At 44.2% G+C, this 144179-nt stretch overlaps 2 protein-coding genes and 1 long non-coding RNA gene across 6 annotated transcripts in view; 1 reads left to right on the top strand and 2 right to left on the bottom strand.

Moving 5' to 3' along the window:
- LOC126512656 (uncharacterized) overlaps positions 1 to 13654 on the bottom strand; it is a 15603-nt gene extending 1949 nt beyond the window's left edge. Inside the window, exons 1-4 of one of the 2 annotated variants that reach the window (XR_007595118.1) lie at positions 12602 to 13654; positions 5954 to 6041; positions 3417 to 3596; positions 734 to 922 (exon numbers count right to left, since the gene is read on the bottom strand). This is a non-coding gene — a long non-coding RNA (uncharacterized lncRNA). The remainder of the gene's footprint in view (positions 1 to 733; positions 923 to 3416; positions 3597 to 5953; positions 6042 to 12601) is intronic. The other variant, XR_007595117.1, reaches the window with a different exon arrangement.
- Positions 13655 to 25855: 12201 nt separating this feature from the next.
- On the top strand, positions 25856 to 116883 carry Lrrc3b (leucine rich repeat containing 3B). Of its 3 annotated transcripts, none has more exons than XM_050160535.1 (2): positions 25856 to 30729; positions 115650 to 116883. In XM_050160535.1, the coding sequence occupies exon 2, from the start codon at positions 115798 to 115800 to the stop codon at positions 116575 to 116577; it is 780 nt and encodes a 259-aa protein (XP_050016492.1). In that variant the 5' UTR covers positions 25856 to 30729; positions 115650 to 115797; the 3' UTR covers positions 116578 to 116883. The 3 variants fall into 3 exon arrangements, with proteins under 3 accessions (XP_050016492.1, XP_050016493.1, XP_050016494.1); XM_050160536.1 differs by lacking the exon at positions 25856 to 30729 and adding an exon at positions 31610 to 31848; XM_050160537.1 differs by lacking the exon at positions 25856 to 30729 and adding an exon at positions 31877 to 32242.
- LOC126512665 (uncharacterized) lies at positions 30752 to 31836 on the bottom strand. The gene is made up of 3 exons (XM_050160543.1): positions 31696 to 31836; positions 31068 to 31582; positions 30752 to 30802 (listed from the first exon to the last, which is right to left on the bottom strand). The coding sequence occupies exons 1-3, from the start codon at positions 31834 to 31836 to the stop codon at positions 30790 to 30792; spliced, it is 669 nt and encodes a 222-aa protein (XP_050016500.1). The 3' UTR covers positions 30752 to 30789.
- Positions 116884 to 144179: the final 27296 nt, after the last annotated feature.

Here is a 144179-nt window from a genome sequence, read left to right as displayed (position 1 = left end):
TGAGTTCTACAACTCGGCGTTCTTCTAATTCGTATGTAGGTCTATGAATAGACAGTCCCCATCCCTTGCCAGCAGCCAGAGTCACAACTCCTGCCCTGGGTTCTGAGACCCTTTGTTCTTCAGGCTTGATAGTTCTTTGGAGCTTTCTGGCCACTGGGTCCTGCATTTTCTTTCCTCTGGCTCACTACTGCCCTTCAGCCTCCTCTTCCACCCTCTCTTGTTATTCCTCTAATCTGCTGTCATTCTTCCTGCATTGCCAACTGGGAATTCCTTGACTGTTTTTTGTTTTTGTTTTTTTTTTTTTTTCAACTGTTAAGCAGCCAATGGCCATGCTGCTTTCAGTGTGGCCTTTTGACTGCCCAGCTGTATAGCCACCACTGATGCTCCATTCCCATCATTGTGCACTGCTTTTCTGGGATACTTTCTTTGCCTTACCAATTTAGACCACACTACTGAAAACAGTCAAGAAAAGACCATGTCTCCCATAGACCTTTACTGGTCCTAATGTTGTGATACCCAGGGAGGCAGCACAAGAGAATGTCTGCTAGCCCATTCACCAACTAGCTGACTTATACAGACAGACAAAGGAATGTTTTACCTTCTCATGAGTAAAGGTTCATGTTTACCGTCATCTATAGCCTTAACTCCTTAGTACTCTTCACAACAAGCTCTATGCTAAACCACTAGGCACCTTCTCCTCTCTTGCCCCAAATGGAACTGATTGCTGGGTCACCTATTTCATGAAGACTCATGAGAGCAATTTGACCAGGACAAATGAGCTACTCCTGACTGAGCTGCTCTTTCAGGAGCTGGACGTCCTGCAGTCTTCTGCTGTTGTCTCAAGACCTGTGTTCATGGTGGCTGTTGCTGATGCAAGGGTGTTCTCTGGTTGTCTGACAGTCATTTTGCTCACTGCAGCCACCTAGAAAAGTAAGAGAGTTCAATAGTCCAATTGCCCTGTCTCCCAGTGTCTTTGCTTACTTATAGTCAAAGGAATACCAAAGGGAATGTTGCGATAGTGCTTGGGGAACCTCTCCATTAACATTGCATGGTTTTTTAAAAGGCGATTAATACTTGGCAAGTGGCCCAGAGAGAGGTACCTACCCACCTCTCAAATGGTGGTACCCGTGCCACTGGGAACCTCAAAGATGCTTGAGAGGTTCACAATGACTATGTCACTTCCTGTCATGCCCACAGCTGCATGCTTCCAGATCCCTTTCTATTCTTCTAGGTAAGGAGCTACCTGTAGGTGGGCTTTACACCCATCAGACTCCTGAATCCTGCTGATTTCCACCACTAGCTAAAGGCAGTCATCTCAGTTCAGAATGCACAGAAAGCAAAATATCAAGCAAGGCTTGATTAAGATGACATTTTCAACTATTTATCTCATTCTCTTACATTTATGTCAGATAATCAGGGCTATTCTTTAGAATAGTGAGAATTTCCTTGTAAAGGAAATTTATTGAGTAAATCAACGGTGAGTCAGTTCAAAGAAGACATAAGACAGTACAGAGGCCATGGCTGCGCACGCCAGCGGTCTCTGCCACTCGGGACAGTGAAGGGAGAGAGGAGCAAGTTTGAGGTCAACTTTGGTGACTAAGGCATCACCACAAAATCAACTAAGAAGATGTATATCCAAGGTAGAGCAATTGTCAGGTTTGTGAGTGAGATTTGGGCATGCCCCCGTATCGCATTATCGGCTTTGGCAAGAACTGTGACGCTGATCCCTACAGAGTCCTGTTTGGAACCTCTGTCCCGAGACAAAAGGCCACATTATATGACATGGGACTGCAGGCATCATACATGCTACCTGCTCCCTGTCTGGCCACACTGACAAATACTTTGATCTCTGCAGACTGTCTCTTTGCAGATATGTAGGTCCCCGGTCCTCTTTGTCGGGCAACTGATTCAGAATTCTTTATATTTCAGTTCAAATTTCTTCCTCCAGAAAGTTCTGGTCTACCTGCTCCTTACATCTATTTGTTAGGCCAGTGGATGGGTTCTTTGGATTTATTATCTTTAATTTGCTACAGTTGCAGGTATCCTATAAAAGCACAATTTTAATGCATGATGGCCAACCCCAGGGAACTGAGAGACTGAAGAAAGAGGAGCAGATAGACCTGGAATTTCACAGAGATAAAAGAAAGTCCGCGGGGTGGGGTGGGAGGGCACTGAAAAAGGTGCGTGCTTATGGGTTAGAAGAAAAGTTAAGTCATCCTGTCTGGAATGTACCTAGCTCATCTTAAGCTGATATCATCGTCAGATGTGTCCCAGAAGCTGCTACTGTATTGACTTTTGCCTATTTATAGTTTGCTGGGAAACTACATGGTAAAACTGGCAGGAGTTACTTTGGGGCAATCCCCGCGATTATGATTCAAGGCGGTTCTAGTCACATCGAGGTGAACCCACATTTAGGTCGTCTCCTGCTCTATCTCTATAGACCATTCAGTCTAGTGGGGTTGAACCCCATATAAGGAAGTGATTGCAATAAGGTACAGTAACCACCATGCCAGGGGCAGTGAAGTCTACTAAGTGTCTATTTTGCTGTGTATTAGTACAAGGCACACTTAAATAGAAAGGCATCTGATGTCACCATCTTGAATATTCAACAGCACGTTGAGAGCTAGAGCGGTGCCCAGAGACCTTCCATGAAGCAGGACCCACCAGCACTCAAGGGTTATCATTTCCATTGTAAGGCTATGGCTGCCATGTTGGACTCTCTGGTTGCTAGGATTTCCTGTCCTTTGAGGCCACTGTTGTCCTGTTGAGGACTTTACAGCTTAGGGCATGGACTAGTGCCTGGGAGCGCTGTGCTGGTTGCCCTAGGCAGCCTTCTGGTAGAAGCAAATTGCATTCCCCTCCTACTAGAAAATGACTTTCATTATCTCTTCTGCAGCCCAAATGCAATTTGCAGCAATGGAATAGCATTGCGTTTCGTTCCATTATCTCATTTCTGCATATATCCACCCCGGGATGGCTGACCTCTCCTTATAAAGTAAGGTATGCTTTCGTAGCTCTATTTTATAATTGGGGAAACCAGCACTCAGAATATCCAATGTCCCACAGCTGCCTCCTGCTTGGAGTGGGGACTTGAATGTGAACACTTGGACTCTGGAGCCAATGTTTGTTTCCAGAAGGCTGTAGACCTTTAGCACTGCTTGGTATACAGCGGTCTCCATGAGGAAACATCAATGTTAGTCATTTGTGCTCCATACTACCTATGAAAATGATACCAGCTTAGGGAGGCACAGGAAATTGTTAAGATCACTCACAACAAATCCTCAATCAATTGGGGCTTCTTTGTGAACCACCATGCAGCCACACTCTGGTCTTCTGAAAGATCATGTTTGCACCATCTTGTAGGGAGAAATCTTCAGGGTTGCTACAGAAGCCATAACTAATTCCTTTCCCCTCACCAGATGCTCCTTGTGGTCGGTGACCCATCAGGCAGGTGGCTCAGATCGGGCCCTTCCTGGCATCTCCTTGTTTCTTGTTTCCACTTGGTAGATCTAGTCCAAGGAGTTGGGTGCCTGCAATCCCCAGTGTCCCAGAAGCTTGGCTTGTGTTGTTGTCTTTAGACATGGATGTAAAACTGTCTGCCAAAGACACAGCATGGTCAGGACACAAGGTTCTCTTCCTGTGGCGCACTGTGGGACTTGACTTCACTCCCCCAAATACACTTACATTTCTAGGTTTAGAGGGTGCAGGTGAGCTTCCTTGCAGTCCTTGTATTTCTCTCTCACTTTTGACATCTGTATGCTTTTTTTTCCATGTGGCCTCGCACCCTCAGTGCTGCTGAAATGTCCTGGTCCCCAGTGTCCCACTTACCATTAGCCTAAAATCTCATTCTATACTTAACCTCTTGCCGCTCTCAAGAGCTCTCTATCCCCTCAGTACCACAGCTCCCAGGGCAGAAACACCAGACTGAGAAACAGAGCATGTGCCTTAGAGTGGGCCGGTCCAGCTTCAAACTTCTACTCCTCCAGTTTTGAGGATATCCTGAAGAGGTTTTCATTGCTTTGAGCATCTCTGCTCAGGGGGGATCTGAGTGCCGTGGGACAGGGATGTTCCATCAGTGACATGGAAAAGGGATAGACACTCTACATGGTGCCACAACAGACACAGTTGCTTCTGCACAGTTTGCCACAAATAGGATTTACCCCTGTGAACTTCAAGAAGCAGTCCCTTGGGTACCTGCCATGTATTTACCATATTTAGCCTCAGCTTCTCTGGTGGTTTTGTCTTTGGACCAAAGGGAGTGACTGGAGAATGTGAAGAGGGAGGAAAGAGTAAAGATTGAAGCCAGCAAGGCTTCTCCTTGTCATTCCCACCCCTGTTTCTTTCTCCTCATATTTATCTGCATCTACTTCCGACCTGATGCTCACAGACTGTTGGCCCTGGAAGACAGACAGACAGACACCGCTTCTACTAGCAGTTACCACAGCAGCATCTTCCACAGTGCTTGGCACATGAATGAATAAACCTGGAGACCATGATGGTCTACTAAATCTGTGGGAGGCGACAGATACACCATCGCATTTCTGCAGAGCAAGGCCCGCGCTCTGTGCTTTTATAGCTCCTCCAGCATGCTAATAATAAAGGTTCTGTGTGTGCTACTTAGAACAATGAATGAATAAATAACTCTCTTCTGGAACGCCAGGCAAAAGCCCCTGCCCTTTCCCTGCTCTGCATCTCCATGTCTGGTGCTCCAGCCCCCACGGGCTTCCTCTGGGTAGCTTACTCGTGTTTAAAAATGAAGATGACACCCTGCCTTAGAAACAGTCTAGTCTCCCGCTGCTATTTTTAAAAGGGTCAAGTGCAATTGTGGGTACAGATCTTTGTGAGCAACAGCGGGACTTTATTGTTTGTTGTGCTGTGGAATGATTCCAGCATTTATGGTTCATTTCTCCCCTTTCTCTCCTCATTGGGTTTCCTTCTCCCAAGCTAGATAATGTCCTGCCATGATCAGAAGAAAATAGCACTTAAGCTGTAGGCAGGTGTGTGCCTAAGGAGTGTGGCAAGCTCGCTCTCTCTCTCTCTCTAGGCTCATCCATGCAATGAATGTAAAACTAGCCCGTCTGAACAGGGTTGAATAGTTCATTACATGTATGTGTTTATTTTATGCATGTGTGGTATACCCATGTGCTTGTGTACATGTGTGTGCATGTGTCAATAGACATGTAGGCCATTTCCTTGTTTGGATGTTCTACAATGAACATAGCAGGGCAGGTGTCTTCTAGACATACTGATGTCTCCTTTCCTCTGGGTGTATGTTCACCAGTTGGATTACATGGTAGGTCTATTTTTATTTTTCTAGAAGTATTAAAACTGCCATAAGAAAGCAGGTTGAGCAAGCCATGAGGAACAAGCCAGTAGGCAGCACTCCTCCATGGTCTCTGCATAATCTCCTGCCACCAGGTTCCCACCCAGTTAGAGCTCCTGTTTTGACTTCTCGCAGTGGACTGTGACTCACGATGTACGCCAAATAAACCCTTCTCTCTCCAAGTTGCTTTGGTCATGATGTTTCATCACAGCAGCAATAACTCTAACCAAGACAAACCCTACAAAGGGAAACACATCAACTTCTAAAAGATTGGTCATCACGGGCCAAAGCCTGAGTTCATTCTCTTGTTTAGGGTCTTTCCTTTCCAAGTGAGAATAGGTATTGGTAAACAATTGGGTCACCTCCCAAGAGCACATCCCTGGTTCTCAGCATTCCTGGTGGTTTCTATCACGAGTGTTGCAAGAGGGGCCTGCTTGTTCATTTTGGCCACCCAGCTAGCTTAGCCCTGAAATAACCACACAGAAACTGTATTAACTAAATCACTGCTTGGCCCATTAACTCTAGTTTCTTACTGGCTAATTTTTACATCTTAATTTAACCCATTTCTATTAATCTGTGTATTGCCACATGGCAGTGGCTTACCAGCTAAGTTTCGGCAGCATGTCTTACCCTGGCGGCAGATCCATGGTGTCTCTCTCACTCTGCTTTCTTCCTCCCAGAATTCAGTCCCGTCTTCCCCTTCTACCTAAGTTCTGTCCTATCAAATCAAGGCAGTTTCTTTATTCATTAACCATTACAACCAACACATAGAAAGAAGGACATCCTAGGCTTCATCATGTGTGTGTGTGTGTGTGTGTGTGTGTGTGTGTGTGTGTATGTGTTAGATGCAGCAGAGATCCAACTTAAAGAGTCTGTTCCTCCATGACATAGGCAGCTGGCAATGGAATGACCAAACAGTAGACATGAAGGTGCAAAGAGTAACTAGGGTGACCCACTGTGGAGAAAGGACTTCTGGGTTTTCTCTGAGGAAACTTTGTGTTCTGAATTGGTGATGAGAAGGCTTTCATCCCAGGGAAGGGGAGAACCCTGGGAGACAATAAGCAAGGGTGAATGTTGCCCTTATTGAGGAAGCAAGTCAGCCACTGTGGCTGAGGGGAAAAGAACAGTGATTGCATCCTAGGGAATCCAAGATGGCACCACACCCAACATGCCGAGGTGGGAGTTGAGGATCTTGAAGCTCATACCACAACTTGACCTTTATTTCAGTCGATGCTTCAAAAATCTTTGAACTGGGAGTAGAGGCAAAAGTGGGAGCAAAAAGGATCTCTGGGAAGCCCTTGCATCCAGCAGTGGACAGGCCTGGGCCATGTCTTATTAGTGACAATGGGATAATGAGCAAGACATCCTTACCCCAACCTAGACCACTCATAATACATGCTTTACCTCTCTGTTCCTGGGGACCCATCAGATCTAGAGTCCCCAAAGGCCTTTCACAACATCCATACAAATTTCCCCCAGTTCCTCCCATTCCTCTCTGTATTACACTTCAAGCCATTGTGGCAATCGGCATTAAAGTGGAGTTATTAAATCACACTGTCTCTCTGACTGGAGATGGATGCAGCTGAGTGTCTTTTGCTATTATTTTAGATGCAGAAGTCACTGAGTAAGAGTCACTTCCCCTGAATTAAAATAACTGAGATAAAGAGTAGAGTATTCCAGCCATTGAGCTTGGAGAAGCTCTCCTAGCTCTGATGACCACAGCGATATTGATCCAAGCTTCCACTTACTATACATGTAGATTGGATGCTTGCTGGGCACCTTATAAAGTCTAGCCACACAGTACAGTTAGGCAGCAAGCTTGCTGTCTTTCTCATTTAATGATTATTCCCTGACATTTAGAAGCTGGAAATCATGAAGGCTTGAAGTACACTACACAGCTTATGAGCTTAGGGTCCTCCAGAGGGTGGCTACACTTAAGGGGAACTTAAGTGCTAGCCTGTACTCTTGGAAAGATTGCTCCTATGGCAAGGGCATCTTTTCGCTTATGTGTAAGATCAGGAATAAGGAGACATTAGAAAACTAAGTAGAACACTCGGTGAGAACTCATTGACTGGTAGGCGGGAATCTCTGGCTCCTACAGTAGAGGGGAGGGGCTGGATCTAAAACATGATTATCAGGCACCAACTGCAATAACTGGTGACAAACTAGGGGCAGTGAGTTATTGAAATCAGGTGAGTAGATGTTATTCCATTGATCAACTTCATGGAAGAAGTGAAACTTGCAGAAGAAAATATCTGTAGATTATATAGTTTGATACATTGACACCAAGAGTCTGGGAGGCCCATAGTCTGTAAAACCCTGACTTTGTCCCCATGATGTCAACCCATTAAGGAATCATTTGAACCCAGGAATAAGGTTGCACCTGCATGGTAGGAAGTACTAGCATGCAGGAGGCAGTCCTACCTGCACTGGGACACAGGAAAATAAGAGGTCTCGCATACACGCATATTCAAAGAACTGTAAGACTACTTAGATGAGAGCCACACCCACCCACCGCTGATGGTGCAGTTTTCTGACTGACATCACAGTAACTCAGAGCACAGCCGCTCCAAGGCACATGGCTACAAGCATCCATGATTCCTACAAGACAGAGTCCCTTATTGTAGACCTCTGTTAGTTTCTTGGCCATTCAACATGTGTACAATTATGGTACTTCTTTATTGAGTGTCTCCTTTTTCTGTTTGGTGTTGTGTTGTGGAATATTCGTTTAAGATGTGTTATATTTGTTTATGATGTGGAGTATTTGTTTAATGATGCCAAGTTGTATTGTTCTTTTATGATGCATTTGTTTAACTCTGTGTTACTTTGCCTGTCTATAACACCTGATTGGTCTAATAAAGAGCTGAATGGCCAATAGCAAAGCAAGAGAAAGAACAGGTGGGGCTTGCTGGCAGAGAGAATAAATAAGAAAAATTAGGCTGGAAAGAAGAAGGGTAAAAAGCGAGAAAAGGGAAAGAGGAGGATGCCAGGAGCTAGCCACACAGCTAGCCATGAAGTAAGAAGGAGCAAACAATATATACAGTAAAGAAAGGTAAAAAACCCAGAGAGAGAATGTAGTTAAAGAGAAAGAGGATAATTTATGTTAGGAAGTCTGACTAGAAAGAAGCCAACCTAAGGTCAGGCATTCATATGTATGAAAACATCTCCATGTATTTATTTGGGTTCTTGGTGGCGGATGCCCAAATAGAGAGTGAGAGAGAGAGAGGGAGAGAGAGAGAGAGAGAGAGAGAGAGAGAGAGAGAGAGAGAGAGAACTATAGTAAAAAGACTTAGTAATTTGTAAAGAATAATTTATCATACTTCTATAAGACCAAGCCACCTGCAGTGAGGATCTCCTTCCTCATGAACAGCCACAATCTCTTTGCGACCTCACCATGTCCTACCCTTATGATCTAGTTTCCTCTTGATGCCCTCCCCTCCCAGAGCCTCCACCTCAGCGGTTAGGTTTCAGGTCGTGTACATGGAGCAGGCAAATTCAGTCAATGGCAGCTATTGATGGGGCTGGGGATTGACTTCTCTTTTGTGACTTTTTCACACTGTCAGACCGCCTCTGTCTTTTTATAGCAGAATTTACAGTGGTTTATTGGTTGATTGGGGAGTGTGGTTCATAGACTTTTGAAAGATGAGCAAGTTGGTGGTATCAAGGTCATGAAAATAGTTGAGAGTTGTTAGAATGAACTTGTGCAGAAAGGAGAGCACTGAGGGCAGGCCCTGACACACAGCGCCTGCATAGATAAAGAGCCACAGAGATGAGCCAGAGAGCCAAGTGACAGGAAGAATTTAGAAACCATAGAGGAAGGACATTTCTAGAAAGGAAGTGTGGTTATAAATTGTAAAGATCAGTATGGCAACCTTTCTAGTTGGGCTTTCTTGGACGCAACAGCCCACAAATAATGACAGAAAGACTTATTCATTATGGAAGTTTGGCCTTAATTTAGGCTTTTTCCCCAAGTAGCTCATAATTCAAATTAAACTGCTTCTAATAATTCATATTCTGCCACCTGGCTTGGTTACTTCTTCTTAGTATGGCATATCTAACTTTCTCCAAGTCTGCTGGTAAAATTGCAAGTCAAGATTGCTCATCCCAGTTTCTCTCTATTGTTCTCTTTTTCTCTCTCCCCGGAAATCTCACCTATTCTCTCCTGCCTAGCTATTGGACAGTTAGCTCTTTATTAAAGCAATCAGAACATATTTTAAGCAGAGTCATAACTTTACCGTGTAAACAAATTTCTCCTCAACAGGTTATATGTAATCTGTTGGTCAAAAAGAATGACGTTAAGAAATAGGCATGAAAGTCTGTTATTTGATGATTGCTCTTTCTGTTGAAAGTACAACTAGGTGAGAAGACCCTTTAAATCGCCTAAAAAGCGAATATCAGTGCCATCTCATGCTAAATTCAGTGATACAGAACTATGAAAGGATCTTATTTAAACCCCAGGAAAATTGTAATTGGAGAGAAGGTGATAGGAGAGAACTCCATTGTATTGGGACTGCGAAGATGCCACTCTCAATTTCCACAGTAAGACGTTTCATGTTCTTAAACAAGTCTAGATACTGATCTCTAAAACAGTGTTTGTTATATAGCACATCTGTTATATAGATTGTATATAATCTTTCAACTGTATAATTTCTCCATCTCGCCAGAGAATTTATTGCTTTGCCATTTTTACAAGGGATTACTTGGCATACTTAGCGGGATACCCATTTCTGTATAAGCCAAGCAATTTGGATCACAGTGCCAAAATAAAACTTCACCTACTTGGCAATAATATCATCTAATTTCTGGCAAAGTACTGGGTTAAAAGCATAAAGAACTGTTAGTAATGTAGGTAGACACAGAAAATAAGACCCTAAATCTTATTGTTTATAAACTATTGACTGAAAACCTAATCTTTTATGAATGAACTGTTATTGTAATATAGCCTTGTCAGTGTCTATGGTGACTCTTGAAATATAATGGTATATTTGTGACAGAGACCCCACTGTGCAAAATTCTTAATATATTTCTCATCTGTGTGGGCCTGTAGAGAAACAAGTCTTCCAATGCCTCTTGTAGAGAAAAGAGAATGCAGAAGATGGCTGTAAAGATGCCCACACAGGTCCCAAGAGAGGACATGTTTACCACTCCTGGTCATAAGATCCTCATTTAGATTCAAGGTCAAGATCACTTATTCAGAAACTTTCAGGAAGACGAGAGAATCCAGAATGGCCAGCACCCATATACAAGAGACAGTAAGAGAGTTATTTTTGAACAAATACGGTATTTGCTATTTCAGAAAAATCTTCAAGATATTAATAAATACTGAACTTTCCTGTGGTTTTGTAAATTTGCCCCATGTTTTTTTGATGTCCTCATTTGAACTGCACATGGTATGTGTGGGAAGACAGAGGCAACTTCTTCCCCTTGGTGAGCAGGGGTCTCTGAGGTCCCAGATCAGTGTAGGAAGAATGAGTGTGGAAGTGGACGGTAGACAGCAGCCAGGAGCTAATGGCACAGCCTGTGCCTGTGATGCTTTTCTGCTTCTCTTTCTCTTTCCGAGCTAGAGTTGTCTATGTCACACCTCACAAACCCATTCTTGTTTCCTTGATGCCATTTTTGGTGTTGATTTCAAACCCACTGTCTCAACAGGGCTTCTCAACTGTAAGTTGGACACTTACTCAACTGTCCAGTTGGGAATTCATAGAGCGGTCTTAGAACAGTGGCACATATTTAAGCATTCTGGGAGTCCTAGCTGACATCTGCAGTCCCCTCAGAATCTAAGCCGAGGCAGGAAACCAGGAATGGCATGTTTTCCACTGAGCATGAATTGGGATTCTCTCTCTCTCAATAGCAGGAACTTGAGGTTAGACTGTACACCATTGTCTTATATACCCAAAATGTCCTTTCTAAGGAACAGCAACAAAGACAAGAAGTAAAATAACCACTGTCCAGTCCTGGGCAGTGCCAGCATCATCTTGAGGTGGGAGGTCCTTCTGTCTACATGTTGCTTTATTGGTTAATGAATAAAGAACTGCTTTGAGGCCATGGCTCAAAGCATTAGTGCAACTGTGTTCAAGTGTCTTGACATTCTACAGAACCCCAAAATCGAGGCTTAGAATAACCAGACTTACTTAGTCAAGGTATAACTAGTGAAGGCCTCTAGCATCACTGAGAGACTATATTTGATTTCTTTAGCTTCAATATTAAGGCCAACTTAACTTCCAGTAGGTAGCTGACAAGGTAAGAACAGAGTAGAGGTGGGGACAGACCACTGATATCCGCTAGGTAGAGGCGGGGGGATCCTGTTAAATACGCTACAAGTCAGAACACTGCTAAAAAATTTTGACCTCAATGGTAGATATGCTGAGTTTGGGAAGCTCTGTGTAAGATCGTGTTTCTTCAGAGACATAAATAAAAAAAAAATAAATGAAAAATATGAAAATGCAAATAGGATTTCTGAGGGACCTGCTGGAATGGCTTCATTTAATTATTATCCCAAGTTTGTAATAAAACAAACTCTTCTCATCTTTAGATCAGGTGTTTTATCCTCTTGCTCGAGCCCCTCCATAGCTCCCTGAGACTTGTTAAAATGGCTCTTTGCAAGGGTTTTGGAGCATCTCAAGGGGAAGGTGCTAATTGGGATTACAAATGCTGTATACGTGTTGCCTTGCGTTAGACGAATTTCCTTAGAACAAATCCAGCACGCCTGCCATATGATGTTCAAGGCCACCATGAATAACCTTGGGCCAAGTAGCAGCACTTTGAGAGAGTGCTTGGAGGATTAAAAATGGCTATAATGTTGACCCATGAGTCTTTGAGATTGGTAAACATGAGAAAAGACCCCAAGTCCCCTCACAGGACGAAGGCACATCCTCACTCCTCTTCTTGTGAACATGGTTACTGCAGTCTCTGGTTGGTGGCAAACAGTGTATGGGGTAAGAGCTACTCACTGGTGTGATCATGATGTATGCACGTCCTACTCTATGGAGCAGGCAAAGGCCAAGGCTGCCTACTTTCCCTTGGTATGAACCAATTCTGTGCCACACCTAATATTCCGGGATGGAGGGCACCACTTAAGATTGCATCTTTACTTAGATTCCTTCCTTGTCCTGATTCTGCTTCCAGGGTTTCCCTTCTGAAAGCAACCCCTAACCACCTACTCCCAGGGTGTCTGCTGTGGACTCTGAGTCTATGAAAACTGACTCAGACATGCTCAGAGTCCAGATACCATGGCTACACATATACTTGTGTGCCCATACAAAGGTCCTCGTATCTCACCTCCATCTCTATGGTAGATCCAGTGAGCAAGAGGAGGAACAGGAACAATTGGAGCTCAGGGAACTGCAGAAAGAGGTGACATCATGTTCTTGATGAGCCAACGGAGTGTGATGAACCCTGATCTGCACAAACTTCTCCCAGGAAAGTGAAATTTGTCTCATTGGCCTGAAGCCAGAGCTCCAGGCAAGTACACTGCTGTCAGACTCCAAGCTTGTATTACAGTTAATGCAAAGGAATTTTCCCTACTTCACCTTTCCCACTTAGTTTACACATTTAATATCACCAGTACAAAATAGTCGGTGAATTTTGTCTTATTAATTTTATCTTATTAAAAGTTTGCATTATTAAAAGATCATTCATTGTATCTTACATGAATAAAAATAGTTGGAGATGCTTCATTGTGTCCATGACTCATCAAGTACCTGAGAAATACCTTGATTTATCAGTCATGCTCAATCCACAAAGATAGATGTGAGTCCCTTTTAAGCATCGTCTTGCAGTCTTTAGTGAATTTAGCATGGTTTTGGAAGACTAGGATTTTTAAGTGCATAGGCTTCAAGTTCAAGGGTTATTTGGGTTTTCTCTGGGCCCTGAACACATTCCAGACTTACACATTGTAGACATAATTGCTTCGAAAGTGAAGATAGACCATCTCGTCTCCATCCTGGGAGTTCTTCTTAGAACTAAACATAAAGGAGCAACCAATGTCCCTGTCCCTTCAACACTTCCTTTCCAATGAATATATTAGACTTACATACTGACAGCAAGTATTCATACATTTAATTCCCTGACAGCAAGTATTCATACATGAGAGGAGTTGAGAATTGGAATATTCCTCCCCCTCAAAGAGGAGGACACATTTTAGTTAAGATATGAGCTGATGATGTTTCTTGGATGCTGTCAGATTGAAATGAGTGAAGGTACAAGACTCAGGTGTTCAAAAGAGCTTTCAAGTTGGAATCGACTAGCTCTGTGTCCTAGAGTTTGAAACAGGATTGATTGGCAGGTCTTGGACACTCTGGTCAGTCAATGGAACGTGGAGAGCAATCAGGGTAGAAAGTATTTTCTTACACCCTGACTCGGGGTTCAGAAATGTCTTAGGCTAATCACCTTGACAACTTCTCAGAGTAGGGAAAAGTTTCCTTTATCTCCAGATATCCAGTGCCTGCAGCATCCCACTCCAAATCCATCCCACACTTGATCTTGGTGCGTTGGGAGATGACGATGGTCCCACTGGATAACTAAGAAAGGAAGTACAGCAATCATAGCTGCTGAGTAGAAAGGAGACAGGATAGGTCTGTGAGATTAAATAGAGAAGCCCAGAACGTAGCTTAGTTGGTGGTGTGTCCTCCTGCTGTGCATAAAGCCCTGAGTTTGATCACAAGCATCCCTCAAACTAGAGATGGTAGCACAAGATACACAGTCCCAAAGCTCAGGCTCAGAAGCAGGAGGATCAGAAGCCCTGGGTCATCCTTTGCTGGAGAGGGAGTCTTGAACAAGCCTAAAATACAAATGATTCTGAGAGAGGGGATGCAAGGCAGAAATATCAATGTGACCCTTCAAGCTCAGAAAGGGTGGGATGGTAGGAGCTTTGTGAGATGGGAGACAGCTGGCGTGGTGGCACAGTTTGAAAGTGGAGCTGTTAGTGTGTGCTGACCCTGGACATGAATTGTTGGGAGTGGGAATGAAAGGAAAAGGTCACGGAAAACATTGAGGTCTACTGTTATGACTGTTGATTTTGTTCATAAGAACATGTTACACAAATGTAAGAGTTATTGTGTCCTTTTCTTGTGTGCCTTGAGAGAGAGCATGTGGGAGGGAGAATGTGTGTTCACCTGGGTAAGCTTTGACACTTAAAAGTGGCACTGCCAAACTGGGTGCTATTTTGTATATGGCAGGATTTTGTATCACAATAGTCTCAACCTGAGAGGTACAAACAGGGCCCATTCTTCCCTGCTATAACATCAAAGATGGCCTCTAGTTATTATCCAGGGTTCCCTGGGGAGGTGAGATTGCTACCAGTTGGAAACCATTACTCCGAATCAAAGTTGTCACAGTGGCTGTGTTGGCTAATTTTATGTTGGCTTCGCATAACGTAGAGTCATCTGGGAAGAAGAACCTCAATGGAGACAGTGCCTCCATCAGGTTGGCTTGTAGTAAGCCTGTAGTGCATTTTCTTGATTAATGATGGATGTGGGAGGGCACAGCTCACTGCAGACAGTGCCACCCCTAGACAGATGGTCCTGGGTGATATAAGAAAGGTTAGGCAAGCTGTGCAGAGCAAGCCAGGAAGCGGTATTCCTCCATGACTTCCGCTTCAGCTCCTGCTCCCAGGTTCCTGCCTTGAATTCCTGATTTCACTCAGCGTTGGCTAGTTACTTGTAGGTTGTAAGAAAGAAAAAAAAAATAAACCCTTTCCTCTCCAAGTTGTTTTTGTCCATGGTGCTTTCTCACAGCAAAGGAGAAGTCTAACTAAACAGTGGCTGTGGTGCTTGGGCAAACCATCAAACCTCTTAGCTTCTTGAGTGCTGGTCATGAATGGAAGCTTCTGTTAGCCTAAAGTGGAAACAATAAATCAAGTATCAAAGACTGTCTTCATGAGTAATTACTACTACTGAATTTCAACTGGTCATGCTTAAACAATAAAAACAAACAAAAAGCGCACTGTGAATATTAACATAAAGTTAGTTTTTCTTCTGGGAATGAAACATGATAACCCTAAAGCCATAGGACCGATTTTTCCCAATCTTTGACAAGAATTTGAATAAGTGCAGTGTGCTACCAGGTTCTCTGAGGCTCTAGATGAGCGTTTGAGCTTTTCTGCTTTCTGAAGGTAGTAGAAGATGCAGCACAGCTCCTGCTGTCCTGCGTGGTCCTCTGAGGGCCATTGTTTTATTGGGCAATTTGGCTCTGTGGAGTTAGGCTTTCAGCCGTCAGCATGAAGCTGTCACTTCTAGGAATGGCGTGGCTGCGCCACATCAGTTCCTTCCCACAACCAGCGCCGTCCACATATGCAGATCCCAGGGTCACAGTGTCATCACAGCAGGCAGATCTGTGAGCTCACATCATTTCCAAGTAGTCTTTGAAGCCACTTCCTCTAGATCCTTGCATGGTCTTCTTCCCCATCGCTAAGGTGAGGTTGAGGCTCTTCATCACAGTCGCGTGCTCTGAGGCTGACAGAGTGCCCCTTCCCACCTCCAAGCAGAATGGAGGCTGGACTGAAGCCTCATGCTCTTCTCTCAAGTTGAGCTTTACCATCAGACACAGATGATGTAGGCCAAAACACAGTTACAAGCAGATTATTATGATGTATTTAGAAAATCATGGAAAAATAGCAAGCCAAAGGAAGTTCCGTGTTTTGGTGTACAGGTTATAAGATGACTAATTTCTCTTTCTCTCTCCTTTTCTCTGTCTCCCCTCTCTCCCTCCCTCTCCCATCATCCCTCCCTCCACTTCTCTATATCTCCCTTCCTCCCTCTGTGTGTGTACACACACATGAGTGTGTGTATGTGTGCACATTCTATTTCAATGACCTATATTAAATACAGTTTCTACTTTATTAAATCTCTAGATGTTTTTTATTAAATGAAAAAGCTAAATCAATTTTCTATATTTATTCTTGCATTCTAGCTTCTGCCAGAACCTTTTACGGAAGGGAGAATCTGCTAGCATGGGCCTTCCACTCTGGGGCTTTCCTGAGTTCTATGAGGCCAGGGATTTCCTTCTTGGTCTTATTCAGCAAACGGTATTTGATGCTAAATCCTGAATTGATCTGCGACATTGATTGCTTTCAATTAAGTACTAATATATACAGAACAGTCCCTAGAGGCCTGGCTCTGGAGCCTTTGAGACAAGCAACCTTGAAATGACCTTCATTACTCCAGTGTCCAATAAGCAATGGAGCCTTAGGAAGAGAGCAGAGACCCACACTTCATCGAGCTTATTTGACCAGGAAGAGCTCTCTCCGTTAAGGTGACTTCACAAGCAAATAGAATACATCTGTAGCTTAAAGCAGGTAAACCACAGCAGACTTTAGCATCTGTTGTGTCGAGTTCCTAGAAGCTCTAAGTCCTTCATTGGTCAAAGTAAAGGCAAAAAAAAATTTCCATTTGCGATTTTAGTCAACAGACATGGAAATTGTTTACAGTTTTGTGAAGCTTGATGACAGGTGTAAAAAGAAACGCGGAGGTTGACAGGTGATGGTGTCCACCCTTCAGACATCCCTGCTGCCGGGAGGGCTACCTGCCGTGTGACTAGTTCCCACAGTAGGATATGCATGCTGTGCCGTAAGTGACAACATCAAGTGTCTTTTGCTTTAGAGAGAGTGGTCAGGTACTGTGGAATAATGAAATAAAGAACACTTATTCTACTGACAGACAGAACAGTACATTGAAATCAGAGCATGCTTCCAGCGGTGCTAAAGCCAGGACTCCCCGCTCTAAGTGCCTTCAGCTGGAACTTGAGATCTGGTTAGAATGCACATCCCATATAGTGCTGTGGGGTGACATTCAAGATTGTGCCGCTTTGAGGAGTTGTAGACATTGACACAGTTGGTCCACTGACAACATTCAGAGTAGCAAAACCTTTCAAATAAGTCTCTGTACTAGTTTACGCAGCCAAAGCCCAGCTGTGGGTCATTACCACATAGCTGGGATAGCTCAAACAACGGCCCAAAGGATCTGGGCCATTTCTTTCCTTTCAGTCGTCTGTCCTTGATCTACTGAATTTTGTCTTCTGGATTTCACCTCCTGATCTTCAGATAGTTACAGTGATACTAGCTGTAAGAAATACTCATGGCAAGACCGTGACCAGAAGGTATGTTGCTCCTCTAGCATTCTTTTACAGGGAGAAACCTTTGACTAGAAACATCCTTGTCCACGCCTGGGTGCTCACTGAGTGTAAGCCTATCTGACGCATGTTCTTCCATGGCAAATCAAGGAGGAGAGTAGACTTTCAGCATACAGAAGATACAGGCTATTTGGAAAGAATGTTGGGTTAGATAATGGTTTTTGGATCTGCAACAAGCTGTGTCAGCTACATTGGAACTATGCTGACACGGAAATCTTGAACGATGAGAATGAACTCTCTAACTTAACGCATGCCCGTGTGGCTAAGGTCAGACTCCTTTCCTGATCTCAAAACTATCTCCCTGCATTTTTTCGTGCCTCACCAAGCCCCAGTTGGAACTGTTGGAACACCGACTTCTCACTTTGAATCTCTGGGAGTGTGTTAGCCACTTTTCTGGGGGCTCTTTGGTCTTGATAAAATACCTGAGAAAGAGACCTGGAAGAAGGAATGGTGTGTGCTGTATTACAGTTTACCTTCATGGGAAAGAGCATAGAGATAAGAGCTGGAGGCAGGGGGCTGGAGAGATGGCTCAGTGGTTAAGAGCATTGTCTGCTCTTCCAAAGGTCCTGAGTTCGATTCCCAGCAACCACATGGTGGCTCACAACCATCTGTAATGGGGTCTGGTGCCCTCTTCTGGCCTGCAGGCATACACACAGATGGAATATTGTATACATAATAAATAAATATTTATAAAAAAATTTATTTATAAAAAAAAGAGCTGGAGGTAGCTCACCACCTTGTGTCCACATCGAGGAGGGAGAGAGAGATAAATGCTTGTGTTAAACTCACTTCTCTTTTATTCAGTCCAGGACCCCAGTCCATGAGATGGTGCTATCAACATTTAGGGTGCTATTCACATTTAGGGTGCTATCCACATTTAGATTTCCAACTTACCCTACGTTGGAAATCTAGGAGATTCTAGATCCTATCAGGTTGACAGTCAAGATTGACCGCATGAGATTGACAAGACAGCTCTGGATAAAGCCACTTGACACACAAGACCGAGTTTGACTCCTGGAACCCGTGTGCAAATAGAAGAAAAGAACCGACTCCACAAGGCTGTCCTCTGACCCTGATACATGAGCTGTGGCACACACACGTGCCCACACACTAAGAACAATAAATTTCTTAAAAATATTTCCTATTGCAGGTGAGTTCTCAAGAGCCTCACCATCTCTATCCCTTAATAGACACCTTCCATCTATCCCAAGTTCACAGCCATAAATGTCTAGCCTGCAAACACGAAGGAGATGCGCCTTGTTCAAAATTCTTCCACAGTCTCCCTGATGAGATCTTACCTCTACTGTCCTCTCCTAGGCTCCTTACAAATTCCTCTGTGTGGCTTACCCAGTCTTCCTTTCTTTCCCTCCCTTTGGAAAGTGGCAGTTGCATTCTTCAATATTTAAGAGAACTGGTACATGCTTTTTCTACAATCGGTGGATATGATTTGCATATCTGAGAATTCCTCTCAGTGTCTCCCAGCTCATGATTCCAGGATTTCCCTGACTCATGTGTACCATTTACACTTCCTGTCCAGCTCACCTGAGAGATGCCTCACCAATATCATCTTCAAATTCGTTTCTACACAGAGGAGAGTACTTCCCGGCTTATTGTCCTCTCAATGTGTGTAATTTTTGTTATTAACATATCTATTCTTTTACATGTAAGTATAACATACTTTTATTATTCTGGCTGGCCTATCTAGTAGGCTATTTACTTTCTTGTCCTCTCAATCCTAATATGAAAGCTTTGGTGAAAATTACAAGTGCAGAGACCAATGTACCAAAAGTGCTACATAAATGCCCTTTTTATTTTCTTCTTTAGGTAGTTTTTGAACACCCATTACCTAGCTTAGTTCTTGGGAAAATCCAACACATGGCTATAGTTTCCGGTAATTATGTTCCAGGTCATCATGAAAACTCATTATTATGTTCAAGGTCATCATGAAAACATGATTGCTGTGTGGTAAGTATATAGAAGGAGCATTGGTTATACAGACAATGCCCTCTTTAAATATTTGAAAACTGACTCTAGGCAAGGTCAGGAAATTAACTCAAGAGAGCGTTGGTAAGAGATGCTTGAGGGGTAAGGAGGAGGCACCTGAATGCAGAGCTCAAATAAAAAAAGCATTCCATGGGAGAGAACACAACTGTGAACATCTGAATTTGGCTGGACCACAGGAGAAGGAGACTAGCAGGGAACACAGCTAAGGGAGCAGGTAGGCACAGTCATAGTTTAACTTGTTCAATGAAGTTAAAATTTTCTCATGAGCCATTGAATAATTCTGAGCAAGGCATGTTGCACTCGCTTTGCAGGCTTGAAGCTGCTGCGTGCAGAATGAGGGTGTGGCAGGCAAGAGAAGAGGCGAGATGGGGTAGGTAGACCTCTTAGGGAAAGGAAACAATGCTCAAGTGGGGAATGATAAGATTCTCGATCAGCCTAGCAGTGTGAGAGGGGGAGAAACAGTATGATGTGGTCAAAGAAGGGGGGAGTCCTTGTGGCTGTGGATGGAAGCGAAAGGTGAATGAATGCATAGAAAGGAAGCAGACTCTTCAGTGCCCTTGTCTCGAGAAGGTCCTTCTGTGCTATAGTGTTTCCTTGGCCCCTTGTTTGGAGAGTGTTGGTCAGATTCACTCAAGAGCCTGCTTCCCAGAACTCCATCTCCTTCTTACCAAGTGAACCAGGTGCTTCCTACACGTAACCTGTTTGGAAGCAAGGCCCGTGATGCTGTACTTTTTCCTCTTGGAATATGATCTCGAATTCCATCGAACAACTGTCAGTAGGCCATGTGACATTGCTAGCAAAGCACTGGAAATAGAATGAAGGCAATTACCTCAGGAAAGATGAAGGCAGAGCGTACGATGGCACTTATGTAATGGTCACCTTTCAGGTACTTGGACAGTCTTGGAGAGGTCTCTCCATAGCTGTGTGAGTATCACACAGTGTGGGCACACCTTGCTGGAGAGGGTGTCTGTGTGATTATCCTGACCCATCCCACCATCCAGGCCCATGCTGGAGAGGTTGTCTGTGTAGGATTCTTCTGACCAAGCATACCACCAGGTCCACACTAAATTGGGTGTCTGTGTGGATATCCTGACAAAATTCATCACCCAAACCCATGCTGAGAGGGAATGTGTATGGAGAAGGTGTATCCTGACAGAACATACCACCCAGACAGGGATGAAGGTGGTATTTGTGTGGAAATCCTCACAGAGCACACTACTTAGGCCCACACTGGGAAAAGTGTTTGTGTGGGAAGACCCAGACACGGCCCACAGCCCAGGTCCGTGGTGGAGTGGTTATATGTGTGAATATTCTGACAGAATACACACAACATGGCTCACACTTGAGTGAATGTCTGTGTGGGCATAATATGGTATGATGTATCTCCCAGGCAGAGCTGGAGGAGGTATATCCATGCAGGTATTCTGATAGCACACCAACTCGGATTCATGTTTTGGGGATCCCTCCTGTAACCCACTGTATGCATGCTTGCTAATACTCTTGGAGGGAGATGACCTCAGAATACAGATCTACTTTGGGCACTGATGTCCCAGCAAAAAGCTATGCAAATGAGGCTTATTATGATGTGGGATTCCCCCTCTGTATGCCGTGAATGCCATTGGTTAATAAAGAAACTGTCTTGGGCCTGTGCAGGGAATAGAGGTAGACATGGAAGCCTAATTGAATGCTGGGAAAAAGGAGGCGGAGTCAGAGAGAAGCCATGGAGCCACCACCCGAGACAGATGTGCTGGAACTTTGCTGGTAGGCCATGACCTCGTGGTGATGCACAGATTAAAGAAGTTGGATTAAATTAATATGTAAGAGTTAGCCAATAAGAAGCTAGAGCTAATGGGCCAAGCAGTGATTTAAATAATACAGTTTCTGTGTGATATTTTCGTTTCTGGGCAGCCAGGACGAACAGGCGGCCTGCCGCTACATCATTAGCGAACAAATACATCTGCACTCCGTTGTGTTTGTCAGTTTCTTGATTGCAAACCTGTAGAGACGCTTGTGCCTGGAGATCTTGGGCCCTGTTTGGGGAATACCCACTCTAAAAGGAGCTTTTAGAGACAATGGAATAATCCACTCCCTTTCTATCAGAGTAAACCAGTGTCTGAGAAGTCCCATGGCTTCCCTAAGTGTACCTTAAGTTTAAGAAGAAAGACTGAAACCCCAGCCTCTGATGGAGGGAGGGCTGTTCTCTCATGCCCTTGGCTTCTTACAATGAAACATGGACGGCCAGAAAGCTTCCTTGTCAGAGCCTTCAAACACCCCCGGTGGGCGGAGAAAACACAAGTACAAAAGAAGGAAACCAACCCCATAATTAAATACTGAACTGACTGCAGACCAGCCAGCATGAATATTGTGCTGGCTTCCCTAAGCACTACAGAGGGAGGAAGGCAAGCCCGCCTCAGCCAGCCAGGGCTTACACAGAGCAGTGGTGGCAAGCCTGCAAGGCTCCGCTGGAGATGCAAAGGTCTTTGATGGGATGCAAAAGTAGCTAGAGTGAGTAGCTACTGATAAGGACCTCTTCAGCATCTTTTATTAAGGTCCCTCGGCTTTCTTTGCTCCTTTCCTTTAAAGCCTCTGAGATGTGAACTGAGTTGGTTAATTCTACTAGATGGTAAGAATAAACCTGGCAGGTCCAAATCTCCATATGAAGAACAATGCACAAGGAGACGTGGTGGAGAAAGGAGACCTAAGGAAGAGGTCCTAGGGTCAGGACATTGAGGTGCAGAAGCCTATACTCCTAGGCTGCCATCTAGGTGGAGACAGAAAAGACAGGCAGAGGGAAAAAAAGAAGATAGGAGAGTCTTCATGTATCCTAATCTTAGTTCTGTTATCACATGTATGAAACATGTATGTAGCTTTTCTCAGCTGGAACTCACACGCATACCTTTCTACGACTTTTAGCATGTGCACAGATCAGTAGGGCTGCTGCACTGTGTAATTAAATCACAGCCATAGTTAAAAAGGAGCCTCACCTCCAAGCCCAGCCCCATGCAACTACAACTCTGCTTGTCACTTTGTAGATCCCCCTGTTAGAGTTGTTTTATACAATGAAGCCATACAGTATGTCGTCTTTGTGAAATAGTTTCTTTGGTAGGCAGTAATGCCTTTAAGGTTTATTCAAGGGTCTTATTTTTTATAAGCGTGTTTCTATTTTTGATAGACATTTGTTACCATATGTATTGGGGGGTACAGTGTAATAGTCCAACACCTTTACACTTTATGGAATGATGCAATCGGGGTAACCAGCACACCTCTCACCTTAATCATGTGACATTTCTTGGCGTTGGAAACATGACCACTGCTCTTGCCTGGCCCCAGAATGGTGAGATCCTATTGCTGAAGACTCCACACAGCTTAGTTGCAGAGTGTAAACAAACCATGCTGGAACTGAGCTGAGTGCATCCTCCAGAGGTGTTATGTAGACAGTGGGGAAAGCAACGGTCAGTGACGATCTTTCCCGGCTTTAGACTCTGCACGCTATGATAGCAACTTGCAAGGCAAGACGAGCCTCCTGATGCTACAGTGGAAAAGCTGTTCTAGGGTCATCAGCTGATTTCTTTTCTTGCCCATTGATTCTTTGTGAATTTCATATCATGGACCACAATCTCCTTCATCTCTCGACCCCTCCTCATCTGCCCTTACAACCTCTCCCCAAAAGAAAACAAAAAATAAAAATATGAATTAAAGAGAACAAGCAAAAATAAACCAACAACATCAAAAGCAATCTTGCAGTGGATTCTACCCTTTACTCAAACAACTTTGCTTATAAATGTTCATTGCAAGACGTGAGTTGTTGGTCTAGTTCAAGGCCCCTGCCTTCTGCCATACTGTCAATACTGGCTACACAGGGACTCCTCTCAAATAGCCTGTTGTTGCCCTGTGTCATGGAGCTCCTCCAGCTTTGGTTCTGTAGCGCCTTCACAGGCTTTAGCAGTTCTTAGATGGGGAAGATGTTGGGGTGGGCCTGGATTATAGGGGAGTTGGTCAGCCTGCCTGCTATCATCTGCCTGCACCACTAGGGCTAGCTCTCCAGCTCTGTTGAGGCGAAGGGCAGGCCCAGTTCCCCCATTCTTGGCTCATGCCCCCTGTGCCGATTTATCCACTTGCCTGCACCCACAGCCCCAGGGCTCGCTCTAGTGTGTTGCCCTGGCAAGGTGTGGGTCCCACTCTCCCAAGAGTTGCAGTTGGTTATGGGTGGGGCCCATTAACTAATATCTGATTGGATCTGAGACTAGCTCTATGGCAAGAAGTTCATACCAGATATCATTGATCTGGTCAAAAGCCCATGACTGAAGAGATTGAAAGCACTAGGGGTAACCCTATTATACTTGTATTTCTGAATGAATGTTATCAAACGGCCTTTTAGCTATCTATGTTTATAACCATAGTTTATTCTTATCCTCACCCCTAGTCTAAATAGCTTATCTTTGTAGTGAATACAGTTAGTTAGTGTGGAGACTTGTGGCTAGTCAAGGTGCCTGGTACAAGTGACTAGAGAGTGCTCAGACTTAAATAGAATGCCCATATCACGTGTTGAAAGTTCACAGGACATCACAACACAGTAGATAGGAAGACTGTAATACACGGGTGATAGAGATGAGGATGGTGAAACACTGTCTCAGGGAGTGACATGACAGTTATAAACTCATGATGGCTGTGTGAACATCCGGTCATTGGTGGGAGGGACTCGTCAGGCCTCGCCTCACTCAGGATGGCTAATGGCGGTCAAGGATTGTTAGGAGTGTATAGGAAGCCATCTGTAGCCACTGGTGATCTACTTACACTACAGCAGGTAGACTCACACCCATGCCCATGCAAGTATCCTTGGTAAAATCCAGTGGGTCAAAAAGCAAAAGCAAAAAAAAAAAAAAAAAACCCAAAAAGATATAGAGTAGATAGAGACCTTTTGGGGAGGGGTCAATAGATATGAGAGGAGAATGGTAGAGTGTGTGTGTGAGGGAGCGGGTCCAGAATGTATCACCCTTATACATGCATGAGATTGTCAAATAGTAGATTAATTAAAATAAGTAAAATAAATTTTAAAAGTCGCAGTCATAAAAAAGCCAGGAACAGAAGAGGAAGATTCAAAGGTTTAGAACCAGGGGGTAAAAAGGCTTTAAATAAGAGAAAAGATGAGATAATGGTGGCAGAGGATGATGGGAAAACAAAAGAGCCTAGATCACCCAGAGACTTACAAGTCAAAATGGAAAAGCCACTGAACGATCAGACTCTAATTAAATGCCAAGGGAATGCATTTTATAATGAATAAAGTAGCACCACCTACTTCAAAAGTCCTTTCAACCAGACAATCTGAAATAGTAAATTAACTCTTCAGTATATTGTATAACCAAATAATCTTCCATTCTGCATATACTTACTCGCAGCTGGTCAATATTTGGTTGGTTTCTACCTTTTTTTTTACCACTACAAGGCATATAAAAATATTTTTGATAAAGATAAAAATATCTATCCTGGTGCTTTTGATCCTAATTCAAAAATATGATCTGGATCTCTAAGGCAAGCTGTCTTGTCTAGTCAGTCACTAAGACAATCCCAGGAGGGAGGCCCAAAATGTCACGGAGGGCACTACGTGTGTTATGCCCTGTATACTAGCTATTTGCAAAAAGGAGGAATCTCATTCACTCAAAGCACACGGCAATCTGACCTCCTCCTTTGGTGATCAAGAATAAGTAGGCCAGAGGGAGGCAGTTTGGTAAGTTTCCGAGAGGGGCAGAAGGGAAAGAAGAAAAGCTAGTTAGTTTTGTGGATGATGGGGGCACAGATTTCTGCCCTTTGGTGAGATGCATTAAGGAGATTGTGGTACAAGAGAGAAAACATTCTGGAGACATTTAGGTTTAAATCATGATCACAGGAAAAAGAGCATGGGTTCTCTCAGCAAACTAATCTATGAGAACAAGTTCTCTTGATCCAGAGCTGCCACAGCCCACACCCTCTGGGCTGTAAGAAGCTGAGTGAAGTTCGGAGGAAGCTTCAGTACAGTGGCTGGTCTACAGAATGAGTTAGCAAAACGTCATTTTTTCATTATTTCTACTGCGAGTAAGGAGACACAAACACATGAACTCACTAAACAGAAATGCATTAAACATGCAGAATTTTCCAGTTGTAAGGGTAGAGGGGCAGACAACCCAGTTCTCTGCCCTCGGGAAACCTTCATGTAGTCAAGGGCCTGCCCTGCTTTTGGATTTTACACTAGAGGTAGAATTTGTGTCTCTGGAAGCCGAGGTTCCACTTCTATTGTTTGCCAAGCTTTGGACTTCAGGAGAGGAAAGCCTCCCATGGAAGCGTATGTGCAGATGCTGTCTCTAACCTTTAGTCTGACTTTCTCTGGGAGGCTATTCTCAAATCCTTCGTCAGTGCTGTATTAGAGGGGATTCTTTTGGTCCTGGCTGACAAAAACCAATTTGAACGACTTTAAGCAGGAAGATTAATTTATTTAAACATCGAGACAAATAAGAAGCCAAGGGAAATGCAGAAAATGGCACCAATGGCGGCAGCCAGGGTTAAAGGTCACCTAGGGAGCCACTGTCTCTTACATTAGCCCAGTGTGACAGCGTAGGATTCATTCTGCAGGTGATGTCCAACATGCATATTCCTTGTAGTGTTCACATATGGTAGATTCGGCTGCCATGCAGTAACCCAATTCTCACAGATAACTCTGAGGAAATTTCCGGAAAATTCAAGCAGACAAGGAACTCTATTAGACTGTGTGGGTTGGTAGCAAGATGACAGAATATGGCCAGAGAAGTCACCCATAGGTACCCATACTGTCTACTAAGACAGAACTGCAGAAGGCTGGAGTCTTGTCACCTTCCTGGTAACCAATGTTAAGTGTAAACAGAAGTTGTCAACACTAAAAAGTGAGCAAACAGTAGACCACACAAGGCGTCCCTAAGAGAAATGAGCCAACAATACATTACTTCCTCAAATGTCCTGAGTATATTCAAAACAAACACATTAAAAGGGAATTATTCACCATTTCTATGTCAGGAAAGTAACAATAATGGTTTTTATTGCCCATGTTAGTGTTCTTGAGGGCTTTTAAAGTACTGTAGAACTTCAAAATATTTTCCAGTTTCAGAGAATTAATTAGCTTCCCTGTGGAGTAGCTTAGAAGTGACATTGCTGTTTTGGAGATGGGAAAGGTAAGGGGTTCCACAGTTATTCATCTTCTCAATGGGTTTGCAGCAAGCGTGTGCTCTGTGCATGGATCTGGCCTGCAAGTCATGGGGACAGGAGCTGGCTGATGGAAGGCTGGAGGTATGTATGGGGGCCACAGGGAGAGAGTTAAATTATAGAGACCCTAAAGACCAGGGTAAGAAATTTAGTCTTTACGATATGGAATCATTATTAAAATCAAAGAACACATAATATTGTTAACGCAATTAACCAACTAGTTCTACAATTCTTTATAAAATTAGCCCCTATTCTCGGAAAAGAGTTGATTCACTTGGAAAATTATTCAGATGATTGGGTGGTTCTTTAGTTCATGTGCTGATACTTTCTGGATTGAAATTTGTGCAATCGTGTCAAGACTGAATGAGCCTATATCTCTGCATTCATGAATCATTGGGTGTTCATTATTAAGGGAAGGTCTGATTATACTGGGTCCTCCCTCTCCATGTGAACCAAGCCACCAGCTATGAGAAAGACCTAGAGCTCCTGGAGAGCAGTGTGTATGGAGATGAGGTCACCACCAGGTCCCCAGCTGCCATGGAGTGCAAAGCTAAACACAGCACAGCCTTCCTTTGCTTCTTGAGGTTGAGCTCAGCAGCAAGCATGCTCTTGAGGGGCCTCCTTGCCCAAATTCCAGCATTAAGCTGCTTTGGAATGGCTTCCTATCACTTGAAATACCTCTCAAAGGTTTTGTGGGGGCATCATCTTCATGCCTTGATTTTTTTTTCCATTTCATAAGCAACAGGGCTTCAGGCACCCCAACCCTTTGAATTTGAGAAACTCAGCAGCCCCCTCCCTTGAGAAGTAGGCCTTTGTAGTTTTTTAGAAACGTTTCAGTTGGGAATGTGGTACAGAATTGGAGGGATTTCTTCTACATGCAAAGGCTCCTGGAACACACTGACCAAAACAAAGCACTCCATTTCCAAAGGAAGTCAGACAGAAAGCAGCAGCAGGTCCCATTTTCCCGGGTATCTCTGGAACATTTCTGGTGTGTGCAGACAGCTTTTACAAAAAGCCCAGCTCTGAAGCAGAAGGCCTTGAAGGAGAATTTGAAGGTCAGAGAGCCTCATGACCCTTTCATGCTAAGTTCCTTCTCTGGTGCACTAATTAAGTTATAGGTAGAGCTTCCAGGAAGCGTCCTTTCTCCTGTTTCGTTTTTAAATTGGATGTCAGCACAAGCAGAGGGAGCAACCAATCAGAGTCTCATATTAAATCCCATATTTTGCTGAGCTAGACTTGATTCCCGGTTGCTACAAAACAAATCTAAGTTTATATCAGAGGTGACAAACTCCACGCCTAGTCATTTTTCCTTTTTATAGCATGGGTGACACCAACAGTCAACAAGTCATGTTGACAACTTGGTGAACCAACCAAACCAGAAAGCCACCTAAAGGTTATCTGAGCCACAGTCAGGATTTTTTTTTCTTTTTAAGTTTACCTCAATGAATGTATTAGCGACATTGGTAAGTGACGAGTCCTTCCCCATGCACCATTTCATTTCAAACACAGCATCAAGATAACCACACAGCAGAGAAAATAAAGCTTCAGACATGATTGGTCAACAATACGGAAGGCCTGGCTCTAAGCCAGATCTGCGGGATCCAGGTTCTGAACCCCATTATGTCCTGTGCCATCTTGGAACCCTTCAACTAAACCTACTCCCGGCGTCCATGACAATGCTCATCTATAGCGATTCAAAGTGTAGTAGTTTATCAAATATTCTTATGAAACATTTCACTATTTGTCTCTCATTCTCTCCCAGCCGTCCACGGCTTTGGACAGCAGTCCAGCAAGCATCACTACAGATGGGTTTAGTTATATGTTCTCAGTTAACTCCTGAGTTGAGAGGAATAGAATCGTAGGCACAGTACCTCAAACAAATTGTATACGTTCAATAAGAATGCCATGTTTCCCTCTAAATAAATACACCAATTTACATGCCTACTGTCCATACATATTTATTTCTAGGTCCTTAAAGTCTTAGTTTAAAACTGTTAAAAATATGATAATTCAAATCCAGACTAATCAAATCACACTGCAAAATATTAGAAATGCGAGCCACTATATATACTATATAAGGGTATATAGTATATAGCATAAGGGCATGCCTGCTCTGGGGTGTCAATGGTTTACATTTTTGCAATGTGTCTAGACATAGCATACCTCTTCACAGTACAGCAGTGAAACCCTGCTCAGAATCTTCTAAATGTGTCTGCAATAAAGAAGCATCATTGCAAACATGGGGAATGTCAGCAGGCTTCCAACAAGCTTGATACAGGCCACCAAATATTAAAGACATTTCTGGTGGATCCCCGTCAGGCACGGATTTGCTCTGGGTGCCAGCTGCAGTAAGCCTGACTCTTGCCCTGTGTGTGAGCTCAACAGAATGGCTTTCCCGCCTGTTGGGGATTCAGCAGAGAAGTGAGGTGGTCGCTGGGGGCAGAGGAACCAGGAACAAAGACGGAGGAAATGGCTGTGTGCTGTCGGCAAAGGGGCCTGTGAAAATCGCTGAGCGTCTTGCTCCTCCAGAAACTCCTAGAGGTTGTATCTCAACAGTCCTTTATTCCAGGGACACTGGGGTTTACTGCTCTTGAAGGAGGTGATCTTTGACCAGATAAGCATCCCTTGTCGCCAGATGCCAGCAGTGTTGAATGTTGCACCTGGAAGGGGTCTCACAGGTGAGTGAAAGGATAAAAATCATCAACGTGTCAGCCCTACAGTTGCTGGGCGATGAAAGCCTGCGACAGCACAGAGACGGGAATTTAGATTGATTTGGCCAGGGGTGGAGGATAGGAGGAAGGAGACTTAGAAAAACCCTGCTGTTTATTGAAGCTAGAAAAGCAAGTTGTTCGATCTCAAACTGGTTTCTTGTGCTAATCATATGGAGTCATGACATAAGAATATTACGGAAACTAGTCAATTCTTTCTCTGTCTTGTCTCTTCTCCTTCTGTCTCTGTCTTGGTCTCTGTCTCTCTTCAACACACAGACACACCACACAGTCTGTCTTAAGGGACTATTTCTGTTGTGCAATGTAAGCTATTTCTGAGAGGGACAGGGAATCCTGGGGGAGCAGGAGAGACTGGTTACCAAGAATTAGGGACTACTATTGATTGCCTAAATGTTGGGCACCGGGAATTCAGGGTACACTCGTCTGGAAATCAGAGAATGGAACAACCCTGGGTATGGAGTACTGTCTCCTTTCTCATCCTCCTGCACAATCGCCTAGCACAATACTTGGCACCCAATAAAAAGTCATTTGTAGAGTTAATTTTCAATATTTCCTTTTTCCCTATCGACAGCAATGAGCCTTGGCTAAACAGTTGCCCTGTTTAGTAATCAGAAAACAGAAGGGGGGAAAAAGGGCCCATTAGCAACCTTTCCTGGAACTGTGCAAGGGGATGCAAGAGCAGAGGAGGAAGCTAAGGCTCCTACCTAAGCTCTGGCTTCTTCAGCCAAAACTGAAGCCCCTCCTCTCCCTATTCAGGACCCTCCAACTAGAAGGCAGAAAACTGTGTCAGTGAGGTGATAGCCAGCTCTGCTGTCACGTTCACTCCTTCTAGCTCTTCTAGTCCCCAGAAGCCTCGCCCCTCCTCCTCCATCCCCAGCCCAGGTTTGGAGGCGAGTCCCCTCTAGTGACTGAGCCGCCTGCACGTTGGCGAGTGGCTTTCTGCCTCCCTCACATCTTTGTCTCCTCCTCCAGCGAGCCTCCTGCTCCCCGCACAGGGTCTGCAGTGGCCGCCGCCGCAGCGAAAAGCCAAGTCGTGCCCCACAAGGCAGCCCGGGGCCGCACCCTCGCTCGCTCAGTGGCGGCGCGCAAAGACGCCAGCCGCGCCACGCACAGCCTGCGTCCTGCGCCCCGGCCACAGCGCATCCACGCCGCCGCGGCGGTCGCTCCGGAGCGGAGCCCGGCCGGCGGGCCGGGTCGGGGTGGGCAGCCCAGTTTGCAGCCTGCTGGAGGTGGCGGCCGCTGCAGCCCTGGCAGCCCGCACACCCCTAGGCATACGCACCAAACGCCTCCTCCCTGCGCCACGAGGATGGAGCAGCCATCCCAACCCAGGACTGGCGCAAGGTAAGGTGCAGCCGCCTGTTGCTTTACGCAGAGCGCGGGATCAGCTCCCAGTCAGGTTGCCTAGGCCATCTCTCTGGGAAGCAGAGAACGGTGACCGCAGTTTTGAGTCCTGTCAGTCCAAATCCCGGGTTCCCATGATACAGATCTTTGGAGAGACTCTGCCTGGAATACGAGGAGTCGACCCTTTTCGCTCTTGTGCAACCAGGTGCCATGCAGTAGTCTGCAAACTTTTGTGACCCTCCCTGTATGATTCTCACCTGGTGCAGTGCTAGTTCATGTCTCTCGTGCGCCCTTCCCCCAGCTCCCCTTTCCTTAACGCATTTGCCCATTTCTCTCACTGTGTTCTTGCAGTTGGACTTTTCGCTCCCTGCAGCTCCGGTTCCAGAGGCGAGGGTTTGGGATCTAGTAGTGCTTCTCCTGCTTGTCGCTGCTGGGTAGGAGCAGAGAAGGAGAACCAGGAGAGGTGGGACTTTAAGGGAAGGTTTCTGCCACCCCGGGGGTCTCCATCCAGAGCGGTGGGGGTCAGACAACTCAAGCACGCCACCCCCAACTCGATAATAAAATCCCCGGAGTGGCTTTCGGTTACGGTTTGGTGCCTTGGGGAATGCAAGTGAGGTTCTGGGTGGGTGAAGTAAGTGGTGTTGGGAGGAAAGGGTCTCTTTTGAGGATGCAGGCGGCAGCCCGAGAGTAAGATCTGCCCAAGGGTGAGGGGACGGAAGGCTAGGTTAACGTGGGCGAAGGGGCAGCCCAGTGTGGTCACCAAAGAGGATTTGGAAAAGAGACTGAAGTCCGGTGGGGGCCGGAGGGCGGCCGCCAGCCTGGACGTGTAAATACAGGGGGAGGGGCTAGGTACCTGGGAGGTCCCGAGGTGGGGAGCAGCTCCTGGAATTCCTGCCCCGGGTATTTAGGAAGGCTGGCTGCTTCTGCCTAGGGTAGAAAGAGCTCCCTCCCCAGGAACAAACAAACCTCTCGGCTACATTCTGAATGCGTTGGCATCTTGGGCGGTGACTGAATGTTCAGATCATGGACCGAGGACGCTGTTCCTGGCTCCAAGAGGACCACAGCCCCTTTCCTCTCTTGCACCCGCTCGCTTCTACACCCCTTCATCTTCGCAATCGGGTCGGTAGATCTACGCCCACTGTCTCTGACAGCATTAGGGTGTCAAGGATGTCTCCACACGTTCCAGAAGGGGAAGGGGACTCCTGGCCTGATCCCTAGGGGTATACGTGTGGAAAGCAAAGGGGAGTCCCCAACGCTCAGCAGATAGCCTGGGGTCCCAACCCTCCAGAGGAGAGTGCCGGGCGGAGGCTGCACCCGCAGCCACCTTCTCCGAGCTGCTTCAAGGTTTGCACCTGGGCGGAGCAAAGAAGGGAGTGGGGGAGCCCAGAGCGGGTCTGGGAAAGATCCTTAGCTTAGCACCGGAGGGTGTGTGCAGAGTCTCGGCGGAAGGGGTGTGCTCAGCTTCTCTTGTGAAGGGAGACCCAGCTTCTCAACCTGGTGTCGGGGATCAGAGGTGGGTCTACCCACTTTGCAACCCCCAGATAAATCGCCCCGGTTTTTTCTGGTGGCTTGGTGGATACAGGAATACTTCCCACCCCAGCCTTCTGGCCTTCAAGACCACTTGTAGGAAGGGGCCTAATGTGCCCCTGCAAAGAAAGGAAGTCCCCTCTCTGTCCCCAAACTCCTCTCGTCCTGGGTGGGAAACATATCACCAGGTCTGGTAGAGGGGGTGCATAGTCCTCCTCACCCCATCTCCTGGGACACTTTTGGTTGAGAGTCCGGCCTCTCTTCAGATCCTTCCCAGCCTGGTGGGGAAGCATTTGGAGGTTGTGCTGCTGTGGGATTGTGGACAGCTTCCAGGTACTCCCTGCCTGAACTTCTCATATTCTGGCTTCTAGGAGAACAACCTTCCCTAGGTTGCCCTGCGACTGCGTCTCCTATCCTGCACTAGCTGGGAGAAAGCAGGATTGGAGTCACTATTGTTACCTTTTTGGTGAGAGCTTTCCAGAAGAGAGGTGGACTATCAGTCAGGGCTCTAGTCGGAATTTTATGGTAGACACTCCTGTCCCGAGGCCTACCTGGAGCTGCTCATTCCTACTTCCAAACAGACAGCTCTAGAGCCAGAGAAGGGAGAATGGGGATTCCCTCCACACAAGCTTCTGGGGCATTTCTGAGGCACAAAGGCCACACCCTCACCAGTCCTGACTGGTGACAGCAAGCAGCCTCTTTTGAATTACCTGGATATCTGAGGTAGGACCCTAGACCTCAACCACTCTGACAGATTTCTAGATGTTTCTCAGCTATGTCAGTGCCCCCCCCCCCCCTTTTCACAGAAATAGGGAAGGTGTCTTATGTCTTGGGAACTTGGGAGATGACTTTAAAACCTCACTGAGGTGGCTTGGGCCAGTGTTTGAACTGTGTACGGGAGAATAGCGTGATAATGGTGCCTCTTAGTATCCAGCATGCTAGCCTGTCCTCTGAAATCTAGCATAGACTACTGACACGCTATGGCTAGAGTCTCCTGGGGTGCACTGGGAGCCAGTCTGAGGAGCCCCTTCTTGTGGTTGAGCTTCTCTTTTCAACCTGTTAGCAGATAGCAGATGTTTCTCTTTTCAATTCAGAACTGGATACCAATGTGTGGTCTGCTTTGTGCTACAAAGTCAGGGTAGCAAAGGGTATTCCACGGGAGAATGTCTATCTGGGAATTGGATGAAAACACAAACACTGACTGGGAGCTCAGAGGCCATGGTTCCTCCTGCCTTGCAGGAGGCCAGCTGGTGTTGGGTACCACCCTCAGTGAGCCTGCAGCATAAGTAGTGTGGGAGCCATTACTTTACTTTCCACCCCTGGGTCCAGTGAACTTTGCTTATGCACAGATAGATGTTTATTTCTGATTTTTTTCTCAGCATCTTTAAGATACTTGGGGAAAACGACTTCCTTATTTTAAACAACAACAAAAAAAAAAGCTGCAGGAACCCAGCTCTTTGGGGAGGGGGAGGGCTTGCATTAGACTCTTTATAATCCTTCCAATTAACAAAAATTAACTAACCATGTGAAACTTTAATGGTTCTAAATAAGATTAAATGACTTCCCAGCCATTTTTGAAAGGTCTTATCAAGTTTAGGTGGGTTTTGTTCTACCCTCCTCACAGTCATTTGCATGAGGTGAGGAACTGTTAAGACTTGAAGGGAAGTCTCTTTTTGAAGCAACCAGATGCATTGGTGAATTTCTCCCCTGTAGCTTCCCACTGCATTCGGCTTCCTGACTGATGTAATTCTAAGTGTCGCCTTGTACTTTAAACTCCCATACTCCTCACCGACTGGGACACTCCACAGCCAGCACTTCCCAGCCACCCAGGCGTTCTGTCCACCTCTAGAAGTCTTGTAGAGTAGGATTCTGGCTACTGGGGAGAGGTCATGTATTTTCTCCAGGTCATAGTTGCAGGATGACCTCCCCTTGAAGACAAACTAAGCAAACTCCAGCTAGAGAGTAAGAAGAACCCAGTTCTCAGCTCCACAAGGATGGCAGGAGTTAAAAGTGAACATGGACACCTGGTGGCTCTTATGTCACTCCCAATTTGGTGACATGCTGGCACAGAGAATCTGGGCAGTGGCTGGTGGAGGAGAAGGTGAGGCCTGCTGGAGAAACTGGATGACAGGAACTCCCGAAGCAAGGGATATGTCACAGAGACCATCGTGGTCATCTTTTCCATCCATCTACCTACCTACTCTCTTTGTCTGTCTGGCAAATCCCAGGGTCCCGGCACCTTCGGTGGCTGCATTCAATTTCTGAAGAGTTCATTAAAAAATGAACATGACTTAATGGGAGTAGGAAATTTCATCCACCTGCCACACTCTTCCAGGAGGACTGTGAGTGATCAGTTTGTCCCCAAAATGTAACTGTCTCAAAGTTAGGACTCTAGTTGGGTTAAGGCAGTTAAAGAATAAGTTGTATCCTTGAAATCCATAATGACGACATGCCAAGAAATGGTCTCTGTTTTGCCAGAGACGAGACTCTGGAGAAGCTGGGTGGATTCCCTGGTCGGCCATTTCAGGCTTCTCAGAGGAGGTGGGTGTTAGCTGCTGTCTCGGACTCCTGTGACCCATGTCCTCTCTTCTTACTCTATGGGCGCCTTTGTGGTATCCCATCAAGTGGCTCCCAGGATGTCACTGCAATTCTCCAAGTCTATACTCATTCTGAATTCTATACATGTGAGTTTGTGGACAAGAGAAAAACTAAACAGCCATGAGAATAATCACAGGAAAAATGAAGTCTTCTTTTAGAAAATATTGGCGGTATAGGCTCATGTTCTAAATGGTGCGAAAACTTTCATTTTCTGTTGATTTTTTTTAAAATAAATAATCAAGACGCAGAGTACCCAACTTGGATTTTTAATAGCAAGAGAAGCCAAAGTAGATTCTAAGAAAGGGGTTTGAAGACAATTCCATAAATGAAACAAGCAAAATAAAATGAGAAGAACAAAATAGAACCAGCGAGGTTTTACCCTCATGCACTCTGTCTAAGCCATTGTATAGATCTTAAACCATGGCCACTTCTGAGTTCTCTTTGTGACTCATTGTGTTCATTGTCTCTGTAGATTGTGACTCTGAACACTTTTTTAAGAATGCAGGGCAGACCAGGCTTTTAGATCGACTTCTGTGTGTTGTGTACAAAATGTTAGAAGATTGATGCGTCTCAGCTCAGCATGTGACATGGCCATTTCCGGTAACAGTGAAGTCTGGCGTCTTCTCTAGAGCCAGTGGTCTTTCCCAGAAGGAGTAACTTCATATAAGGCCCATACAATTCTTCATAAATGAATGATTGAGTCTTGGAGCGAGAACTAGTCCCATAAGAATGGGTTTTTGTCTTCGAGGGATAAATTGAACAGATTAGGGAAGGTTACGATGTTTATTGTTTCATTCTGTGCTAAGCTCCTAAGTACATTTTATGTTAATACTTGCCTAGTGAAATATCACTACACTCTTAGGCAGTGTTTTAGAAGAGTTCTAGCACCTTTTATTAGGGAAAAAATATATCTCAAACTATTTTCAATATCATGGAACAAACTTAAGAGGGTACTGTGTTTTCAAGTGTAGGTTAGCTTCCTGGTTTCTTTCCTTCCCCCTTCCTCCCATCTTTCCTCCTTCTTTCCTGCCCTACCTTTCTTCCTGGGTTATTGATACGATAGCCATTCTCTTCGTTATTGTCTATGGGAGAAACTTTCACAGGCCATATCTCTAGATGAGGGCAGGGCTGCAGAAACCGCACATGGTGTGTTTATCTAAAAGTGCAAACTGTGAGGCTTCTTCCTAGTTCTTCCCTGTCTTCTAGCTTCACCTCAGGTTTAGGGAAACAGGCCTGCCCTAAGGGCTTTCTGCTTGCAGTGACTAAGCAATGTGCTTGGCTGGAAACTTGGGCAGGAGAAAAGTCTTGGTCTGGCCTCTGGGGTTCCCAACAGCGGGGCTATTGGAGTTCCCCAGCAGGATGCTTTCCGCCCACCTCACAAGTTACGCTTTCATCTTCTCCTTAGGAGTAGTGTACAGGCACTTATTGGGATGCACAGTCTCTTCTTCCAACTGTGTCTCAGAAATACCTCCTGCCAGTAAAATGTAGTTTATTCCTGGATGGTATGATGGAGTCTATCTGTGACCAACACTTCTGCTACAGAGCCTAAGGAGGTGGCAAGTGGCCAGCAGGTGCAGGCGGGCCAGGTGACAGGCAAGAGCAGCAGAGAAGAAGGCAAGTCCAAGAGAAGTCGAGAGAGAGAGAGAGAGAGAGAGAGAGAGAGAGAGAGAGAGAGAGAGACCCCAGGGAACTGAAACAGGCCAAGCAAGGGGGTCTTAGCACAGGAGAGTGGCACCTATGTCACCTCCCAACCGAAGGACATGGAAAAAAAAAAAAAAAAAACAAAACAAGAGGAGACAAAGACAGTGTGAGGTGTGTCACCTGATGTGGTGGTGGATGTGAGAGAAAAGTGAGCTAAAAAGTTCCTAATTGTCTGAATCTGCTCAGAGGGTCACATTTCTTTTTCACATGCCATAACAACGCATTGCTGTGCATCCCCAGCCCTGGCTTCTTATAGCCATTTGTACCACAGTGCACTTGTCAGACCTGATAAAGCTGTGGGGCTCCGGGATAGAACGTTTAAATGCACTGCATATATGTAAGATCACATGTAAGATTCACTTTCAGCCCTTGTTGCTGCCGTCTGTGATTCCTATGGAATGCATGCGTTAATATAACCTCTGTGGGTTGGAACAGGTGCTGCCGCTTCAAAGTAGCAGTGAGTACATGTGCCGCGCTGAGATTGCTGCCCTATGGCTGGTCGTGCCTCCGCTGCTTCAGCGACAGAACCCTACCTCTGCTAGCACCCATGGGGCCTGCGTTGGCATTCTAATGCAGCCCTAATGTTGTGATGGAAGGTCAAGGAACAAAAGCCGTGAAGTCTGTTCATTCAAGTTCATGGTCACTTGGGTTCTGTTGGTGGATGTCTTGCAAGTCTATGACCCCATAAGAACACTGGGCCAGGGTGACCACTGAGTTTGCCAAGTGTCTTTGGAAAATGCGAAGGTCTGTGGCTGTTTCTCCAAGCTGCTGGCTCTAAGTTGAGGTGGCTCTTGATGAGTTGTAATGCAGAGGTCTTCGTGGCTGCTTTAACTTTCTTCTCAGAGCAATTTGCACTTCTCTGCACCAAGGAATATCTTTTACTTCCTTATTTGTGGGCATCAAAGATGTTGGAAAATGGAGCTGGCTGTAGGCTCAAAAGAATATCCCACCCATATTAGGTCCCCTGCCGGGCTATGGGAGGTTGCATGGAGGGCAGGGGAAAGAGTGTCTGGGGTAGTCGCCCCAGGAGCACTGTGGTAATTGGGGAGATGAGCAGTGGCTGTGTTTTGCTCCCAGAAATATCCCCTTTGGGCTATGCTCCCCATGGCCCTGGCCAGCATGACCTGAAGCGAGGCTACGCTGCATCTCCACAGTGTAGTCTTCCCCTCCGTCAGCTTTCCCCTTCAGCAGACCATCAGTGGTTTCAAAGAGCTTACTTCCCTTTCTTGAATGCTTTCTAGCTATCAGGAAGCTTCCTTTTAGAAAGCAGGCAAGTGGTTAGAGAACCATGGAAAAAAGTTCAGGATCTTACGTTCTCTTAAGCTGAGGCATGGACTGTGGGCTGCAGTTAGAGTGTTTCCTAAACAGGTGGCTGTCGTCACCCCGTGCTGGAGACGATGACTGAATGTCCAGCTCCTGAGATGGACAGTACTGTTTGTTCTTACTGGTGAAAGAGAACCTGCTTAGTAGAAAAACAAGTTCTTCAAGAAAACCTAGGCAGTTCAGAAAACAAAAGAGTTTTCATGGGTATGTAGGTTCAGCTTTCTGATCACGTGCCAGCATCGGGCTTGCTGCGTGAATGCTCAGTAAGAGGACTTAATTGGGACTGAGATCCCTCAAAGACCTCCAACTGCATGAACTGTAATGGTTAAGGGTGCGCCTTTGTGTTTCCAATCCACGCGATAGCTTCCCCACGTGAGATGCTTCACACTCGCAGATTTGAGTGGATAGGCATCCTGTCATCTCGGGGGGTCAATTGTACCTGGAGTGTCTTTTTGACACCCTTGAATTAGCAGATGGGAGCGGAGGCTGCAGAAGTTCAAGAGCTGGGTGGCAAAGGGCGGGATGGGGAAGGGTATGATGGTGGGAAAGGGTGTAAGTCTGGTTGTATGGAGGAGCATTGCATCTCTAGGATGACCCTACAGTCCCTCACTGGCTGTTGGCGGTTTATTATTTCTGGCATCCTATAAGCAATCTGGGCTGGGGCTTATTGGTATTGACATGTCCCCATTCCTCTCTCCGGTTCTATGTCGGTATTTGGAAATCAGTGAAGCTATTGCTTAGACTATAGAGGAGGACACTTGCCCAGAAATCTAGCTGTGAGATTTCCCTGCGTACGCCACAGCCCTGCTCCACTTTTATCATCTTATTCTCAAAGGTTTGCTGCTCTCTCCACCTCTCCCTCTCCCCTCCTTGTCTCAGTGTGGTGCTTTGATCCACCTACGCACATGCCCACTCATCTAGAGGTAAGCGGACCAAATACCAACACCTCTTTCGCCGTTTGATAGCCAACTCAGAGACCGGGACATCCTCTGTCTTTAGTGTGCCTCAGTTTTCTCTATGTGAAATGGGTATAAGAAGAGACGGTTGAAAGACATGAGAGTATTGAATGTATAACAAGCTTTTTACAGCGTCCGGCACCTGAAAACACTAGAGGCATTGTCCTTGACACCAAGTAAAGCTCTATCGCTAGCTGACTGTGTGCTCAGCATGGCACATGTCCCTGTGGAAAGAGATCGAGGTGGCTGGGAAGGTGGCTGCATGGCTCAGAGCACTTGTTGCTCTGGCAGAGGACCTGGGGTCAGTTCCTAGCACTCGCGCGGCAACTACCATCCATAACTCCAGTTCAAGGGGATCTAATACCCTCTCAGGCCCCGCGGGCACTGTATTCGTATATACAGAGACTTACATGCAGACAAAACACCTATACATAGATGATAAAAATTTAAATAAAGAAAGACAACAAGCATAAGCAAATGTTCCAGAGCCCAGGACAAAGCTTGTTGTCTATTCCGGGATTATCAAAATTGATTTCCTAGAGCCTAAGGCAGTAGACTGACTCCGAAAGATGTTCATATGTACCCTTGCAGTAGCAAAGAGAGACGAGGCCACACAACAGCAGGGCCCAAGGTGAAACGAGATGAAAAGACTGTCAGGATTTGGTCCTAGAGCCTGTGGTTCTAGAGAAGGAGGCTTTAATCTGCTTAGAACTTCAGCAAAAGGCTCCAGGGAGTGAGCTGTTGTCTCCTCTTGTCTGTTGACTTCCCTGGGCCAGGGCAGAGCTTCAGCTTTTCCAAGGATAAGTCAGGAGCCCAGGCTGCTTCTGAGAGCTCCTTGGCTCAGTGGTTGGACTCTGTCAGCTAAAGAGGACACGAGATCCAGTAAGGCACTGTGTGTCTGTAATCTGAACCTTCAGACGCTGAGACAGGAGGATCTGATCTTGAGCTTGAGAATACCTTGAGATACGTAGTGAAGCCTTTTCTTGATACAAACAGTAAGAAAGCAAGAGAAGAGACACATGCAGGCCGTGTTCAGGCTCCCACTGAAAATAAAGGAGCCTATGTTCCCAAGCCGGCTGAAAGTTGCTAAGACGTGCATCTGAAATTCCTCATTTTAAATGTGATTCTGCCTGCCAGTCTGCATGAACACAAGCGAGCCCCATAAGCTCTCGCCATCACTCTTCTGCCAAATGCTTACTGCATTTCTTGTCCTCTGTACCTTACTGTGGGAAGTCTCTGGATGATGGAAACTGAGCCTGTGCCAATCAGACAAGTGTCGGCGTGATCCACAGGTCCTTGTGTGCTGCGACAGCCGCACACCCCGAGCAGACCCAAAATAGCACAGTCATTCCAGGTTTCCCAGATGCCCACACATGCCTCCTAAGTTCCAGCAGCAGATGGGGGAGAGATCCTTAGGTGTGTTTCCTGCTTCCTTCTGGGCACGGCACTCTGCAGAGTCTGACTTCGCATGTTGGAAGACCTTGTGTCCGAGATCCAGCCAGGAGTCACTGTGCAGCCAGATGCAAGGCCGTGGGCGGCCCTAAGCTCTTCTGTGTGTAAGCAACTACTCCTTCCAGGAGACAAGGGGGCCTTCTGTTCAGGACTCACCTATAGCCAAGTGTCAGTCAGGGAGATCTCATCCTGAACTTGGCTTTGCTGTGCCTCCCTCTTGATCTTTTCCCATGCAGGATTTGAAGGAGATGATCAAACCCTGCAAGAATCTATTTCTGGTTGAGGGACTGAGCTTAGTGGATACTGGCTTTGATATGGTCAGGAGACAGGTACACAAACCACACATGTCATTTGACCCACATCTCATCACTGGATTAAGCTTGTGGCATTGTGAAAAATTATTGTTTGCTATGTCATCAACCATGCTGTTGTCTAATCTGCATTTTCCTTATTTGGTTTTGTGTTGCCCGGCTCAACTTGGTCATAGGCAAACCTTGAGATGGGGAGATACCTGACTCACAGAAGCTCCGTTGTTGAACTTTGACCCCATTGCTTCAGAAGCTCCCCTGAACTCTGGAGTTCTCCTCACCCCTAGACACTCAAAGCCTAAGCCATCTTGGTCCCAAGGACTGAAGTATCTTTTGCCCTTGCAGTCCTTTCTCGCCACTGCGCTTGTCCCCAAGCATCCCTCTTCTGGGTAGATACATGTCACATGTAACACATAACCTGCTAGATACTGCAATATTGAATGTGTTGGGCATAAAGATGAGGATAGCAAATTTTGTAATAAGTGTGCATCATAATTCAAGCTGCTGGTGTGATATGTTGAGTTGGAGCCTTTGAAACATGGTTAGGCTCAGAGGAGGTCATGAAGGAAATGCTATTGCGCCCTCATAAGAAGACACGCCACACCTTTCTTCCTCTTTCACACGCAAGGACAGCCATGCGAAGCACAATGAGAAGACCTTCGCTGCCAGCCAAGCAAAGCCCATGCCAGCCTCGGCTCTGCTGCACCTGATCCAGGAAGGCAAGAGAAAAATGCCTGTTGCTGAAGCTGCCCTGCCTAATATCGCCCTGAAAGGAAACGACTGTAGGCTAACTTGGGTACTCACCTGCCTCTTGATACGTAAAAAGGTACCTGTTTCCTAATCTGGGGTAAGCTACAGTCTGATCTACAACAGACTCTCAATAACCATGGACTGATTGAAAGTGTGAACTCTAGTCAAGAGAATAATATATATCCCACCTGGAAAGGTTGGCAACTGTTCATTCAAAGTTAAAGAATTCCTGCAATGGTAACTTGAAATAAAGATAAATTAGGTTATCTTAGTGATGTACACATGCACACAGACACACTCACAGACCACACCCCAATGTTAATGAGCTCACCCCACGGAGACATAATGATAGCAAAATAAATGCAGTCAGCATGCTTTCCTATTTACCCAGCATGCAGCGAGTAACTGTGTCTAAGCGTTAGTGATTTCATCAAGGTCTCCTAGAACTAACTCTTCTCAAGAGAGAGCTTTCAACTTTGGATGCTGACTTGCCAAATCCTGGTCTCCTGGAGCTTAAAGGAAGAAAACCTTCCTTTCCCAAAGCCTTAGAACCCTGGTACTGACGGGGCCTGTCTAGATGCAGTGGGCTGGCCACCACAGCAAATGGCTGTAGAATTCTCTCTTGCGAGAAGAAGGGAGTCAGACACTGGATGGAATTCACTCCATAGGACTCGCTTCTTGTCGGCAGAGACCTGGTTTCCTCAAGGCACTCTCCTTCATTACCACATCGGGTGCAGCTGAGTTCAGAACGTGTGGGTGTGGGGTTTGAAGAGTCTGACGTGCTTAGGTAACCGCATTCTGGTTGTATAATGGAGAAAACATATTGACATTATTAAGTAGTGCCTGACTCTCTCAGTCCTAAGACAGAAAAAAATAATTCTACAGTCAACAGAGCTGGTTTCGGGCCAGGGCTCTTTCTATCTATTGGGCAATGGTCATGCTGTGCAGGCCTCCGACTTGAGCTTCTTTCTCTTGAAGCTGTGTCCTGTGTGAGCCCGGTGCTGCAGTCCTTCTGGAGGGCACGGCCATGCTATGTGGAGTAGCTGAGGAAAGTCCTTTTACTCATAACACAGAAGATGAATCCACTTTCCTTACTGAAGGTGGAAGAGTCACCTGCTTGCTGGGAAAATTGCTCATTTATTGAGCAACTAGGAGACCACCATTAGCTCCCCACACTCTGAACCACTCAGTCCACCTCAGACTTCCTCCTGTGAGCCTTTCTTTCACAAGTCCCGTTCCTCCCTTCTCTTTCCTCTGTGCAGATAGTAATGATGAACTTCTCATCCGTTTGAGCAGTGTTGAAAGCAAAAGCATGGCTATGACTGGGACCTGGTGGAGGAGTGGAGGGTACAGATTTCAGGTGCTTCCGGTCACGGGTTGTCTAGAGCAGGGATCTAAGCCATTGTTCTTGCTGGAGACCCCTTTGGCAGACTGTGTATAACTTCTTCACATGTATGTGGAGAGACAGACAGACCGAGAGCCCATGTAACCCAGACTGGCCTCTAACTCTTAGTTCTCTCATCTCAGGCTCCCAAGTGCCAAGACGACCAACACAAAGCACCTGGAGCTTTATACGAGACCATGTTATTGCCTATTGTGTTATCAATAATGAAAAAAAAATTCTTTAGTTAAATATCCCAGTATGTTCTCTTAGGCAGTGGATAAATGTGCTTGACTTGTCTGGGCTTGACCAGTTGCCCACATGATATCATATTTCAAAAGACAATTAAGTGAGAATTAAAAATTCTGATTTGAACTTTCTAATTTTGTTTGAATGACCCCATCCTTCTGGTCTATGAATAAAGATCAAGTGTGCACAGGAAAGACTCTCAGCATCACAGAGCTCCCTTGTGTCTAGATGGCTTCCCTTTAACCCCTCTAGGTAGTGTGAGTTTTGAGATCAGGAGAAATCAACCACATGCTTTTAAATTTCTACTGTTTTACGATTCCAAAAGCTATATTGCCCTATGTCCAAGGAAACTGTGACTTTTACTGATGACTTCAAGGGACCCGATAGTGGTGATAGTGATGTCATCTGTGGCATGTCTCTAGCATGAAAGGGAACACCCAATTCTAGTCAATGAAAAAAAAAATCAGAAAACATTTCAGACAATTGTGAGCTGCCATTGTCTCTTTACAGGTGAAACCTGCATACAGATCCTAAAGTAGTGTCTCTGCTTGTTAAGTTTTAGAAATATACACACCACAGTTCAACCTAAAAATGTGGTAAGTTCATAGTCGTTCCTGTAGGGGAAAAATACTTTTTCATTTATTCAGAACAATGTTGGGTTATCTTTAACGTCAATGGAGAAATGTTTTAAGTAACCTCATCACTGTTTTCTGCTCCTTCTTATCTGGTATTGGAGACTGGAGTTTATGGCTTTGTACATGCCAGGACATTACTATGATCAAAAGCACCCAGCCACCAATGCTTACTCTTTAGCTTCTTAGGAGTGAGCATAGTGTTTGCAATACACAACATTATCTAGAACAAGGATGTTGACTATGGGAGGGACCAGGGTACATACTCTGTTCCAGCTTCTCTAGCATAGGCAGGACCAACTGGATAAGGCTCAGCTAGGATTTCATTTCCAGAAGATGGTATCCTTGGAGTCAGCTGATAGATGATATCCTTGGAGTGGCTACTTTCGATACGAATGCTCATTGCCCTCCAGCATGGTGTTCTACTGGGTTTTTGAAATGCTTGGTAACAACATTCAATAATCATAAGGTTATATATTTTTGTTTTTAAGAGACAAGGTCTCTCTGTGCATCCCAAGCTGGTCTTGAACTCACGACCATCTGATCTCAGCCTCCTAAGTATAGGTTTACAAACATGCAGTCATGCCCAGCCTCCGGTCTTTGCATTTCATTTGATCTTGGACAGTGTTGTATTGTTCAACAGAAATTCATTGTCACTAGCCATTTAGATAATTAAATTTTTTCTTAGTTAGGGTTTCTATTGCTCTGATAAATAGTAGAACCAAAAGTCACTTAGAGAAGGAAGGAATTATTTTACTTCCATGACCTAGACACACAGGAGGAGCTCAAGGCAAAAGCGTGGATGCGGGACCTGAAGCAAGGGTCATGAAGGAATGCTATTACTACTAGCTTGCTCCAACTGCTCTTATATAACTCGGCACAACCTGCCCAGAGTTGGCACGACCTGCAGTGTGCTGGACCTTCCTACACCAATCATTTGTCAAGAAAAATGCTCAAGAAACTCACCTAGAGGGCCTTTCCTCATGAATATCACTATTCTTATCCTGGGTGCCCAGTGGTCTCTGCTGCATGAGCAGTAAGTTCAGGGTTGAGTTTAGGTGGAGAAATTATGAACAGGAATGGATGCTTCCGCTCCTGTTATAAAGAAAGGAATAGTTTCCCTTCTGTGGCTCAGAAGGTTCATGCTATAGATGTCTTTGACTCTGAAGATGCTAGCTAGAAACCCAAGTTTTTATGTCCTCCATCCATCCGCCAAACTCTCCATTAAGTTATCTAAAGGATCCTCATTTTATAACTCTGCCTTTAAGCAGCCCTCCTTGCAGATCTTTTTGGCAGTGGCTCTCAAGATGTGATCCGAAGACCTTGATCATGAGGACAGCCTGTTTGCCCAACAGGAGTTCTATGCCCTGTCCCAAACCAACTAGGTCAGAATATTAAAAGTGCCTTATTCTGAGCAAACTCCCTTTGTAATTCTTATACCTAACAACCTCAAAATCAATAGATACTCAGCTTAGCAATCTGGGTTTTGCTGGGTTGAAGTTGTTGTGCTGAGGAAGGATCCATCATTTCTCACAGTCTAGACTCCAGTCAAAAATCCTCCTGCCTCAGATTCCAGAGAGCTGAAAGATCTGAGATTACATGTGAGTAGCACCATATCTGGCCTGGATTCACCAGCCCTGATTTCTTTTTCATCTTCTTTCTCCATGCTGGAATTTAAGTCCTCCTGAAGGGTCCATAGCATGGCGTTTGCTGTAATGTTTGGGTCATCTAAGATGGTACTGGGGTACCAGCTTACAGCTTGTGAGATGTTTTCAGGCACAGAAGGCAGAGAAGCCCATGAAAAACTAAATCTATACGATCGTCATAACTGGAGGGCATGCTGTGTGCCCCGGAGGTTTGAAGATGAGATATATCCACTTAGGTTGGATATTGGGGGAAAGGCACAAATGACTGGAAGGTTCTGTGTTGGTTCAGAAAAGATGCATTTGGTTTTCTGCCAAACATGGATCCCAGAAAGAACACTGGAGACCGAAGATAAATTAAGGTCTGAGCAGGGAGCACAGCTTGTGAATGATACGGATAATGTATTAATTGCTGAGTCAGCTGCTTCCCAACTGTGGGAGAGATAAAGAGTACAAAGGCTTCCTTCAGGGACCGAGGGCAAGTCACTGATTAGGGACCATGGCAGAACAGCAAGAGGCCCGTGGACAACAAACCTTATGATAGGTGATGGGTCTAAGGTTATTCTAGACCAGTTGGGCTCAGAGAGCAATAGTGAGCAATAGAGAGCATAAGTGAGCAGAGAGGACACAGTAGGAGAAGCCATGGCTCCCTAGAACCTGAGAATGAGAACTAGGTCCTGTGTTTTAGAGGCCCAGGAGGCAAGAAGAAACCAGAGATCTTGGCCTTGGAGACTGCACATCCTGACTCAGACCCTGAACCACATACCCAGGAGGAGCCAAGTGAGCTGGAGGACCACCTCTGTGCTCACTGGACAGATGAGCTATATATGAAGCAGTGGCAATGTGTGCTCCACAGAGAACACATTCTCAGTGCGACGCTTCCAAGTCTCAGGCAGACTCATCTTACCTGGAACCCCATTCAAAAGAATGTCCGCAGCAGTTGCGTGTCTAAAAAGTTGTGGTCTTGCTTGTTGAGAGGCAGTCCCTTTGGGCCTCAAACCTGGCACCTTCTTTTGTGCACACTTCCTATTTTAGTGTTTTAAACTTATTTTAGAAGTGGGGTGAGGGGGGCATATGGGGCATGGCAGCATGTGGGGACAGAGAGAAACCCGTGAGAATCAGGTCTCTTTCCACCACGTAGGGTTTGGGGATGAACTCAAATCCTTGGACCTGATAGTAGGCGCCTTTCACTCACTGAGTCAGCTCACTGGCTCCAGCATCCATACTTCATGAACAACATTTTGGCCAGCTAAGAATGCACAGATGTAGCTACACACCTGTTCACACCCAATGCCCGAGACAGCTATCATCTGCTCAGTGTCCCCTCACGTGGCACCATGCCGTTTGAAGGGATTTCAGATGGGTATGCTTTCTGTGCATTTTTATAAGTACTTCTGTAGTCACTAGAAAAACATAGCAAGCCTTGCAAAATCATTTATATCAATCTTATTGTTTGCGAGTCATTTAAGAAGATGGAGCTTGAGAAAGAGAGTTCGTTGGCAGCAGAACAAGTGGAATGTCATGCCGTAAAGACCTTGTGCTTGTATTGAGTAGCTGACATGTGGGAAGCGCTAACTTAATCACGTGGATGAGGCTTTTGTTCTCAGGCGTTCAAAAGAGACCACTTTAGCAGGTGACCAATTGACGCCCGGCACCTGCCAGGGGTGCACACAATCTTCATTGGTTTGATAACTTATTTCTAAAATGTCCTGTGGAGAACTTGAGCTATTTCACGTTTACTTCCGATTGATTGCTTTGGGTACTTAAAAATGTTAGACTTTAACCTGGATATAATTAGCAGAAACAAACAGGCAATTTAAAAGGAAAATAAACTACGTAAAACAACTGGGCCTAGTTTCTACACAAATGTCAATGTCATGAAACACAGGGAAATACTGGGCAGGCTGGAAGCATTCAAATTAAAGAGACTGAAGGGGCATGGCCACTGAGTCAGCGTGTGATGCTTCATGGGACCCAGACTAAAACAAAGTGCTATGTGCCCATTGTGGAACTCTTAAGGAGATGAATGGCTTCCTAGAGAACCGGATAGTTATAAATTTTTGTCTTTCTTAATGTGATACTATAACTATAAATCATATTCTCAGCCTAGAACTTCATCCTGAAGTACTGACTATGAAGTTAATCCATGTCCACAAATGATAGCCCAGTGGCTCAGTCAAAGCTTATATACTCATACTAATTCTCACACAGATTGCTCTCGTGTGTAGGTATCTGTGTGTAGGTACAGGTGTAAATAATGTAGACACGTGCATATGAATGTACATATATACAAATGTAGCTCCACAGGCACATGTGTATGTAAGCATAGATATAGTCATAGACATATATGCATACACATGATAACATATGTGCACATATAGACCCATGCAAAAATGTATACACAAACATGCATATTTTAAGTGCATATCTATCCAGGCAATACATCCATAATTATACACTTAAAAGACAGAGCAAATATGATAGAATATGAATAGTTCATCCTGAATGTTATTTTTCCATTATTGCAATCTTTCTGCAGACTTAGACTTAAGACATTTCAAAAGGAAGTAAAAACTATTAGATCATTTTGAGTTTGGACTGTTGTAGATGTAGATCCAAAAATCTAAAAATGCTATTATGTAGACCAGGGTGTTGAAGAATTGCATAAAATGTTCCTTGAGCCACCAGAGGAACATGTCTCTCCCCTTCAGAGATTAGCTAAGACTTTTGAGCTAATTCCCCCACAGACCAGATCTCACTACAAGGGAGAGATCAGGCCCCAAAATAAGCTCCGGTCCCTGCGGCTGAGGACAGTTTTGATTGCCTGTGTTCCAATGGGTTCAGGCAGTTCTTATTATCATGAATCGAAGGATGCCAACAGCCACGCTCAGACTCTGCTGCCATCTGAAGGGTTTTGTGAAGTTACTGTTCCTTCAGTGAGTATTTAGCATGGCCACTGTGTACAGGTCTTGTTCTGAAGCTGGGGATAAGGCAGCTCATATTGCACTTGCATTTTGGAGTTTGAGGGAGAGAAAGTAAGTAGTTGAGAGAGCTCAAACACTGCTACCGAAGCACTGACGAGTAAGGATTAGGGCAAGCTGTCCTCTGAGAAGACCACCAGCCACCATGGTCAAGGGAAGAACTCCTGGCTCTGGTTTCCACACCTTTTTCATGACTAAGTTCACCCTAACATCAAAAGTCAAGAGTCCTCTGTAGTTCCTTGTTCTTCCGGATCAACATCTGTCTGTGTTTGAGACCTTGTCACGTGGCCGTATATTGAGACCAGCTGAAGATGGCATGCTTGTTCTCCTCTCCCTCTGATAGATGCACATGTGGTCCTTGCTCCTTAGCACCACAGCCTAGGCCTGCCTGTCTCCAAAGATGCTGATCCTCAATCCACCGGAAGTCCCATCCCTGCTCATACTGAAAGGGAAAAGAAAGAGAGCCCCTGGAAGATGCTCCAGGAATCCTCCCCACAGCATCCTCAGCACTGTCACCCTGGCAGGCCTCTGAATTACTGTCTGCTTTTGCTAATTCGATGTGACAGGTTTCCAAAGCAATTTCAGCTTGTGTCCAAGTAGGGTGGGGGAGAACAGACACTCCATTCTCCGTGTGATGCTCATCAAATCCATTTGGACTCATTTCCTGGAGGCATTAAATATGTTTTATCTTTTCTTCAGTCACCTTTCCTGTTTGCACCGGTAATTATATTCTCTCTGCCGCGCTCGAGTTTCCCCCAGAGTGTGGAGCCTGTGATCGGACTTCAGCCAGGAGGCCACCAAGGACAAAGAACAAAAGCACTGGCTCTCTGTGTTGAGGAGAATTCCAGATTTGAAACCCAGGCAAAGAAAAGCTTGCCTCTTGTGTGGAATTTGAGGAGACAGGATTTGCAGAGTAGACCATGCTGAGTCCAGATGGCAGGGCTTGGGAGAAGCAGCATGAGGTACCATAACATGAGTAGGACTTGGTCATGAGGTCATGAACCCAGCTCTAGGCCCTTGTCTACACATGAGTTGACACCCCCTCCTGCTTCATCATGCTTCCTTGTCCTTAATGGTGGTACCTGCCCACTTCAGCAGGCTGGGTGCAGGGAACCCCACTACCTTTCTGCTATAGAGCCCCTACATTCCTGCTTATTACCGCTTGGCTTGTCCCTGTCTCTGAAGAATCACCCAACCCTTGCTGTTCCATTTTCTGGAGTTTTGGCTCAAAAGTCACTACAAGAACAGTGCCACCCCACAGTTCTTTATTCTTTAGCACTTTACCTTGACGGATTTTCTTCTTGCTCCTCTTGCCACCTCCATGATTTGTGTTTATTGTCCATTTCTCCTCAGCCCCAAGTTTGATTAGAGCAAAGGCCCTGTGCCATCCACAACCCCAGTATATCAGTAGCTGCATGCACCAAACGCTCCTTAAATATTTGTTAGAGAGAATTTACTAGGACTCTGTAAGAAATAGAACAACCCCACATGCACATCCTTGGGATTAAGTAGCACAGGGTCGCTGGGACAACTTTGTAAATTATAAACACCATTCAAGCTGGGCTTTATTATAACCTCTGCCACATTGCTGGTGAAGAACCTCCTTCCTCCACTCAAGTCTCCCGTATATATCCTTATAGTTGCAGAGAGGGGATATTCCTGACAGTCCAGATGCAGTTCATCTTCGTCAGTAGAAATTTGGGAGGGAACGTTGAAGCAGGAGAAACTTAAAACTTGCTACGCAGCCAATAGCTCACAGACAATGGCTCTCTCTGGTCGGTCCCACGGAGTACATGACATTTAAACAGTGTCCATTGCCATGTAGTGACTTGGTTCAATTTCAGCCATGTTAAGACTGGATTCAGAAAATGACATCATGTCCCAGAATTGAGGAGCAGAGGGTGGAGCACAGAGACCAGCACAGTGGCATCTTGGTGGCTTTGGCTTATTGTACCCACTGCAAGACAATAGTGCTGTAATGAACGCACTTGACAGTGAACACACCCTACTTGTGGACGGCACTGCGATTTTCTTCATCTGCTTACCTTTGTGGAAAGATTTCAACCTTTGCTGTCTCTAACCTTTTCCGACTTCAATCAGCATGTGGAGTGTGTTGGCTCTGAAAGAGGCTTGATTTGAATTGTGGAGGAAGAGGAAGGGGGTTTCAGAAATCTCAATCCATTATTCATGATGTTTAGAAAGACGTGGGATTTTTAGAAGCACGGAAACTACCCCGGTGGAAACTGAATTAGGCGGAGAGCGCTGGTGTCAAATGGTAGGACGCCCTCCTTCCTTCGCTCCCTGGCACTCTGTAGATGAGGGGCTGATGTCGCTACCCCACCCCCTCTGCCCTCATTTTTATAAGAACTGAAAATGGTTCTTTCATTTCAGAGGAAATGAACATGCCCAGTGTAAGAAAACGAAACCAAGTCTTGAATCTGGGGAAATTACTTTACCTTGAGCTCTGAACCTGTTTTCTCTCCATTTCCTGAAGCTCAAAGACCGCGTTTATCTTGCTTAGGAGAGAATCAGCATCTTGCCCACATGGCCTAGGATGAAGGGTCTCTTTGTTATTCTCCAGAGAGAAGCCCTCCCGGAGTGCGCTCATCCTCTGTAAAAATGTGCATAACACAGACACTCTTCATCATAAAGTTCTCACTGGCACATGGCTCACCTTTAATTTGCCTGTCTTCAATAAAGAGCCATTGCAAGCACCAAATAAGCCCTGGGAACTATGCCTTTGAATAGAGCAACCTCCTCAGGACTGAGATAGTCAACAACCTGGCTGTCTCAGATTCCAACAGCACACATGGCTCCCTTAGAGCATCTTATGAATAATAACGGGTATGCTTTGTGGGGGGCGCAACAGGTTTCTTGGGAGGAGCAGTATTGGAGTCCCAGATAGAATACAGCTAGAAAATGGCCTTCTCCCAGAGGCAGGGCTCACACACAGTTTTGAGAAATATTTACAATGGAGAGCACTTATATAACCAAGAAAACCAATTAGAAGCAGAGGCTGGAGCTCCAGTTGTCATAGGCTGCTCTTTCATTATGAATTACCCAACTCAAAGCTGGGCTGTCTGAGAAGACTCCTGTCACTGAATCTGCTAATAACCACGCGAGCCATCCGTTCTTTCCCTTGTGTGTGCCTTTGGGAAGCTGTTGCTCTCACGGAGAAACAGACACTTGTGTTCTGATGCGTACCAGAGTGTCTTGCCCCTTCTCAGTTCTTCTCTGCTGTTTCCTGAAGAGGTTTTTTACTCAGAATCTTTAACGAGCAAAGCTACAGGAATGAACTGAAGATCACATTCCTAGATGCCAACTGCGCATCTATTTTTACCAGACCCTTTTCGTTATATTCCTCAAAATAAAAATAGACACATGCTCCGGGTTTCAGTTTCATGACGTCGCACCTCTTCGTAGACACTTCTCCATCACGTGGGGGAACGAGGTTCCTCAGTTAGGTTTCATCATTCGTAGCGGGGTTCAAAATTGCTCCTTCTTTGCCCTTCCTCTTGCCTCACCCTACCCATTACCACCAGATCCATTTTCTAAAGATGCCTCTTTAATCGATTACCTTCTGGCTTAAATCGTCTGGTAACTCAGCTATCTCTGATGTCACAAGCCCGAACCTTCACACAAGGCCACCGTGTACTTCTGTGTTCGTGATGAACATCAACAAGATTGTTGCTTTACCTCTCGAAACATTCCTCCTGCTTGCCACCACCTCCGGTGTGGCCTCCACTTGGAACATTCTCTTCCTTGTCCTTGGGTATCCAATACCATTCTATCCTTGAGACCCAGGACAGAAACTAGAACAGAAGTTGGGGATAGTAACCTGTGTTTAATAAACTTAAACCTTTTACATTTACTTCATCTATATTTTCTGCCTCGTTAAGTAGGCCATATATTTGTGTTTTACATTTCAACCTTGATTTAAAAATAACCGCCGATCTAAGATGATGCCCCACGCCCCATTTATCTCCCTCGTCATCAGGATGATGACTGAACTCCAAGCTCTGTGGGGTCATGTGATGTGCTATGTCCGTACTGATCGTCAGCATCCATAAAAGGGCCTGGCACGAAGTCAGTGCTCAGTAGTACGACATGAGTTGAAGCAGCTGAGGATTGAGAGAAGGGCCACAAGGTCTTGAAGAGACCTGTGTTTGGATTCTTATCTTGGGTGGTTAGCCTGAAGTAGCAAGCGTGAAATGAGCTTCACGTGGGCCACGGGATGACCTTGTTCCGAAAGAATGGTGTCCATTTGTCTGTTGATAGATCAAGAATTTTATTCAGCTACAAAGAAGATTGAAACCGTGATCATTTTGTTAAGTAAAGTAGGCCATAGTTGGACGAATACCATATATTCTCTCACGTGGGGAACGCATCCATGTGTGCTGTGTGTATGAAGGCCATGAACACAGAAAAGGGACTGTCTTAGTTAGGATTTCGCTACTGGAATAAAACCGTGACTGAAAGCAACTGGAGGAGGAGGGAGTTTGTTTTAGTTTCCAGGTTGCAGTCCAACATCAAAGGGAAGCCAGAAAGACGTCCACAGCGGGGACCTGGAAGTAGGAACTGAAGCAGAAGCTGTAAAGGAAAACTGCTTGCTGGCTAACATTCATTGGCTTCTCCAGTCTTCTCTCTCTCTCTCTCTCTCTCTCTCTCTCTCTGTGTGTGTGTGTGTGTGTGTGTGTGCGTGTGTGTGTTAAATCCAGCCTAGGTTGTGCCCAGGAGAGGCACAACCCACAGTAGGCTTAGTGCTCCCTCCCACCACAATCATTAATCAAGAAAATGACCCAACATGCTTGTCGCTAGGCCTGTCTGATGGAGGCCAATCCTTAAAGAAGGTTTCCTCTTCTCCAGCAACTCTACTTTGTGACAGGTTGACAAAAACTCACCGTAACAGGCCACTTAAGAGGGGATGTGAAAGCCTTACCTGTGGGGAGGAAGAATCATGGCTAACAGAGTATGTGGGACCCGAGAACCGAAAAGGGGTACCTTCTGGAGAGAGAGGGGTCCAGCCAGAGAGGAGCTGCAAGGAAGCAGGACGGCAGCGGGAGAGGGAAGACGAACACAAATGCGTTCCTTGATGAGCCCCTTCGTTTGTATACTAACTTCAAGGGATTTCTAAAAGATGCGGTTCCCTTGAAGTAGTTTGAAAATTGCTTCTATTTCTCTGCTTGCCAGCTAAGCCTGTAGAAGAATGCACTATGGCTATAATGTGGGATTTGCATTACATTCCTGCCAACTGACCACACTAGAAGGTACTCAGGTTCTGTTACCCACAAGTACGAGAGGCTGGGCTTGAACCCAGGGTTGGCTGCAGGGCCCACTTTCACTGTCATGGGCTTCTAGCGTCTGGCCTCCTGACGTACTGTCACGGGTGGTGGCAGTGGGAGCCAGGGCTTCAGGGACAGTACATGACCCCACAGCACCTCTTGGACTGCGAAAAGAAAGCAGCTAGCCGAGGGGGCTTTGGTTTCTGCCAAGTCCGGAGAAGGCTGGGTGTCCCTGTAGAACTTCAGCATGTATGACCAGCTGAGATTCCGCCCAGAGACTGACTGGCAGCAAAACCCCGCACTCACCTCAGTGGGATCCTCTTCTCTCCCAGTCTCTGCTTTGGCACCTGTTCCTGGCAGCATATGCTGCCGGGGGACGTTAGCTGTCACCTCATAGCTGTGAAGTCGGTGGAAAACAGAAGCCAAGGAGTGGCTCCCTGGAGCTGAGAGAGAAACGCAGTCTGAGGAGAGGGGAGAGGGCAACAGCTTCAGTCGTGTCTGAGAGGTTGTCCTTGTGGCAAGACCACCCTGGAACCCCTCAGTTCACACAGCCAGCTCTAGGGGACAAGTGGCCATCCTTCTATGTTCAGGTGTAAGTCAGCCCTGGCAAACATGCCCAGTGTTAGGATCACACACCCCCCGAAAGCTACTTTAGCTTTAAAAACAAACAAAAACACAGACATCTCGAGGATAAAATCTATTTTTTAAATGCACATGATTTAATTTAAAGTTCTACTAACAAACTCATGACACTATTAAGCAGAAGAAGCAAAGTGTCTCCCTGAGCATCACCCTGCTAAAACCGTGCTCACTTTTTGTCTTTGGGGCTCTTCTCTGCGCCGTCGTTGACTGCGTTCATGCCCATTTTTACCAGGGCAGAAGCCCAGAGCTCTGGTGTGCTCTGCTCTCTGGAGGAAATCTGCCAGTACACAGCACTACCTGGGGGGCAAGGATGAGGGGTAGGGATGACAGCCTACCTGTGAAACCTGCGCATCGGGAGAGGTGACCCCCAAACCCAAGATGGAGAGGATGGAATGAAAAGAAAATGGATGACCAGCCAGGAAAGATGCTGGGGGTGCAAGGATAACAAGGCCTAAAAGATGATGAAACGCCAAGTAGGCAAAGCTGTGGATCCAGGAAAATGGGAAAAGGGAAAGGTAGGAGTAATAATTACTAAAAAGATCTGGCTTGCCTCTCTCCCTGTGTATAAGCCTAGCTGTCTGTGGTTGCCAGGGCCACATTCTGGGTAGATGCTCCCACCATCTAGAGTTCTTGTGTTTCCCCAGGTTGAAGTGTGAAAGCAAAGGAAAACTGGATACACACATGCATTCAGAATAGGCAGAAACTGGCCTGTCATTAATAATGGTTTAGAAGCAGCTGACATGTCAATTCTCACTGACCTGAGTCTTGAGGAGGCAGCTAGAGGACTAGAGCACACACACACACACACACACACACACACACACACACACAGAACCAAAGGAAGAACGCACAGGAGAGAAAGCCAACACAATCCTCAACACTGCAGTAAGATGACCCGAGGTCCTGTGAACCCTTGGCTGTGATGCATGTTTCAGGGTCTGACGTGATTTCGCCGACAGCAGCTCAAAGCCAGGTTCTAGGTTCTTCTACCCTCTGAGAGCTGTCCATTGCGAAGGGCTGACTGTGCCCATCATGTGCTGACCCGAGTGAAGCTACATAGAGCTGCCACCCTGAAGATTCCACATTCGTTCTCTAAAGAAACGAGTTGTGCTGTATGGGTAGCGGAGAGAATGCCTATAGTGTCCATACCTGGTGGCAGCAGATGGCTCTCTTTTTTTCCATGACTAATTAACAACCTAAAATAGCCCGCATGATGCATTTCCTAGATGGGGGAGCGGTCCAGAGCCTGGCAGAATGGCTGTGATATTCTTCCGTGCCCAGTCTGTTTCTAATAACCTGCAATAATGGAATGGAATCGTGATTTAAAATCACTCAAAGATCGGGTGTCCTTGAACAAGGCCGGGATGGATTTATAAAAATCCTGAAGTGGATCCTCATGTATTTCCCTGTGGCCAGGTTGTCTACAGCAAGCCAGCTGCAAGAGCAAGGATTTAGGAAGAGCCACTGTGTATAGCAATGGCACTCGCCCTTCTCTCTACCCATAGACTCTTCTTGAAAGATTTAACACACCTAAGTGCCAGGCTCCAATCCGTACATGTTAAGTCAGAATTTCCAAGCTGCGACTGAGGGATTGGCCACTTAAATTTTCCCAGGTGGTTCAGATGCTTGGCTCTAACTAAGGTGTGGTGTAGCAAACCCTGCTGAGAAATATTAATACATCACAGAGAGAGCTCATGGAGAGCAGAACAGCAAAGACCAGCAGACTGTAAAGGCAGAGGAAATGGTAGATGCAAAGAGATGAGAGAAACGAGGAAAGGAGAGGGTCATACTCCCATCTAACTGGTCTGGAGGTATGAAGGGAGAGAGGGCTGAGTGAGAGAGCAGCTGGAAGCTTCCTAAGGGTCCTGATGTACGCACACACTCAACTGTCACGACATTTTCATAGAGAATCTGCGCAAGGAAGGAGCAATTGTTTGCTTGATGTTCATGGTAAACAATGCCAGGAAGAAGGTGGAAAGTATACGGTGTGCCACCGGAGGAGGCTGGCGAGGCTTTAGGATGGCATTTCCTAGCCAGTGAATTCCATTGGCATCTCCAGAGGTTTGTGTAGCATTGGCAGCTATGCTTCTTTAAATGAGCATTTCCTAACTTGAGCCATTCCGTTGCCATCTCCAGAGGGTTGAATAGTGTTTCCTGGTATATTTCTTTAAATGGACTTGCCGGTTTTTGCTTAAACGTATCCGTAAAAGCCATCTGTCTGTATGTCCAACTCTCTATCTACTCAGCGTCTCCCTAGGTGGAAAGCTATAACCTGTTTCCTGAGTAGAAGCTCAAGTTTTGAAACCAATACAAAAATAAATCCAGATGAATCCATAGATACTTGTTACTCATTCTGCGTCTGAGCTGTTGTCCTTGTTTGTATGGAAAGAGGAAGTCAGGAAATGGTGTTGAAACAAAACAGCACCAATCAGGGTAGGCGCTGAGGGTGAAGAACAGGGGATTAACAATGACAACTCATAGACAAACTGGGCCCGGGACCTGTCAGATTCCTGCACAGGGGTGAAAGGCATTTTGTTGAAGTTGCCCTGAGAATGTGAGCAGAGTTGGCCTCGTGTCAACTGGAATGCTAATAGAAATGCTGGAGGTGTGGCCAAAGCACCTGACAAAAATCACAGCAGCCCATCTCCAAAGTGCTTTCCCATCAAGCTGTCTCTTCTTATCCTGCCCATGAAAAGGGGCAGCCCCTCTTGGCTTGATTATTCCAGCAACGAGGCATTGGCTCTGAGTGTCAAGGATCCTAAGGGTGCACCAGGTGATGAGACCATGACTTAAAGAGGCTGGGTGGGGCGGGGCGAGCAAAGGTTTGCAGAGCTCATTCACAAGAAAGCCAAATCTTCCATTGAGCTCTGTGTGACTGCAAAGCCTGACCTCACCCACGGCTGTGCCTGCCTCCCCAGGACTGTGCCTGGCTGTTCGCTTTCCCCAGATGATTTTGGCTCAGTGATTTATGAGTGCCCTGAAGAATCACTGCAGGGATGGAATTGGTAGTCTCTGTAAAGCAGAGGAAGAAGCATTCTGTTGCTGCTGCTGCTGCTGCTGCTGCTGCTGCTGCTGCTGCTGCCCCAAAGAGCTGGCATGCAGGGCTGGAGGAGGGCTGGGCACGCATTGTAGTTAAGAGTTGAAAGACAAATTAGTTCAAACACAGAATGACTCAACACAATGTAAGTCTTGGGGACATAATTATCTGAGGATGTTTGTGGCTGGTGATGGTGTGGGGGTTGGTGATGACTTTGCTCAGGAATGAAGGATTGGTTTGGCTTGTTGGGTTGCTGTTCTAGGAGATATGGTCATGGCAGGGAAGGGATGAGGTAGGAGCAGGAGGTGATCACGTTGCTTCCACAGTCAAGAAACAGATTGGATGAATATCTTTGCTAAGTTTAATTCTTCTTTTTATCCAGTCGGGCCCCCAGATGTGGAATAATGCGGCCATACTCAGCCTAATCTAGATAGGCCTTCTTAGGCATGCCCATAGGCTTATTTCTCTGTTAATTCAAATTCCCCTCAAAGTAACGATAAGAATTACCCATCACGCCATCTTTCAGAAGCTCAGCTGACTCTGGTTTAGCGGCCATCAGTACACAGCCTCTCAGATTGCTATTGCCCCCATCCTAGCCATTCACTGATAAGGACTCTCAGGGACCAAGTCTCAGAAGAGGCATCTGTTCCTTGAACTCTTATTTCATTGGCCAGAATTCAGTCACAGACTACAAGTATTTGTAGGGCAGCCTGATAAAAGCAGAGAAAAGAAACCAAGAGAAAGAAAAATGGATTTTAGAAGGCAGTTCCTACCAGAGAAGCAAAAGAAATGTACCATGTATAGAAATCCGAATATGGAAGAAAAGATTCCAACTAGGAGAGCCACTTGGCAAGTTTGTCCCTCTGAAGTCACAATCAAGTGGTCCTGTTGCTTTCTACGCCACAGAGGAGCATAAGATCAAAATGGACGTGAGATGTTCAGTGTTTAGTAAAATCACCGAGGGCTTAGTGTTCAAGACACAGTCCCAGACCGGCTTAGAGAAACCAGGCTTACGTTTGTCCTTCTGGAACTATGCAGCTGTGTAAACCAGCTCACTCATACAAGCCCTGTGAGCTGAACAGTTTTTAATTTAGGAGCAAGCGTTCTGCTGGTGCCTTCTCGATGTATAAAAACAGAGGCCTGCGAGAAGATGTGTGCAAACCAGGAGATGTCAAACGGGGATCAAAGTCCGTGCTCCATCTCGCTCTATTAAGTTCATCTTCCAAACCTGCTCTCTGGTTAGTGGCAGCATCTGGTGGCTGCATATCGGTAAGGACTCCCTCCCTGGTGTGGAGTGCCATCTCTGGCCCCTCCCGTGTGTCTCTCCTTCAGGTACGGTTTATCCTCAGCTGTCCCATTGTACCTCGGTATTTGCTAAGTCACCCCTCAGTGTTGGTGGCATTCGTCACTGAAACTGACTTGTTCCTGCTTCACGCCTTGAGGAGCTCCAGAATTAGAGCGATTCATTACACTGTTTCCTTTTCGTTCGCCTTTTCCCCCCTTGCTGGAGTCGTTTGGAGTGTCTCAAGTCTGGCCAGGGTACACATTGCCTCTGAAGTTGCTTCCCGAGCTGCTTGACAGAGGATGATAGCCCAGCCTTGCTTCTGTACGTTCTGAGTGGGTACAGTATGAATTGACAGGCATAGCCTGTTCTAATGGTGGAGTGGGATGAATCACTCACATCCTGGCTGGTGCAGGTAAGGCTGCATCTGCCTTGTTAAGCTGTAATAAGTAAATAATAAGAGAGAGGAGAGAAAAAGAAGAGGAGACTTGCTACTTTGATTATAAAAATCTATGCTGTGCCTGCACCCTGTCAAATCAAGATTATCGTGACTACCACCCCGTCAGTCACCTATCAGAATACCAACCTTTGCAAGACCAACTCAATAAAAGACAATTCACAACCACAGTACCTGCATAGAGGTAGTTGTGTGGCTTTCGTGTGCACAGGGCTCAACTGAAATCTGAAAATGCAGGGACTGGGTGCCTCTACCCAGGTTGCTGGGGCTGCTGGTAGCTCACACCCTATACCCAGGGTTTAAGGGAGCTGATGAGGCAGGTCCCAATCTTACCAGTCCTTCATCTCTATGCAAAACACTTTCAGATGCTATATGTCTGTGAGAAATAACAGGGCTGTGCTTGCAATAAGAAGGAGAAATTGCAATCCGAGGAGAGCAGGCCTTTCGTTTTCCAATCTACAGTGTTTCCACAAAGGGCCTCCTCTGTGTCGTTCTGAATATGCATCATTTAAGTTCTCCCACATCCAAAACTGCATCTGCCCTGACCAGGAGGAGGAAAGGACCACATGATTTCCCTCTCCGTGGTACTGGTGGTGATGGGGGCTTGATGGTCCGCTGTGAGGGTGAGTGTCCATAGGAATCCACAGAAGACTGGCGATTGGAGGGTAAGTGCAGGGGCAGAATTTTGTGGTATTTGATAGAAATATTAGGACTATAATTTCAAATAGACGTCTTTGTTTTCTTTTTGTTTCTTTCTCTTTCTTTGTTCCTTTCTTTCTTTCTCTCTTTTTTCGTTTATAGTGTTAGGAAGCAAACCTAGGGCCCTCTAGTGCTAGGTGCATGCCTCACAATGCTACATCCCTGGTGCTTTATTTATTGATTATATTTACCTTGAGGCATGGTCTCCAAAAGTAGCTCGATCTGTCCATGAACTCACGCTGTAGCCCGGACGAATTTTAAACCTCTAGTCTCCCTGTTTTAGCTTCTCAGGCAGTTGGGATTACAGGCCTAGGGCACCCTGGACCAACCCTGCTGCTAATAGTACATGGGCTGTGTTTGCTGGCTGCCAAGCTTTATGCCGGTGTTAATTCCTTCAAATGCTCACGGCAGTCTTATAAAACAGATACGATTGTGGTCTCCTGCAGGTGAAACACAGAATTACGCAAAGGCTAAGTAGGCTCCCCAGAGCTCAGAGATCAAGTTAGAGCAGACTGGCTCCTTCTGTGGCACTGTAAGTTTCCCTGGGTGCCATAGGGAACTCTCCTACTCTCTTGCCTATGTCTAAACAGCATCCTTCCATTAGCTTTGGCCTTCTAACAAATCCTTTGGTCTTCATCTACTTCCTGAGAAACTGGCTTTGCAGTGCTCTGGAAACCTCTTAGGATGGCTGGGAAATTGAAATAAAATAATCCAAGAGGAATTCTATAAATAGCAGGCAGAAGTACAGGGAAAGTCCAGGACCCAGAGAGAAGTCCATGGATAGAATACTTGATTTGTATTAAGATCATTTGAATAGCAGTTTCTAAATATCTAGTGTTTACTGTATTAGTCTCTATTTCCACACTTTTGTGCGTTCTTCAGGAAGAATTAATTCAGCCTGGACTCTTAAATGAAAGCCAAACCAAACAAAACCTGTCTGAATTCGCTTTGTTTAGGTCTGAAGAGATCCATCCACTGGTTTTATTCATTCATGTATTGTGAAGGAGTAGCTGCTATAGTTTGTTCTGGGAAGCGGCATCTCATCTGGGTTGAAATGATTCTCCACACCGCCTGTATTTAGATCTTAGCTGTCTCGTGATGAAAGCGATTCCTTCCCAGCATTTTCACACTCGGATTTAGACGCCGATTCTCGCTGTTTACCTCATCCGCACACGTATTCATTCTGCAAAAGCTCTCACATTTGGAAGGGTGTCAGGCTCCTGGCTTCTCACACTCCATCCAATCTCTCTGAAATTTAGCAGGAGCTGAGATACAGATCCCCTTACCACTGTTCATGAAAGAATTGAGGCACCTGTACCTGGGGATGGTGGCTCCCCCCCTGTGATCCCAGCACTGGGAAGGTAGGAACAATGGAAGATTCAAGGTCATCCTCGGCTAAATAACGAGTTTGAGAATTTCAAGTCAGTTTGAGCTACATAGGGCACTGTTTTACCCCAACACACACACACACCTTCAATCCCTAAACACACTAAGATTCCCTGTCTCCCAGCAGCTGTCAAACACCAAGATTCTTCAGTAAGGGATGAGACAGGACCTAGGAATGCCTCCTCTGTCTATGCGGGTAGAGTCTTCATGCTCCAGTGGATGGCCCCACACCATATACAGATGGGCATTTCTAACAGGGCCCGAGTTATAAAAATAAACAAATAATGTCATGAAGTTGGGAGGGGAGGAATTGTGAGGAAGTTGGTAGGAGTGGAGTGGGAAAAAGAGGATAATATCATTGCTTTACTTATGCCTGTAGGAAGGTCTCAAGAATAAAGGGAGACATAATATAGTAAAAATACAAACTAAGCCAAAGAACTGGGGAATCTGAGTGTGTGGAATCAGTATGAGAAGGGATGTGATGCTCCTTGAGGTGGTTGGGTATCCTGACCAGAGACTTTTGAACTAGGCCTTCATTCTGTTTTGTTTCATGTAAGTAGATCACAGTTTGTCTCCTTTAGGACCAGAGGCTATCATCACTCTTAAGGAAATGTTACTGTAAGACGTGATGATATCTCTTAAGTAAATTATCAAATTCAAAACAGAACAAGGACGGATTGAGTTTTGTGTATGTGACTTGGTAACATTTTACAAATGATTCAGTGAGAGGAGAGAGCCAGTCGATAGCGCCACCATTTCCTTTCCTTGGCTTCTACTACAGCAATGAAAGTGTACGCCATGTCTTCCAAAGCGCTGTGCTTTTTCTCTGAATTCTTATAAAGAAGATTCAAATAACGTAGAGTGCTCTGTGAGGTCTGGGCCATTAGATGCTTTTGTGAGAACCTGTGGACAGCAATCAGAGGTGTGGGCACTAAGGGAAGAGTGCCCTGGTCAAAGCTGCCTGTGCCTGAGCTCAGCCGTGAGGAAATGGGCGGCCCCCTTTCTTTCCCAGTCCTCTATCGTTTGTCTTTACAATATAGATACACACAGTACCTGTTCCGGGAGCCTTTGGTGGAGATGACAGACATAGAGTAACACACAGAAAATATCCTTCGCAACAAAAAAAATTGTCAATGCAAGAATTAACTTTCAGAAAAAAAATCTTTGATCTACTATTAATCTGCATACCATTGTAAGCACTCCAGTAATTTTCTTTAGAAAAAAAAATCAAACAATTTATTCCAAATAGATTATTAGTGCCTTTCAAACCAGTGAATAGAAATGACCCAAGAGGTGTGTGCCATTGACAAAAATCTCCTCAGTGTGCACATTATATACACACCCCCAAAGGCCCTGTGCACAGGAAATGTATCTCTCACCATGGACCCAAGTGGTTTCTCTCTTAAGACCTTGTTTACACCAAGCTTGGTACCTCATCCCTGTAATCATAACACTCAGGAGAATGAAGGAGGAGCCCGGGCTCTGTAATGAGATTCTGTCTCAAAATAATAAAAAAAAATAGTACTATTTTATTATCTGTGGAAATCTGCAGGTAGCATCAGCACCCATGCATTCCCCCAAACTTACTGCTGTTTTCAGCTCCATCCCATGGCTACAACATGCTTATTTATAGTAAATTGGAAAAATGCTAATAAGGAGGCTGCAAGCGCAAGCGTACCATGCCAACCTCTCATTCTTCACACCTGTGAATTGTATGCCTTTGGTTCTTCCGCCATCCGTCTTGATCGCCATGCAGAGGTAATTTAGTGTCTTCCCCTTCCCCTTTGATGCATCCTTGTAAGAGCCACAGGAGCCCAGATCCAGTGGATCGTGGCGGACAGTCTAACCCGCCTCCCTGCCAGGCATCTCCCAGGTGTTCATCATCGTGAGCGATGCAGCCATGAGTGTCTTCGTGCACACCTCCTCAGGCCCTGGTGGAGATGGGCGCACTCACCAGGAGACACGGCAAATCTTTCTCTCTCTCTCTTTTTTTTTTTTTTTTTTTTTTNACTAGAAATTATTTATGCATTTATTTACTTTAGGCAAGACCTCATTATGTAGACCAGGCTTGTCTTTTTTTTTGTTTTGTTTTGTTTTGTTTTGTTTTTCAAGACAGGGTTTCTCTGTAGCTTTGGAGCCTGTCCTGGAGCTCCCTTTGTAGACCAGGCTGGCCTCGAACTCACAGAGATCCGCCTGCCTCTGCCTCCCGAGTGCTGGGATTAGAGGCGTGCACCACCACCGCCCCACATGGCAAATCTTTAAGGTAATTTGAGCTGCAGGGGCCTTGTTGCAGCTGACCTTGATTTATGATGCATTTTTCTCCATCTCGTTCGATTGTCTCAGCTCAAGTTCAATGGCCAAGATGGTTTCTCTTTCAGGCTTTTAAAAAGTCTGGAATTTTAGGAAATCCATAATGACTCAAATGGACAGCAGTTACTCAGAAAACCTGAGAGATGGCCGTATTCTCAGAATCCCTTAGAAACTTCTAGTAATCCTGAGGATAGGGGATCCTAAATTTTCTCCAAGAATGCAGTTGTCCTTAGCACAAGTCCTTAGCGTTCACTTATCTGTTCCCAAATTCAGTCCTATTAACCTCAACATTAAAGAAATATGAATTTTAGGCCTTTTAGTGAAATGTTGTCTTCACCCTTCTTTCGAGTTACATAATTAGGTCATTTTTTTCTAGCTATTAATGTTAGCCTGCTCTGTCATTTTTTTCCTCTAGACCATTATAGACAATTACACTCATTTGCTGTCCTTAGACTTGGCCATGCCCCACTGTGCTCCAAATTCAGAAATTTGAATACTTTAGTACAAAGTAGCATGCTTGTTTGCTAACCTCGCTTTGGTCCATTATGCATGGAAATAAACAGTTGTCAGGATTAATAGTGACGCGTGGTTCCCACTGCTTTGTCTCATTAGTTAGCCCCACTCGTCCATTAACTGCTTCTCATTCCTGATAGAATGGAAAGTTTCCAGGCCATCCTCTGAAATTTCTTCCCGTCGGATCTTAACCCTGCCTACTTCACACAATTGGTCCATGCTGCTTTGTGGCTGATAATGAGGATAGACAGATAAGAGATGCTAGATGGATATGTAGTTGATGGATGATTTATGTATGTATATAGACGATAGATAGAGCGATAGATCAAATAGAAGGATGAATAGATAGATGAAAGATAACAGGTAGATACTAGGTAAACATAACTAAAAGATAGAGATCCATGATAGACAGACTGAGGGCATGTTAAGTATGTTTGTATCCCTCTGTTTTAATACTATGTGCCTCTTTTTTTCCCACTATTTGAGCTAAGAGCTAATATTCTTAGGAGGTAAGTGGATATTTTGGTCCTGGGAGTCTCTTGATTCCAGTCACAGCCTCTTTTTCTCACTGATCCAGGAGTCTCAGGGTGATGGGGAAAAGGGAAGTCCAGTCTTCACCTCCATTACTTTTATGAAAGCCTAACACTTCCTGCCTAGTCCCTCCACATCTCTCATCTCAGGTTCCAAAACTGCAAAGTTAAACGGAGCCGGAGAAAGATAGCCCTGGAGGGTGTACATCTCTTCTGCAGGGTCACTTCTGGGCTTTAGCGGCTGAGTACTTGGCAGATGGGCTGCTGGGTGCCTGCTCTTATTGGACCTTGCTGCCACCTCTCCCAAGGTATCCAGTTCAGAAAGAGTTTAGGGGTTTGTGCTTTCAGCGATCCCGTGAACAACGGGGGCACATAAACATTCTGCAAGCTCTTCCCTTGGGCTCATGTCCCCAGCTTTGGCTTTGATGGATGCGCACACATCAGAGTAGCATTTCTGAGCTGGGCTTAGTATCGTGTTTGCTGTGACTGTACAGTGTGATCCTCCAGTTTTCCTGGCCAGTTGTGCTTTCGCCACCTCACCGCAACAGAAACACAGCTCAATTTTAGTGTTTGCTCCTCTAGGAAGCATTTGCACGTCTCTAGATCTAGCTCTCTTAAAACTTGGAATTTTATTAATTTAAATTTAAACAGTACTGAAAAAACTCATAAATGTTTCAATTAAAATAATCACACATGAATTGTGATTAACTGAGAGGATTTGAGTATTAATTGTGCCAGGCAGGTTTGTTGATGGGACATACTACATTCGTGGTAATTGGAGCTGTGTGCGCCTAGCAACATGGACAAAGTTTCCCACGGATGTCTGAAATTTAGGATAGCAATATCTAGCTTTCCAAGGTGGGCCAGCGACTCTCAGTACGACTGTTTTAGTCCTTGCCCTGAAATGGCAAAATGGAAACTCTGAGCTAATTGCATTGTTCTGTCTAGAGCCAGATTCACCATTGCCCCCGTTCTTCCCTGTCATTCAACACAATGTTTAGCCAACATCTTAACACCGCGCTTGCCTTCTTTAGTCTATGATTTAAGTGAATAGTTAAGTTCCTTGGGAGGAAAATGGACACTTGTGCTGAAGATTCTCTTGATTCTCGCCAACGTCACTATTTCCCGGGTTTCCTGCTCCTCCCAGATGAATACTGTGCGCTCTTGTCTGAGCCCTCACCACACCCTCTGCCTGGTTGCTCTGCTGATAAGCTTCCCTCCCCTCCGTCTTTTATTTAAATTAAGAGGCCTACTTCCTTCTTTCTCTCTCTTCTTCTCACTCTTCCCCTCTCTGTGTGGCGTAGGAATGAACTGGGGTCTTCACACGTCAGTGCCTACCCACTCAGCCGGATCCCTAGCACATGCATTGTTTTGTTTAGTTTGAAGACCGGATCTGTCTCTGCAGTTCAGGCTGGCCCCAACCCCTGGACCCTTCTGCCTCTATCATGTCTCAGGTGCAAAGATTAGAAGTATGCACTATCACATCCAGGATAGAGATTTTCCTAAGAGCACATCCAGATAAGATCCGTAAGTTTACAACTTGTCAGCGCATGCCCACTGCCCAAGGGAGAAGGCTCGCCCTGCTCCAAATACAGACCTCTTCATACACTTTGGAACATCTTCAGTTCTTCAGTTTCTTCACCTGCCTTCTTCCATCGGAACCTAATACCATATGAAAAACAGCCCTATCCTGAGTCTCCCCTGCTCCTTACTCCCACATATTGTCAAACCATATATTCTAGTCTGAATTCCTGTTGCTATGATCAAACAATGTCCCAAACGCAATTTGGGTAAGGAAATTAGTTTATGTGGCAGGAAGTCACAAATCATCATCAAAGGAAACCAATGCGGAAACTCAAGGAAGGAAGCCCAAGGAAGGAAGCTGGAAGCAGAGACCATGTAGGAGCGACACTTACCAGATGCTTCCCGCTGGCTGACTCAGCTTGTTTTCCTACACAGCCCCAGGCCCGTTTGATTAGGGGTGGCAATACCCACAGTGGGCTTGGCCCTCCTATATCAACTAGTTGTCAAGAAAATGTTCCACAGACATGCCCACGGGCCAGTCTGATGGGAGCAGCTCCTCAGCTGTGATCTCTTGTTCTTGGAAATCTAGGTTTGTGTCTAGATTTGTGTCAAGCTGACAACGCCTAAATAGTACCTTGTGTTGACATCACCTTCCTCCCGGGTTTCCCCTGCTTCTTATTCCCATATTTTATTTAGTTCATGGTTTTGGCTGGCATATTTTGTTTGCTTTTCATACGCCGACTAACCTCCATCCATATGTGTCACTTAGCTTTACCCGTCTCTTCCGAGAAACTGGGTCAAACACTTTCTTACCACTGCCGAGAAATCCAAACCCGTTCACATAGTTTTACATCCCTGTGACTGTTACCGGCAGTGCTTTCTCTGAGGGCAGAGGGGAGCCTCTCGTTGTCACCAGCTTCTCCTGAAATGATTAACTCTAGCAGCCATGGCTAACACAATAACAGCTCACCAGCAAGTTTCCACCAGACGAGGTATTTTTTGGCATAGTCTTCTACTGAGAAGTCGTCTTGTGGGCTAGGATGGGTGTGGAGGAGTGAGCAAAGGGGAGGAAGCCCCGAACTGGAGTGCCGCTTAGAGTGCCTCACGGCAGATCATTTTGGCTCATCTCTTCAGAGAATTTGGGAAATACTGGAGAGGCCACCTTTGCCTGCCTGCCTTGGAAGGCAGCTGCGGTGTTTATATCCTCAGCTCCATCAGCACCGGCTGGAGGCTGCCTCACCTCACAATGTACACAGCCAAGAACTTGGCTGTCATGGTTGCCGGTCTGAGGGTCTCAAAGTCCAGCATGTGTTTGAAGGACATGAACAACATCAGGTTATTGGTCACTCTTCTAGTTTCATTCTGTGACAAACACCATGACGAAAAGGAACTTTGGAGAAGAACACATTTATTTTTGTTTATAAGCTACAAGTCCATCTCTGATGGGAATACAGACAAGAACTCAAATGCATAGACCATGGTGGAACACTCCTTGTTGGCTGTCTCGTAGGCTCATGTATAGCTAGCTATCTTTCTTCTGCAGCCCAGAACCACCTACTAGAAGAATGGTGTCCCACTCAGTGGGGTGGGCCCTCTTACCTCAAATAGCAATCAGGGAAAACCCATATAGACAGATCCCAGGCTAGTCTAATCTGGACTATCTTTCAGTTGAGATTTCTATCTCAGATAGCGCTAGGTTATGTACAGGAGACAGTTAAAACTAACTAAGACAGTCCCCTTCCCCAGTTTCTGCAAGATCCAGAATAGAGTCTGCGTGTTTACATTAGTGATGTTAATCTTGCTATCTGTGTCTTATTCCCTTTGAAGCTCTACTTTAAAAAGAAAAGCCATAGCTACCGAAGGCGCTCTGATAAGCACATGGGCATGGGGAGCTGGGAGTGAAATTACACCAGATTTCCCCATATTTACATATAATTGAGGTAGTGAGAGAATAAAGCAGTCTATATCAGTTCTGTTGTCTACGACAGGGCTAGATCTCAGTTTGAAGGATGAGCTTATCTCCAGATACAACTTCTAAATCAAATGTCAGCTTGTTGAGATTGAAATCATGCATCATTCTTCTTATCATTCTTAACATTTCTTCTTATCATTCTTGTTCTTTTCCAACCTTCCTCATTCAGCTCTGCTAAAAATACTTCCTGGTGGCTCTGTTGCTTTGTCTTGTGGGTATGTTTTTCTTACCCAGCTGACACCTCCTGTGTTTTCTTGTTGTCATCTACTAAAACAAACTTCAAAAATGTTATTATCTCAGAAGGAGTTGGATTTGGTATTGACAAGTACAGAGAGAAGGGTCGAAGCATAAAAATATACAGTGAAAAGCAAACAACTGGACACTAAATTGAACGGAAAGGGATCTGAAATTAAAAATTAGTTTGTCAATTTTACAAAGCATTCTTTGCAAAGGAAGGAGAAGCCCCTTCACGGTCATGGAGACATAACCAGTCCTGACGCATGCTTTTGTTTTTCTAAAGGAGTTTCTTCCTATGCTGCTGGTTGTATGAAAGTGGCCGTGGGGCTCCAAGGGGCAGCCCGTAGTCACCAAAGCACCTTATGTCCTAGAAAATCTGTGTGACTTAGTGCTTTGACATAAATATGTCATAATTAAGTCTGTCATCACACTAGAGCATTTCCAAATGTCATCAATCATTCAAAATTCATGAAAAAAAAGAGCCTTTTACTTACTCCTTGTTTCTTAATTCCAAATCAACACACAGAAGGCCCCCTGAGAAGTGACTCCATGTTGAGCCTAGGAAAGAGAACCATGGAGAAACCATGGCCTCTGTCCTTAGCCACAACTGTTTCTGGGGACACCGAAGCACCATTGGGTGTGGCATTGTAAAATTTAGGAATAAATAGTTAAACTTCTTCTAGAAAGAAAGCAGAGAAAGTAAAGAATAACTGAACTTTAGCAAAGTGATAGCTGATTGTGGAGGGAAAGGGGGAGATAGAAATAGCAATTCCAGTTTATTAACATTTTTATAGAGGAATGGATTCCTCCTTGCTGATGCATAGTACCCATACGTAAAGGGACTCCTTTAATAGGATTTAAAAAAAGTTGGTGGGATGTGGGGAATTCAGTTTGAAAGAAGGATGTTTACATTTATATGATTCCCAATATTGTTGTAACGTCTAACAATCCTCCCAACGGCCTGGCAGGAGAGAGTATGCCTGTCTCTTTTATTTACAGTTCTTGTAGTTGTGCAGTGACATTGGGAAGATGGAGCCTAGAGCTCCTTTGTCTCCCTCTCTAGCCCCATGGCTCATCACGGGCTATAGCCTGGTAGCTTGTCACAGTTCAGACTTCAGTGCCGGCAGATTACCAGGATCAGAATTCCAAACACTCTTCATCTGGGCCATGACCGCCCCCCCCCATGTTGTTTTCTTTTCCAGGATTATGTCATACATTCAGTGCTTACCCTTCCCCAGTTTTGTCTCTGTATCTTCTGGTCTGTGACAGTTTCTCAAACTTTCATTTTTTTACGTTGCTACCATAATGTTGACAGTTTTTTCTTTTCTTTTTTTTTTTTTTAAGCAATACTGGTCAGGTATGCAATAGAATAGAAATTGCTGCTTTAGAAGTAATATACCAACTATAGCATTTTCCTCAAAGATCAGAGTTGGGGTTGAAAAGATAGATATCATATATTAGCCATTCCGCTAACAAATTAAATATAAGAATTCATTGCTATGCAGTAAAGCCTGGTCTCTCTGAATTTTGGAAAAACTGTCTCATTGTCTCTCACTTAAATAAAGGTTCACTGCTGATAAAACCACCCCCCTGCTTAGATGGTCTACCCAAGCCTATGGTATTTCAACCCTTGGAAGATCTGATGCAGGTGGATCCTTCTAAGTAGATTCCTAAGGATTACTATTATTTGGTAGGCATGTTCTAGACTAATATGTGGGGTTAATTAAGGGTTTGATGAAGTATCTTGCTAAAACAACTGGCAATTTTCAAATTTCTTAAGATTCTTTGGCTGCAAGTAAAAAGTTGTAAAAAAAATTTTTTTGCCTATGTATCTGTATATGTAGATATGGAAGGAAGTATTGAGACTTTACAGAGTGAGCTTGAGAGCTATAAAAATGATTGACAGACCTGGGCCTTGTCCACCTCACTCTTCTACCATGCCTAAAATATGACCCTCACCACCTTTAGGGCCTAGGAAAGCTAATGAAGCTCCAGCCATTGTATCTGCATTCCATGAAGTAGATGAAGCAAGAGAAGAATGCGTCTTTTCCTTTCTGAAGAAGTTTTCTACATGTAATGCCTAACATTTTCTCAGCTGTAAGGCATGTCTAAAATCACAGGGAGCTGAGGAACATGGTGGGTCCTGTTGATGGTGAGGTTGTTGGCAACAGTGGAGTTTCTCTTAGGAGACAGATGGAGAAGGTGGACGCTGCAGGACAAAGAGTGGTTGCTGCCACTGTTGGCCATGTTGAACAACAACTCATAAATACGCAGAGATAACTGGATTACAGAAACATTTCAGGATCTCATCCATTTCTTGATTTTCGTGTAAGCTATGTTCTATAAATAGTAATAAGACTGGGTAGTGGTGGCGCACACCTTTAACCCCAGCACTCAGGAAGCAGAGGCAGACACATCTCTGTGAGTTCAAGGCCAGCCTGGTCTACAAGAAGTAGTTCCAGGACAGGCTCCAAAGCTACAGAGAAACCTGTCTTGAGAAAAAAAAAAACATAGCAATAATAGCATGTCTACAATAGAGTTAAATATTCTAAATAATAATTCTGCCTCCTGTATAAGCTATGTTAGGAATGCATATAGTTTTAGGTTGTTTTTTCTTCTTGAAATAAATGAACTCTGTGAGGAGAACTAGAGAGCCTTTTCTACACAGGATCCAAGAGGTCACAGTGTCTATAAAGGCCCCAGCAGAGCTAGTTACTAAAGGAGTGGATGCCATCAAAATATCAGAGAGTTTAGTGGACAGGAGTAGAAATCTCTGAGGTCATGAAGTTACCAGGCAGCTCAACAGAAGAGGCAGAGAAGGCATCAGACAATGTATCAGAGTCTTTTGCCCTGGAAATGTGACCGTCTTTGTCAGGGAAGCTATCAGGGTACATGTTAGGGACTTCTGCATTGGAAATACCACTGTCCTGGTCAGGAAAGTCATAGGGATGTCAGGAATTTCTCTGGAAATACCGTTGTCCTGGTCGGTGTGAAGGAACGTTTCTGGAAAGAAGCAGCATCTCTCATTGGGCCTTCTTCAAGGCTGACCAGAACTTCAGTGATTTGAAATGTTTCAGGTCCAGAGCCTAATGACAATTCATATTGAATTGTCGCATGTTTAGCCCACTAAAATTTTCTTGCTCACCTCCATGTCTGACCTAACTTCCAACTAACCGACATCTAAGAATATAATTAGAAAGCACCTAGGCCTATAACAAAGGTTTCCCTGCTTTACTCTAACCTACATATGTGATGTTTCCACCCTCGTATTTGAAAAAATGTTTTAATTTATGACGTGTGTGTGTGTGTGTGTGTGTGTGTGTGTGTGTGTGTGTTTTACTGTGAAAACTTCAATTGAGTAGTTACCATATTGGAACATGGAGTTTGGGCTAACCTAAATCTAATTTCCCAAGATGTTGAAATAGGAGCGGCGAGGCTGTGTCCCCAACACCCCGGCCGCTTGGCTAGCTCATGCCCGAAATAACAACACACAAACTGTATTCATTTAAGAACTGCTTGGCCCATGAACTCTAGCCCTTACAGGCCAATTCTCGCATCTGGACTAGCCCATTTCTAATGATATGTGTAAGCACCCCAAGGTGCGCTTACCGGGAAGATTCTAGCCTACATCCATCCGGGATTGGAGGAGCTTCATTGCGTGCATCTGCCTGGGAGAGCTGAGCATGGCGTCTCTGCTCCAGCAGAGCTGTTGAGTCTCTCCGGGAGCAGAGCAGAGTCTGACCTCACTTCCTCTTCCGCCCAGAATTCTGTTCTGTTTACTCCTCCCATCTATGTTCCAAGCCATGAGGCCAAGCAGCTGGTTTATTATAACTTAACCAATGAAATCAACAGATTGATATATGACACTCCCACATCACCAAGAGATGCTCACTTATATTTAGCTCTTGAATAAAATATCTCTTACTCTCCTGGAGGTGAGATCCGTGTTCTGTATCAACATCAAAAGCTTATCTTCCACGTGGTGTTATGTATATGAGTGCACAGGTCGGCCTCCGTCGCCCCACTGCCATTCTTTAGGAGCAGGTCTCCAGGAAAAGTGGAAATAGAAGCTGGGGACACTTGACAAGGACTTGCAATGTTAAGGTTTTCCAAGAAGTACGATTTCCTGATCCAGGAGTGTTGGGACTATCTGTTGAGTCTTTCGTGATTTGTTTTCCTTTTAAAATGGGTGAATTATTATCATAGAGAATTTGGGCAACACAGAAAGCAAATACACCACCCTAAAATGTTCCAGCCAGTGGCAAACAGTTACTGTCTCCATGTGTGATTCTTTTACTCTCTTCCAACACATAAGGACGGCAAACATTTGTAGAATGATATACTAGAGTTCCTTCTCAAACTCTAGTTGGTAGCAGGCAGTCTACTAGGAGAGCAAGGGTTGGATGGTTTCTTTCCAGGAGCACAATTATCCTAAAATATTATCTATCACAACAGAGGTCCCCAAATCTACATACACGCTGGATTTTATTGTACCAGTGTATCCCACAAATACTCAACCATTAGGTACACATACTTCTGTACTGTTGTTGATAATTAGTAGACATAAATTCTTTAAAACACAAAAAAAAAAGCCCTTCTGAATGTAGTGTGACTTGAACCAATGGTGTTTTTTTAATCAATGAACATTAAATGAGTTCAGATCATTTATGCTGTTGCAGACATGAAGATCCACTGAGGTACCAAAGATTCCTTTTTGTTGGTAAAGATGAAAACCAAAATGTGACAGGAGAATGAGTGGCTGGTGGAGTGTTTGCTATTTCCATGTGTCTTTATTGCTGTTCTGTGGCTGTGACGAGACATCATGACTAAAGCAGCTTATACAAGAAAGCATTTAATTGGGAGTTACTTAAAGTTTAGAGCATTAGTCCTTGCCCATCATGGTGGAAAGCAGGGCAGCAGATATGTGGCCATGGTGCTGGGGCAATAGTTGAGAACTTACATACTGATCCACAGGCAGAAGACAGGGGAAAAAAACGAAACTGGGCCTTGCTTGGGCTTTTGAAACCTTAAAGTCTGCCCCTAATAATGCATCACCTCCAACAAGGCCACAGCTCCTACTCTTTCCCAAAGAGTGAGGATCAAACATTTAAACGTATGAGTCTATGGGAGCCATGCTCATTTAAACCACCACCCCAAGCCCTACTTGATATATGCCAGCTCCTTGCAGAAGACCTGGTTTCCTTAGGCTTCATTCTCCTCTGTAAAATGGGGGTAATTGCTCATGTGGTGGAGTGGTCTTCTTCCAGGGTTGGGTTAACAAACCCGAACTAGCATCACAACTTTAGGAAATGAAAGGATTCCCCAAATGCACAAACACTTTTGAGATAAGGCAACAAATATTCCTTTTACAGTCCAGAATCGCACTGAGACCATGTAGCTAAATCCTAGTGCTCACTAATTGCTGTATTCTTGTTCTTTGGGATTTACTCTCTTGGTGAAAAATCTGTTGTGTTAAGAGAACAACCAGCAGCTTGGAAAATAAGAGTTTCCTATTCGCCACTAAAGATAGAACTGTTTCACACTTCCGTCTTCCCCAGAGTCGAATCTTGTTCTATGGCTGTACAGTAAAAGATGACTCCTTGGGTTTCCCATTATCGGGTGTGTAAAGACAGAAGGCTGTGGCACACTGAACATCTGAGGTTATTTTGAATTGATCTAGTTTAGCCAAGTTAAGTCCAATTTTAATCCATGGGATAGAACTGTCCTTAGTCATCATGTTGCTCACCTTTCCGTGGGCTTGATAAAATATTCTTCCCCTCCCTGTCCTGCTTTATGAATTTTTAAGCTTTATTTGCATGCTGTGCATACGGATGTCTTGCCTGTGTACGTGTGCATGCAGTGAGCAGAAATCAGAAGAGACCATCGGATCCTCTGCAGGGGGAATTGCAGAGAGTTGGGAAGCCAGGAGGTCAACTTAGGTCCTCTGAAAGCATGCCTACCTCTCCTTGAATTATTGTCCCTTGTGTTTGCTGGATGAGACTGAGTTTAGTGTTTCACACTTGTCATTTCTGTCCTCCTAGCCATTTATTGTATCCTGTGTGCTCTGCTAATGAACTTGGACTTTTATCTCAGAAGACGCTAGGATGACTTAGGAAGAGGTGTACATTTCCCAGTGGGTGTCTAGATCAAAAAGAAAAACACTTCAATCCCTTTGCCTTTCGAGCACGAGGAACAGGCAGCAGGGCCCTAACAGTGCCCTCGGCCTTTCATGCCTGTGGCTGCAGTGTACCCACTGGGTGCAAGGAGGATGGGCCTTGCAGAAGAAAATACAGAGTGTTGTGGCTCCATTGTCTTCAATGCCTTTTCATCCTGATGCGTATATCCTTAGGAAAATACTTTTGCCCCTGTGTTTGGGGTTTTATTCAAAGGGAGCAGATGATACCCCTGGGTTGTTTGGTAAACACCTGCAGCACAGTCGGTGCAACGTCAAGAGTCATCGCCACATTAAGGGTTTAACTGACCATCTAATGGTCAAAGCCATTTGTTCCCTTACTGTTTAGAGAGGCGGGAAGTCAGAGATGCATCTAGGTTTTGTTGCATGGCCTCTTGTGTCTCTCTCCCAACAGGGTATAGAGGTCATCTTAGCGCTGCGTCTGTAGGCTGGGAGAATGGAACATCCATGTTGAGTTCTGTGTGACAGGCACACAGTGAGAGATCAGGAACTAGCCATGGTTGTTATTGTTACATGCAAAGAGCATCCAATGAGCATGGTAGCACCTAGGTACTTGAAACACCCAGTATTTGCCGCTTGTGTAAGGCGGGGCTCAGCACTAGGAGAGTTGAATATAGCTCACCTTATATGTTGTACAAATTAATTTTTTATAGAAGGAGTGGGCAAGTCTAGACTCATTTCGCAGATTGGGATGTTGAAGTTCACAGGGGAAGCCTACTCAGAGTGTGCAGTGGGTGATCTTAGACAGAACCTCACTTGGTATTTTCAGACCAGCACTGAAGTCCAGCCTTCGACCTCCGAAACTCGACATTGACCTCCTTCCTCAGCAGCAAACTGCTAGACAGGCGGAGAATGAAAATGCTGCCTCTTTTAACTGTAAGATCTATTTAGTCTGTAGAAATTAAAAACCCAGGGAGGCTAACATTGAAATGCATTTTAAATACCTTCATAAACAGTGATCTGTGTGCATCCTACTGCCCTCCAGATTCTAGCTGGAACTAGATGAAATACACGGTTGTCCACTATTGATCTAACCAAAGGCCTGTTTGATCTTGTGAAGCAAGTCCGTCATTCTTTATCTGGGTTTAAACTCACAGGAAAAACAATCTATAAATATCAAATGTACATATACATAAATAAATATGGTCCATAACTTACATATTATGCTGTGATTAAATAATAATTGTGTATTTATTTACACATACAGATGCACATTTGCACATATATCCCAAGGCAATGTTAATCTTTTAAAATGCAGTCCTTTAAGATTAACATTGGAGCCGGGCGGTGGTGGCACACACCTTTAATCCCAGCACTCGGGAGGCAGAGGCAGGCGGATCTCTGTGAGTTCGAGACCAGCCTGGTCTACAGAGCTAGTTCCAGGACAGGCTCCAAAGCCACAGAGAAACCCTGTCTCGAAAAACCAAAAAATAAAAAAAGATTAATCAGGGAAGCCAGGGACAGTGGGAAACACCTGGAGTCTTTGCTGAGCCTAGAGGATCAAGCTAGTCTACTCAGTGTCAAAATAAACAATCAAAGAATTGTTTTTTATTGAAACTAAAATTGAGTAAATTTTTGGCAGCCAAAACCTTTCTGAAGAGAACATTGGTTTGTATGGCATGTGCGCTATTTGCCTGTGGAGGCCAAAGGTTGGCATCAATGTTCTCCTCAAATACTCTCCACCTCAGAGCTTTAGACAGAACCTGGAACCTACCATTTGGTTAAGGTGGCTGGCTGTCCACTACTGAGGCATACACAGGTCTCCACAACCACCTCTTTTTACATGGATACTGGGTACCTGAGCTCAGATCCCTCATATTTCCACACAAGTTTCTTGGCCCAGTGTGTGATCTTCCTACATCAAGAACTGCTTTCAAGACATAAAGCATGATTTGTCAAAGCAGAACAGGGAGCGGAAGGAATCAAGATGTAGCTTTCTAGAAACCACAGGCAGTATCTTCTGGTGTGGGGGTGACACACAGTTTGTGACCAACTGACCAGCCGAAATTCTACTTAACTTCATCTCAGTGGTTGCAGCAATTTGTGACCGTTTGAAATGAGTTTATTATGAAGCTGAGGGATGAGCATTTCTTCTAGTAATTTCGAGATGATTAATTGCAAGTGATCAAAAGCATATCCCACTGATGGGCAACAGCACTGTATGAACGACAAGATCTGAAGAGAGTATTTCTCTATCAACTACTCCTGGCAGATTGTGTTCACACTCTGTTCCCTGCCTGCCTCCAGTGGTGGTAGCAATTTTGTTATGAAACACTAAAATATCAACCTTTTATCAACAATTGTAATCATGTCTCCAAAACTATTGCTAAAATCAGAGTAACTGTTTCAGTAATTGCTTAAGATTTGGGGATTTAATATATTTGTTTGTTTCCCCTGTCCTTGAAAGACTTTCTGATAGAATGTACCTAATTCAGACACAACTCTGTAGCATGCCCTTTGGAGCAGAGGAAACACTTTTGGGGTGCAATAGAGCAGCCATACATGATGGGCTGGGGATGCCAGGCAGCGAGTTAGGCTTACTCACTACTAGAGAGTTTCCCTCATCTCCTGTCAGTCCATGCTCTCAGCATCTGCAGCTCGGCCTTGGCAATGCCAGCTGTGCTCGGCGAGGCGACTCTCGGGGATTACTCTCACCTAATCCAAACAGAGCTCTGCTATGGAGGCACGTGATCAAGCTTTGCACAAATGTCAAATAAAAAATATTCAGTGTTCAGTTGCCTCTTACACTGTATTCTCTTTCTTAATTGAAGATAAACTGTTTCTCGTATAATAAATTCTGATTATGGTTGCTCCTTCCCAAATTCTTCCCAGATCTTTCCTACTTCCCCAGTCACCCAAACCCCCGACACCCTTTCTTTTTCTCTTTCATTGGGATACAAGTGGGCATTAATAATTATTATTAATAATAATAGTAATAAAAGCAAACTCAAATAGGACAAAATAAATAGGATAAGAAGAGTCAAAGCAAAGACAAAAGAAATACAAACAAACACCGGGACACACACATTCACACACATAAAATCCATGAAAACAAAATCAGAAACCATAATATATAACCAAAAGATCTGTGAGGAAAATGAAATGCTCAGACAAAGCATTGTGAGACAAAGAAAAACTCTCCAAAAATTCAATTTTTGGCCATCTACTACTGGCCTTTAGATGTTGCCTGTATTCCCAGAGAAACTAGATTGGAAAATTTATTTTTTTCCTTGCAGGCAGTTATCCATTGGAGGAGTTCAGGGATGGGGCCTCATTACTCTCCCAGCACTGGGACCCCATCTGGCTAAGATCTGTGCAGAGCCACGGTCTCTATGAGTTCATAAGGGCGTCAGTCCTTTTGTGTCTGTAAGACACTGTTTACTTGGTGTCTCCCATCCCCACTGGGCCTTACACTCTTTCTTCCCCCTTTTCTGCAAAATTCTCTGAGCCTTGAAGGGAGGGATTTGATGGAGACATTTTCTTTAGGACTGGGTGTTTCAATAAATATCTTTCACTCTTTGCACATTGTCCAGCAGAGGGTCGTTAGGAGTCACTTTATTGCTATGCTTCTTTAGCAGAACAATAATATTTTGTTTTCCCCCTAGATCACCCACTTATCTGGTCTCAGGCTCTTGGTCACCTGGGCAGTGTCAGGCATGTGTTCCATCTTATAGACTAGTCCCTACTGCCCAGCAACTAGTAGTTGGTTACTCCTACAACTTTTGTGCCAATATTACACCAGCATAGCCTGTCTCGCCGGCAGGTCACCATTGCAGATTAGAGGTTTTGTAGCTGGGCTGGTGTTTACCTCTCTCTTCTGGTTGTGTACAGAGAGCCTTCCAGTACCATGAGCACCAGTCATGATTCTGACTCATCATCATCATCTCCTTGTTCAGTGAGTCATGTAAGTATTGTCTTTAGCAATGGAATCTTACTATCAGTTTGTACAGACCAGCCAATATCCTAGGCTATAGCCTGGGTTGTCAAGGAGCCCCTATGGCCAGCAACTCAATTAGATGTAAGCCATGCACAGCAATGGCACTGAAGGTTTCACTTGGCGAAGAGTTTTGTCTAGTTAGGGATTTGTCTCTCCTGATATGTGGTGATTTCAATTTAGATTTCTTCCCCATATGAGCTATACTAAGAAGTTGCTACTGTGTTAGGTACCCCATACCACACCCTCAAATGGCTCCTGGTTTGGTCTGTCCCTCCCCTATTACTTCCCCTACCTCCTCTTCCTTTTCCTCATTGGAATAGGAAAGTATAAATCATATTCTTTATAGAACAACTAAAACTGAGCTTATGAATTTTTCTTTTTCTTGTCCTACAGTTTTCATATCCAGCTGCACTGATGGATGACCATGTCCTCAGTGGTGCTGTGTGTGTCTGATGTAAAGCCATTGACACTGAAGAAGACAGGTTCCAGAGGTCCACAGACATAAAGAATTGCTAGCTCAGGACTAAGTCACAGAACAAGGCAAATAGTCTGTTGTTAAGTCTATCTCTGCTTTGGGGAAGTTTTGGAGAGCAATGCTAGAATCTGAGGCAGCCCAGTAAGGTGGTGTAGACATAGCACCTAGTAGTGAGATTCCCTGCCCCAGGCCCTTCCCACCTGTAAAGCACAAGTGAATAGTATGTTGACTAGAGGTTTCTGTCCCACCCAGTCCCACAGCCATTCAGTCCCAAAGAAACACACAGAGGTCCACATTAATTTTAAACTGGTTGGCCTATTAGTTCAGACTTCTTCTTAACTCTTATAACTTACATTAGCCCGTAATTCTTGTCTGTGCTAACCACATGGCTTGGTACCTTTTATCATTGACAAAGTCTTATCTTGCTGTCTGGATGATGACTGCAGACTCAACCTTTTCTCTTCCCAGAATTCTCCAGTTCTCATTGCCCCACCTATACTTCCTGCTTGGCTACTGGCCAGTCAGAATTTTATTAAAGCAATGCTAGCAACAAATCTTTACAGGATAGAAGACCATTGTCACACAGCACTAGTAGCTTGACCCGAAGGGCCTATTGGAGAGGCAACATTCACCTTGATTTTGCTTCTGGGTTAGGTCTCCCTGGCTGTTCTTCCTACCTTGTCACCAAATGAGTAAGGTCTGTCACTTTTCTGACAAACCCCACTGGCATGGCAGCCAGAAAAGAGAGGCACCCTGGGCTCTGCCAAAGTCTGAGCAGATCAGCAGCTTTCTGAGGAGTATCAAGGTGCAATCGCTGGGCCTGAAAGGTAGCATATACCTTCCCTACTTCACTCTTCTGAGTTTCTTGGTCATGAAATTGAACCCTACGTTGTGGACCATGTTGGGAATATAGGCAGGCTGCCTGAGGTCTACTCTTCTGCTCTAAAATCCTAGTGTAAATTACAAGTAATAGAATGATAAACAGTAAAGGACACATTAATAAGCAGGGAGTATGATAATGATGGAAGATGCGAGCTGAGCCACAGCCATTCTCTGCTTTCCAGGAGAGGCATGCAGGTTAGTCAGGGGCCTAGAGATACCACTCTCAGAAATGACTTCCTTGGCACCTTGAGTTAATCAGTAGAGAACATTCCCCTGCAGTCTGTGAGAGGACTGACCATAGCATCTCCAATCTAACAGATGAATTATGGGATTTGATAAATGTTTTTGTCTTATTGACAGGGGACAAAAGCAAAACATTTACTTATGAATATGAAAATGAAATTGAATGCACTGAAGTAAAAATAAGGTTTTGACAGAAGTAACTCTACCTAAATAAAGCAAACTATGAGCGTGAAGCAAATGGCTGGATGCTGGCTCTGCTCCCCCGTCTCATAAAAATGAATAAAGAATGCTCTTTAAAGTTCCTGCATTCCTTATTTCAGGACAGTTTTTCTGAACGAATAACAGCATTATATCAGTTGTCACAGGCTCCGTTACTATTAAAATACGAATTCTCCATGGAAGCAGGGCCCACGTTCTTCCTTACTAGTCTCACCTAGCACAGCAAATGTCAGTGACAAAGTAGATGATTTGTGCGGCTTTAGAAACACCTACAAGGCATCATAGCATAAAATTTCCCACAAGTTCCTCAGTCCTCCTGGAGTTTCTCAAGAATCCTTCTCAAGGATGGGTCTTTTCTTGTCCCCAACTCATAAACTCATAAACTACTCCTCCAGGGTCTCCCTTCTCGGTCAGCAGCCTCCCTGACACCATCCTGCCATAGTTCCTTTTTCTTGCATGTTCTTCAAGTGGAAGGGGCTTAAATATGATGAAAATCTGCGAGATGTTTTTCACTGTGCTCTTCCTATGTCGGGTCCTGTGACTGAACCATCAAAGGCAACATAGCCAGAAAGGACAATGAATCTCCAGATGTTGACTAGCTTTGGCCCTGTATCTGTGCACTGTAGCAGAGTTTTCCCACTTGGTCATTCTAGCCTGATTTGTATGGCGTAAGATTAGATGTCTGTACTGATAATTCAGAGCTGGGGATTGTCAGTCTTTCTCCTAAAGCCATAAGAGCAAAACATTGAGAGACAGTGATAGATGACATGCACATAGTCTGTGGTTCATAATTTATAAGAATTTTTAAAATTGCATTTGTGTTTGTGTGTGTGTGTGTGAGTGTGTATGCATGTGCAACAGCCAAAATGTAGAGATCAGAGGATAACAAGCCACAGTTGCTTCTCTCTTTCTACCTTTCAATGAGTTCTAGGGTTCAAACTGTGGTTGTCAGGCTCAGGCTACAAGCATTCTTATCCACTGAATAATTTTACCTGATATTTAAATACATACACACACACACACACACACACACACACACACACATATACTGGGGATTAAATGTGGTTCTTGTGTATCCTTAGGTAAGTGTTCTACCCTGAACCTACCCCTAGCCAGTGCCTGCATGTCCACGTCTGGAATGCCTTTATTCGATACCTCCAACTGGTGGGGTGAGCCAGGCCTGTGACATCAGTCCTGATCCCGGCAGTGACTTTCAGTGCCACATTAACCTGCCTAGAGCCCCTGCTCTCTTCAGCTAGACACACAGTCTGCCAGCTACCCACGGTCTCCCTGGAGCTCCAGAGAGAGGGTGGGAAATCCGCTGGTGGCATGGAAACAATTAATTCTCCAGTTCTTCAGTTTGCCCAGAATATTCCAAGCTGTGTGAAGAAGCCCTAGCAAATGTTATTTCCATTTTTGCCAAGCGGTGTGAAACTGGAGATTTGACAATGGTATTGATAAAAAAAGATTAACTGGAATAACTGCTTTTTTTTTACATTGTTGAGCACACATACAATTGAATATATATATATGCATATTTGGATGTTAGGGTTTTATAAATTAAGTAATTGCCTACAGAATCATAATAACAGAGTATCGCTTTAGCTTTTTGCTTTTCGAAAGTAAGACGGTAGAACATGCTCTTCGGTGCTTACTGTTTGTGGGAAACTAGCTGTTATTCTAAATGACGTCCTTCATATTCTGTTGGGTGAAATGTGTCCCTGATTTCATGAAATAGCAGCGCCCTTTCACAATATATAATGTGGCTGGCCCTCTGTTCTTGGTTTATTTTCTTTTGAATGTTTTGTGTCCAGGACAAAGAGTCTAACAGCATGCTTTAGAAGGCTAGAGTCCAAGGTTTGCTGCAAGTACTCCCTGATTGGTAGTGGACCACAGAAGTGGTTGGGCTTCTGGGCCACACTATAATGTCGAGGGATGCTGAGGGGGAATGACACTAGAGCAAGGATCATCCATTCGCCCCAGGGTCAGAGAGCAAGCTAGTTCCTCCAGGAGAGTCACCGAGATGAGTCATCAGTGCCCTCCAGTGTCACGTGGAGATAAAAGCCACACTGATTTCCTTATGGGAATGCTGAACTATCAGGAAAAATAACGTATATCAAATACGTGAAAAGTGCACTACTAGACAACAATACACAAGAGCATATGCAGGTCATACTTGCCTCTAGGGCATGGGAAACAGGTGCTGTAGAAAATATCTCGCCCCTAGGACTGTGAGTTACCCAGGCAGCACTACTGACCTCGAGGGAAGCCCAGCCAGTGGCCGTGGTTCTGGCCAAGCCTTTGCCTCTCATGGAAGCGGCATGGTTGTCAGGGCACAAGCTCTTCCACCTCTGTCCTCACCCAGCCTGGAGGGTGACTGTGAGAGCAGCTAGAAGAGTCGCAAGGGGTTAATGGGGGATGTCAGGGGTACCTCCATTCCAGTGCTACACCAATGAGGTGAGAGATAACCCCCAAACTCCATTGCAGAAGCTGAACTGCAGATAGAGTCAGTTGCCAAGCAGGTCATCGCAGATTTATAGGAAAGCCCAAGCCTCCTTCCAGGTAAAATTTACAAACATCTGGCATAGAGGGCATTTTTGTTTGGTCTTTACTTATGCCGGAGTAATCAGAATCTGTGTCCTGGGGCGCATCTCCGTTCACGATTTATACTGGAAAGCAGGGCCTGCCCAGAGCTGCAGGAGCAGCCACTTCCGGGGAAGAATTGGAGCTCACCACCATGAGCCATGAAATCATAGTTGCAGAAGATCCAGACATCAAATAGCCTTTGAAGGTTGTGCAGTTCCCAATTTATATTCTGTTGAAGGTCGGAACAAAAGCCTGTGAGATCAAAGAGGAAATGAAGGCTTTGTGGAAGGAAGAGTGAGGGATTCTTCCCTGGAGAAAAATGAAACGTTAGGGGAGATGTGAACATTGGTATCCTTAAGGTCAGATTAGCAATATTTGAGTGGACCCTGCATACCAAGGCTGCTATCCTTCACCAAGCTCAAGCACATTGGTGATGAGATGGCTCATCACTCACAGCAGAGGCTGTTTTGCCTTGGGTAGCTGTCGTCAAGACTGCTGCATCTCTCTTGGTTACTCAGTCTTCCAGACGGCGGAGCAGAGTGGAGTAGAGTCCTCCGGGCTGCCCACCCTGTCCAAGCCACTGTGTCTCTGCAGGGAAGATCGTGATGGGGACCAATGCTGCTGCCTGAGCCCCAGAACCGCCTCCTCTGTGAGATAAAGAAAGTGAGCTGCTTGTCCGCTCTGGTAAAGCACAAAGATAGCACATTTAATCACAAAGCACAGCTCTGGCGGGGCCTTTAAGGTGGATGCTTCTCCTGCTGACCCTTGCACCGTGCCTGACCACAGCCTTCTCATTCTCTCCCCCAAGAAGTGGAAGGTGACTGAGTGTTCATGCCCTCTGTGCCTTTGCCCAGAGCCTTGGCCCCTCCATCCTTCAGAGACTGTCACATCACCCAATTCTGCACCTGTTCTAGGACCTCAGACTACTGCAGTTAAAGCTCCTATCTGTAGGAGGGCCACCACTCCACCGCATGTTAGTTACTCTCGCACATCAAGGGATGTGTGTGTCTCGCTTCCTGAGGGCAGATACACGGTCTACCAGACTACCAGCTCTATTGGGAACAGTGCCTGGCACATGAAGACATCATGAGAAAATAATGAATGAAGGAGCAAGTGTGTGAATGAGGGGGGAGGATGCAAGGAATGAGCTGGACTCTCCAAGCCTCCTTTTTCTCCAGCACTGCAGCAGCGTGGCTCACCTGTTCCCTTTCCCCTCTCTGCCACCTGCAGAGGCCTAAGGTGCATGACTCCAGGAGCCAGGGAGTCTGCACTCCTAAGATCCTCTGAGGTGCCAGGTGCCTGTGCTGCTGAGCAGTGGCTGAGGGAGGAGGGAAGTCATCCCTGCAGGGAGGAATAAGTCCCAGCCTTTGGCTCCCCTCCCCCTAGCTGTTTCGCATGTCCTGGGGCCTCATCAGTGAAAGGACAATAAGGAAAGTGTCTGATTAGCTGGAGGATGTTGAGTCAATCTACCCTGGGGCAAACTCACCCCTGAATGCTTCTCATTCTGTGCTAAACTTAATTTGAAAGGAGGTTTTTAAAGGAAACTCAGAGGAAACTGTAAAGTACCTCAGGTAGCCAGGAAATCTGGGATTTGCAGATTTTGACTAAACTTGTTTTAAAAGCTAAATCTTGTCCCAGGCTTTGTTTTACACTTTAAAGAGGAAAAAGGAACGTCCTAGACTCTCTCTTCCCTCATTTAGCCATCCCATTCCAGCTTCCATGTGGCTGTCTTTAACCACACTGCCAAAAAGAGAAAGAAAGAAAAAAAAAAAAAGAATTGACTGGTGGCTAAGTCAGTGGCTACAGGCGCTTGTATATAAGCTTAATGGCTTGAGTCTGATCTTAGGGACCCACATGAAGGAAAGAAAACAGCTCTCAAAAATTATCCTCTGATCTCCACAAGTGTGCACACCCATATTTACACACACACACACACACACACACACACACACACACAAAGTTAATAGCCAAAAAAAAAAAAAAAAACTTAAATAGCCAAAGGAACATGAGAGCTTTTACTCATATAACTTCCTAACGGAGGTTAACATCAACCCACAAAGAGGCACTTATGAACTTTTCTTCTCAGTGAGAAGGCCAGCTTCTCTGATGATCTGTTTGAGAATCGGCATCTTGTTAGTTCACATGACCAGGGAAGTTCTTCAAAGGTTCAAAGCTCCAGGGAAATGGTCACTCCTGTGTTCAGCAGCAATAAGTGGTTCTATAGCCCTCACCAATGTCTTTGTCAGAACAAGTAGGTGTCTCTTCTGAATTTCATTTATAAATAGCAGCAGACTAAAGAAGACATGAAAGACCATGTAGGCTTGCTTTCATTTTATAGAAAACGCACATATTATTAGAACCACAGCGCCGGGCCAAGACTGTGAAGCAGTGAGCTTGGGGCTCCCTCTTGCTCCCTGTGACCCCTTGCCACCTCCTGTAGTTAGATAAGGGAGCTGTCAAATGATAGGCAATGGCTCCCTTGTATAGTGTCAAGTCATTGTTATGAAGATTGGATTCTCTGTTGTGTTTATTCTGTACCCATTGCTTCTTAGAATCTGGCATACAGTTAGCTCCAAATAGTGGATTGAATGAATGGAGCTACTGTCATGTGATGGGGAAGTCTTGTTAACCAATTATCTTTAAGAGGTGGGACCAAGAGGTGGTTTTCTGGGACCCAGGTGCGCTCTCTGTGTGTGTGTGTTTCCCTCATGGCACAGCTGACCTTCTCGTTCCTGTTTCATGAGTTTTCCCCTTATAATAAATAAAAATATAATTGTTTTATTTTTTAGCTAGCCTGGTTATTTTCCACATTGAGCTAACTTCTACAGTTGGTGTTCAGAAGGTGGAACTCGGGTCTCCAGTGGCTCTAGCCAGCCGCTGTCAGGCCTCCATTCAGAAACAATAAAGCCACTGCTCAACCCCTAAATAATCACATAAAAACCATATTATTTGTGATATTGTTTGTCCAATAGCCTAAGTGTATTTCTCACTAACTCATATCCTAAACTAACCCATTTTTATTAATCTGTGTATAGCCATGTCGTTGTGGTTTACCAGCTAAAGTTTTGGTGTCCATTTCTGGTTGGGGCTACATGACTTTTTTTTTTTACTCCACCTTTCTTTTTTGAAGAATTTAGTTTAGATTTTCCTGCCTAACTCTGTTCTCCTATAGCTCTGCTATAGGCCCAAAGCAGTTTCTTTATTAACCAATGGTAATCACAGCATACAGAGGGAAGTCCACATCACCTCCCCTTTTCTATTTAAATAAAAAGGAAATAAAAATAAAAATTACAGTATTTATATCTACTTTATATGTTATAATTAAGGAAAACTATACGTTCTTTAACTTCATCAAAGACTCCACAAAGATATAATATTACCTTAGTAAACAGGAAGTGCATTGTAAGCTACTTCCATAACTCTAGAATTGACAGAGATATCTCATGCCTGGGCAGTCACCCAAAGTTCTTTTGTACCATTGGGGCATCCATCTTTAGCCTACAAACCCATAGTATTTGGCCTACTTTTCCATGAAGCAGGAAATTTTAAAGACAGCTTCGCCTATATTGACAGTTTTTCAGTCACTTGTTCCTGTATCCTGTAGAATGTTTAGCTGACTCTTTCATGAAGCAGGAATTCTGAAGGACCATCTCACCTTTAGGCAAATTCAGCAGTTCTTTCCCTGTGGGTTCTATGTGTGCAGTTTATGCATCAGTCCAGGCAAGAGCAGTTTCTCGCCCAAATGGCTAACCAACTCCATAAGGATCCTCTTCGATGCCCATCTTCCTCTTGAAGTAGCTTGGTGCTGCCAGGAGCAGATATGTCTCATTGTCATGAAAAGTCCTAAATTCCAAAACATTTTAAATGCCATATTATGTAGTCTTTTAAGCGTTTTAAGGTGCCTATCCACCTTAAAATATCTCTGTACATCTAGAAAATCTAACTAACATGACTAAAAACTTGACTATTATAGATTAACCTATATTTTAAATTATATATTACTTTTTAAATGAGCTGCACAAACACAATACATTAATCAAGATCAGAAATACATATTCACAGTATAACAAAATTGACGTTAAATTTGTATCAATAAACCAAGATCCATACCAATGCAAATCTCTATAGCATATCCCTCTTTAAATGTAAACAAACATTTGTAGACAATATTTGAGAATATGGGCAAAGTTCTCCTCCAAACTTTTTCTTGCTGTTTATTGGGCAAGGTATTTTTGGGAGTGTATTCATAGTGACTTTTTAAGGGGTCTTGGTGCATCAAACCATATTAGTCTAGAAGCAGTCCACAGGTTCTCATTCTCTGTGGAAACAAAAGAAGAACCTCTTTTCCAAAGTAACATATCCTTAGGCCCAAATTTTGGAATCAAGATACCTTTGTAATATACATGCTGCTTTAGCTTAGCAGCCCATAACATGAAATGTCTCTCTGTACTTAACTCCTTTGTAGTCAAAACATTTCAAAGAAAACACAACAATATACATAATCCAGACTCTGTGAATTTTCCATCTTTACGTGACTTATTCTTTGTTTACTTATTTTAACCTATCAGTGTCTGTACTCTGTCTCTTTAAAGACTTTACTTTTATTTTTAAAAATTCATTGACTTCTTTTTATAACTGTGTATTTTTTTCTCTCTCTCCCAAGCCTATGTACATTTATCTAACACTGCCTTATTTAGATGTGTTTTTTTTTTATGTCTGAATCTGTTCTATTGTGTATCTGAAAATTTTTTTCTGTTTTGGAGAGCTTTTAAAATAGTAATCAGCTTGGTTGCAGCGGCTGTAAATACTGGCTCTGCCTCTGTCCTCTTTCAAAACCCTTTTTATCTAAGTAATAGATAAATCTGCCATGCAGAGCAATGTGCAGCCTGGAAATATCTCTGTGTGTTGCAGCAGAAATCCACTATGCTCTCCTGCCTGTGCACTCTTAGCAGTCCTGATCTCACCATCTGCCCAGGTTGGGGACACTGAGCTGCAAGCATGGTCTCAGCTACTTTCCCAAGTGGGCATACAAGCACCCAGGCCTACAAACCCCATTCAATTGCTCTATACCCGCACCCCCAGAAAGAGTCAGAGTTTGCACCAGCAGCATGGCCTAGAAAGCTGGCATTTCAAAACTGTGGCTTTTTTTCCTGTTACTACTAAGTCAGGAAAACCTCTCTTAAAGAAGCTGCAGTGTGCTGCCAGCAAGCAAAGCCCATTTCGGAAAATTAATGTGGCTAACCTTTGTTTGTTTTTTAGTGTCTAGAATTCCTTTTCAAGCCCTCTCAGGTTTTACATGGATTTAGCCCCATGCTGGGTGCCAGTTTGTTGCAATAAGGCCACTTGGTTGTATTCCTACTGCTCAGCCCCAAAATAATCACATAGAAACTATATTATTTGTAATATGGTTTGGCCAATAGCTTAAGCATATTTCTGGCTAACTCATATCCTAAACTAACCCATCACTATTAATCTGTGTATTGCCACATGGCTGTGGCTTACCAGCTAAAGTTTGGCATCAATCTCTGGCAGAGCTACATGGCTTTTCTCTGATACCACCCTTCTTCTTCTTTTTTTTTTTTTTTTTTTTTTTGCTGCATTTAGTTTTGTTTTCCCTTTCTAGCTCTGTTCCCCTATAGCTTGTCTATAGGTCCCAAGTCATTCCTTTATTATCCAGTGTTAATCACAGAATACAGAGGGAAATCCCACATCAGTCATGGAGATTTTCTCTCGACTGCAGCAATGTATGTCTATGGCTAAGTCACAGTGCTGTACCCTGCCACTGTGTCAGGTCTCAGTCTTACCTTAGTCATTTATATCTTCCTGTTTTCTAGGTGTCCACTCATATTTTCTTGTCTCTACTCCACGCCCTACTCAAATGGACAGCATCATCCTTAGGGTCATCATCTAAAAACCCTTATTTAAAAGAAAAAACAAATAAACAAACGAACAAAAAAACATGGACTGTCTACCAGTATATCTCCTCTGCCAGGCACTTGAAAGAGAAGCAAGACCCAGCCCAGTGGTCTTAGGATTCAGAATCCAGAGAGCAGGTTAGCATCCTCCTGCTGCAGCTCAGCATGCAAGACAGTCCTTCTCTTCTCCCCTCTGCCATAGTGATAACTTACAATGGGGGGCTTCACGTCATTGTGTCTGGCAGTCTTGAGGAAAGGATAGCTGCCTTGAGGATCCATGGATTTTGGCTGTTTTCTGTCGTCTGAGGGGAATGGCATCCTTTACAGGAATATCAGAATTTCCAGGGAACATTGGGGCTCTTTTCTGGTCCACCAGCAGACTTGGATCCTTTGTTTTTGTGACCCTCAAGAAAGGGACAGCTATTGCCTCCGTCTTACAGGTGAGCAGGCTTAGCAACCGAGCCCAAATGACTTGCTGGAAATTACACAGGTGCTAACCAGTGGATGCAGTCCAACAAGGTCAATTTTGTCTTTATAGAAGAAATGTCAAATATGATTGATAATTAAACCTGTTTTATTGTTTTTTTAATGAAGCAGAGTAGCATAAGCCTTTACTATTAACTGAAATTAGTGCTCAGAAAATTTCACAGGGATGTGAATCTCCTGGTTCTTGCCACAGCCAACATTTTACTACTTTCACGAACCCAAAGATATTAATCCCTTTTGCTTATTTCTTCAAAGCCCTTGATATTTATTTCTCCATTAAAACTGTTCATTGAGGAAGAAAATATTAAATACATAATTCAAGTTGCTCTGAGTGCTTGGGAGTCCTACTAAGTTACACTTTTGAGCTACATGCCTCTATCTATCTAGAAGCCTGTACCTTAGCTTTTCCTGTCCAGGGAACTAGAATTCTTCTGGGGGTTTCTCTTGCATGCACTCTGTGCCATGTCAAAAATTGGGAAATCCTCTATGGACACTGGAAATGTGACTTTGCAGCTCATCCATTTGCTCACCACAAAAAGCTACATGGAAGATTCCTCAGTAATGCAGTAAGCCTCTCTGTCGTGCATGCCAGGCATGTGGTTTGCCCTGCGAACAGTTAGTGCACAGATGGCCTCCGCACCTTCCCACACAATGCTGAAGCCATGTGTAATGTGGGAAAACCAGTTGGCTTGTTGCATTCATAGGAAAAACTGCATAGCTCTTTCCCCTGGATCGTCAACTTTTAAAATCAAGATTAAAGCACGGCATGGTCTACAACAAAGTGGGGAATTTGTTTGACATGTCCTTACACACAGATTCCCTTGTATTTAAAAAAAAAAAAATCTTTACCTAGGTGTGGCTTGCTTTCCTGTTTTGTTGTTAGACACTGAATTTTGCTTATGAAACTAAAGACTAAAGGGGATGTTGTTGGGCAGAGAGGAAGAAACATAATCTTCTGTTTTCTCAAATATTTATTTGCCATTTATATGCTAAGAATGACATTGTTCTGGGTAGTTTTATGTGAAACTAACACACTCTAGGTCATTTGGAAGGAGGCAACCTCAATTGAGAAAATGCCTCTTAAGATCAGGCTGTAGAGCATTTTCTTAGTGATTGATAGAGGAGGACTCAGTTCATTGTGGGTGGTACCATCCCTGGGCTGGTGATCTTGGGTTCTATAAGCAAGCAGGCTGAGCAAGTCAGGGCAAGCAAGCCAGTAAGGAGCCCCCCCTCCACCTGGTCTCGGCATCAGCTCCTGCCTTCAGGTTCCTTCCCTGCTTGAGCTCCAGTTCTGACTTGCTTCAATGATGGACTAAGATGTGGAAGTGTCAGCCAAATAAACCCTTTCTTCCACATTTGCTTTGGTCATGATGTTTCATTACAGCAAGAGAAACCCTGACCAGAGCAAGGGTTCAATGGCTGTGTCCCTGGGGGAGAGAAAGAAAAGAGAGCAAGGAGGAAAGCAAGCCCGTTCTTTTCCCACTGATGTGTGCTTGAATCTCTGTATTAATCTTTGTGTTATGAAAGTTTTTCAGTTTATCATGATGCCAGTTCTGTGTGAACACACTGAATTCCATTAACAAACAAACATAGCTATAGATTTTGTGAGGAAAATGTTGTATTGACTATGTAGTTGTAACAGGACAATTGATTTGAAAGCTAAAACTAAATTACCTTTCTTTATTTTAACCTTTTTGTTTGTTTGTTTGTTTTTGAGACATGGTTTCTCTGTGAAACAGCCCTGGCTTTCCTGGAACTCAATTTGTAGACCATTTTGGCCTCAAACTCACAGAGATCCATCTGCCTCTGCCTCCAGAGTGCTGGAAAGGAGTGCGCCGCCACGGCCTGGCTAAATTACATGTCTTTTAAAGGCATCATATCAATAGCATATGAAATCACTCTTCCTCCCAGCCTCCTAGGACCAAAAGACATGAACCTATTGTCCTCCTTTGCAAGAGGCAACCATGCATAATATGTAGGAATCCAAGCCCATGAGTTGGAAGATCAAGACCAGGCTTTGCAACTGATGTCGGCAGGCTTCTCTGAGCCTTGATTTCCTCAGCTATGGAAAGGAGAAAAGCTGATAGTTTGGACTTTCTAGGGTGGATCTGAGGGCATAGCAGGTGGATGTGTCAGCACAGAGCACAAAGCCCTGAGTGAGATCCCATCAACATCAGCCACAACAGCTACAATAGTTATTCTTACTATGCTGGGTTAGCTTTAGTGCCAGCTACTGTCTGTTAGAAGAGCCGCTGGATGGTTGATGAACTTGGAATAAATAAAAGTGTTTCTGAAATGAATGAAGGTTCTTGAATGTTTAAGCAAAGTCATTCATTTAATAAATCAGTATATACGATGTGTTTGTCACATTTAGTGGTCAACTAGATCCGTTCTATACTGTAGCCGAGTAAAATCATGCAGACTCAGGCAAGGGCTTTCTGCCAGCCCTTTGTCATGACCACATTGTTTATTTCATGTTCCTTTTCTGTTCTGACTCCTGGCCTAGAATACAAGCCCTTCTGCACCTAGCCTGCACCTCATTACCATGATACTGTCCTAGAGAATGCTCACGTGATGTGGGAAGTCCTTCTATCTATGCTTTGCTTGTATGGGTTAATAAATAAAGCTGTTTAGGCCAATGGCTTAGTAGAGTAGGGCAAGGTGGGAGTTCTAAGCCCCTAGAGGAGGAGAGAGTAGGTGGAGTCAGTGAGAAGCCATGTAGCCACTGCTAGAGACAGACTGCTGGAGCCCACTGACATTTTGCCGGCAGGCCACAACCTCGTGGTGATGCACAGATTAATGGAGATGGGTTAGTTTAGGAGATAAGAGCTAGCTAGAAATACACTTAAGCTATTGGCCAAATCATGATGCAAATAATATAGTTTCTGAGTGATTATTTCATAGTCTGGGGAGCCAGAAATAAGCTGACATTTTCTCCCAACACTCAAGTTCACCCAAGTCCTGTCTGGCTTCCTCTCTGTCCCACCCCATGCACACCACAGTGTCCACTGTGAAAAGGTCTCCAGCTCTTCCCATCAAGTCTCCTAGTTACTTGAGAAACCACATTTCCCTTTGCTTTGTTCTTGGTGGGAAAAGCTATTTATTCCCCTCCAAGAAATCCTGTTATAGGGTGGGGCAGGCCAAGTGTTGTTGGAAAGACAGTCCCCTGCCTGGACAAAGAAGAGCAAATATTTGAATATGATTGTCCTTCACCATGACACAGCACTAAATGTCCTCCTCATAGCCTCACTTGTGGGTGAGTAGTATAGAGGATAGTCCCCTTTCTTGCCATTGAACCTCGTAAGCTGCAGCACTATGGTATCACATTCACTGGCCTCTTTTCACCTTAATTAGCTTTGTGTTTCCTATTTAACTATTCAAGTATGCTTACTGAAGACAGTGCAAGAACTGAGATGTCCTGATTGGTGCTCAGGTCTCTCTGTACAAGCACCTATGGCATATGAGACTGGCAGGCAGAAGCAATCTGTCTTATTGGGGTTTCTGTTGCTGTGAAGATACACAAAGACCATAGCAACTCATATATATATAAAACATTTAATTGGGTCAGTCTTACAGTTTCATGTAGGCAGACATGGAGAGTGCTGCATCTTGATTAGCAGAAAGAGACTATGTGCCATTCTGAGCATAGCTTGAACGTATAAGACTTCAAGGCCCACCTCCACAGTGGCCACACCTACTCCAACAAAGCCACACCTCCTAATAGTGCCATTACCTATGGGCCCAGCATTCAAACACATGAATCTATGGGGGCCGTTACCATTTAAATGTCCACACAATTCCAAGTTTATTTATTTAGATCTTTAGTTCAGCCAGCATAAATTTGAAGATTTCTGTTTTCTTTTCAATTTTTCTTCTTTTTTTTTTTCCAGGCAGGGTCTCATTATGTAGCTCAGATTATCCCACAACTCATGAATCGGATGGTACCGCTTAGCCAGACTTTGAGAACTTTTGTTTTCTAGTCATTCATAGGACATGTTAGGACTTTCAGCGGAGAATTTTGGAAAGGAAGCCAGAAGAGGTAATAACAGAAAGGTGAAGCTAGGAAACTATATGGGGTCTCCTTTGTCTTTGTTTTGAGCTACCTGTCTCTCTTTAGGGAGTAGTCTGCACCTAACTTCAACAGTCAAATGCAAGAAAGGGAGCTCTTGGTAAACACCAGCTTACTTCAAGATGGTGTCTCAACAGCGCTGCTTCTGGTCTCTTCAGCACAGTGTGGTGGTGGCTCTCCACCTGCTGACAAAGCCTGTGTCCTGAAACTGCACTATGGTGATTACAGACCCATCAGTCAGGCCTGAGTCCTTTTATGGTCTTAGGAAATGGACATACCAGACTTATAATAGAGTGTCACCAAGAGTCTTGAATAAATATAAGGGGAGTTTGGGCTCTCTAGTCCACGATAGGGTATAAGGATCATGGATGAGTAAAGCTACAGTACTTACAGGCTACATCCCTACCAAGAAGTGAAGCTAATTTAAGACTCCAAGCCTAAAATCCTTCCTAGTAAAAACCAGGCCACCCACCACCCTGTCCAGCCCACTGATCATCTGTTTGATCAGGACCCATGTTACAATCTAATCAGACACTCTGCTGCTCTCTTGCCTGCCCCGGCGGAGTTAAACTCCGGCACAGCAGCAGACTCTCTCAGGGATAAACCTCTGTTCCCATGTCAGCGCCTTCTGTCTGGGGAATGTTGGTCTGAAGCAGAGTCTGACCCTTATTCCACGGATCATTCCTGTCAGCATTTTCTTGGCTCCTTCCAGCCGGCTGGCGCTGCCACGGCTCCATCCCATTGCTGTTGGTGAATCAGCCAGCTCAGATGATTTGCTCAAGTTATTCACTCAGGACCGTGGCTGGCTGAACAATTTCTTGGAAGCATCCCCTGTCTTGAAAACAAAGCTGAGAACATTTCAGGTCTGTCTGCAAAGACTTTTTCGTTACTAAGGGTGGCCAAGCAAATGATACTGAGTGGCTGAGCCCAGAGGGTTCTCGTGAAATGAAGTCCAATTTCAATCTATGTGGCCTCAAAGGACCAGGCAGCAGTGGGAATCTGGCAGGCTGGTGGACAGTATTGTGGCCTTGACTGTTCATGTGATGGGTGTCACCATCTCTCTTCTGTCTCTTGTTGGCAGTATCTACTGCTTTTGTCTCTGGCAGGCATAATGGAAAGTCTGTTTTATGTTAATGTACAGAATACCCAAATGGCTTATTGTGAACAGAAACTTCCTGCTCAAACTCCTGAAGGCTGAGAAGTCCAACAGCTTAGTGTCCATGGTGGGCCTTTCTTGCTGCAGCATTAGCTGGCAAGAAACAGGACTAAGAGCAGAAGGGGCCTCACTTGCCCCCTTACAATGGCAAGCAACTTCTTTTCTCAAAGGTCCCTAATCTTCATGCTGCTACAGTGACAACTGGGCTCTAATGATAAATTAGATGAAACTCCAGATGACAAATGCTCAAGACAGAATGAGCTCTTTTCTCACGCTGCGTTCTAGACCTGAGTTCTCCTGGCAGTGGCTGTGTGTTGCTCTGTCCTCATGCATGCAGGGATGCTTTAAGAATTCAAACTCACCTTTCTTGGACTGGAGGGTCCTGTTTCCTGCACTGATTGCTCCACCCACATTGCTTTCCAAAGTGCGGGGCATCTCACTGGCCTGCAGCAGGGACAAAGGTGATATGGCTGGGGGTCTTCCACCTCTTGATTTGCAGAAAGTAGACTTCACAGTACAGTGTCAATAATGTGCTCCAAATCACAGTTCCTCAAAAGGAGGGAGTTTCTTTCTCATTCATATAATTGCACAGTCTGGAGACCTGCACATATGTTAATGTGAGGGAGGGCAACAGCTCACACAAGTTATGTTCAGAATTCATTAGCCCAAGGGCTATGTTTCCGTGACCATACCAGGAAGAGCGGAGAAGGGTGATTCTCCAATGCCATAGGATGGCACTTTGACCTTCTTAAAGGAGTGTAGTGATGCTGGGGCACCATCCCCATGGAAGATGGGGTCAGGATCCTTCTTTTTAAGAGCTGGAACAAAAACAGGGTGCCTAGCATCAAAAATACCCATGTTCGTTGTATCTAAAAGCAACTTGCGCTGTCAATACTATTTTGCATCCATCCCTTACTCCACTTTGGCACAACAGTTAATGGAAATTTTCTATAAAGGAAATCAGAAAGGTGTTGTGTTTACAAATCTTTATGCCTTTCAGATCTGGGGTCTGAACCTGATGCCATTCGGTGGTACAGTGGTATAGCATGCTCAAATGCTTCATGTCAAAGGGGCCACTTCGCTTCTCAGTTGCAGTCTTTCTTTGGCAAGCATTTACTAAATAGTTATTGCAAATAGCTGCCCTGGATAGAAAATATTATGTTCTCAGGCTTAGCCAAAATGGGCAGCTGCCAGCTTCTTCACAGAATGGGGACTCCTCACAACAAACCCATCCTTTTATTTCTCCTTTCGCCAGTACTCTGATCCATTTTAAATGGATGACGTAGCTGTTGGTTCTTGATGATCTCATTTCTTATGCTACCTTCAGTTTTGTTTCTTTTAGTATTAGAAGCTCAGAATGCTTATCCGATCCCCTTCTGCTCAATCACAGCCCTCCCTCCTTTTTTTTTTTTTTTATTTAATGAGTAACCGAGTCTCTCTTTTGTGGCAAATACCAATTTTATATAACATAATAAAGTAAATCTTAAACTAAGAAGGAAGTGGAGAGCTGGACCCATTGTCGTATGGTAAACAAATGAGCAGCTGCCTGTTTGGCTTCTAGAAAGACCGAGGGCAGGGTTTACCACCCAGGGCGTTTATTGGGGAGTACCTTGAAAATTAACCCTTGGGACTGGGGAGAGGGAAACAGTGGCTTTGATGCAGCCCCATGACAGAAACAGCCCACCTCGCAACAGGTCAAGATTTAGACTAACACCCAAACAGGTGCTGGGAACTGACCCCAGGCCCTCTGCAAGGGTACCCTAGCTGGGCTGAGATGGCCAGGTCCTGTTTCTTTTGATTGTCATTCACTGGCCGTGACTGTACCTGGGGACTCTATGGGTGTCTGCACAGAGACAAGCCTCAAAGAAGTCAATGCCACAAAACCATCTCCTTCTAGTCCTTCCAGGGTTGTCAAGCACTCCTTACAGGGGTACCCGCATACCCGAATGGTACCCCATTGACCACCATGACAGAGAAAGTAGGAGACTGCTGGCCAGTCTGCCTCTGCTCTACTCAACAAGCCTAGAGAAGAAAGTAGTCGCTCTTCTCTAGGTTGTGCTCCTGAGTACCCCACATGTCAGAACAATGCAGTGGTTTAAACTCTTGCTGCATTTCTCCCATCTCCCAACTCTGCAGTGATTTAACATGGCCTTGCTTGCTCTGCCTCTGTGGTCCTTGCTCTAGTCATTAGGGACCCTTCACTATCTTCTTGCAGCCGTGACAAACAGGGCTATCTCTGCATTTCTGTTTCCTCGGCTGCTAATGAGAGCATGTGCATCCAAACATGGGCTTATCGAATAAGAGTCTGGATGTTTTCTGTGACATGCCGCTCAGAGCCCAACACCCTTCTCTCCCTCTTTGAAGACGCTTCACAGGGAGAGAACGCCCCCTGTCTTCTTTTATCCCACAGATCATTTCCATACAGCCCACTCAAGACTGCCTGGCAGCACAGGGAATGGACGGGAATAACACAGAGAAGTGAAACCATAGCGGCACCGCCTGCAGCCTCCTCGCCGCGTGGACTGGGAGCTGAGCAGCTTACGAGTGGCTGGGTTGATTCATTTGAATTTCATCACTCGTTGCTTCCTCTGCCTTCCCTCTGGTACTTGTGATAATGAGCGGCAAAAATGGCCAGGGATCACCAAGGTGACAGATTGGAAAGGGTGAGGTAATCCGCAGTAGAAATAGTCAAAAAGTGGCCTTCACTCTATCACCTCAGGCCGCCTTATCTCTTCCAGACCAGTTACTGAGCAGAATAGCCACACAAATGGCCGGCTTTCCTGCAGCCTCTGGGAAGATCCTTTGAAAATTCTTTCTTGCTTTGTTTCTGTAAAGATAGCTCCTAGAAGCTTCCACTGGGGCCATCTCAAAAGAGACTCGGGTGTTGCTGACACCCCTGTAAGATGACATGAATCTGCTAAGACTGGGGGACCAGTTAGGGTAACAGGTGTGAGTATGCTCAATGTATATCATATGTTTGTATGAACCTCACTATTGTGCATAATTAATATGGGCCAGTGAAGCATTTGAAATATTGCAAATTGATAGTAAGGGGATGAATGTTCTAGTTAGCTTCAGCTGCATCATCAGCATCACCTGGAGTCATCTCAGGGAGTCGCAGTGGGGAAGTCGCCTAGCTCAGATTGGCTTCTGTCCGTAGCTTTTAGTATTTGTCTTGATGGTTGCTATAGGAAGGAGGGCCCTGCCCACCGTGGGAAGAACCATTCCTAGCAGGTGTTTCTAGACCCGATACAAGGAAGCCAGCAGAGCATGCGCTTGAGAGCGAGCCAGAGCGTGAGCCAGAAAGCAGCATTCCTCTGTGTCTCTTGCTTCCTGATTCCTGCCTCGCGTTCCTGCCCTGACTTTTCACAATGATGGATCGTGACTTGGCAGTGTAAGCCCTTTCTTCCTCTCAAGTGTTTCGGTCGTAGTGACTGTCACCACAATAGAACGAAACTAGGACAACGAATGTTCGAGAATATGCCCACCTCTTCCAACTACCATAACATTTACCCTTTCCTGGCCTACCAAGAATGTTTCCCTGAAGAATGCGCCAGGCACACATTTTAAATAGAAGACCACACAGAAAGAGTGACGCTGTTCCTTTGTGCCGGGGAAAACTCATCTTGGGAAGGAATGACTTGCCAGCAGCAGCAGAGGGCAATGGCTGTCCCTAGCTCACCCCCATAACCACCGCCTGGAGGACACTTTCCAAGCCCTCTGTGGCTCTGGCAGCTGAGCTGCAAGGGTGGCTTCTGCTCCCACTTACTCTGTTGTGAACGGACTCCCCTATTTGGCAAGTGCCCGCTCACGTGTGACCAGAGTCTTGGTTTTCCTGTCACACACAAGTGCCAGGTATTTCAGTTTGCAAGGAAACGCTGACCCCGGGGGGTCCAAGAGCCAAGCCTGGGGATCCTGTGTATGTAGCCACTCCATCGGCCCTGGAGCCACGATGACATCTTTCCCTACAAGAAATCCCTTTGCAGGCCCTTCTCTCCTTGGGAGCATTTTGCCCTCACATTTCAAGAATGTATTTCTTAAAGAAAAAAAAAAAAAAAGAATGTGTTTCTGAAATTTGTGGGCATGGCCTCTGTCACAGAATTGGACAACAGTATCAGTCCTGATTGGTTGCAGAATTAGGTTCTCTGTTTCTATTTTGAATCTAAGTTTGTGAAGAATAGCTCTAAGTGGCTTTCTGTCCCCCCCCCCCCGCCCCCGCTCGTTTCCCTGTAGATGGCAGGCAGCTCAGAGGAGGCAAAGTCAGCCCTGGGTGGCACCAACGACCATCTTTTCCCATGAGCACTTAGGGTCAGGAGATGTTCCGCCCCATTTTCATCTGCTTGGTCCTTCATTGAGCAGTTTGTCCTGAGCATGTGATAAGCCATCACCACCACCCCCCCCCCCCCCCCCCCCCCCCCCCCCCCCGTAGTCCTGGGGAAGCCTGCAGCTGTGATATTCAGATGCTCTGTTGTCTGCACCATGCCTGGATGTCTTGCTCTGCTCTGTCCAAACTTCCCATCTGTGACTTTAGGAATTGTTGAACTCAAAACAGGGAAAGAGGAGTTCCGTGTGCCGTGCTCCTCAGCCTGATGCTCGCAACTGGGGAAGTCTGGAAGATTATGCCAGATGCATTTTTCTCGTCCTCACAAGCTGTGACTCAGGGTAAAAATAAGACAGCTGCACCTGGCCAAACCCCTGTGAGAACTTATGGCATGTAAAGATTGGCTCCGTAAGGTAGCCTTGGCACTCTGTATCCTTACATAGACTCGACTTCTGTGAGCCAACCAACAGGCAAAGCAGAGGGAAAACAAAGGGATCTGTGCTGGAGGAGTGATGAGGCCAGCAGAAGGAAGATGGCCATTCCAGAACATGCAAATTCCATCTGGCCAGATACCAGCCTTCCTGAGGACCCTGCTGTCTCCGTTTCCTGGTGGGCTAGGCTCTTTCTTTTTATTTTGAACATAATTGCATGAAGAATGGCTCTCAATTAGTATTTCTCCATCCTTCCCTTTCTCCACATTTTTGTGCAACTATACCACACGCGGTGAAATTTAGAACAAGGTGTTAGTACTGTCGGTCTGCTTTTAGAGCTCATGCAAGCATTCGGAGGAGACGATGGGGATTCACTGCCATGTTGTGCTCCCTCTCCTGGTCTCTCAGCTTCCCCTGAACAGATTTCTGCCACCTTTTCCTGCTCTCTCTCTCTCTCTCTCTCTCTCTCTCTCTCTCTCTCTCTCTCTCTCTTTCTCTCTCTCTCTCTCTCACACACACACATACACACACACACACACACACACACCTGCTGATTGGTTTTCAGTAGAGGAGCCAGGAAAATGCAAGAACTGTTCCATTACGTCTGAGCAAGGAGACAGGGAACCTCTCACTGCTTCAGGAAGACAATTAATGGGACTTGAAAAGTTTTATTTGGTGTGTTGTTGACAAAGCCAACTCCCAGGGTGGCTGTTAATTTTTCCAGGTACTTCCCAGAGGAGACTCATGCCAACTCAGGGCCATGCGCTTCCCAGTACGGCTTTGATGCGGTGCACAGGACGTAGGCGATAATAATCTCAGATCACATTTCCTTTTTGGATTTGGGGGAATTCTTTCTAGCGAATAATGGCTTTTGCTTGGAAAATTGCATCTATATTGACCTGAGAAAATAAAGGTGCAGCCTGGCGAGGAGCCATACCACTGACCTAAGACTCCTTCATGAGCCCACTGCAATTGTAAGTAAGCAGAAGTGGCCTTCTGTGACCCCCTGTCAGCACCAAAGGCCCGCTGGCAGCACTGTGAATGCCCTGGCCAGCGTTATCAATCCAAGAGTTTACACTCTGTATTATCTTTAAGGACTTCAGCTTCTGTGAAAGTATAGATCACAAAATGGAACCTATGAGATCAATTTTGACCTCCCATGATCCTCCAAGCAATCACGGAGAAGGTGGGGTTTTTAAATACGCATGCAGGTGCTCAGCAAAATGAAAACGCGAATCTGAAATCAAGGGGATGTTGTGTAGCTGTCGGTGACGGTTTTATTCCAGTTGCTTCTGCAGGCAGATTGGAGGCTTTCAGTTCAGTATGGTGAGCGGTGGTTCGGAAAGGGACAACCGTCCAACCAGAAGGGCTGCTTTGAGGATGAGATGCTCCTGGGCTCTTCCTCTGCTCCCTTCACGTGCTCCGCCTCCATGCCAGGCCCTCACTCGCTTCCCTGCCTCTGCCCTGATTGGGAAGAACAGGTGGTGGATGGGTCAGCTGGGAAATGTGACTTCCCTTCTCCTGCCTGATTGGGGTCAGGAGCAGACTTCGGTCTCTGTTTCATTTGGGTGCTTCTGAGAGAATCTCACGAGCTCACTGCCCTGGATAAAGCTCATGGATAGGAAATGACCAAAGTACAAATGGGAGAGAACTCCATGCGTTTCCACAGTAGCAAGGAAAGGACTTTAGTGGGAGATGAGACTTCAGACCAGACGCCTGGTCACAATGAGTCCTGAATTGATACACGGTTATTATTTCTGGCACTTGTGTATCGTAGGACCACCAAGACACGATGTTAAATCCCCACTGAATTTCTGTAACCTTTGCTTCCTTTGACATTGTCTGTGGGATGAGCTGAGAGCTGGAGAGAAACAGAGGTTCCGTTTCCAAGATCCCATTAGAAACAAAAACAGCTCAACAAAGGCACAGAAGTCAGATTTATTGTCCACAGACTAGATCCAGGTTCTGCTCAGGCGTCTTACCTCAATAATCTCACTTTATCCTTATAAAACGCAGAAGTGGTAAGGGCTGCTATGGCTCTCTGCTCTCACACAGGGAAATCAAGGCAAGTACCATGAAGGAACTGGAGTTTGGACAGTCTGACCCCAAATCTCTTAGCCTGAGCCTGAATAAGGTGCATGTTTCCCCATCACCCGTTGTTCTAGACATCAGGGATGCATGAGGAAACAGCATTTCAATTTGTTATTCAAGCTTGACCTTCAGGTGGCATGAATATCTTTCATCTACGTGTCAGGTTTTTCTGGACTGCTCAGAGGTTACCATAACAACCCAGAATATTATTGACTGTGATGGTCAGCAAATAGAATTAAGTAATTTGTTTTCTAATGACAGTGGAATTGCTGGTGTCCTTCAGTGCTGAGCAATGACGGCACTTGTGAATGGGGACTCTGTCACACTCTGTTAAAGAGCGTACACTTATTAGCTGTTGGTGGTAAACAAGTCCCAGTCGTGCATGTGGTGAGGGACAAATATATTAATATATTTTAATTGGGAGATGGTGATGTGTATCTATTCTACATAATAGAATATCCAAAAGGCACGTGTCATTCACAGGTGTGAGTAGCTCGGTTCTCTATGACTCACCCTGACGGGTGACCTAAAGATTAAATAGCTGCATCTGATGACCCAGGCTTTCTCATCTGTAGGAAGCATAAATAGCTCAAACTTCAAAACCTCAGGTGGAACAGTTGACATCCATGTCACCTGGCCTTCCATCATCCAGCAGGCTCCATGGAGTGTGTTAATGTGTGTCTTGGCAGGGTCCTCAGGAGCAAAGCAAGCTACAGAAGGTCTTTCAGAGGGACTCAAAATCATCCCTGTAACTCTGTCCATTCTGCCTGCTGATGTAGCCAAAGCAAGTCTTTAGCCAGGTAGATTCAAGACTCTCCCTGGACAAGAAGAGACCTAATGGCACATTGCAAAGGGGCGTGGCTACTATACAATGAGGGATACACTTTAGAAATACATATTTCTAAACTCATTTTACAGATGGAAGTGTGGAGATTGTCATCCTAAAAAATCACAAAACTACTAGCAAAGTACTCTAACTCACCGATAATTAGCCGGTAATTGGATAACAAAGTTAGACACTAAGACATGTCTAACTCTAAGGCTCTTTTTACTTTAGAAATTTTTGTTGGTGATGAGTTGGTTGACTAACAAATGATGCCAAGTGCATCACTCTGAGTTAGAGCCACAGCTCGATTTTCACTTTTTAACTTGAGACAGTCTCTCTAAGTTAGCTGGGCTGGCTTTGTACTCATTCTGTAGCCTGGGGTGACCTTAAGTTTGTGATCTTCCGTCCTCAGCATCTCTGAGTAATTGAGATTACAGGCCTGAATTCATATGTCCATCAGGTCCAGACAAAGCTTTGTGGTCATTTTTTGTTTGTTTGGGCAAGGTCTTCTGCAGCTCAGGTGACTTCAAACTCAGAATGTTGGCAAGGGTGACCTTGAACTACTCTCCTGCCCATGTGTTAGGATTGGACATACTCAATGAAAGATGAGGAGGTAGTGAAGTATAAAATTCACAGAGCAAGAGCCCTTTCATTGTCATTATTAGAGGCATGGGTTGTGTCAATCAAGGGACATTGCTTTAGTTAACCACCAACCCTGAGTTATAGCCACAGGTTGTCACTTTCTCATCTCTGCCTGGGTGGGCCTTAGTGGGGTGGGTGTTTCTCGTAGTAGTACTACAGATTGGTACTGACCAAGTGTGTGGCTGGACTCCCCCATGCAAGCTCTTCACACTCCCGGAGAGCTTGTTGGTGAAGTAAGGTTGTCACCAGCAGGAGCTGTAGCATTGGGAGTATTGGTGCCATTCCGTTCGTTTTGAATTCAGAGTGTAGTACTGTGTGAACACAATGCTGCATGGGGACACTCCGGCAGGGGCTCTTGTGTTTGAGTAAATCTGGGTTATGTGTTAATATGATGTTGAGTCTCAGAAACTCTAAAGGACTGATGTCCGCCATTATTCTCAAAACCAAAAGGATGACTTTAGGATATTCATCTGATACAACTCATAGACACTTGGAATCCTGTGGAACCCTTTGAAAACGCAAAGTTGGTCTGGTCTCCACCCAGATATATCAGCCAGTAGCACACAGCTCCACCAGTGCCTGTGAGAATGAAGTAGGGAATATATTCCCTTGTGGAGTAGGATCTGAGACGAGAACATTGGCTTGTCCTAGGGCCTCACCTGGAATGGGGACTGAGAGAGGAACCTGGATTTGCATAGATTCAGGCCTATACCATCTCCTATATACTTTTTTTAAGATTCAGAAAGTTTAAACTGTCCAGGGTGGCTAGTTGATAAGGATAATTATGCCTCCTGGGCATGTTTATCCTCTGTAGGTTCTTAAGGAGATGAGGCTGGCAATCAGGCCTGATAGACCAATCCTTTTCTTTATTGTTTGGATTCTAATCGTGTTCATGGCAAATATTTACAACTTAAGTTAGCTACCAGAGCCTTCTCCTGAACATGTAAGCATTAACAGTTGTTAGTGTTCAATCATCCTTTGAAAGCTCTTACCAGTGTGTGTGTCTGTCTGTCTGTCTGTCTGCATATTTGTCCATGCATGGGTATGTTTGTGCTCATGCATGCATGTGTACCTGCATGTTAATATACACATGTGCCTAGGCATGTATGTGTTATACAAGTGTGTCTGTACACATGTTTATATGTATTTTTGTGCATTTGATCATATGTGCATATATACTGCTTTGTGAAAGTTCGTGAGTGCATTGTATGAGTTCATGTATAGACATGTGTGTTGTGTGTGTATATCCATGTGTGTGTTTGCATGTGATTTCTTCCTATTTCTTTCCCAGGTGGTCATTCATTCAAACTTTTCCCTCAGTGATACATATCTGAAATTTTAAGATACAGATTGTTTCAGGGTTTTTTTTTGATATACCATATTTATTTAATCAATTTGTTATAGTGGGTATTGAAATGAATTATAGTTTTCAAGGCTTTTATAGTTGTTTAGCATGTATGTGAGCATGTCAAGGTGAACATGTAGAGGCCAAAGAGAGACTGTCAGAGGTTGGCTTTCTCTCTTTCCCAATGTTGGGGTTCTAGAGACTGAACTCAGGTCTTTGCACTTGGTGACTAGAACTTTGGCCAGCTGAGCCATCTTGTCAGTCCTGTTTCTAGTTTTTTTTTAACCTTTTTTCAAATCAAAATACAAAAAAAAATCCATGGATATTGCATAAAATCGTCATCTCCCGAGTGACTTCCTTGTCAAGAAAAATGCTCCAGGAGTTATAGTGAACAAGTGTGTGTGTGTGTGTGTGTGTGTGTGTGTGTGCTTGAATGTGTACACAGGTGTGGTGTACATGTGCATGCATGTGGACTCACACCATCATGAAGCCCAGGAAATTATAAGTTACTGCAATAGCATCTCAAACAGACTGCACACTTAGGCTTCCCCAACTCTTCAAGTCCTATCTCCCTCCCCCCAACTGTCTTTGCAAAGTAGTGCTCCTTTCTGGAAGCTGTGTGTCCTGTCTTCCTGTTGTCGCTGCTGTGACCTCTGTCGCTGTGTTTGTCTCCCTGCTCTAACAGTTCACTCGAGAGTGCCTCCAGTTTTGTGTTAGTATAATTCTTTCAGCTCAACTGGAGCCAGGTGGTGAGTTTGTCCTGCCATGAATGAGGAACAAACCATTTCTTGTAGGTGTAAGAGCTGAAATTCTCCAACAAAATTATGTGTTATTTTTTTGTCACTGCTACTGAAATCTAAGACAGAGAGTCTTCTTTACCAACTAAGGACTTCTGGGAACATCCTTCCCTTGAACTTTGCCCAATATCCTGGAAACTCTGGCAGCACCGAGGCGGACGCTGTTGATTTTTTTGGTTTATCCTTGATGTATTGGGTCGGTACTAAAGCATCTGCAGTATGGGAGTGTGTGACTTGGTAGATGCATGGACACTGCTTCTTGTGGAGCTGAGGTTTGAAACCAAGTGTAGCCCCTATTGTGGGATCTCAATCCCATGCTTTCTCTCCCGAGTCAGTGACTATCGTCAATTTAATACAGAGTAGAAAGGGGACAGGGTTAACTTGAGTACTATGCTGCAGTAAAAAACAATGACTTCTCGAATTTTGCATGCAAATGGATGGAAATAGAAAACACTATCCTGAGCGAGGTAACCCAGACCCAAAAAGATGAACATGGGATGTACTCACTCATAATTGGTTTCTAGCCATAAATAAAGGTCACGGAGTGTATACCTAGTGAACCTAAAGAAGCTAAATAAGAAGGTGAACCCAAGGAAAAACATAGTTATCCTCTTGGCTATGAACCTTCATCTGGTGATGGATGGAGATAGAGACAGAGACCCATATTGGAGCACTGGACTGAGTTCCCAAGGTCCCAATGAGGAGCAGATGGAGGAAGAACACGAGCAAGGATGTCAGGACCACGAGGGGTGCACCCACCCACTGAGACAGTGGGGCTGGCTGATCTATTGAGAGCTCACCAAGGCCAGCTGGACTGTGACTGAAAAAGCATGGGATAAAACCGGACTCTCTGATCATGGCGAACAATGAGGGCCGATGAGAAGCCAAGGACAATGGCACGGGGTTTTGATCCTACTTCATGTTCCGGTTTGGTGGGAGCCTAGCCAGTTGGGATGTTCACCTTCCTAGACATGGACGGAGGGGGGAGGACCTTGGGCTTTCCACAGGCCAGGGAACACTGACTGCTATTTGGATTGGAGAGGGAGGGGGAGAGGAGTTGGGGGAGGGGGAGAAGGGTGGGAGGAGGAGGAGGGAAATGGGAGGCTGGGAGGAGGCGGAAACTTTTTTTTCTTTTCCTTTTCTCAATAAAAAAAAAGGATAAGATGTTTGAAAAAGGCAATAGTCACTTTTCACCACAGAGCTCCATCTGAATCCAATGTCAGTTAGGTCTTTGTAAAAGTGACCTTCAAGCAACCTGCACTCTGATGAGACATTGAGAGCTTAATTTCTGGACATTACATTGAAAAGTTTCCAAAGCTCTCACTACTGAAGCTATATAAGAGCATGCTGAGAAGTAATAATAGAGAAGCAGAGAGAAGTCAAGGTGGATGGGCTCCCTCTTAATCTCATAAACTTACAGCATGCTATATAATAATTATGGATATTAGTCAAGACGTGGGAATATCCTTGCCCTGTGGTCTGAACCCACAGCAGGAAAAATTTCTGGTTGTAAAAACAAACAAAAAGTCCGGGTCTTTCCAGTGGATTCATGGACAAGAAGAGATCTGAAACTCTTCTGAGCAGTGTGACTCTTAGCTCATGTAGGGAGGAAGCACAATGTTCCGAAGAGCCAATGGTTGCCTACTTTCTCAACGTTTCAGTTAAAGATGTGGGCCAGTTAGAGTTTCTAGTGCTGTGATGAAACCATGACCCAAAGCAAATCGGTGAGGAAAGGGTTTATTTGGCCTACACTTCCACATCTGAGTCCATCATTGAAGGAAGTCAGGACAGGAACTCAAACGGGGCAAGAATCTGGAGGTGGAGCTGATGCAGAGGCCTTGGAGGGGTGCTGCTAACTGGCTTGCTCAATCTACTTTTTTATACAGCTTAGGACCTCAATCAATCAACCCTCCTCCATCAACCACTAGTTAAGAAAATGCCCTACAGCTGGATATTATGGAAGCATTTCCTCAACGGAGGCTCCTTCCTCTCTGGAAATTCTAGCTTGTATCAAGTTGACATAAAACCAGCCAGCACAAGATAGATTCTGTGATGTGGGCTTTAGGCGGAAAAAAAAAAAAGCTGTAGTACACCTAACTGGGACAAGAGCAGGTGGGTCTCATGCCATTGTGATGTCAGAGAGGACCATGAGGGCCTCGCCAGAGAAGGTGAGAGGGTATGTAGTCTCGGCTTTACCAGACTTTGTCAGGAGATTCAGTGAGCTGCTTTGATATTAAAACAGCATTTTTATTTACGTACTCTCAGTAATGGAAAGGAGAATAAACGGAGAGACACAAACCTAGTGCATAGTAGATGGGAACTAGCCTGAGAGGCATTTGTCCCGAAGACTTCTGAGGTAAGAGTTCTGTTCTGGGGGACATCTGAGATCCCCATTCTGTCCTGACGATATGTGGAGACCCAGTTCTTATCTGGGATTCCACGTTTTATCTGGGGGGACATCAGGGTCTATCTGCTGTCCTGAGGGACATCTAAGATCCAGATTCTGTCTTGGGGAGATCGAGTTTTCTAGTTATTCCCTTCATGACTTCTGGAATCCAGGTTCTGATCTGAGTGGATCAGAGATCTGAGTCCTGTGTTGAGAGATACCTGTAACCCAAGCTCTGTCCAGGAGCATGTCTGTAGCCTGTGCTCTGTTCTGAGAGTCGTCTTCTTCCCTCCTTTTCTGCCACTATTATTTTCACAACACATAGCAATTGCGTAGAGACAAAATACTTCTAGGCTGGCGTTTCCCCATTCTGTGGAGTTAGAGGAACAGGAAACAGAGGGACCTGATTGACCATTAGTACAGAACGCTATGATATCCGACTCCACCAAGGCTGAAATGCTGGACTCGGGTTCTGTGTATGACACCGAGCAGGTTCACCACAGACAGGCTGTAACCTACACAAGCCTTTGCTCATCATGTCAGGGCCACAGCTGCTCCTGGAGAGTTGTCAGGATCTTTGTACATCCCTGAGAAAATGTGATTCCACTTTCTCCTCCAGCATTCCCTTAATCTCCATCCATTTGATTGTTCTCAGCCTCTGAATGAGAACACTGCTCAACCTGATAGTTTCATGATTAGAATAAGGTAGTAGATAACCTTACCATCATTTTATGTAACAAACTTATTTAAACGAAAGTACAAATTTATTCTAGAAGATTAATCATACCATTGAATCTTATATTCAACTTTTCTCCACATTCTTTCTGTTAGGAATATTTCATAAGACGAGCCACTCCTCCGGCACAAAGAAATCCAATCAGGCCAGATAAGCCCAATTAAAATGCCCACGTTTAATAAATGTTGCCAGGAGAGCATAGCAAGGGAGAGAGAGAGAGAGAAACAGAGGGGGGATCCACACAAATCCAAAAGCCAAGTGTTCTTCTTTCTGGCACAAGCCTAAATAGCCTGGGGGAGTGGTCCTGACCCTCCCTGGGGAAGGGTCAGCACTTGGCAGACTGGGGGTTGGAGTCCAAGTCAGGGCAATTGCTTGGCCAGGAGCTTCCAATCATGCAAGACTTTTTGTTAGAAATATTTCCTAACAGATATGGGGTGTTAGAGGGTTGGGGTGACACCCCCAGCTTAGTATTATATTCCAGACTCTTTGGATATAGGGGTGTGACTTTTGACCAAACAGTTTTGTTTCAAACTAAAGAGGAATAGGGAATTTTTTTCTTCTCTCTGTTCTACCCACTCCACTCCCAGATCAGGTGAGATAGCAGCTGCTCTTGCAGGTACAAATGGATGGCAAGATTCATGGTGGCTTGACTTGATTCTTTCCTGAGACTTCTGTGACACAGACCCACTCTATGATTCCATGACTCTGAGACCATATGAATTGCAGATGTCCACACATCTAAACCTAAGATTCAGGATTATGCCATATTTTCTTGTTGCTGAGGCACTTTTACCCTGGAAACTAGATTGTCTAGAGGACATCTTTGTCTTTGGTGACTATATCTGACCCACAGGAACCAGTTTAACATCTTTGTTTATACATTAAAGACTGGACCCACTCAACCTCCAAATATCACCAAGACCACCTCCAAACAAAAGACCTGGCTCTGATTCTAGATCACCCTCCTCCACCAACTCTCAGGGTCATGTAATAAACTACTCCTGGAGAAGATGATGAATGAGGTACCTTTGGACCCTTGCCATCCTTCAAGTAAGTTTGAAGATGTTAGACTACCGTGGCATGTGCTGGGCAAATGTCATATGGTAGCTTAACCCCTCACTTGGGACCTCTACATCCATTTTACCAGGGCTCTGGTCAGAATTTCAGTTACTACCCTGTTAGATGGGTATATCTCTGTGCAAATGCTGGGCATGTAATGTCAAATGGGAGCTGTCTATGATAAAATGAAAACAGATCCAAATTCATTTCAGTATGCTTTTACTAACGTGACTTACGTGAAAATGGGTAAGACACTGAATACCCTCTGTGGTCATTGTAGTCTAGTAACTGTACTAGGTAAGTAGTTATTAGACTAGATGAGCGGTGGTTGGGATACCGCAGAAACAGAGGTTCGGAGCTTTGGTGCCCTTCGTGGAATGATAGGTCCCAGCTGACATCATCAAGGGGCTCCGGGCTGATGGCTGCAGGGTGTGGCTCACACTTCAAGTTTTGTGGATTACTTGTTCATGTTTTCAGTTTCTCATCCTGAAATGTGATCTGCTTTTGTTCCCCGGGCTGCCACTGTGCAGCCCTTGCACGGAGAGCACAATGCTAAATAACCACGTTAGGTTAGTTTTCTCGCTACTCCAGGGTTCCTTTGTACTCTTACCGTTTCAGTGTCTGCAATAGTTTCGTGCCCTAAGAATTCCAAACCACAGAGAAGTGAGTAAGATACAGTTTTTTTTTTTTTTCTTCTGGCAGGCTCAGTCTCACTGTCTGCTTAGAGTCGGCGCAATTGTGTGTATTCCTTTGCATGGTTACCTCTTTTAAAAACATAATACATAATTGTGATTTGACTTTAAGAACCTCCTTTACCAAGCTATTTTGGGGTCATCCTTTGCTATCCTTACATCAGCGAAGCTTGTCTCTAAATTTAGGAAGATAATACTGGTGAAAAAAACGAGTTCACTGCTCTCTGCGCTCTGAAGGGGCTGAGAACATTTTCTTCCTTTCACTTTGTCTTTTTTAAATAGATTTTTATTGAGCTCTACATTTTTCTCTGCTCCCCTTCCTGCCTCTCCCCTCTCCCTTTCAAATCTTCCCCAAGATCCCCATGCTCCCAATTTACTCAGGAGATCTTGTCTTTTTCTCCTTTCTACTTCCCATGTAGATTTTATCTATGTAAGTCTCTCTTAAGGCCCTCATTATTGTCTAGGTTTTCTGGGATTGTGATTTGTGGGTTGGTTTTCTTTGCTTTATGATTAAAACCAATTATAAGTGAGTACATGTGAGAATTGTTTTTTTGTGTTCGGGTTACCTCATTCAAAATAATGTTTTCTAGGTCCATCCATTTTTCTGCAAAATTCAAGATGTCAATTTTTCTGCTGTGTAGTACTCCATTGGGTAAATGTACCACATTTTCCTTATCTATTCTTCAGTCGAGGAGCATTTAGGTTGTTTCCAGGTTTTGGCTATGAGACACAATGCTGCTATGAACATAGTTGAGCACATGTCCTTGTGGCATGATTGAACATCCTTTGGATATACACCCAAAAGTGGTATTACCGGGTCTCTTCACGTTTGTTGACAGTAGATGTTCTTTCTGTCTTTGAAAAGGATCATAGATGTCGTGACTAAATTTGTTTCAGTGGTAGTGATATACTTTGGTTTATATGACATGTAATGTGTGTGTGTTATGTGTGATTTGTGTTTATGTGTATATATTATATGTATACTAAATATATGCATATAATTTTTCTGTCCATTCTCTTCTTGGATCATTTTCTTACTCCTTTGAAGTCTTTTCTGTAAGTTTAAAAGCAGACCAACATAAGCCCTTTGTGTTATAATCTTCCTCTTGACTTGTGTATGGTCTTATTCTCCAACACAGAGAAATTATTAATGCACATAATTATGTGATGTTTTCCCCCATTGATTTGACTACTAGATTGTGTGTTTAGAGGTTTTCCTGTTTTGTGGCTTTTACCTTTAAACTAAATCCTCCTGGCTGGAAGCAGCATTGGTCAGAATGCAGTTAGTACATCTGTTTCTTCTGCAAAGGTACACTCTGTTACCCAGATAATCCTGACTATCCCTTTATCACAAGAAAAAATAGAAAACAGGACAGGGGCAATCAGTCAGCTGCTGAGTGAACTGTCTTCTGTCTGCTAAGTAGACTTAGTTTTCTTCATTCTGGAAAGGGTGTTTGATGGCTGTCACCAACCCCAGCATTATTTTTGTAGCGCACAAGCTTATGTAGTTAGAAAATATGAGCAAGGCATGAGTCTTGGGATGAAAAGGTCCTCTTATGGGAACAAGTCACAGCTAGACACCACATTTGGAAATATTATAGCTTTTCTGGTTGCCACAGGCAAGAGGATCAATGAATAGAGATAATGGCGTCCTGTGAATTAGCACGTGCAAAGAAGTTCTGAGCTAGGAAAGGTGCTTTGGAACTTGGTCTGTCCCACCAATGAGACCAGTTCTGTATTAGAGGGACAAGTGTTGACCAGTGAGGCCAATTCTGTATCAGCGAGACAGTTGGTAATCAGTGAGTCCAGTTCTGTATCAGAGTGACAGCAAGTGACCAGTGAGTCCAGTTCTGTATCAGGACAGCCAGTGATCAGGGAGTCCTGCTCTTACCAGGACAGCCAGTGACTGCCACAGCTGTCTCTGTCTTCCCTCTGTGACCCCAGCCCTTCTCATTTTGACAGCAATCTGCCACCCTCTTCTCCCAGCACCATAGCTTGCTTCCTCTGTGCGCGAAGTTGAATCCAAATGGATTGGGGTGTCCATGTTTCCACGCTCCTGTTAGCGTCGTTCCTTGTAGGTGATGTCCAGTGAGAGAACAGTTATCTCTTTCTAAGAGCTTCATCTGCCCGCCAGCTGTTGTCCATTTTGCAAAAAATTCAGACCATGCCATGCTGCCAATCATTCTGAACTAGTGAGTCAGCATCACAAGCCCTCCCGCCCTCCCTTGTGAAAATGACCTGACTTTATTGACTATTTTGACTGGGCTGTGTTTCTCCTGGACACTACGTCAACCTACTTTCTCTTGTGATGTAGCACAAGTTCACTTCTCCCGGTTTTGGAAATAGGATAGCCGAGATCAATCAAGGTCTCAAAAGATTTTGTAAACAGTGGAAGCTTATTTCCTAGTTCAAAGATGTTTCTCTCTGTGTGTCCTCACATAGCACAGAGATGAGAATTTCTCTGGAAATGCTTACACAGACACTAATGCCGCCTACAAGGGATCTACCATAGACATGGTTGTGTTATCCGTGTATTGGTATTAGATTTCAACACATGAGTCATCTGAGTGCTTAAATATTCAGGCCATAGCAGCTCTCTATATTCTGTATATCTTGCCGTTATAACCCAGATTGGGTTTAAACCAAGCCACAGTAGCTGAACCATCTAGTTAATCTCGAGAGGCTTTTTTTTTTCATCATTTTTCAAATGTCACAGTTAGAAAATGCGACACTTGTTTGGAACGAACATGCCTAGAAGAAAGAGGCGGTCTGTATTAGTTTTCTTAGTAAGCATTCCAGGCATGGATAGCTCACTGGAAATAAGGGATATCATCTCAAAATGGACTGCGCTCTTATGTTGAGGTCTCAGTGTCATTCAGACCCATTTCTTTCGTGTGACCCTGGCTATTGAAACGGTAATCCTAGACAACAAAGAGGACCCTAGGAGAAGCATAAATTGATCCACTTAGGAAGGAGAAAAGACAAGATCTCCTGAATAAATTGGTAGCATGGGGGGCAGAGGTAGGGTAGAAGAGGAGAGGGGAGGAAGAAATGGGAGTGGGAAAAAATGTATAGCTCAATAAAAACAATTTCAAAATAGCACTAATAAAAATGAAAATTCTAGAGAAACCATCACCAAGTCTATAGGAGTTTAATAACAAAAAGATCTGTCTTTTCATCTCCTCTGGTACCTGTTCTCAAAGCTTTCCCAAGGCTCACCACGTTAGCATGTGGAACCAGTAGACATTTAATGAGTTGGTTATTAAGTTAAAGATAGTAACAGTTGTCACTGTGAGTACTAAAAAGCATAGACAGGCTTTTCAATATCACATTGCATCCTTCACCAACAGTATTTATGTCTTACAATGTGTCAACCACTATGTAGATGGTGGGCACACCTCCAAAAGGGTGATAGTAGCTGTACTGATAAGTACTGAGCCCTTACTGCCTATATCTTGCCTCGTACAGTTCTCGGATCAACTTCATAATTAAGTGTCTTTGCAATATTGAATCAAAGGCAAAGTAATGCTATTTAGACATACGGAATAATCTCAGGAAGTTCTCAGGTTGGACTACTTACTGTTAATGAATAGAGATAATGGCGTCCTGTGAATTAGCACGTGCAAAGAAGTTCTGAGCTAGGAAAGGTGCTTTGGAACTTGGTCTGTCCCACCAATGAGACCAGTTCTGTATTAGAGGGACAAGTGTTGACCAGTGAGGTCAATTCTGTATCAGCGAGACAGTTGGTAATCAGTGAGTCCAGTTCTGTATCAGCACTTATGGACTATTTACTGTTGTTTCCAAATGAGACAGACACAAGGATGTAACATCAAGGAATTCATACTCTGAACTAAGGAACTTGTCTATCCAGAAATCAATCAACTTAAAAATCTCAGGAGTGTGAAGGCCACAAAGAGTTTGCTACCATTCTGTTAATCTATGACTGATAGCCACGCCGGGTTGATGGATGACTTGGTTGGTGTGAACTTCCTCTATTTCCACCAGCAAAGCCTTTTGTCTTGTTCCCTGTGCCATCCTGCCATCCTCAGTCTATACTTTTGCCCCTTTCTGTTTTGTCTGTGTGCCCTTCCCTTTCTTGTTCCTGTGGGCTCTCTCCCACCTAGGCAATTATTAGAGATTACCAAATGCCACAGTGTAGCTTCAGTGGAGACCGTGGGAGGGAAGGAGACATGAGGTGTTGACAGAGGACTTGGTACAGGAGGGCTCCTTCCTTTCTGCTTCCCGGTATCTAATGGACTGGAGGAAAGCACGAGCCCACTGCTTGCCCAGTGTGCTGGGCTCCTTCCTTATTGCTTTCTGGCACTCCAGGCCTGCAGCGCTCCAAAAGTACATCCTTGCCACTCCGTTGTTGTTCATCTAATTCTTCCGTGATTAACAACTCAGTTCATCATGCTTCCAGCTCACATTAATCATCTTTTTCTGTGAGTTTGGTAACATTTGGAGTCATTTCCCTAGGAATTTATCCATCTGGGATCTCTATAAAAGAGATGTTTGCACAAGACTGTCTGATGCTCACTGCTGAGACTGAAGGTGCTTATTGTTCCCAGCATCCTGAAAGGATGCTCCTGAAGTCAGCTGTGGTTCCTTCACCATTCAGGGCCCATCAGTTGAACTCCACGAGGTTCCCAACATGGATCAAGACCCAAAGAGGTTTTGGCTACAATTTAATAGTAATGACCATCTCTAAAAGCAGCACTCTGTGGAGCCTGCCTGTACTTCTGGACAGATGGGAGTGGAGGGAGCTGTGGGGGGCAGTGGGAAGAGGGGGGAGATGGATGAGTCAGAGCAATCCTTGGCAGGATTCCTGACTTTACACCTACACACTATTTGACCTTAGACAAGACACATAATCTCACTAAGATCCATTCACTCCTTCTGCGAGGTAGGTTCTGAATGTCGGCAAGTATTCTTTCCTCTGCTCTCTGCTGTTGAGGGAACGCTACAATATTGTTAGTGATGTCCAGTTTTGCAATTCCCACACTTCTTTCCAAAACTAACAAGGTGTGGTCTGTGTGTATGTGTGTATGTACATGTAACATATATATTACTTACACGAATGAGAAAAAATCTATGGGGGAATTTCCACAGCTGCTTCTAACAATAACATATTTGTTTATGCACACACAGTATATACACATATATAACAGTATATATAAATGATATGTATATGAATAATTTATATAGTGTGTATGTATGTGTGTATTATGGGCAAGCATCAGTGAAAGAACAAGTAGCCTATTGGGCATGTCCTAGAAGTCAGTATATCTTAATTATCTCTCTCTCTCTCTCTCTCTCTCTCTCTCTCTCTCTCTCTCTCTCTCTCTTTTTATAAAAAAGCATTACAGCAATGTGCCTTGTTTGAGTTGGGTAGAGGATATGTTGCTTAGGAAACAGACAGAGAACCCTTTGGGATTCAGTTGTGAGCATCCCCCCCAGGTACTGTGAAGTTTCCAGAGCTCAGAAAGAAAGCAGTTCTTGGGGAAGCTCTTGATTTGCCCCCCAATGTCCAGCAGTGAAGGTCAGAGACATCCATCCACTTCTTAACGTAAGTCAGATGTTTCTTTAGAGACAATATTCTAAATTGAGTATCTTCTCAAAGCCCATGGCAGGCGTTTTTGTCTATGATCATTAGCCTTCAAATACAGGTATCCATCCTTGTTGCTGCCCAAGAGAAGGACTGAATTGCATAACGCCTCTGTTACTGGAGGAAGAGTAAAAACGGGATTAAATTTTATGGCCATAGAAAGGTCTGGGAGTGGAGAAGAAGAGGTGGGAGAAGTTTGTTCTAATTCTGCCCTGGCTGAAAGCAAGGTCATAGGATGTGGAAATGTTGATCTCTATTCAGAGTCTTTTCCAATCTCTGGGGATTTCAGCAGGAGATTCCCATTACACAGGAAACCTCCAGTGACTTTGACGGAAATTACCTGCCTAACTCACCTTCCTGCCGCGGTAGAAAGCCAAACACCTGAGGGCACCTTTTAATTGCCAACACACCTCTCCTTCCAGAGAAGCTAATTGCATCTGCTTCCCTTTCTTTTAGGTTTCCAAGCAAGGACAGGAATGATGAAGGCTGTGCGCTAACTGCAGACTTTTGAGCCGCTCAGGAAGGAAATCCGGAGTGTGGTCAGAACAGTTGCAACCCGTGGAGTCAATGAGGAATGGACTCGTGATTATGCTGAGATTCCAGCATGAATCTGGTCGACCTGTGGCTATCCCGTTCCCTCTCCATGTGTCTCCTCCTCCAGAGCTTTGTTCTGATGATACTGTGTTTTCACTCCGCCAGTATGTGTCCCAAAGGCTGCCTTTGCTCTTCCTCTGGCGGTTTAAATGTCACCTGTAGCAACGCAAACCTCAAGGAAATACCCAGAGATCTCCCTCCTGAAACAGTTTTGCTGTATCTGGACTCCAATCAGATCACATCGATCCCCAATGAGATTTTTAAGGACCTCCACCAACTGAGGGTTCTCAACCTGTCCAAAAACGGCATCGAGTTTATCGATGAACATGCGTTCAAGGGAGTAGCAGAAACCTTGCAGACCCTGGACCTCTCGGACAACAGGATTCAAAGCGTGCACAAAAATGCCTTCAATAATCTGAAGGCTAGGGCCAGAATCGCCAACAACCCTTGGCACTGTGACTGCACCCTCCAGCAAGTCCTGAGGAGCATGGCATCCAATCACGAGACAGCACACAACGTAATTTGCAAGACTTCCGTGTTGGACGAGCACGCCGGGAGACCGTTCCTCAACGCTGCCAACGACGCTGACCTTTGTAACCTCCCGAAAAAGACCACTGACTATGCCATGCTCGTCACCATGTTTGGCTGGTTCACCATGGTGATCTCGTACGTGGTGTATTACGTGAGGCAGAATCAGGAGGACGCCCGGAGACACCTTGAATACTTGAAATCCCTGCCAAGCAGGCAAAAGAAGGCGGATGAGCCCGATGACATTAGCACTGTGGTATAACGGCCACGCTGACTGGCGCTGGGAAAGTAGCTTCTGGTTGTAGTAGAATAAGTGGTTCACTTCTCCCTTCATTGTACACGATTAAAAAAAAAAACTTTGTATTTTAGTTTCTTTGGAATCCCGCCACTGTTGAACTTTTCGCGAACTCTGCACCACCGATAATTTTAGTTTAGGTGATCTTCCCCCCATCAATTGTGCCCTTGGTCCTGAATAACAAGCTCTCTGAACGTTAGTCAGACCCATCTCACTATTTAATAATGAAATTTATTTTTTTAATTTAAAACTGAATAAAAGCTTAACTTTGAACCGTGGAAAGCAGTGTGACTTATTGGTTAAGAAACAATGTCGTCCGGCCACTTGCTTTAACGAGAGAAAGCCAACCCTTCCTCTCCATCCCCTGCTACTTCAAGGGACTGTTCTAGCGAAAGGTGTATCCTTACAAGCTCTGCGGCACCCTGGGGCGCCAGAGCTGAATTATTGACCAGTTAAGTGTCTGCCAGACTTTAGCTAGCCAAGATGATTATACAAATGTGTTTTCCCCCAGACTGGGTATGTTAGGATGCCTGCTGACTAGCATCTGATTTTCAAAATGAGTAGGTTTCGCAAGAAAGAAACAAATCCTTGCTTCTACTCTCTGCTGGACGCCATGAGAAAGCAAAAACACTGGCCTGTATCTTATCGTCAAGACTGCCTTCTGGTGGGTAGGCATGAGTGGTGGGCACAGAAATAGCTTTGTTAGAAGAGGAAGAGCGCACCAGCTCTGTGGGAGCCACTGTGTGGGCACAGTAATACCACTCATGTCTCTAACCTATCACCAACAGAGAAAGTGACCATCGGCCTGGGCATAGAACACATAGATCCAGCCCCCTGCCAGGTAGAGACCATTGCAGCTTGGGTTTGAACCAGGTCTTCTCTGAACAGAGGTCTTCTCATCGACAGTTCTTCTGTGTTGAGTTACACACACAGAATGGGCGCGATAGAAACACGCTAACAGGAAGTTGCATGAGTTTTGTCATCGGATGTAATTGTATGCAGTCTGCCACACAGAGGAGATAATATGTCCCAGCTGTGGGTAGACACACCAGAAGCACATTTGGCTCCAGGAGTGGGTACTGATAGGCTTGTTTATTTGTTTGTTTTAGGGTGGATGCATTCAGGTAAGCATGAAGGACCAAAAATAGGGACACATAGGAGCGAAGGTAAGGAGCTGTTCCCAGTGACGGGTTCTCTGTGGAGAGTGAGACACAAGTCCAGACCCTTCGGTGACTTTAAACTGGAGAATAGCCATCGTCTGTCATCACACACCAGTTATGAGAGGAACACTTACTTTGCACCAAATAGCAATATTAACTGATGCTTGCAAGACCCTGTGAGATAGGATTGGAGTTACGTAACAGATTCAGGAGCCCAGCACTTGTAAGAAACTGCATACCCCTGCTCATGACTCATACACGGACACCTGTAGCCTCCGGACCACTCCTGTCTGCCATTCTGTCATAGACTCAGCTTCCTTCACAGGGTGGCTGGCTCATCTGCCACATGAGATTACAAATACCTACATGACAATCCATTTAAAAACAGATGGGAATTGCTCTGTGTATGGCCCGTGTATGAAAGAGGGTTAGCATGCTCTTGTGAGCCACGTGGCCTTATCCAGCCCACACAAGATTGTCTGAAGGGTGTCAACACTCACAGTTCTACCTCCATAAAGCCCTGAAGGTCTGACTGTGACCATAGTCTTGTTGGAAGGACCGCTGAAGAAATCGGCAGTCCCCTCGAAGCACACTGGTCCTTTTGTGCCCACAGCCACTTTAACCATTCCAAGATGCATTAGTCTAGCCCCAAATAAAGAAATAAATAACTCTCCGATGTGAAATTTGTGTTAGGGCCTAGAACTTCTGCACCCAGGTGTTTGAAGTCTGATGATGACCTGCCTTGGATCCGGATGGAAGAGCCAGTAGGAGGAGTCAGAGCCGTCCTGAAGGTACAGCGCCCCCTGGAGGATAGTTCTGTAATACACTGCAAACACTACATGGGAAAAAGACGCCTTCTACTAAAGATTAGCTTTAAACATTAAAGTGTGTTTACTTGAATGTATGAGTCACATTCATTGTGGAAAATCTTCCACAGATAGATTAGATAATCCATCCCAGGTCACTCCGTCCACATCTTTATGTCCTTACTAATGACAGCTTATTTTCCTCATGGCCAATCCATTAATCCAATGGATGTTCTCAAAAATGGAGGGTCTCTGAGGATTTGGTGAGAATAATCATATCCTTGTTAAGTACCCACACACTTAGTTTATAACTCTCCAAGTGGAGCTGAGAGACACGCCACAGTTTCCAGAACTCCCTCACTAATTCTGTCTGTAGATTATCCGGTTACAGGGTCTTCGGTGATTCAAGAAGGCAAACATTAATTTAGGTTGCCATGAATTGAATGGAAGTTTATTAGATAATAAAAATCAAATAAAAGTAATTAAAGTAGCGGATTAGCATGTCTATTTGTGACCACAACAGAAGGGAAATGATCTAATTGCCAGAGTGTAGGACTATCTACCCACGAGGCCAACGATGTACTGAGCCGCTCAGTGGAAGAATCTGTTAAGCAAGAGCCTACAGTCTCGGTCTAGATTGATGCCTCGTTTCCCACCCCTCTGTGGGAGTTTCTGTTCACGATGAACCACAGGAAGAATTTAGAAATTGCCTACCTTCCTATTGTCCTAGGCACACCGCAGTTCAATACTTCAATACTTGAAGTGGCAGTACCTTTTCTCAGTCTGTGTTTTTTCTCTCAACCTCCACCTTTTGGATTAAAAAAAGAGAAAAATAAATAAAAAGATGCCCTTGGGGAATTTTCATCTAATCTTTGACAATGTGTTTATCTCTGAAGCAGAGCAAAGAGTAAAACAAGCCAACTCAACTAGAACACGTTTAAAAGTGATAAAAAAAAAATAAAAGCTTACATAAGGGAAGATTGAACTTCCATGAACACTTGGACAAACTGCAGCCACTGCCGTAGCCTGAGCAGTGTGAGTGCTGTGCCGCTGTGCTTTTTCTTGTCTGTCCCTGATCCTCCTCAGTAATCCTTGATCTGATGTCACCAAGCATATGGCAGTCTGGGCCATGCGTGAGGCTTTCTTATTGAGTCTTCCACACAGCTAGTTCTCTCAGTCTGTTGACAGAGAGACAGGATGGAAAATTGACTTATCACTGCTCAGTTCCTGAAGGCCGATGCATTCCTACAGCATCGGGATTGAGAGTCCTTGGAATAGTCCCATCTACTCACTTTTGAAGCTAAATGCATATAAGGGGGGGAGAGGGATGCAAGTCAAATAAACTGAACGCATATGGGGGTGGGGGAGAAACGCGAGTCAAATAATTCCAAACTGACTAGGCAAAGAGTTTTTTTATTAAAGGGGAAAACCCACAAAACAGGAATGGGGTCTAACCTCAAGGAGTGGAGCATGGGAAGAAGAGAGGGGAGAGCTGGGCTGGACCACGGCCTTTTGGGAACCCAAAAGTCATGCTCCAACCTGGTCCAGCCTCCCAAAGGCCCTTGGCTGAAGGAGGTTCCCAATCACACTTCACAGGTACAGACACTGGAGCTTAGAGGTATGCCACATTTGTCTCTAAGTTTCCTGTAGGTCACTAACTGCCCTCCCGGTGAGTTCTACCCCAGTCACCGAAGGCAGACCGTGAACATCCTACCAGCACGCACAGGGAAACGTCACTGGATGCTGCTAGCAAATGTTTTGGAGGCTTCCTACATTTTTGTGAACCAAAGGCTACCCATGATTCTGAAATTTTCACTGCTCCTTCAAGATCAGGCGGCAGCAACTGCTTGCTTGTACAAGTAGCTCCAGGATAACATATTTAAAAGTGTTCATGACCTGACCTCTCAAATGGGGAGAAATGATGCTGGGACAATGTCCCAGAAAAAGAGAAAGGAGTCACATTTATTTCCTTGAGCAAAACCACAAGAGATCACAGGCAGCCAAGCTGGCAAGACAAGGCCCGTTCTCCATGCCCTTTACTCAGGGCTCTTGTCTGCCTGGCTTCCCAAAGGGGTGTCACTAGTTCATTCAATTGGCTGGTTCTGACCAGAAAATGGAAGCAAGATGTATGTGATTAGTTTTGCTTTTAGTTATGTGGGTTTGACATACGCTAGGATCATCTGAGGGGAGGGAACTTCACCTGGGAATATGCCTCCATTAGATTGACCTGTTGGCATTCTTCAGAGCAATCTCTTGATGAATGAGTGAGGCCAGGTGCTGTGGGCAGTGGCATCCCTGGGCAGGTGGTCCTAGGTTTCATAAGAAATCAAACCGACAAAATTCTGATGACCAAGATAGTAAGCGCTGCCCCTTCAGGGCATCTTCTTCAGTTTCTGCCTCCGGGTTCTTGCTTGAATTCCTGTCCTGACATACATCGGTGATGGAATGTAATCTGAGATGTAGCAGCCATTAAACCCTTTCTTCCCCAGCTTCCTTCTGCTCATGATGTTTGGGTAATAGAGAGCAAACTAAGACAGGCGGCAACCTCAATTCCCACACATCTATAAATCCATCTAATGAAATAGAACTCAGTGAAGGAAGATCTGCCTGCATTCTGCATTCTGCATTTTCCCACTCATGTGGTGGTCCAGCCAGGGCCCAAGATATTTTCCCCTCGGCTCATGAAAATGATTATTTTGAGTCTACAGCATAAAGAGAGAGTTCTATGGTTTCCTGAGTGATGACAATAAAGAGAAAAATCATTGACATGCATTAGTGGAACTCTTGATCTATATCTATCTATTAATTATCTATCCAACTCTCTCCTCTCTCTTTTTCCCCTCTCTTCCTCCCTCCTTTCATCTCTTCCTTTCTATGCTCATAGTTGTACAACTGAGTTCCAAAGGCCAGGGAAAGAATTGATGAGACACTGGAGGAGAATCACCTAACAGCAACTCTGCCAAGGATTGCTTGAGATTGAATTTCTGGGAAGATTTGTAAAAGTATTTTTAAAGCAGTCCCCAAGTTTAGTGCAGACAATAAATTAATGAACTTTGTGGCTTATGCTCCTTCCAAGCCTGCCAAGTGTTCTGCAACTTACTATTTAAAGAAGAAAGTCAGTGTGCTTCTTTTCTCTTGTACATATGCAGATGGCTGAATGGCAGACAGTCTCTGGATCTTACCTAAGAAGCTGCCATGAACAACACACTGCAGCTCATTTTGGGGTTCAGACTAAAACCTTATGTTTTCTTATATAAGTGTTTGTTTTGCTTTTTGCTTGAAGAGTTTATAAAATAAGAGGGCAGTCTGAAATCTGGTTGCGGGTAGATATAATTAAAGTGTGGATTGAGCTAATGCCATTGATTGTGGGAAATAGAGTGGCTCGTGGGAGTTGAATGGGTTAACTTGCACAGATTCATTGGGATGACCTGCCTTTCCTCTGCAGGAAAGCATAGGAAAGAGGCTGGTCATCTCTTATAGCCTTTCATCCCACAGACAACCTTGCCAGAGTCTCTGAGAAGTCAGCTACTACCACTAGAGAGAATGTAAAATAGAAAGGAACTCTCAAGAGAGTAGTGCTTTCAGGAAGGTACCAGGAGGATAAACCAGACTGCTTATCCATCACTTTATCAATGACAAGACCAGTATCTTCAAGCTCAAATATGGATAGAGGAATCCATGGGTAAGTCATAAATAAAAACAACTGATTCGAGGATTCTCTAAAAGACTTTTACTTTGCCTAGTAATGTTAGTATTCTCTTGTCTTTAGTCCCTGCAGCATTTACTACCAAGTATATTGTAGGGTTCTCTGCAAACATCAAGGCCAGCAGAGTAATGATCCTTGTGAGGCAAGAAGGAACTTCTGGCTCAACTCAACTCGATAGCCAATGTTGGCTCAAACTTCAGTAGTCTTACACTGGGCAGTTTATTTTAGGCAAATTTAAATACAGTACAATTTGTGAAAAGCTTTCTGGTGATAATTAACTCAACCCTGTGTGCACAATAAGCTTTAGGCATGACTACATGAGAATCTTTGTCAAGAACATGTGACCACTTCCATTAAAATGGGTTCTCTAGATTGACTACATATGACATTTTAAGGGTCTTGGTGTGGTTGGTCTTGGTCATGCAGATAGTGCAAACATCATCAGGCTATCTACCACCCCTGCTCCCAGTCTGTTTAACATTCCTGATTTCCCTAGTGCTTTTCTGTGAGCCCAAGTGTTGACTGAGGTTTTTGTCCTTCCCGTTTCCCGCAGTTGCTATGTCCCAAAAGAAAATCACACAGAGGTCTATATAAATTATAAACTATTAGCCCATTAGCTCTGGCTTCTTATTAGCTCTTATAACTCACATTAGCTCATTATTCTAGTATATGTTAGCCACATGGCTCGGAACCTATCAGCAGGGCAGGTCACATCTTCCTTCTTCGATGGCTGGGCAGGACTGGAGAGGAAGATTTTCCTTCTTTCCAGAATACTCCTGTCCTCATTGACCCACCTCTACATCCCGTCTGGTTGTCCCGCCTATACTTCCTGCTGACTACTGACCAATGAGCATTTATTTAAAACATAATTGGCAGAATATAGAATGGTCCCACAACACACAAGGATGACTATGCCTCCCACAGTGTGCAAGTATTCCTTGGCCCACTTTACAGATGCATAAAATAAGATCCAGAAAACATCCCACCAAGATCAGCAGGGAGCCTGAAATGTTGGAGTCTGGCTGACTGTATGCAAGCAACTTTGCTCTGTCAGCATTATGTCACCTACTTTAGGGACATCTTTAGTTTTGCTAATTCTCACATTTTAGTCAATAATAAAAAAAAATAGTGGAAGTTAAGAAAAGGTATTTTTAGTTTCAGCCAAGAAAATGATGATCTGGAATTTCAGGTTGCTCCTAGGATGTCAGCAAAGGGTTGACTCAATTCTTTGCTTGGCAGCAGCCGGGCCAAGACCAGCTGAGGACATTTTCAGCTTGGTTGGCAAATGCCAGTGGCACCTCCTGCATGCAGTTGCCTGAGTGTTTTCTCTGGCAATAACAGCACACAGTGCCTCTTGCAGAACTGGTAGGGATGCCAGGGTATGCTTCATCTCTAATAATAGTTCTGCTGATAATAACTGAGAACGTGTTGTATTTACACCAGCTCCCTCAGTCTCTGCATCACAGATTCTAGCCTGAGTTCAGTTTCCCTGGCAGCAAAGATCTCTGGGAGCCATAATGGGGAGTAGCATGGGGCGGCACACACATCTCTAATCCCTTGCTTCCTCCCTTCCCCATGCCTTGCTTGATATTTTCTCCAAGTCCAGATAAATTCTGTTTACAGATCCTTAACTGGGTGTCTAGCTATTTTGAAGAGTCCAAACTATGTTGTCTGAACACCTTACCAGACAGCGTTGCTTTAAACCTTACATGACAAGCAGTTATGCTGAGATTACTTCGGGAATATCCAGGTATCTATGCTGCACCCACATCTTCTGAAATGCTATCTCCAGAGGCTGGGCTAGCTTCTTGTCCTCTGCTGGCCCAGTGCAGGTAGACTGTGATCAGTCAGGGTAGGAACGCTGACCCACAGGCACATGGTGATGTAGGCTTTTTTTGTTTTGTTTTTGTTTTTGTTGGGCAACATTGTGCTTGGCAGAACTTGATTGACATAAAAGCATGGACTCTGTTCTCTCAAGGAGTAGCTTGTGAATCTATAATAACGAGGCTTTCCCTTTGCCGCACATGCTGGGAAACACAGAGGAGAAAACAAATATCTGTACTCTAGTGACTATAGATTCACTCCCAAGCCAAATACTACAGTCTAACCTCTTATTACCTACTATATACAAGTCATCAGTCATTCTGATTTTGTTTAATCCACTATGTGTATACTACTTATCTAAATAGATAAACCCCTCAAACTTGCTGCATAATTTAAAAAAAGGAAAGCATGTATTTATTCTTCACCTTTTAAAATTTCCTCAGAGGTATGCACTATCCCAGCCTCCCTTCACATTTTACTTTGCATGAGTTCTGATTTCTTATCAGCTGTTTGGGTTTCTCTTTGTAACAGTTCTGGCTGTCCTGGAACTCGCTCTGTAGACCATGCTGGCCTCAAACTCACAGAGATCCACCTGCCTCTGCCTCCAGAGTGCTGGGATTAAAGGTGTGTGCCACCACAGCTCAATGAGTTGTGATTTCTTATCAGTCGTTTGCCACACTTGTTTGCATGGCCCAAATGTGACAGAGAGCCAATCATGAGACCACTGAAGAGTCATCTGAATTCGTGGTCAGATGGAAGTTTGGATCTCCCAACCGTCTGGGCACCTTTCCTCCTCTGCCTCGCATGCTTCTTGCTCTGTCTACTTTGGTAGGAGGCAGGGGGCAGACCCAGAGATCCAGAGCTGCACAAAGTGCCCCAGGAAAGATGGAGAAAGATTCTCAGACACCAACGCACAAGTTGTGCCCCCATGCATTTGAGGTGTGAGTGGAAGACTGAAGAGGCTCCGGGTAGGAAAAGCAGTGACCTGGCCTGGGGGTTGATGGGAGCACAGATTTCTCTTTATTCAACACCAGTAGAGGGTGTGGCCATTGTTGCTAGTATCCTAATAGTGCTATATAAGATGCTTCATTGTTTTGCTTTCTGTTTGCTCTGCACAGCTGCTGCTGTAGACTGGGGGGTGAGTGGTGTCCCCAGATTATAGACGGAAGCCAGAAAGACATGCAGGGCCTCAGAAGGTTGCTGTACTTGAAGACAGGGTCTTGCAACCACTGATGAACGGGAAACTAAGCCTTCGACCTGACTATTTCCTTCACACAGAAGCCAGGCACTCAGAGGCGAGATGTGGGCATCTGTAAGAAAGAACGGGGACCTGGGAAGCCAGAGCTTTCGGCACCTTGTTCCTGGAACCCTGTCCCCAGAGCCTTGAGAAGGGAATGTCTATTATTTCACACAGACAGGCTGCATTGTCTCAGCAAGTGGTGTACTTCATCACTAGCCAAGGAGCATCTGGGGCAACTGAGGAAAGTAGTAGAGAATGTAACCCTTTCTGTCTGTCTCTAACACCACATCTGAGTCTGTCTGTGTTGGCCTTAACTTTCAGGGGCAACTTTGCTTTTTAAATGAATTTACTCATCTTCTCAAAGCAGCACAAATAATTAAAACCCAGAGACAGATCTTGGTGTTCAATTAGAAGATCAGAAAAGCAAAGCAGCCAAGCCACTAGAGAGCTCTTTTTTTAGCATGCATGGGCAGCCCGCATATGGTGATTCTGTTGAACTTGTCCATATTAGGTTTCATGGTCCACGTTGATGAGGGTGACTGACCAGGTCTCTTTCTCAAGAGGGCACCAGATCGCATTACAGATGATTTTGAGTCATCATGTGGGTTGCTGGGAATTGAACTCAGGACCTTTGGAAGAGCAGGCAGTGCTCTTAACCGCTGAGCCCTCTCTCCAGTCCCCACCTCTACAAAATCTCAGATGGAGAAAAGGAGAAAAGAGCAAGTTCCTGTCTCATCTCACCTCATATTCCTCTCTAGTGCTGGTATTAAAAGTGTGCTCCACGAGCAAGGAACTCAGGACCGCGAGGGGTGCACCCACACACTGAGACAATGGGGATGTTCTATCGGGAACTCACCAAGGCCAGCTGGCCTGGATCTGAAAAAGCCTGGGTCAAAACTGGTCTCACTGAACATAGCGGACAATGAGGACTACTGAGGCCCCAAGAACAATGGCAATGGGTTTTTGATCCTACTGCACCTATTGGTTTTGTGGGAGCCTAGGCAGTTTGGATGCTCACCTTACTAGACCTGGATGGAGGTGGGTGGTCCTTGGACTTCCCACAGGGCAGGGAACCCTGATTGCTCTTTGGGCTGACGAGGGAGGGGGACTTGATTGGGGGAGGGGGAGGGAACGGGGAGGTGGTGGTGGGGAAGAGGCAGATATCTTTAATTAATTAATAAATAAATAAATTAAAAAAAAAAGATAAAAAAAAAAGTGTGCTCCACCACCGCCCAGCCTCTATGGCTGACTAGTGCGGCTAGTTTTGCACTCTGATCTTCAGGCAAACTTTATTTATTAAAACACAAACAAAATATCATTACAAGATTCTTGCTGAAAAGTGAGTTTAGAAGTGAGGGCTTCCACGCAGACATATCAACAAAGAGACAAAAGTAATCAGACTTGCTAGCTTCATGTCTCCATGACTATTTTATCACGCTTTTCAAAGTCATTGGTGACAGGGCATGATAACCAGAACACTGTAATTACATATGTGTCCTACAAGTGATCACACACAACTCTATTCTATCCTCTGTCCTGGATTCATCGAGAGTTTTCCTCCTAGCTCAAAGTTCCTAATAACCCATCAGAGCAGTTCTCTTCAGAGCAGAGCACTCAAAGAAAGGCCATTCTCAATCTTTTTCTGCTATTTTCTGCCACAAACAGGCTCAGTTTGTAGCTCCAAGATTGTTCCTTTGATGAGAGACTTAAAAAAACTCTCACCAGGATTGTGCACAAGGATCATGTCGCTTGCTCCTTAAAACAAGAGAAGCCATGGCATTAGGACTGGCTCCTGTATGGCCAGAGATGCACATGATTGCATCCCCCAGGGAAGTCTCAGCAGCCATCTCCAGGCAAGGCAACAGAAGCCCCAAACACTGGATGCCTTTAAAAGCTCCACTTGCTGTGCCACACGGTAGGTATCACAGCAGGCGTGCTTCGTGGAGTGTTGGAATTTGCCTTAGATGTGACTGAAAAATAAACAAATAAAAAATGTCCTGTAACGCTTGTTTTTATATGGCTTGTAAAATGTTGCTAAGATCAATGCTTAGCAATCAGGATCTAGCTGGAGAGATGGCTCTGTGGTTTCAGTATTTGCAGCTCTTGCAGAGAATCTGAGTCCAGTTCCTGGCACTCATGTCTGGTGGCTCACGTCCACCAGATGTAACTCCAGGTCCAGGGAGATAAAACCGTTCTGGCTGTGAGTTACAGGAACCTACCTTCACATGCACAGACATGCACAGACACGCACATACACATGGTTAAAATTAGAAAAGAAAGTAATCTTTTTTTCAAAGTGTAGGGTATAGCCAGAAACCAGAGGCCTTGAACCTGAACAACAACACACTGCACAATTAGCGTCTGGAAATAAAGCTGTTTGGACCAAAGGATGTACTGCACGATGCACGACAGCTCCTAATGCCACTAAGACAAATGAAGAAGCAGTAGAGATGCAAAAGAGATGAAAGCGAGAAACGTTCTTTTGTTTTTTGTTTGTTTGTTTGTTTGTTTGTTTTTGTTTTGGTTGGTTGGTTTTGTCTTTTGCTTTTGGTTATTTTTAATTAATATTGTTTATTTTATTATTTCTTTTAAATTTTTTTCTCTGGAGGAGACACAATAAGGGTGAAAGGCAGATAAGGAGAAACTGAGAGGTCAGTGGGATTGGAGTGCATGATGTGAAATTTCCAAAGAGTCAATAAATTTATGTTCCAGGAAGAGTTGATGGTATATATCTTTGTTTGGATTTTATGCCTGGCTTTACTCTGCTAAGTCACTGGCCGAGACAACTTTATTCGTTTTCCAATAAAAGCAACACATATACAGAAGGACATCACACATCATTTAGATAGTTTTAAAGTGTAGCATATAAATTAAACCTTTCTGAACATAGTCATAATATATATTCTGTCATGATATTTTATGAATGCATACACTATGACTTCTATGAGATGGACATCCTATGGGTCTCCTTATGAACACTAGCCCATGGCACTTTTTGATCAAAATTAGGTGCTAACTATAGGTCCATAGTTTTATTTATGGATCCTCCCTTCAATTCCAATGTCTCTGTGTCTATTTTATGTCAGTAACATGTTTTCCACATGTTGTCTGTGTAATATGTCTTGAAGTCAAGTACAGGGATACCCCCACCATTGTTCTCTCTGCTTAGGGTTGCTTTGGCTCTTCAGGGTCCTTAAGACTTTATATCAGTGGTTCTCAACCTTCCTGACCTTTTAACACAATTCCTCATATTGTGGTGACTCTGAACTATAAAATTATTTTTGTTGATACTTCATAACTGTAATTTTGCTACTGCTATGAATCATAATGTAAATCCATGTTTTTTTGATGGTTTTAGGCAACCCCAGTGAAAGGGTCATTCAATCTTCAAAGGTGTTGCGACCCACAGGTTGAGATTCACTGCTCTAGGAGCTCCAGTGGCTCAGTCGGTTAGCTTGGTACTTACATGAGAATCACTGCTATATATGAACCTTAAATTGTTTTTGTTTTAATCCTAAAGACTGAATTGGAATTTCGGTGGTGATTGTATTGATATTGCAGAGTGCTTTCTCAGTTCTGGTTCTGCCAATCGACCATGTAGAAGGTCTTTTATGTATCCTCTGTCTTCTTCAATTTCTTTACTATAAAATTTTGTTTTAAAGATGTTGTTATAGAAGTCTTTTATCTCCCTAGCTACCTTGTTCCTAGATGTTATCTTGAAGCTGTTGTAAATGCATTTTTTTTATGGTTCTATCCTAAGCATGCATTGCTTGTTTAAAGAGAGCTACTAATTTTTGTATATTGGTATTGTTTCCTGATAACCTGATGGAATTATAGAACAGATCTAAAAGGTTGCTGATGAATTGTAGGGTCTTTGAAGTACAGGATTATGTTATCTGTAAACAGCACAGGACTATGCTATCATCTGTAACAGTATATGACTATGTCATCTGTAAACAGTATAGGATTATGGTATCGGCAAACAGTACATGATTATGTCATCTGTAAACGGTATAGGAGTATGCTATCTGTAAACAGTATACAATTATGTCATCTGTAAAAATATAGGATTATGCTATCTGTAAACAGTATACGATTATGTCATCTGTAAACAGTATAGGATTATGTTGTCTGTAAACAACGGTTATTTGACTTTTTCTTGTTTGCATCACTTTTCATTATTCCCCTTATTGCTATTTTTTCAAACTTCTATCTATGATGCTAGACATTACAAATGAATAAGAATAGATGCACTTACTTCATGTCTTGTGTGTGTGTGTGTGTGTATAATTTATAGACCTGAAAAATGTTGAACCATCCTTGTATCTTTGGAATAAAACCAACTTTATTTTGATGTCTGATTTCTTCAATGTATTATTGAGTTTTAGATTGCAAGTATTTACAGAGTGACTTGGTTTTATAGAATTAATTTGGTAATGCTTCTTCACCCTCCACTGTGGAACAGTTTAAAGAATATTTGTGTTCTTCTTGGACATGGTAGAATGTGACAGTCTGATCCTTGACTTTTTTGCTGTAAAACTTCATGACAGTTTCAATCTGTTTGCTTGTATAGGTCTTATTGCATTGTTAATATCCTTTCAATGTAGTTCTGGTAGCTCTTATTATTCTATCAATTTATATATTCTATCTAAAAGTTTTTTGGACTATAGGTTCTCAAACTATTACCTCACTGTCCTCTGGCTTCCACTAGTGTATGTTATAATGCTCCCTTTGTTATCCCAAATTTTATTAACTTGGGTCTTTACTCTGTTAGCCAATTATCTTTTATCTTTTTTATCTTTTCCAAGAAACAACCCATTACTTCAGTCTTTTCTGCTTCATTATGTTAGTCTCCAATTCCTTTCTTTCTACAATATGATTATTATTTTTTCTTTTTATTGATATTGAGTATTTTTAGTCTTGGTTTTTAAGACATTGAGGTACATAATTATAGTGTTTATTTGAGATCTCTGTTTTATTTGTTTGCTTTTTTTTTTAAGTGAAGAACTCACAGTATCAAAAATTGCTCATAGAGCAGCCTTTGCCGTGTCCCAGAGATTCCAATAAGTTATACTTCCATTTTTATTTTATCCTAAGACTTTCCTATGGTATTTCTTCAGTGGTACACCATTCTGTTAATTCAAAAGAATATTTTTCTGACTCCAGGTAATTCTATATTTTCTTTTAATATCGATTTGTAGATTTATTACTCTATGCCATGATGCAATAATTTATTTTAAATTTTGCTTGGTGAGACATATAAAGACTAAAACACCATCTAGTTTGGAGGAAGGTCCATGAGCTGTTGGGAAGGATGTATGCTCTGCCGATTTTAAAAGGAACATCTCTAAATGTCTGCCACATTCATTTGATCTCTGGTACAGTTATGTCTGAAATTTCTCTGTTGATGTTTGTTGTTGTTGTTGATGTTGTTGCTCTTTTTAGCAAATGATCTCTTTTGAAGAGAACTGATTGTTGAAATCAGCAGCTCTAGTTTTCCCTGGACCCATCTGCCTTGTTACAGCCAATAGCATTTCTTTTACAAAACTATGTTCACCAAAGTCCAGTGTACATACATGTAGAATATATCTTCTTTTGTATTTTCCCTTTATTAATATAAAATGATGTTTACCTCCTCCGACTAGTTTTGGCCTTCAGTATATGTTACCAGCTATGTGGATAGTTAATCTTGTTTATTGGAGGCTTCTGTTTGCTTGATATACTTACATCCATCATTTACCCTCATTCTGTTTACTTCGCCAATGAAATATGTTCCTTGTGCTCAGTGTTGCTATTGCCATTTAAAAAGCAAATTAGCTAGTCAGTGTCTTTTAGTTTGGGTAACAAGAGCATTTACATTTGGGGCTATTATTAATAAGAGCCTGCTCATTCCTGTAATTTTGTTAGTTGTAGAGGTAATTGAGATCTTCTATATTAATATATTGCTTTCATGAAACTTATCTACTCTTTAGACTGAGACTTCTTTCCCTTCTGTGTGTAGGATTATTTAAGTATATTCTGCAGTGTCAGGTTGGGGGTCATGAATTGCCTTAGTATATGTTGATATAAAAATATGTTTCTTTCCTCACTTATACACACTTACTAATGTCGGTCGGGTGGAAGCTGTTTAATCTTAATGCTTGAAGCATCACTCCATGTTTTACTAGATTTTAGGATTTCTGCTAATATATCTGGTATTATTCTGGTTGGCCTGTCATTTTAAGTTGAATTTTTCTTCTCTTTAGATTTTAATACTACTTCATAGTTTTCTTGTTTTAGAATCTAGACTTCTTTTGTATCTGTATCTACTTGAGGCTTCTAAGTGCTTGTTTTCCTATGGCATCCATATATTTCCTTAGATTTGGAGTGTTTTCTTGTATAATTTCATTAAATAGATTTTTAATGGCTCTAACTTTTATTTCGACTGCTTCTTCCTCATGGATTCATAGATTTGATCTTTTAATCATGCTTCAGTATTCTTGATATAATGATTATACTTAGCTTTTATTTATTGCTGTTTTAATGTAGTGTTTGTTGACTTTGTCTTTTAACACTGATGTTATTTTTTTTTTCTGGTTGACCAAATGTATTGGTGATACCTCACAAGTTTTTAATGGGTGAATTGAGCCTTGTATTTAAAGCTTAGTTTTCTTAAAATTTCAATTTCCTTGTTACACTTCTCACCCATGCCGCTGAATTTTTTTCCTACAAAGCTGACTTTCTTATTTATCTAACACCGTGAGTTGTTTCTCTTATTTCTATCATCTGCTTGTTTCTCTTTTGAAGCCAGTGACTATTATTGGAAGTCAATGTTTCTACTTACTTGTTTGGAATTCTAACTATTTATTATTTTTGGATTTTTTAATTCGGGAGTTATGGTCCATTGGAAGTGTCATGTGTTTCTTTGCATTTTTATATTTCTTAAGATTCCATTTTATAATTGGCACTTGGATAGCTTCTGGTTTTATTTGGGGCTGTTTCTTTCTTTTCTTTTTGGACAGGATTTCATTATATAGGTCTGGCTTGCTTTGAACTCAGAGAGATCCATCTGCCACTGCCTCTAGAGTGCTGGGATTAAAGGTATGTGCCACCACACCCAGTGTGGGAATCTTCTTAACAAGTAGAACAATCTTGAGAGAGCTCAGTTTGCAGCACCACTCAGAGGGAGGAAGTAAACTATGAACTGTCTGACCCCAGCCCTTGCCCGGAGACACCAGCAGCGGGTCTGGCTGCTTTCTGCTTTGGGCTCCAATATCATCTTTATTCTGTATTCTGCAGTGTTCTCTCTCTCTCTCTCTCTCTCTCTCTCTCTCTCTCTCTCTCTCTCTTTCTCCCTCTCTCTCTCTCATAGAATTTATTCTTTTCTGTTCTGAGTCTTCTCGTCACCTGGAAACAACTACAACCCACTGTCTTACCTCAGAAGTTCCTGAACCCCAGTTCTTCTTGTTCAAATTGATTTCTCTGTGACAAATGGAACTCCTTAGTCACAACATGCATGCTTTTTCTGGCAGAAAGTATGCAATAAATTGACTTTCCAATTTTTCCTAAGTAAGATAGATATCTCAAAACATGACATTTTGGTTCATCCTGAAAACGAAAGAAAAAGAAAGCCAGAAGTCTGAAGCTTTGGAGGGTAAAACAATCCTTGTGCAATTTCAGTCTTCATCTTCCTGGTGGTTAGCCTTTCCTAAATTGGAAGGTGGTTCAAATCAGATTTTCCCACAGCTCTTTGCTCTGGTTTGGGGTGGGAGCTAAGGGAGGGAAAGCAAAAGTCCTTGTAGTGATCTTCCTACTTCATCTGATCCAGAGCCTGGTGTCACACAGCACCCACCTGAGGCAGGGCCAACAGTGTGCCAGCTCACAGTGGGGGCGGACTCTCCCTTTCCCAACCCAGGGCCCCTGCTGTTTATTATGAGAAGGACGTACACATCTCAGGAATTCTGGTTAAAGGATTAAAGGATGATTAAAGGGCAGAGTCCCCTAAAGCCGACCTCCTAAATTCCTGGAGATGGACCCCTTGGTAGCATTCACCCTTGCTGATGTTCAAGACCGTGAGCAACACAAGAAACTGCTTCTTCCTTGAAGACATTAAGACATCTGTGTTAGGAATATTTCCTAAGACGAGCCTCTCTGCCGACACAATTAATTCCAATCAGCCCAAATCAGACCTAATAAAAGATGTCCACGTTTAATGCAGTACTCCCAGGTGCCCAGGAAAAGCATGGTGAGGGGAAGAGAGAAAAGGGGAGACTGAGAAACCGGGAGACCCCGTGTTTCTTTTCTGGGGGCAGCCTAAATAGCCTGTGGGCGTGGTCTTTACCCTCCCTGGGGAGGGGTCACTGCTTGGCAGGCTTTCCTCCAGGTGGAATTTGGACTAAGGCAACTCCCAGGGGAGGGGGCTTGAAATGGAGCGTCCTGCTCCATTCCAAAGATGGATGCCAGGGGCTAGGTTCTCACTTCTAACCAAACAATTTACAATTTGGTTGTTCATTAAACAGTATTATGTTTACTAGTAGGTTTTCTGTTAACCCAATAATAGGTTTCTCCGCCAATTCAGTAAGCCAGATCCAGCCGAACTGAAAAAATAGAACAGGTTTATTTGAGTAAAGCAACTCCCAGGTGAGTTCTCCAGCCCCAGAGATAGGGGCAAAAAAGTCACACATACAAACTAAAGCAAGGAGGTTATATAACCTGTAGGCGAGGGGTGAAGACATGCCCTGCACAAGCAGGGTTTGTGCCCAAGTATGGTCAAAAGTTGAAAAGCTTGGGTAGGGTCTTAGACTACTGGCAACTTCAGGGGAGGAGCTATGGTAGCCACCAAGAACGTGGAACTGGGTGTTTTGGTGTCTTCCCTTTCTTGGAAATTCTCTGAGAGGGTGGAGTTTGGAGAGAGGGGGATGGGTTTTCTGGATCAAGCAGGAGTCAGTTGGAAGTTCCAGCCAAATGAATCCAATTCTTGACTATGGCAACCCAGGCAAACAACTCTGAAATGCAGCTAAGATTGAGGAGATGAGGGAATGAGGGCTCTCAAGGAATCTGCCCTCTGCTATGCATGAGTGGCCCTAATGTTGAAGAGAGATTGGTCAGTGCTGCTGCACTCTGGGCTGGAGGGCACAGCAGCTTTGTTTTAAACAGAACTAAATTGTATGCGCTGCTCATAGAAATAACCAGGCTCTTCCTTTGTCGGATTATATGGGGGAAATCCTTCAAGGATATCTTGTGTATTCATTGTGACTCTGGCAGATGGCATGAGCGACAGTCCACATGGATGTCAATTGATATTTCATCCCCTCCTGAAAATAGCCATGGAAAGGTTTGATTCCAACCGTGCCGATTTCTATGTCTAAATGCCTCCCTGATACTGAACTGGAAACATTATAAAAGTCTGGATGACTACAGCCTGTGGGAAGTGGGATTGGTCAAGGTTTTACAAACATATTAGCATACTGCTCAAAGGTCAGGGTGCTTGCTCTTCCCAGGGGCTCTGCTCAGCTGAGCCTCAGAGCCCTGGGCTTCAGAGTAGGTGCCAACTGTCAAGAACATTAATGACACTCCCCTACTTCTCTTTCTTCTCTCGGTCTCCCTTTCTTCTTCCCTCCCCCACCTTTCTGCCTCTTCTTTTCCGTGTTAAAAGCATTGCTAATAGGAATTGTGGCCTGATGTGAGTCACACGAGATCTCATCATCCATGTACATGCTAAGGTCATAGAGAGAGGTCCAGCCTTGAGTCTTGGATTCTCCATTTAGGATGAAGATTTTCTTGAGTTTTTCCTTCTCAGTTTCTCCTTTTATTACACCAATTGATTTACTGATTGTATAGGGTTCATGAGCTTGCTACAACACAAGAATAGAGGCCAAATAACAGCCTGTAGGAGTTGGTTCTCCGCTTCTATCATATGAGTTCTGCAGATCTAGCAAGTTGGAAGGCTTGGTGGCAAGTGTTCTTACCTTGATCATACAACACCAGCTGGTGACAACCCTCTAGTAGAGGTAAGAGGATTAAATGAGACAGCACATGTACAGTGCAATGTGATACTGTGGTGTAAGACCTCAGACAAAAGCTTAATGATCTGTCCTGCCTTGATGGCTAATCTCATTGATAGGACCCTGCAAGACTTAGCAGCAAATGTCTTGCTTCCATGAGTGGGGGTCTCATAGTTGAACTTCAACCTCAGTTTGGTGACTGTGCTTAGACCTTTCTCTATAGAGTGACTTTGAGACTTATTCAAAAGGCCAGCTACATCCTTTGGGGCTTTGGGGGTCTTGCAATCCTCTTGACAGAGCTGCTTATTTTTACCCCAGGTCTGAGTTTCATTTCTGCTTGTCATTGCATGTTGTGCAGTGGTGTGTGTGTACATGTGTTGTGTGTGTGTGCACGCGTACACACATGTGTGGTGTGTGTGTGTATGTACATGTGTTGTGTGTATGTGTAAGGCAGATGTGACTGGTGATTGATGTTTATTTGTGTACCTAGGGTCAGATGCCAAGTGTCTGGCATTCAAACAGTTCAAAGAAAAAAAAAAGAAAAAAGATTAAAAAAAAATAAAAACGAAAATACTTCCCTCAGCAGTGATACTGTGAATTCGGAGGTCCAAATGAACTTTTGAAACACTGGAGAAATAAATACAAATGATATTATCGCTTTAAAGAGTTAAACCCTTTTCTTCTTCTTCGTTGGTTTCCCTCAAAGTAGTCTTTGTCAGATGTTCTCTTACAGAACCAATTTTGGATTCTGGAACCCAGGGATACAATTGGATAGCACTGTGGAGGGACTGCGGGGCAATGGGCACAGAAAGGAGCCCACGTGTTGCTTAGGCTGGGAGACTCTGAGGTTTGTGAAAATGAATGCTGCCACACCATTGTCTTGACGGTAGGCGACAGCAACGATAAAGTGTCTACACAAGCCCAAGAGGCGGCAGAGTCTGAGTGCACTGAATCCTAGCTTGGGATTGGAGTACAGTAGGCAGGAATTTAAGAATTTTTTTTTTATTTTGTTTTGGTTTTTGGTTTGGTTTGTTTTGCTTTGTTTTTTCGAGACAGGGTTTTTCTGTAGCTTTGGAGCCTGTTCTGTCCTGGTTGACCTCGAACTCACAGAGATCTGCCTGCCCCCGCCTCCCAAGTGCTGGGATTAAAGGCCTGCACCACCACCGCCTGGCTAGTAAACAGGAATCTTAAAGGCAAAATTCCAGGAGGCAGTTGGAAGAATGAGTGATGGGAGTTGGCAGTCAAGGAAAGGAAAACTGAAGCAGAAAATCGAGCTGAAAAATAAATCTGAGCTTACATTTAGCCTTAGAATCACGACTTGAACTCACAGGCTTAGTCTAGAAGATGAGTTGTGGGAGACACAGGAAATGGATTTGCTGAGAAATCCTAAGGGTTGGGAGGCTTTATTACTTGGTTTCAGCTGAGTGATTGCTGACACTTTAAATTAAGCCTAATATTTAAACCCAAGCCCTAGGTGGTACACATAAAATTTGATAGGCAGATCTTTAAGGAGAAGAATTTAGTGGTTTCAAATCAACACCAACTCAGTTCAGAATGAAATGCTCGCAACTCAGTGAGGAGAAACACACTTCCAGTTCTAAGAGGCATAAAGCCCTTGCGTCCTCCCCAGAACTTTTCCTAACTATTGCGTGTGAGTGGATTGTCTGCAAATGGTTCTCAGTTTCATTGAAGACCAGCATGCAATAATGCTGAGAGGTAGGGCGGGCTCTCAGGAGACTCTGGGAACCATCCTCATGTTCAGAATGAATGAAGGGCAAAAATGATTGAAAGGATGCTAAAGCTCAACGACCTCTGGAAGAAGCTGCTTAGCAGATGCCATGTCCTGGAAGAGCACCGGAGTCTCCTGCTCGCCAGCTCCCTCCCACAAACCCTAACCCTAACTCTAACCCTACCTGTCCTGTCCAATGGGTTTCATAAGAGCTGCCTGCTGGGAATTTCTCAGGGCTACAGAGTGCTGAGGGGGGATTGTCATATCTGGTCACCATAGATACCCACTTGACCATCTCATGGTCTGGATGAAGGGGTGTGTTTGAGTTTCCAGACACAGCTCCTACTACACACACATATTAATTGTTTTGACGGTCAAGAAAGCACAGATATGGCAACAATGACATACACACAGAAAAGTCTTCCCCATGTGACTGTCTTTTTTATCCTGTCATATTCTTTATGACTCTAATACTTCATTTCTTTTTTTTTTTTCAGTTGTTTTGCTTTAGACTGTTCTCTGACTTTGTTTCTTTGTCCCTCTGTCTGTGTGTTTGTCTCTGTCTTTTTCTCCCAGTCTGTCTCTGCCTCTGCCTCTGCCTCTCTCTCTCTCTCTCTCTCTCTCTCTCTCTCTCTCTCTCTCTCTCCCCTCTTCGTGTTTTNTCTCTCTCTCTCTCTCTCTCTCTCTCTCTCTCTCTCTCTCTCTCTCTATCCCCTCTGCATGTGTGTATGTGTCTGTCTGTCTCTTTCTCTCTCTGTATCTCCCACCTGTGTGTGTCTGTTTCTCTCTCTCTCCTCTGTGTGTGTATTTTAGTGTGTTTTATGCTTGCTCCCCCCTCCTCCTTCCATTTTTCTCTTTGGAGTCTAGTTCTGAGCTAGCCCAGAAGTTTCTGCAGAAAAAAAGAAAATGTTTCTTCCTAAACTTTCCAAGGTGCTTTCATTTTGTGCAGCCTCAATCCTTTTGCAGCGTTTGGTTTCAAGATTTCTCGGCTTGTGTGGAGCTGAGACGAAGGGAAGAATGGAAGCTTGTGACCGGCGGAAGTTTTCTATTTTTATCTGTGAAGTTTCCAGTCAGTTCTCGCAGGCGATTTCTATCACTTCCAGCATTGAAAGAGGACAAAGATTGATCCATTTCCTTTCCAAGGGGAAAAAAAAAAAACCTACAACATTTGTGACATTCACACAGAAATAACAGCATCTCACAAACACAGTGCTTCCTTAGTGAGTTGTGTGGATCACTGTGACACTCTGCTGGGAGAATTATGTGGTGTCCAAAAATGGCAGTTCAAGCTCAGTTGTTGGTCAAGTCCATAAAAATAACAGCCATATAGGAACAGATACCTCAGTGGAATTTGAGGTCAGTGGTCAGCAGAGAGAAGAACAAAAGCTCAGTTCCAGATCTAGGTAGAACTAGATCTTTAATAAACTCTTTAATAACGAGCAGACAGCGTGGAACCATTGTCAGCAATGGCTGGCTGAAGACGGTTCCATAGCGTCTTCCCAGCAGTCTGTGCTCCAGTAAGTCTTCGGCTTCATCACAGAGTAGAATTTTAGGGTGAGCCAACATGAGGCAGAGTTGGAGTTCATCAAAAATATAATCCTAACCCAATAAAGATCATGGCACTCAGGAAAAAAATAAAGCATCACCAGATGCCAAATGTCCATCACAACTTGCTATCTTTTCCACACTCATGTGTATGATTTTGATAAGTTCTGAAACTATTGTATGCAAAGTGGTGCTAAGGAATCTAAATCTTGAGAGGGGCAGTTCCTGAGGTGCAGTGCACAGGGCTGCGGATAATAAGGAAAGGCTCTCTGTCACAGGGGCAGGAAGTACGTGTGACCTCACCATTAATGACAGTTAGCATAAACATCTTGTTCTTGAGAGTCCAAGGAGACACCAGGGAAGAGTAACACGTATTGAAGGTCATCTGTGTTTAGTCTTGAAGCATGCTTCACCGAATTTTAACGTTCTTATTTGAAAATATCTCTGTATAAAAGGAATAGCAAACATTCTGGATGTGCCAGAATTTATGGTTCTCACCTGGGAGAAGCCCCATTCAACCAGAGTCCAGGATGAAGGGTTCTATTAACTTCCATGTCCTGATCACTACAGTACCTCAATTCCCATCAACTCAGCCTGCCAATGGGGTTAAGACTCTGTATATTAACTCTTTGCCAGTTCTTACCGTACAGTTCTGTAAGCATCACATTTATAAGCACCTGCTTGCATCCCTTCTTCAAATGATAAAAGCAATGCAACATGACTTTAGTAGTAAATGATCCGAACACTCTCAGAGATCAAACAAACAGTCATCCGGGAGTGGCAGAAAGGCATCCACGGGCCTTGTTCATCCTGCCTTTTCAATCAGCCCTTCATGATGGCAGCTTTAGTCCTGAAAACTCATCAGAGACATTTTAAATTTCCTACCCTAACTTACAGCGTCCTGAAAAGAGAAAGGTTCTCAGGAGAAAGTGAGACTTTTCTCATCCCAAAGCCTAAGCAGCTATGTGTGACTCCTTCAGGAGCTTGTTTGTCCCCAAGTCAGTAACAGCCCACACTGGGTGGAACAGAACCATTGCCTAGATCTCCTTTCTAACCACACTTCCCAGAAGACATTACGGGTGAAGTCCAGTGTAGGCAGAGGTTAACTGTGCTAGATACAAGGGCAAAAGGTGCTTTGGGAAACGCAAATGCACAATGAAAATAGTTTTTATAATTTCTACATGCTTGTGGGGAAGGTATATTAGAACTTTTCAAGTTAACAAAATTCTTATCAAAATAATGAAAATAGCATTCTGTTTTCTAAAACCAAGCCCAGGAATTATTAAAATCATACTTACTGAAAATCAAGCCCCGTGGTCATTAAGGCAAGTGGTCATTTTCTACAGATTTGAGAATATGCTTCATCTTTGGGCACGGTATCATATTGCATTCTAAACTGGCCTACAAGTTTCAGTGAGCTTGTTATCAAAGCAACAGAAAGCCGCATATGAGTACTTGCCAGCAATGCCTGAAGCAGGAAACAAACCCGGCACTGGTTTGGATGGCACAGGGTGTATGTAAGTTTACTCAACAGCTGCAGGACCAGAGGAAAGCTGAACAGCCAAAGGCCTCGCACCTCAGCATCCTGACTGAAGCATTAGTGACTACACACTAAAATGCCCACTAACAGTGGGCAAAGGTGTGCCAAAGGGACCGGGCTCAGAGGAAAGCATCTTTGGAAGAAGACCAGAAAACACTTTCTCTCCAGAAGACTCTTCCAGAACTGAACACACGCCGGAATGATTGAGAAGGCCTTTGTAAGGAAAAAGAGCTACATCACATGGGTCAGATCTTAAGTGTATGCAGAGCCAGTACCGAAAGATGACTTTTGAAACTACAAATGCATCTAGATTCTGGATTGGGTAAAGTAACTCCAGGTCTTAAACTATTGGGAAAAGCTTTTTGTGGGTTGAACACAAAATGCCAATTCTAAAAGAGTTGAAACTGCTGAGTACCAGAATTGACACAAAAATCAGACACCTCAAAGCAAACACCTTGGCTCAGACTCCTGCTGTAAATGACTCTTCTCGCCTGGGCTTGTCAAGGATTAACAAGTGTGTCAGACTGCTGTGGAAGTTCCACGTGATGACAACAGTTCAAGTGTGAAAATGCGGGTGACAGTGGCCTCACTCCAGGGTGACGTCAGATATACAATCAACTTTATATGGATGTGAGAGAGAAGAATAGCAGCATTATTTTTGGCTTTTGCATCCTTTTATTTATTCTTTAGTCTTTTATTCAATTTTAATCATTCTATATTTATCTAAAACATTGAAAGCTGCTTGGGAGTGTTGAACCCACACAGAAAGGCCATGTTTGGACGCTAGTGACTTAGAGCAGAAATGGCTGAGTGACGTCATCGTCACTTGGCTGCTCTTGCTTGAGGGCAGACAAGGGATCACAGTGCAAACGATGTGCAATAAACAAAGTGGAACTAAACTGTAGCTCCTGGAGACAGGAAGTCTTTCGTTTTCCATCCGGTGCCACTTATTCCCATCTACATACTGTCGCCAAGTTGTGGACACCCAGTCACCTGGGATAAGAAACTCTTGGGACAAGGTGGAAGACAGAGTGGGTGGGCATGGAGAGTTGACCACAGGCCCACCTGTGATACCAGGAAACTCCAACATGCTAGATGTCTGTAGACCAGAAGGTAGAGTTCAGTAAGTAGGGGCAATGAAGCATGCCTGGACTGAGCATCTCTCAGTGGCAGACAAAGGCAGGGCCAGAGTGGAAGTTGCCAGTAGGAATGATGACAGGGGTTTTCAAGGAGGTCAAAGATGGCCATGCTTTGAATTTTCCACAGTCGAGGGTTCTACAGGCCATGTGGCTTCCATGTGATTACAGAGTCAAGCTTGGTCACTACTGTATGTCTTCTGGCCACAACTGAAAGCTTTTCTGGAATTCCTATGTGACTCTTTCCATTTGTATTCTCTGTGCTGTCCCTGTACTTGATACTGCTTAGAGCCTGTTCAAGTCTCTGATTCATGAAGTCATGCCCATATTTATCATATTGGCTTCATACACTCTCAACGATCTCATCCAAGGAATACTCCCTGGTCCCCATCATTCATAAGATGGAAGACAGCGTGTCCACAGGAGGTTCACAGAGCTGATGAAGTCTCTGCCCTATCTCCACACGGAAGGACCACCTGATATCCAAACATCCAGCTTCACACAGAGTTCAGAATGTTATTTTAAGTGTTAAATAAAACCTTATGAAATGAATGAACACAATGTGTCACTTTTCTTGGGGCCATTTGTTTATTAAATGGAGATGGATAAAGGGTAAAATTGATTATTTCAAATCGTAGTAGATAGCAGCTGCATTTTGGACACTGGTCAATCAAAGGTCTATCTTCTGATGCCTATGCCCCAGTGGTCCACCAAGGCCACAGTCACTCTCATTTTAAGGTGTTTGTGTGTGTTTCTGTGTGTGCGCACATGTGTGGTATAATATGCAGTGTGTCTGCATATATGTATCTGTGTGGTACAAGTTTGAGTGTGGTATATATATGTGTGTAAGTATAGGCATTATATATGTGGTGTGTATATTTTTGTATATTGATACAAATTTAAGGTTATTTTGCTAGGATATACTGTACATATGTTTCTACTCATTTCAGGTATTGCACTTCTACAGCTTATTTAACAATATAATGTAAATTTCTAGTTCTTGAAAATTAATATTACACACTATTTAAGTTAATAAGGAAATGTAGGTTAGTTGTTAGTCACCTATTATAATCAAACTTGTAATCATGTTAGGTATATTTTAAAGGTCAAACAGATATATTTTAAATAGAAAGGTAGTCCTCAAATACTTCAGAAATTTATAAAATATGGCATTTAAGATGTTTTAATAACATAAGGTTTTACTTTTTTTTTATGACAATGAGATATGTCCACTTCTGGCAACATCAATCTGCTTCAGAGAAGATGGTGTGCACTAAACACATATGGAGTTTACTTTCTTTGTAGCAAAAGTTAACCATTGGGTAAGAAACTGCCCTTGCTTTGACTGCTGACACTATGCTGTCCAAGCTGGACAAGAACATGAAAGAAAGTGATGACCAAACCCTGCTAAGTCAAGGCTGGACAGTCCTTCAAAAGTCCGGCTTCACAGATAAGTTTGCTGAATATTCTAGGCCTTTAGGCAAAAGATGGATGCCCCAATCTTGCAAAGAAACCTTGGGTGACTTTCCAGACAGCCAGATATTTCTGTCATTTGTCAGTTTTTTTGCAAGTCACTTTTTCACACTTCCTGCTTACTCAGTTAATATTATTTCCTTCTTGGGTCTCTGAAAGAGTTGAAGACTAGATAATTACAGTTATAGATTTCCTTGTTTTCCAGACTCAGAAAAAAAAATTCACTAAAGAAATGTAATGTGTATAAGGTTGAGGGACATAAAAAGATCATTTTGTGTTGGTAATGCAAGTTAAGATAGAAAGTAAATTAGGTACAATACTTTGGACTCACCAAGACAAGATAGATAATTGAGTATTTTCACTGAATTTGTCAAATGCAAATGGACTAGACATTGTTGATATAATATTTGCCTGTATATATTTATATATAGTTATTGTACTTATTGTATACATTCTTCTATGTTAATTAAAACCTTCCATTTTTATTTAGGTAAAAAAGGGAAATGTCCATGTGATATTTTGTTTATGTTTTGACAAAGTTTGTTTGGAGTCAGAAATTAAACTAGCTGCTAGTAACCATTAGAGGATTGAAGGCCTGTACAGAGCAGAGACAGGAAGTGGGGCAGAGAAAGGATCTCAGCCACTTTGGGTGAAGGAATGGAAGAGGTAGGAAAGGATTAAAGCCACACCTCCAATAAGGCCATTTGTCCTAAATCTTTCAAATAGTGCCAACACCACAGGTACCATACAGTCATCGGGCTTCCCTTTTCTCCTCTGCTCTCAGGTTTTGGCAACCACTCACACACTTTCTGTCTTTACAGATTTGCCTATTAAATGATTATACAAATAGAAATTCATAATACATGGCATTTTGTGCCGGGCTTCTTTCACTTGATACAATGCTTGTGAGGCTCATATATTTGCAGCATGTTCCGGGACTTCATTTCTTTTTATGACTAATTGATACCCCCAAGTTGTTCATTCATTTATGACAGCAATGAGTATGTACAGGTTTCCAGGCAGGTATCTGTTTTCAATTGTCTTGAGAACTTGCAATAGCAGGGAATTTGTTATGTCAAATGTCAAGTCCCTAAGGTTTTGATGAGTTTTTGAAACACCCATTTGTTTTTCTTTGTTTGTTGGTTTGAGACAGGGTTTCTCTGTGTAGCCCTGGTGTCCTGGACCTTGCTCTGTAGACCAGGCTGGTCTCGAACTCACAGAGATCTGCCTGCCTCTGCCTCCCGAGTGCTGGGATTAAAAATGTGCAACACCACAGCCTGACTCAAAACACCCATTATAAAAATATCTTGTTATTTTTTGAGATTATAATGTAATTACATCATTTCCCCCTTTCATTTCCTATCCTCAAACCCTCCTAATATCATCCTTCCTTGTCTTTTTCAAATTCATGGTCCTTTTTATTATTA

This window comes from Alexandromys fortis, unplaced genomic scaffold (assembly GCF_014885135.2).
Source record: "Alexandromys fortis isolate MF-2015 unplaced genomic scaffold, M_Fortis_MF-2015_v1.1 scaffold_116, whole genome shotgun sequence".
NCBI classification, from domain to species: domain Eukaryota; kingdom Metazoa; phylum Chordata; class Mammalia; order Rodentia; family Cricetidae; genus Alexandromys; species Alexandromys fortis.
Note: the sequence above shows the minus strand (reverse complement) of the source record. Positions and strands in the feature narration are given on the sequence as shown.

Excerpts from the sequence above, each read along its gene's own strand:
- LOC126512665 (XM_050160543.1), bottom strand. The coding sequence starts at position 31,836 with ATGAAGGGGTGTAGAAGCGAGCGGGTGCAAGAGAGGAAAGGGGCTGTG. Across the intron at positions 31,583-31,695 it reads ATTCAGAATGTAGCCGAGAG|GTACCTAGCCCCTCCCCCTG; the intron begins GTTTGTTTGTTC and ends GGGACCTCCCAG.
- Lrrc3b (XM_050160535.1), top strand. The coding sequence starts at position 115,798 with ATGAATCTGGTCGACCTGTGGCTATCCCGTTCCCTCTCCATGTGTCTC.